This window comes from Acinonyx jubatus, chromosome C1 (assembly GCF_027475565.1).
Source record: "Acinonyx jubatus isolate Ajub_Pintada_27869175 chromosome C1, VMU_Ajub_asm_v1.0, whole genome shotgun sequence".
Classification (NCBI taxonomy): Eukaryota; Metazoa; Chordata; class Mammalia; order Carnivora; family Felidae; genus Acinonyx; species Acinonyx jubatus.
Genome location: NC_069381.1, coordinates 29,626,690 through 29,766,128, shown reverse-complemented (window position 1 = coordinate 29,766,128; position 139,439 = coordinate 29,626,690). Strand labels below are relative to the sequence as shown.

The following is a 139,439-nucleotide window of genomic DNA, read 5'->3' as shown; positions in this document are numbered from 1 at the left end:
AATTAACAAAAAAGAAAAAGGGGGAACAAATGATAGTTTGATAAAACCAGAAGGATCAGCAAGGTAAAATAAATAATAAGCATACTATTGACCAAGAACTGAGTGTTATCAATTGCCATTAAATGTAAACAAATAGAACTATCCCCCGAAAGACAGAGATCATCAGATTGAGTTAAAAATGAACCCAGGTAAGTACTGTATATAAGAAACATGTATTTTTTTTAATGTTTATTTTTTGAAAGAGAGAGAGACTGTGAGCAAGGAAGTGGCAGAGAGAGAGGGAGACACAGAATCTGAAGCAGGCTCCAGGCTCCAAACTGTCAGCACAGAACCATTGCAAAGCTCAAACTCTTGAGCCATGAGATCATGGCCTGAGGCGAAGTTGAAGTCGGACCCTCAACTGACTGAGCCACCCAGATGCCCTGTATATAAGAAACATTTAAAATGCAGTAATAAAGAAAAGTTGAAAGTAAGGAGTGGGCAAGGCAAATCCAGCACATGCTAAATAAACAGAATGTAGAAGAAGCAATGTTAATATCAGGAGGAATCTAAAACAAAACAAAACAAAAAAACAAAAAAAACCCTGCACTCAATGGTATGATATAATAGTAGAAAGCATAACTTAAGAAGTTTTAACACTTATAAATTAAATAACATGGCAGCTAACTGTACGAAGCAAAAACTATTAGAGAGAACCTGGCTGGCTGGCTCAGTCAGTAGAGCATGTGACTCTTGATCTTGGGGTGTTCAAGGCCCACGTGGGGCATAGAGAACATATTAAAAAAAAAAAAACTATTAGAAAGGCAAAGAGAACTGATAGAAATACAATTGTGGGCCTGGATGGCTCAGCCGGTTAAGCATCCAACTTCAGCTCAGGTCATGGTCTCACAGCTTGTGAGTTCAAGCCCCATGCTAGGCTCTGTGCTGACAGCTCAGAGTGGAGCCAGCTTCAGATTCTGTGTCTTCTCTCTCTGCCCCTCCCCGTTCGCGCTCTGTCTCTCAAAAATAAATGAAAATTAAAAAAAAAAAAGAAATACAATCATGTTGTGATCATACTGAAAAAACAGGCAAGAACATAAAGGAACTGAATAATTGAATAAACAAATGTGATTTAATATTCATTTATGGAACCTACCATCCCCTGAATATCATTTTTTAAATATGCACATGAATCATTTACAAAATTAGACCATATACGTGGGTCAAAGAAAATATTAAGGCCTTTTTTTTAAAAAGCAAGTTTATAGAACACACTTTAATTATAACCCAATAAAATTAGAAATATATAATAAAAAGGTAATGGCAGGCACCTGGCTGGCTTAGTCGGTAGAACATGCAACTCTTGATCTCGGGGTTAGGAGTTTGAACTCCACATTGGGTGTAGAGATTACTAAAAAACTAAAATAAAATAAACTTTTTAAAAAAGGTGATAGGAATACCTTTGGATGCCTGCATATTCCTAGATAACACTGAAATCAAATAGGAAATAAAAATTGAAATTATAAACCAGAAAGCAATAAAAAAGAGCATATTTCAGATTAAAACCCATATACACATATATGGTCAAATGATTTTTGAAAAGGGTGCCAAGACCATTCAATAAAGAAAAAAAAAAAAACATCTTTTCAACAAATGGTTATGGGAAAACTGGGTATCCACATGTAAAAGAGTGAAGTTGGACCTTTACCTAACACCATATGTAAAAATTAACTCCAAATGGATCCATGGCCTAAATATAGGACATAAAATAATAAAATTCTTAGAAGAAAACTTTGGGGGGTGCCTGAGTGGCTCAGTTGGTTGAGGGTCCGACTTTGGCTCAGGTCATGGCCTCGTGGTTCACAGGTTCGAGCCCTGTGTCAGGCTCCCTGCTGTCAGCTCAGAGCCTGCATCAGATCCTTGGCCCTCCTCTTTGCAGCCGTCTCTCACTCTCTCTCAAAATAAATGAATAAACTTAAAAAAAAAAAAAAGATGAAAACATAGAACAAAAACTTCACGACCTTGGATTTGGCAATGTCTTCTTGGATATGACACCAAAGGCACTAATAACAAAAGAAAAAAATAGGACTTCATAAAAATTTCAAAGTTTGTGTATCAAAAAACACTATCCATAGAGTAAATATGCAACTCACAAAACAGGAGAAAATATTTGCAAACCATCTATCTTGTAAGGGATTAATATACAGAATACATAGAGAATTTCTAAAACTCTACAACAACAAAAAAATGTGATTCAAAAATGGACAAAGGATTGGAAAAGACATTTCTCCAAAGAAGATATACGAATGGCCAAGAATCATATGAAAAGAAGGTCAATATCACTAATGATTAAGGAAATGTGAATCAAAACTATAATACCAGGGGTGCCTGGGTGGCTCAGTTGGTTAAGCATCTGACTTCAGCTAAGGTCATGATCTCAAAGTTTGAGAGTCTGAGCCCGGCATCGGGCTCTCAGCACAGAGCCTGCTTCTGATCCTCTGTCTCTTTCACTCTCAGCTCCTCCCCTGCTCCCATTCTTTCTCTGAAAAATAATCACCTGCATCTGGTGAGCCCCGTTTCTCTCTCTCTCTCTCACCCTCTCTCTGCCCCTTGCTCACTTGCGCCCTCTTTCTTTCAAAAAACAACAACTACAACTGTAATACCACCTCATACCCATTAGGACAGCTAATAGAAAAACAGAAAATATCAAATGTTGGTGAGGGTATAGAGAAATTGGAACCCTTGTGTACTGTTGATAGGAATGTAAAATAGCATAGCCACTGAAGAAAATAGTATGGTGGTTGCTCACAAAATTAAAAATGGAATTACCACATGATCCAGCAATTCCACTTCTGGGTATATACCCAAATACTTGAAAGCAGAGTCTCAAAGAGATATTTATACACTCATGTTTGTAGCACCATTATTTCACCACAGCTAAAACATGGAAGCAATGAAAGTATCCATTGACCGATGAATGGATAAGCAAAATGTGGTATATACAAACAACACAAGGCTGAATATTTTCAGCCTTAAAAAGAACACAAATTCTAACAAATAAAAATAAGTTAAAAAAAACAAGAAAAATTCTTTTAAAAAGGAAGGAAATTCTGCAATATGTTACAACATGGATGAAGTTTGAGGATATCAGGCTAAATGAAATACATCACAGAAAGATAACTACTGCATGATTCCATTTACAGCAGGTACTTAGAATAGTCAAAGTCGTAAAGACAGAAAGTGTAATGGTGGTTGCCAGAGGTGGAGGGGAGGAGAGATTGAGGAATTATTGTTTAATAGGCATGGAGTTTCAGTTTTATAAGATGAAAATAGTCCTGGAGAGGGGTGGTAATGATGGTTGCACAGCCATGTGAATGTACTTAATGCCATTGAACTATGTACTTAAAAATGGTTAAGACGATAATTTTAGTTCTTCAATTTTTTATTTTTTAAATTCCAGTATAATTAACATACAGTGTAATATTAGCTAAGATGGTAACTTTTATGTGTATTTTGCCACAATAACAAACAAACAAAAAAACACCTAAAATTAAGTTGAACAAAGTCAGGGGGCCTGGGTGGCTCAGTTGGTTGAGCGTCCGACTTTGGCCCAGGCCATGGTCTTGTGGTTCTTGAGTTTGAGCCCCACGACAGGCTCTGTGCTGACAGCTCAGAGCCTGGAGCCTGCTTCAGATTGTGTCCCTCTCTCTCTCAGCCCCTCCCCCACTCATGCTCTGTCTCTGGTTCTCTCTCTCTCTCAAAAATAAATAAACATTAAAAATAATAATAAAAAAATAAAAAATAGTTGGACAAAGTCACAGGTCATATATGAAGAACATGGTGAAATATTATTGAACAACACAAAATTGTAGCTAGACAAAAAAGAAAGTTTTTGTTCTTGGGTAACAATGTTATGAAAACAAAGAATATTTTTATTTTTTAAAGTTTATTTATTTTTGAGAGAGAGAAAAAGAGAGAGAAAGAGAGCTGGGGAGGTGCAGAGAGAAAGGGGAAGAGAATGCTGTCAGCACAGAGCCCAATACAAGGCTCAGACCCACAAAACGAGATCATGATCTGAGCCGAAACCAAGAGTTGACGCCTAACCCACTGAGCCATCCAGGAGCCCCCATTTGGGAAATATATTGAATTGAATTGTTAACATAATCTTAAATCCATATGGAAGAATATAGGCCTTAGAATAACCGAAGAAAGTATGACAAAGTACAGTGAAGGGGGACTAGTTGCTTTACCAGATGTCAGAGTATTCATAAAACTGCTGTAATCAAATTAATATAATGTTGGTATAGGACTAGTTTGGTGGAAAATAATAGAAATCTAGAACTAGATCTTAGTGTATTAGACAGTTCAGCATGTGACAATGGTATCATTTGTCATAGAGGGAGAAACATGGTTCCTTTAGTAAATGGTGCTATTGAGCTGGCTCTGTATATGGAAGAAAATAATTTTTGACCCCTATCTTGTACAATTTTGAAAGATGAATTAAATATTTACAATTAAGTATAAATATAAAATAATAAAAGTCTTAGAAGAAAATGTAGGAAGGGATCTAATGTACAGCATGGTGATTACAGTTAGTATTACTGTCATGTATACTTGAGGTTTGCTTAGAGTAGGTTTTAAAGCATTTAAAAACTTTTTTTCAACTATTGAATACTTTTTTAAATTTAAATTCAAGTTAGTTAACATACAGTGTAGTCTTGGCTTCAGGAGTAGAACCCAGTGTTTTTGTCTTTTACATATGACACCCAGTGCTCATCCCAAAAAGTCCCTCCTTAATGCCCATCACCCATTTAACGCATCCTTCCACCCGCCTCTGCTACAGCAACCTTCAGTTTGTTCTCTGTACTCAACAAGACTTTTTTAAACCTTATTTATTTATTTTTGAGAGAGAGAGAGCTGGGAGGAACAGAGAGAGAGGGTTGCAGAATCCCAAGCAGGCTCCGCACTGTCAGCACAGAGCCTGATGTGGGGCTCAAACCCACGGAACTGTGAGATCATGACCTGAGCCGAAATCAAGAGTGGGATGTTGAACTGACTAAAGTACCCAGGTACCCCTGTTCTCTGTAGTTAAGAGTCTCTTATGGTTTGCCTATTTTTTAAAAAAAATATTTATTTATTTAAAATTATTATATATTTTTTACATTTACTTATTTAAAAAATTTTTTTACATTTATTTATTTTTGAGAGACAGAGAGAGAGCACAAGTGGGGGAGCGGCAGAGAGAAAGGAGACACAGAATCTGAAACAGGCTTCAGGCTTTGAGCTGACAGCATAGAGCCTGATGCGGGACTCAAACTCACAAACTGTGAGATCATGACCTGAGCCGAGGTCGGACACTTAACCGACTGAGCCACCCAGGCGCCCCTGTGTTTACTTATTTTTGAGAGGGAGAGAGAGACAGAGCATAATCAGAGGAGGGGCAGAGAGAGGACACAGAATCCAAAGCAAGCTCCAGGTTCTGAGCAAGCTGTCAGCACACAGTCCTACGCGGGGCTCGAACCCACTAACCATGAGGTCATGACCTGAGCCAAAGTTGGACACTCAACCGATTGAGCCACACAGTCTCATTTCTATTTATTTTTGAGAGAGAGAGAGCACGAGCAGGGGAGGGGCAGAGAGAGATGGGGACAGAGACTCTGAAGCAGGCTTCCCACTCTCAGCACAAAGCCCAGTGTAGGGCTTGAACTCACGAACTGTGTGTGAGATCATGACCTGAACCTCACTCAACCGACTGAGCCCCCCGGGTACCCTGCTTAGAGTAGACTTTAAAGCGTTCTCACCACACACCATGACTATGCGAAGTGATGGATGTATTAATTACCTCAGTGGTAATCATTTCAAAATGTATACGTATATTAAATCATCACTTTATACACTTTTAAAAATTGTATTGTACAACCTAAAGATACAAATGTGTATGTCAATCATACTTCAGTAAAGCTGAGGAAAAAAAAGTCACCTTCCCTGATAAAGTACCTGCATAAACTGCAGATGCTCAAAACATTTTGATAAAATTTGGATATGTTACATAATTTAAAGAGGAAAATATTTATTTATTTTATCTATTTTTTAAATGTTTATTTATTTGGGGGGGAGGGGACAGAGAGAGAGAGAGAGAGAGAATCCTAAGCCTTGCTCTCAGCACAGAGTCCTATGTGGGATTCGAATCCAGGAACAGTGAGATCATGACATGAGCCGAAATCGAGTTGTATGCTTAACCAACTGAGCCACCCAGGTGCCCCAGAAAATATTTTTTAAAAAGCAACTATTTGGGGGCACCTGGGTGACTCAGTCGGTTGAGTGACTCACTCTTGATTTTAGCTAAGGTCAGGATCCCATGGTCATGAGATTGAGCCCCATGTAGGGCTCTGTGCTGACAGTGCAGAGCCTGCTTGGGATTCTCTCCTTCTCTCTCTCTTTCTCTCTCTCTCTCTGCCCCTCCCCAAATCACATGCACGCATGCTCTCTCTCTCTCTCTCTCTCTCTCTCTCTCTCTCAAAAAATAAGTAAGTAAATAAATAAACATTAAAAAAAGAAAGGGGTGCCTGGGTAGCTCAGTTGGTTAAGCGTCCGACTTTGGCTCAGGTCATGATCTCATGGTTTGTGGGTTCAAGCTCTGCATCGGGCTCTGTGCTGACAGCTCAGAGCCTAGACCCTGCTTTGGATTCTGACTCCCTCTCTCTCTGCCCCTCCACCACTCGCACTCTCTCTCTCAAAAATAAATAAACATTAAAAAATTAAAAAAAAAAAAACAAGAAAAGAAAATGTAGGAGACCATATGTATAACCTAGGTATGAGGTAGACCAAGGCAGCAAACTCAGCTGTTAGAAAAGTAGGGGCGCCTAGCTGGCTCAGTCTGCAGAACATGCAACTCTTGATCTCTGGTTGTGAGGTCAAGCCCCATGGTTGGTGTAGAACCTACTTAAAAAGAAAAAAAAAAAGGGGCGCCTGGGTGGCTTGGTCGGTTAAGCGTCCGACTTCAGCTCAGGTCATGATCTCACGGTCCGGGAGTTCAAGCCCCGCGTCGGGCTCTGTGCTGACAGCTCGGAGCCTGGAGTCTGTTTCAGATTCTGTGTCTCCCTCTCTCTGACCCTCCCCCGTTCATGTTCTGTCTCTCTCTGTCTCAAAAATAAATAAACGTTAAAAAAAAATTTTTAAAAAAGAAAAAAAAGTAGGAACTACTTGACTAAATGAGGCTTTTTGAATGAATTTATAAAACAGGCAACAAGTTTGGGGGGGGAAATGCAAAGAGTGAACAGACAGTTAATATTTACAACATAAGAGGAAATCTTGCAAATGGACAAGAAGGGGACTAAGAACTGAATAGAAAAATGGACAAAGGACATGGAGAAGTAATTCACAAATCTGAATGCACAAGAAGCATAGAAGAGTTTTCAGACTCACAATAACCAGGGAAATGCAAATTAAAATAACAGTAAGATTTCACTTTATACTTACCAGATTCTGAAAATTCAAAAATTCAGGTGATATTTATTGCTGATGGGATTACTAAAAAAGAGGCATTATTATATATCTCTGTAAAGTAGTATGGCCTTTTTAAAATTAGGTAATCTCTATGCCCAATGTGGGGCTCAAACTCATGACCCTGAGATCAAGAGTCACATGTTCTACCAACTGATCCAGCCAGGTGCTCCTGCTATAGCTTTTTTGGAAAGCATGCCAGCAGCACATATTAAAAATAAAAAACAGGGGTGTGTGGGTGGCTCAGTTGGTTGAGTGGCCAACTCTTGATTTCAGCTCAGGTCACGACCCCAGGGTCATGTGATCCAGTCCACGCTGGGCTCCGTGCAGAGTGTGGAAACTGCTTAGGATTCTCTCTCTCTCTCCCTCTACCCTTCTCCCCCACTTGTGCACTCTTTCTCTACAAATAAAATAAAATAAAATAAAATCATACCCTTTCATCTACAAATCCCCCTTCTGGGTAGAAAAGCACTGGCTATATCCATAAGGATGTTTATTGCAGCATTGTGTACAATGGCCAAACACTGAGATTAAAGAGAATGTTTATCTTTCAAGCAGTGATTGGAGAAAGTATGCTACATCTAATGTAGCTATTAAAAAGAATGGATTGGAAGTATGCATATTTACACGGTAAGATTTTGAAAAGGCAACTAAGATGTGGGGAGTGTATGTAATTTGTCCAAGATCGCACAGCTAGTAAGGAGTAGGGCCAGAACTCAAAAGGTCTGGGTCCAGAGTCCATGACCTTAGCCACTGTACTATGTTATTTCTGAGGGGAAGTAAACAGAAAGTTGGTGGAGGATGACAAATAAAAGGGAGAAAAAGAAAGATAAGCTAAATACCACAAACGTCAAAGGAGCATAGAACAAAAGGGGAATAATCATCTGGTGGCAAATGTTTGCTCCCCATCCCCCAAGACAGGATGGGACAGCAGAGGCCACCCTCCCTAACTTGCAATACGGTATGGGAATGGTGACTTTTCTTAGGCCACCAGAAGACATTCCGGCTTCCTTTGCTGAGATGTAGAACCCGTATTAGCAGGTATTAGCAATTTTAGCAACAGGTATTAGCAACAGGTACCGCATAGCAATTTTAGCAACAGGTGTTATTAGCCACAGGTACCGCAATACTTTGCGTCTTCTTGCCATCCCTCCCTGAGCTGAGACTGAGTCTCCTCTCTGCTGGGGTGGCCCTAAATGCTATTGCTGCTGGCAGCTGTTCCTAGACGTGGGATGCAGCAGAGGCCTCTCTTCTCTCTGGCCAAGAGCGGCATGATGTGGTTAAAACACAGATCTGAGGATCCGGCAGATGTGGGTTCAAATCCCAGCTCTGGTTTTGACCATGTTGGGTAAGCCTAGGCCACTTGCCGCCTCTCTGAACCCAGTTTGCTCACCCGTCAAATGAACTTGTATCACTGGTGAATTACCAGAATTAACTGAGATAATGCGTCTCAAATGCCAAGCACAGCTCTTACTAATAAAGTCAGAAAGTATCTCTCGATGCAGCCACTTATATTCAGCTAGTTTTCCTTTACTGTTCAACTCAGCTCTCCTTTTCTTTCTTTCCATTATTTGCTGTGGGACCCCAACAAAGAGAGAAGCTGGGCATAGAACCACCTGTTTTGCTTATAACGTCTGAAACAGTCTTGAAAAATTGTGTACTCCTGTACATACGTTTTAATTGACATTTAAATTTTTTCATTCTAAGATTGAATACTGCAAAGGAGAGGATTTCCAGCATTTTGCAAATAACAGCATTTGAAAATTAAAAACCATTATGTAGCTGTTTTTTGATATATTGAGTGCAATCTAAACACTATAAAGGGGCCTAGAAAGAGAGCTCTAACCAATAAGGGTACCAGATCAGATAGTGCTTGACCAACCTCACCATATCCCTTTTGGGGACATTTGACTATGCGTGAAACAGTAGTTGAGACACAGAAGGAAAAAGTTCTAAGGAGAAACCATAAGATAGTAGCATCCATGAGAAAGAAGAAATCAAGCAGAAGATGGAAGAACAGGGTCAGAAGAAATCTGTAGAAGCAGCAGGAAGAAGCAGGGGCAAGGACAAAGATCAACTGTGTTCACAGAATGGAGGAGTGACTTGGGTAGGAAGCAATACATAGAGGACCTCCTGTGGATGGGGGAAGGGAGCGACCACTGGAGTCGTGTTTGTGCGCTAGAGCTGTTACTGTCTCTTAAATGGCAAAGAACCATAGTTCAGTTGCACAAAGCCTGAACGTACAGCCCAGGATGGTTTTTGTGCTTCTTATCTGTGAATCTTAACACCAATTTCCCATTTCCTGTGGTAAGCTAGGGATGCCTTTGTTTCCTGTAGCCTAGAAGAAGTTAATGCAGAAATCAGCACCCCCAGGAGGGTGCTGTGAAGAAGTGAATGTGGCAAGCGCGGCACATTGGTGAGCTGTGAGAATCTTCTTTCTGTTAACTATAGGACAGTGTAGCCATTAGGAGCATAGGCTCTGGAGCCAGGTAGCCTAAATGTGACTTTGTCCTTGTTGCAGGATTCGGGGACAGTTCTGGGCCTCAGTTGTATCTTTAAATGAGATATGTTGGTTTCCGATGGCCGCTATAGCAAATTGTTGTAAACTTGGTGGCTTGAGACAGCAGGAATTTATTCTCACATAATTCTAGAGGTCAGATGTCGGAAATAGGTTTTACTAGGTCAAAATCAAGAATCAAGGCCTTGGCCAGGATCTTCTCCATCTAAACACTCCAAGGGTAGAATCTGTTCATCGCCTCTCCCAGTTTCTGCTGGCTGCTAGCATTTCTCAGCTTGTGGCTTACACTAACCTACTCTTTGCATCTGTGGTCACATTGCCTTTTCTTCTTCTGCCTGTGGCAAATCTCCCTCTGCCTCCCTCTGCCTCCCTCTTACAAGGATACATGTGATTGACTTTAAGGTCCACTTGGATGATCCAGGTGGATTATCCTTATCTTAAGATAGCTTTAATTTAATTACATCTTTTGCCATATAAGCTAATATTCTGACACCAATTCGTGCACTAAAATAAAATTCTGGCACTACCCCTCAGGAGTTAGCACAGAACCCATGATTAAAAGGCATGGTCCCCAACTGCTTTCACTTCAGATGCCACCCAAACTTCAATCATCCCCAGGCCACCCCCAATTAGTATGAACTGGTTACAAATGTGAGGGTTCCCACAGCCCCCTCCAGTTTGAAAATTTGGTAGAATGACTCAAATAATTTAGGAAAGTTCTATACTTAAAATTAAATTTTTATTATAAACAATACAAGTCAGGACCAGCCAAAAGAAGAGATTCAGAAGTCAGGATGGCTTCAAATGGAGAACTTTCATGCCCTCTACCTGAGAAGTCAGGGCATATCACTTCCTGACACATCAATGTTTGCCAACCAGGGAGGTCTACCAAGATTCAGAGTCCAGAGTTTTTACTGGAGCTTCATTATATAAGCAAATTGATTAAATCATGAACCACTGGTTGTCCATCAGCCATTGGTTGAACTCAATGTCCTTTCCTCTTTTGCTTCCCTAAAGGTCAGGCTGATGTCAGGTGGGCATCTCACTGGGGTTTTTATTTGCATTTCTCTGGTGACCAATGATGAATGATGTTGAACATATTTTCATGTGCTTATGTCATTTGTATATATTATTTGGAGAAGTATCTATTCTAATTCTTTGCTCAATTAAAAATTTTTTTATAATGTTTGTTTATTTTTGAGAGAGAGAAAGAGAGAGAGAGAGAGAGCACGCAGGAGAGGGGCAGAGAGAGAGGGAGAGACAGAACTCAAAGTGGACCCCAGTCTCTGAACTATCAGCACAGAGCCTGACATAGGGCTCCAACTCATGAACTGTGAGATCATGGCCTGAGCCGATGTTGGAGGCTTAACTGTTCTTTGCTCGATCAAAAAAACATTTTTTTAAACGTTTATTTTTGAGAGAGAGAGAGTGAGGATGAGAGGTGGAGGGGCAGAGTGAGAGAGGGAGACAAAGGATCTGAAGCAGGCTCCGTGCTGTGAGCACAAAACCCAGCGTGGGGCTCGAACCCATGAACTGTGAGATCATGACCAGAGTCAAAGTTGGACGCTTAACTGACTGAGCCATCCAGGTACCCCTCTTTGCTCAATTTTTGATTGAGCTTTCTGTCTTTTTAATTCTTGAGTTCCAAGAGTCCTTTATATATTCTGGACAAACCCCTTATCAGATATATGACTTTGGAAATATTTTCCTCCCATTTTGCGAGTGTTTTCTCTCATTTTTCTTTTTTGGTGGTATTGTTTGCAGCACAAACATAAATTTTGAGGTAGCCCAACTTACCTATTTATCCTTTTGTCAATTGTGCTTTTGCTGTCACATCCAGGAAACTGTTGCTTAACCCAAGGTCACAAGGACTTTACTCCTATTTTTCTCCTAGGAGTTTTATAATTTTAATTCTTATACTTAAGTCTATGATCCATTTTGAGTTCATTTTGTGTATAGTGTGAGCTATGGGGCAAACTTTATTTTTTTGCATGTGGATATCCAGTTGTCTTTGTACTACTTATTAAAAATTACTACGTTTTTGAGCCAGTTTTGAACAGTTCCAGAGTGCTGGATACAGGAAGAAAGGTTTCCTGCCACATTTCATGATGGTTCTGAATTTTATTTTAATTTTTTGATTTTTTTGATGGTTCTGAATTTTAAAATTTGCTCTGATCTGGGAAATTTAAACCAAAATTTTCCCTGTCTCACTGTAGGTAACATAATCAATTATCTCTTTGTTACATTTTCCAACTTCATGAAATTGTTCTAATCATGTCCTCAGTGCCTAACGTCAGGGGGGACATCGTCAGGAAGTCTAATAAGCACGGTTAATTAAGTGTCACAAACAGCAGACCAGTAGAATTCCAATAAATATTAATCGGGGTTGTCAGTTGCAACAATAGAAGCCAAAAGTGGCTAACTTAGGCAGAAATGAATTTATTAGAAGGATATTACATAGCTTATAGAAAAGAAGGGAAAATAAAAGAAGTAGGCTTGGAAAAGGAACAGCTTAAAAAAAAAAAAGCTAGACAGCATTGATCATTTCTCTCTCTACAGTAGAGTCTGACCACAACACCACCACTGCACATTTGTTGCTTCCAGACTCTTGACATCATTGTTACAGCCCTTAATGGTTTCAAATTGAGTCTGTACAAGACTCCAGTGTCACAGGTATGAGCATCTTATTGGCCAAACCCTGGTTATTGGCACATGGCCTGGATGCTAGGAGATAGGAAGGGCAAATATTTGTCTCCCTTCAAACTTAAAAAAAAAATTTTTTTTAACGTTTATTTATTTTTGAGAGAGAGACAGAGACAGAGAGCAAGTGGGGGAGGGGCAGAGAGAGAGGGAGGCATACAATTAGAAGCAGGCTCCAGGCTCTGAGGTGTCAGGACAGAGCCTGACGTGGGACTTGAACCAACGGACCACGAGATCATGACCTGAGCTGAAGTCGGACGCTTAACTGACTGAGCCACCCAGGTGCACCTCCCTTCAAACTTTTGTAACACAAGTTGGGCTTCTCCCTTCTACTGAGACCAATAAACGAAACCATTTCTCAAAATTAGAAGGGTGTTCAGACATGAGATGGCTAAAAAACCAATAAGGTACATTACCGAAATGAATAATAATAAATACAATAGCCAACATTCTTTGGGAGCTATGTATGTACAAACTCAGATATGGCTCAAAACAGCTGTATGAGGTATGCCCCATTATTAACCTGTGTGGGAGGCTAAATAATGCCCCCCAAAGATATCCACTTCCTAATCCCCAGAACCTTGTGCATGGCAAAAGGGTGAATATTACCTGTCATATAATGAAGAATTTTGGGGTGCCTGGCTGTCTCAGTCAGAGGAACATATCACTCAGGGGCATGAGTTCAAGCCCTACATTGGGCATAGAGCCTAGATTTAAACAAATGATACAAATTGATCAGCATTTGTCTCTGTTATGCCAATTGTGTCTCAACAAGCTGTTAGAAAAATTTATTAATGCACGGTAAAATTGCTATGGAAGATAAATCTGACTTCACCATGAAGATAGATCTGTGGCTGCCAGCAGTTCCAGACTCCTGTAGCCACAATTTTTTTTTTCTTCCGGAAAGGAAAAGAGCATATTCCTCCCAACTTTGCTTTGAAGAATCTCAGGGAAAATGCTGATTAACCTTGTCTTGGGTTATACTCCCATCCTGTTTCCCAGGGAGATCACAGGTCTGTGATCAGGAAAGAGGAGCCTAAGAGCAATTTGGGACAATGAAAACAAGATTCTGCTGCATTAGGGAATATATGCAGTGTGTATTTACAAAGATCGGTTCCCGGCCAAGCAGTGCTACAGGGGTAATGAACAGCCAGTATTCAATGCCAAGGGTACCACTGGCACAGCCGCGTGTCCAGAGCTCCGCAACCACAGCAGGTGGTGTCCTTACCACCAGTTCCATTCTGCAAGTTGACTTTGGTTGATTCTCATTGTGTAACCCAGAATGTGATTTTTCTCTTCAGTCCTCTCCTTACTTCTGTAGCTACTTAATGTTCTTTTAATAAATTGCTTTTCTGCTTAAAATACCCAGAGTTGGTTTGGGTTGCTTTCAATTTAGAATCCTGATGGATGCAGATAAAGAAGATAAATTCTCCCTCTTGCGTAGGGCTTTTGAGCAAGATTTTCAGTTTAAGGAACACCCTCTGCGCTGACAGAGTATGGTGATAAGTGATAGAATGGATGCCTTGGTGCTATCAGATATCTTGTATTAGGGCATTCCAGATACAGACAAACACATATATGATATTTTTTAATGTTTATTTATTCTTGAGAGAGAGATAAAGAGAGAGAGAGTGTGTGAGCAGGGGAAGGGCAGAGAGAGAGGGAGACACAGAATCCGAAGCAGGCTCCAGGCTCCGAGCTGTCAGCACAAAGCCCACCCAACATGGGGCTTGAACTCAAGAACTGTGAGATCATGACCTGAGCCGAAGTTGGATGCTTAAGCGACCGAGCCACCCAGAGGCCCCTGTGATAATTTTTAAATTGAAGTATAGTTGACACACACAATGTTACATTAGTTATATAGTGATTGGATAAGTCTATTCTATGCTAGGTCTATTCCTTATGTTAATGCTCATCACAAGTATAGTTACCTTCTGTTACTATACAACATTATTACAATACCATTGACTATATTCTTTATACTATACTAGGTTTTTCTTTTATAAGATCCTAATAACAAAGTTTTCCTATATATGTCTCTAGGTATCCACCTATCTATCAATCATACATTTGGAATTATAGTAGATTCTTGGTAAATCAAAACTCTTCAATTTATAGTATCCTTCTTTATCTCTGATAATTTTGTTAACTTAAATTCTATTTTGTGTGACATTAACATAACTATATGAACTTTCTTTTGGTTAGTTTGACCATATGCTTTTAGATGCTTTAAAAAAATCTTTTGTATACTTAATTAAAAAAAAAGTTTTTTAATGTTTATTTACTTTTGCGACAGAGAGAGACAGATTATGAACAGGGAAGGGACAGAGAGAGAGGGAGACACAGAATCCGAAGCAGGCTCCAGGCTCTGAGATGTCAGCACAGAGCCTGACGCGGGGCTCAAACTCATCAACTGTGAGATTGTGACCCGAGCCGAAGTCAGACGCTCAACTGACTGAGCCACCCAGGCACCCCTCTTTTGTATACTTTAAACTTAGATAATGTTATGTGTCAATTATATTTCTTAAAAAATTTTTTTAATGTTTATTTATTTCTGAGAGAGAGAGAGAAAGAGAGAGAGAGAGACAGAGCATGAGCAGGGGAGGGGCAGAGAGAGAGAGGGAGACACAGAATCTGAAGCAGGCTCCAGGCTCTGAGCTGTCAGCACAGAGCCCAAGGTGGGGCTCGAACTCAAACTGGGAGATCATGACCTGAGCCAAACCTAGACGTCCAACCGACTGAGTCGCCCAGGCACCTCTATATTTCAATAATAAAAACCCCCAATTTTTCCCACTTTCTTAATTTGGGGGTGTGTCTTCTTTAAATAGATTAGTTCATTTAGCCTTGGTTTACTCCTGTTTTCTCCTAGGGATTCCTTAGATACCCGTCAAGGTCAGTTATGCACTAAATAAGATTTTCTTTACATTTTGTCTAGTGTTTTTAGTTCTGCTGTACTGAGTTTTCTGCAACAAAAATTTTTGTTTTAAGAGAGAGAGAGAGAGCTAGTGGGGGAGAGGGGGCAGAGGGAGAGAGAGAATTTTTTTTTTAATGTTTATTCATTTTTGAGAGAGACAGACAGACAGATCGTGAGTAGGGGAGAAGCAGAGAGAGGGAGACACAGAATCTGAAGCAGGCTCCAGGCTCTGAGCTATCATCACAGAGCCCAACATGGGGTTTGAATTCACACACTGTGAGATCATGACCTAAGCTGAAGTTGGACGCTTAACTACCTGAGCCACCCAGGAGCCCTGAAAAAGAGAATCTTAAGTAGACTCCACACTCTGTGTGGAGCCCAATGTGAAGCCCGACACAGGGCTTGATTCCCTGACCCTGGGATCATGACCTTAGCTGAAATCAAAAGTAAGACTCTCAAGTGACTGAGTCACCCAGGTGTCCCTCTGTGAATGGCTTATAGGTCTTCGTTTCATAAACAGAATACCTTTTTAAAAATTTATATTTCCTTTAGACATATAATGCTAAAACCAAAAAGGAAAGCTAACTTAATGGGATATTCATATTTGTAGTTTATCTAACATATTTAGGAGAGAATTCAGCATTTGGGAAACATGCTCCAGGGAATCTGGAAGAACATAATGAGTAACTTTATGCAGCCTAGATGATATTGCTTCCTGTTGAGTGACCTGATACTCTGGGGCCTTGAACTATCCCACAGACTCTGCACACCTCTAAGGGAACCACCTTCAGTTTTACCACCCACTATGGATCACAATTCAGATGAAGAGCTTGATGGCCAGAAGCTACAGAGATATGTCCTGACACCTGCTGGTGGCTGAGGGAGCCTTCACTTGCTACAGGGGGGAACTGTTGATGCTCTTGAGTTCAAAAGTTAAACAAGCACTCACTGTTTCATACTTTGGTGTCATTGCATGGATACAAAGTGAAACAGAGTAGGTGACTGCTCTTGAAGAATTCATCATCTCAGGACATGCCCTTTAGCAGGGAAAGAGAAAGACATATACACAGATAATTTAAATACATTGTGGTAGGTGTTACAATGTGTGTAAGATAATAAAAAATATATACTGGTCTCTCCCAAGTTCCTGGCACAAAGCTCCTAAAACCCTTGTAAATTCCTAAGTGATAAGGATACTAGGAATATCTTTTGTTCTATTGAGGCGACCCTGGGTGGGCTGGATGGCTCCTGGATGGGGCTGGCCACCAGAAAGAACAAGCCTTTTGAAGCTTGGAATTTTCAGCCTTGCCCCTCCCATTTCTGTAGAGAGGGGAGGGAGTTGGAGCTTCCAGGTCGGTGAACCAACCATGAATTTGGGAGGGTACACACCCCTTCTGTTTCCATGAGGACAGAGCTCCTGTGCTTAGGACTCTCTCAACTCTGGCTTGATGTATCTCTTCATCTGGTTATTCATCTGCATCCTTTATCATATCCTTTCATAAACTGGTAATGGTAAGTATTCCCAGGAGTGACCCACTCTAACAAAACTAATCAAACCAGAGGAGAGGAGTATGGGAACCTCTGATTTGCAGCCAAGTAGAACAGAAGTTGTGGGTGGGGCACCTGGATGGCTCAGTTGGTTGAGCACTCTTTTTTTTTTTTAATTTTTTTTAACATTTATTTATTTTTGATAGACAGAGAGAGACAGAGCACAAGTGGGGGAGGGGCAGAGAGAGAAGGAGACACAGAACCTGAAGCAGGCTCCAGGCTCCGAGCTGTCAGCACAGAGCCCAACGTGGGGCTTGAACTCACAAACCGTGAGATCATGACCTGAGCCGAAGTCGGATGCTTAACCGACTGAGCCACCCAGGTGCCCCAGTTGAGCACTCTTGATTTCATCTCAGGTCATGATCCTAGGGTCTTGGGATTGAGCCCCTCTTAGGGCTCCACACTGAGCATGGATCCTACTTAACATTCTCTCCTCTCCCTACCCCTTTTTCTCTCTCTCCCTCTGCCCTCTACCCCCCTCCTAAAATTAAATTTAAACAAAAAGTTAAAAAAAGAAGTTGTGGGTAACTTGGGTACTGGTGATGGGCATCTGAAGTGGACAGTCTTGTGGGACTGAGCCCTTAACCTGTGGGATCTGATGCTATCTCTGGGTAGACAGTGTCAGGCACCCAGCTGGTGTCTCAGAGAATTGCTTGGTGGGGGAAGACCACATAGCTGGTGACCAGAAGTGTCAGAAGTGAAGCATCGTGTGTGAGTAGTAAAGGAGACACACAGGAAGGAAAGACTTTTCTCCCCAGATGATGTGGTAAGCTCAGAGTGCACGGAGATTAGTTTACTGTATATCTCCACATGAGGAACTCTCTATAGCTCCCAGATTTACTGCTTTTCATTTTAACTAAAAGAGTAGAGTCTTTCTGCCTCCAATGCAAATTTTTAGGAAAGGGAAATGAGTTGGCCATCCCCTGATGGTCAAATGTCCTTCTCTGGTCCAATCACTATGACCAATGTTGGTCGCAAAATACATATACGACAGCCAGTCCCAAGGGATGGTGTGGGTAACAGCAGTTCTCAGAGATTTGGTGCTGGGACCCTGGTGGCAGGGTACTTGGCCCTTGTCTTTCTGTACCACTCAAACCTGAATCAATCCTACCATCTTCTTTGCAAAAGCAGCTAAGAGCTGCTGGAGGAAAAAAAGCCACACAAACATTTGTAGAAACTTCAAACGGAACCTCCAACTAGGAAAAGGTCCATGATGGTGGTTGGGTGGGGAGGGATGGTGCTAGCTGGGGTAGCATTGAAAAGGCTGATTCAATGGCTCCAAAGGGACATGATCTTGGTGAATTCAACAAGTTCAGAGTCAGGCTCCGAATTCTGCAAGCTTAGAAACATGAGCATAACATCTCTGAATTGAGGTTTGTAGGTACTGATTCACATTAACGAGGGTCACAAGCAACTGATACACAAATCCTAAATGAGAATTTATTAATTTACGAAGAATATTTAAGGGCATATCTTTCCCCAGCGCCTAGTACAACTGTTGCAGGATTTTTTACCACAATACCTGAGATTTGTTGTCTCACCACTTGCAAGAATGAAGAGGTGGACCGAAATGAGCAGCAGGCAAGTTTGTTACAATATACGATTAGAAGGAAAGAACAGTAGGAAAGCTCTCTTTACAGAGAGGGGTCATTGGAAAGTGAATGCCTGCGGACTATAGGAAAGGTTCCTGGATTTATAAGGTTCTGCTGCTACCCCCCCCCCCCATCCCCCCTGTTACTTCTCAGGTTCTATCCTTATTGGCTAGATAGCTTTAGGTGCTGGGTTGTCCATTCCTGATTAGCTGATTTCCATTGTAGGAGGGGTGGTCTATGGCCATATCGTTCCTTGTGGGTCATACATTTTATGGCCTACTACTTATTTTTAGTTAGGTCTTTAGTCAAATTCCTGAGGGAAACCTGAGGGGGGAGTAGATGGTGTCTGTTATATTCTTAAGGGGAACCTTAAGCCGGAGGGGGTTTGCTGTAGTCAGAAGCTCCCAGCATTGTTTCAAAGTACGTTTTTCCCACCCAGGGACCTCGGGTCCCGACATTTCCCTCTCTGCCTGTTTTATCCTATCTTTCTCTATTATACAATGAGAGTTATTCCCAAAATGCATTGAATAATCAGAAACTGGTAAACCTATTTCACCAGGGGCCAAGATAGAACTAATTTTTTTTTTTGTAATTAAAAAAAATGTTTAATTTAATTTTAATTTGATTTTGAGAGAGAGAGAGAGAGAGAGAGAGAGAGAGAAGGTGGGGAGGGGCACAGAGAGACGGAGACAGGATCCAAAGCAGGCTCTGCCGTGTCAACGCAGAGCCCGATGCAGGGCTGAACTCAGTGAGATCATGACCTGAGCCCAAGTCTGAAGCTCAACCTAATGAGCCACCCAGGAGCCCCAGAATGTGTTTGCCTGATGGAACCCAGGGGCCTTGTCACTAAATCTCTGCTGAGGGTCATCGAGTCACTGCACTCTGGTGTCCAGTACCAGATCTGGTTTCCGGCCACAGCACAACCAAAGACCACCCTGCTGAGGTCTTCCCCGTGGGGGCCGAGTAGGGAAGGAAACAGATGCAGACCTAGCGCAGGACGGTAGGACTCGGAGGAGGAACGGAGTTCAATGCCAGGGCCACAGAGAAAGAGCAGAGCCTGTCACAGGCTCCCTGGCTCAGTCCCAGGCAGGCGGAGGGGAGGACTCATTCATCCAGGGCCAGCCCAGGAGTGAGACTGCAGAGCTGGCTGGCCCGGCCCAGGCCGGGTGTCAAGGCGGGGAGGGGATTTCCTCAGCCTCCCTCCCCCTGGGCTGGGCGGCTGGGAACCTGTTGAGACGATTTTAGTTTGGGGGAGGGACCACGGAGCTCTTGGCAGGGCGGGAACTTCAGGGCAGGGGAGGCAGCCCCTTGGCCCAGGCGCCCTGGGACGCGGGGGTGCAGCCTGTCCCGGCTGGGACTGCCGTCGGCCTCCCGAGGTAAGCAGCGGGAGCTGGGACGGGTGGAGGGAGGCCCGCGGTGGGGAGGAGGCCGCGGGGCAGGAAGCGCCAGGGGGGTCAAAAAGGCCGGAGGCCGCGGGGCTCTTGCGGGAAGGAGCCGGCGTGGGGTACTCTCTTGGCAACCTCCTTCCGGGAGTATCCTTCAGGATGGCCGCTTGGGATCCTGCAACTTTCATTTTAAAAGTAACATGTTGAGGGGCGCCCAGCTGGCTCAGTCCCGGGAGCATGCGACTCTCGATCTCAGGTCGTGAGTTCGAGCCCCACCTTGGGTGTAGAGATTCCTTAAGTAAATAAATAAGCTTAAAATAAATAAATAAATAAAAGTAGCATGTTGAGTCAGGAGTGGGGGGGGGGGGGCCTGTGTCTGGCTTCTCCCCCAGGGACACGGTTGGCAGGGACCAGGTCACGCCACTCTCCTTCAAGGTTCTGGTCGATCACTGGCTTTCTCTCCCTTCTTCACGTTTCCCCCTGGAAGCAACCTCCCTCCCCACGTCTGTCCCCCAACTTTTTTCTCCCTCCAACCAAGCCAGTTGCTAGACCTCCTTCCCCACATTAGAGACCACAGCCATGGGAAACAGCCTCTCCAGCTTCTTCCTGCTAGGCGCCTCCCCAACGTTATTTGTTTCCTCCTTCCTGGTACCGGTATCTGAGGGATTTTGCTCATTCATTTGTTATTATTCATTTGTTTATTCATCACTGTTTGAGCATATACCTGGATTCTTGGGGGGGGGGGGCACACAATCTCTGGGAATAGGAAAACTGGTATGTATTTCACACGCGTTTAATAATTATAAGCTGGTGGGCAGCCTGGCAGAGTGGAAGATTATTTTGGGGTTGCTCAGACACTGGGATTCATATTCCAGCTCTCCTGTTCACTTCCTGAGCCCCGGCTTCCTCATCCCTAAAGTGGTGTTGTTATGACGGCAGGAGACAAAGCATATCAGGCACCCAGCTGGGTGCCCAGGACTAGTGGGGGCCTCAATAAACACCTGTGCTCTTTCCTTCTTTGGCTCCCTTCCTGCCCTGCTCCTCCCTACCGCCACCTCCCCTCTCTGTAGGGTTGTAAAGATCTGTGAGACAACCCCTGGCCTTGAAAGCACTTAGGCAGACTTGTAAACCTAGAATGGGTAGTGAAGGGGAAGGTGGAGATGGGAGAGGGAGGCTCAAAAGGGGTGGGGGTGGGACTGGGTAGGGAAGAACTGGACTAGGGCTGGGACTGCAGTGGAGGGAAAAGATGTTCCCAGCAGGCTCTCCTGCAGTTTCTGAATTTGCACTCACATTGAGCAAGTGATGGGAACTACCAATTCCTAAAACCAACTCTGCCTGGCCTCAGGCTAAGGGCTTTTAAATTAAAAAATAAATAAATAAACATTTTTAAAATGTTTATTTATTTTTGAGAGGGAGAGAGAGAGAGTGAGTAGGGGAGGGGCAGAGAGAGATGGAGACAGAATCTGAAGCAGGCTCCAGGCTCTGTGCTGACAGACCAATGCCGCTTGAACCCAGGGACTGTGAGATCATGACCTGGGCTGAGATCTGATGCTCAGTACACACTGAGCCACCCAGACGCCCCTAAGGGCTTTTAAATGCATTATCTCATTGAATCATAACCCTGTTATGATATTATTATTATCCCCATTTTACAGATGAAGAAATGAAGATACTAACAGGCTAAGGGATTGTCTAAGGTCACATGGCTAGTAACTAATGGATCCAGAATTCAAGACTAGGTCAGACTCTAGACTCCATGCTCTTTGTTCAACTCCTTGTCTTTCAAGTCCCTCTGTATGGGAAAGAACAAAAGGACATGATCATTCTCCCAAATTCCTAGACACCAGTTTCTTAATTCCTGGACATCTCCTGCTCTGGGCTGCTTCGTCCCAGCGGGGAGGAGCACACCTCTTCCTGATTCATGAATTCATTCACTTATTCATCCATCATTCATTCAGTCAAGTGTTCTGTTGGTCCCAAGAGGGCAGGGACCATGTCTGTTTGTTCACAGTTGTGTAACCAGCACTTTGTATATCCCTAATACAGAAGTGTTTGGGGTTGCCTGGGTGGCTCAGTCGGTTAAGCCTCCTACTTCAGTTCAGGTCATGATCTGACAGCGCAGAGCTTGCTTGGGATCTCTCTCTCTCTCTCTCTCTCTCTCTCTCTCAAAATAAATAAATAAACTTTTTAAAAAATTAAAAAAAAAAGAAATATTGCATGAGTCCTTTGTGGCTAAATTGCTCCAAGAAACATTTTTTTGATACATTCTGTGGGCTCCCTGATAGGGATTCAAAGATGAATAAAACTGAAGTCTTATCCTCAAGGCACTCACAGCCTTGTGGAGGAGATGGTGATAACACAAAGAATACACGGTACCCTAGACAGGAGCAGAGCCTGGAGAGGGAACTATGAGGGGCATTTAATTCTACCGTGTTGGCTTTGTTCTCTACTGTATCCAGGGCCTAGCCAATGGCAGGCTCATGGTCGATGTTCAGTAAGGCTTTGCAGAGGAGGTGTTTAGGACAGGGTCTTGAAGGGGTTGTTAGAACTTCACCAGGTGAACAAATTGGGGAGGGAAGATTCTGGCAGAGAGAGATGCTCATGAAAAGGCTTAGTGCAGGGTGGGAGCTGGGATCACTAGGGACTCAGTATGGCTGAAGTGGAGAGTATATATGGAAGAATGGCAAGAAATGAGGATGGATAAATAGGCAGGGCTCAGGTCATGAGCCTTGTCAAGGACACTAGATTTTATCCCAAGGGTATTGGGTAACTATTGAAGGGATTTAGCAAAAGGAGGACACGATCTGATTTGTATTTCAGAAGTGTGGCTGATGCATGGGGGTCACGGAAATGGCACCAAGATCTCTAGGCCTAACAGAGTTCCTACCTGTCTGAGCAAATGAACCTTTCTTTTTAGGATCTGGGTTAGGACTTCCTTTTTTGGGCTTCATAATGGTTCATGAAGGGCCTCCTAACTTGCCTTGTGTCCTGATCTACTGGTGCTTTGTCCTCAGCTGTTTGCTGGGTTACAGCCAATCCATTCTTTTTTTTTTTTTTTAAAGTTTATTTATTTATTTTGAGAGAGAGACAGGGCGGGGGGGGGGGGGAGAAAGAGAGAGAATGAATGGGGGAGGGGCAGCGAGAGAGGGACAGAGAGAGAATCCCAAGCAGGCTCTGCACTGTCAGCGCAGAGCCTGATGCGAGGCTCGAACATATGAACCGTGAGATCATGACCTGAGCCAAATTCAAGAGATGCTTAACTAACTGAGCCACCCAGGTGCCCCTGATCTATTCTTTCTAATAAAAGTATTGAAATATACAAATGATTTACATTTGCATAATTGGGAGCAAATTTTGGGGTATACTGCTTGCTAATTTGTGCTTTCTTACGTAAAGGAGAGAGAAGGAGTTGTAGGCGGGACACCAGGAATTATATTAGGCTTTGAATATGCCCTGGAGTTTGTGTTAAATATGGAACTGGGGGTACGTGGGCATGGATAGCTTTCAGAGAATCAGTGTCCAGACCTTCAGATTCTATAGGTATTTCCTAACAGCAATCTGCTTGACTAGATTCTTTTAAGTTATCCTTGTGAACTCTCTTCCTTCCTTCCTTCCTTCCTTCCTTCCTTCCTTCCTTCCTTCCCTGCTTCTTCCCTTCCTTCCCTTCCTTTCCCTTCCCTTCCCTTCCCTTCCCTTCCCTTCCCTTCCCTTCCCTTCCCTTCCTTTCCCTTCTGGCTTCCCTTCCTTTCCCTTCCCTTCCCTTCCCTTCCAGCTTCATGTCCAATGTGGGGCTTAGACTCAAGACCCTGATATTGAGAGCCACATGCTTTACCAACTGAGCCAGCCAGGAGACCCTAACTCTGCTTTTGTTGTTTCCTTTCTCTAGCTTTACTAGATTTGTCCTGAATCATTCTATGGTGCATTGTTTGGGGATTTAAAAACCAGGATAATTGGAGAATGCTTTGTTCCTGAGAGATTAGGTAAGATAAACTGAAGGGGTGGTGCCTTACTACAGACTCTTAGAATTTACTTTTCATTTGTTTTATTATTATTTTTTAAGTAAGCTCTACACCACCTTGGGGCTTGAACTCACAATCCCTGAGATTGAGAGCTGTGTGCTTTACTGACTGAGCCAGCCAGGGACCCCAGCAACCACAGATTTAATAAGTCACCCAAGGTCACAGAGCTATTAAGTGGCAGAATCAGGACTTGAACTCCAGAACCTCCCCTCTAGAATTCGTGCTTTTAACCATTATGCTACTCTACTTTAAATGTATGTGCCTTAGCTCTTTTTCTATTGTATCGTAGAGTTAATTGGGACCTGAGTTAATTGTCATGGGGATATAGATAAACTCATTTGTAGAAATTTTAAAAATGAAGGTGGATTTTCTTACAGATAGAGAATTATTCTGGTTTGGCAGATTGGTTTGACAGTAAGGCCTGACTTTAACAACTGGATTGCATGGCAGACATTTTTCATAAATTGAATCAGCTAAATCTATAGCTTCAAGGTTTAGATGCGTGTTTCTAATAAGACTATGCCAGAAAATTCTCTCTTCTGGTATTTTTAAAAGATTTTATTTTTAAGTAATCTCCACACCCAACGTGGGGCTCGAACTCACAACCCCAAGGTCAAGAGTTAACTTGCTCTACCAACTGAGCCAGCCAGGCACTCCCCAGAAAATTCTATCTTGGAAACTATTTTAACTTGTGAAACATAATTTTAGTCATTATCATAAAAATGTGTGAAAGGGTCATAGCTTTTTCAAAATCTGATGGGGGGGGGGCACCTGGGTGGCTCAGTCAGTTGAACCTCTCCCTTCGGCTCAAGTCACATCTCATGGTTTGTGAGCCTGAGCCCCCGCATCAGGCTCTCTGCTGTCTGCCCAGAGCCTGCTTCAGATCCTCTGTTTCCCTCTCTCCCTGCCCCTCCCCTGCTCATGCATACTCACTCATTCTCTCTCTCTCTCTCTCAAAACTAAATAAACATAAAAAAAAAATCTAATGGGGATTCGTGAGCAAAACAATGTGAAGACTTCTGGCATATGGTATATATTACACATCACTGGCCATGTGCATCATGGTGGTGATGAGGTTTGTGGTCAGGACTCAGGAGCTGAAGTGGCTTGTCCGCAGGTAAGCAGAGGCAGAAGTGAAGCAAGATCAGGGTTTTCTGATTGCTGTGATTTCTGTTACTCCATACTACCTTCCTTCTCCATTTCTCGATGGCTTATTTAGCAAACTTTTACTGAGCACCTACAGTTGGAGTCAAAAATACACATTCTCTATTTTTTCTGCAGTTCATATTCGAGTAGAAAAGACAGACAATGAATAAACACACCAGGTATTTTTAGATGGTGACAAGTGCTGGGAGCAAATAAGCTGAGGAATCTGAAAGAATATCTGGGGTGAGCAGAGGGGTGGGTCAAGGAAGACTTCCTAGGGCGGTGCTCTTTGTTATGAAGGAGGTAGCCTTGTGTATATACATTAGGGTGTGTGGGAGGGGTGAAGGGGTGAGGGAGAAAGGTTTAGGTCAAGGGAATGGCAAGTGCAAAGACCCTGAGGCAGGAGAAAGCTTGGGGTGTTCCTGGGATAGAAAGAAGAACTTGTGGAAAACATTATGGAATTTCCTAAAAAAAAGTTAAAAATTGAAATGGCATGTGATCCAGAAATTCTTATTCTGGGTATTTACCTGAAGAAAATGAAAACACTAATTCATTTTTTTTTTAATGTTTATTTTTTTTATCTTGAAAGAGAGAGGAGCAGAGAGAGAGAGAGAGAAAGAGAGAGAGAGGGAGAGAGAGAATCCCAAGCAGGCTGCAAGCTGTTGGGGTAGAGCCTGACACGGGGCTTGAACTCATGAACCATGAGATCATGACCTGAGGCGAAATCAAGAGTCGGATGCTTAAGAGAAGCGACTGAACCACCCAGGCACCCTGAAAACACTCATTCAAAAAGATGCCTGCACCCCTATGTTTATTGTAACATTATTTACAATAGCCATGATAGGGAAGTAACCTCAGGGTCCACCAGTAGATGAATGGGTAAAGGAGATGTGATATATAAAATGGAATGCTATTCAGCCATAAAAAAGAATGAAATCTTGCCATTCGTAACAACGTGGATGGACCTAGAGGGTATTATGCTAAGTGAAATAAATCAGACAGAAAGACAACTACTTTACTTATTTGTGGAATCTAAAAAACAAAGCAAATGGATAAACAGAGAATAAACTGGTGGTTGCCAAAAGCAGGTGGAGGTGGGATAGGTGAAATAAGTGGAGGGGATAAAGGGGTACAAATTTCCACTTATAAAATAAGTCATGGGGATGAAAAGTACAGCATAGGAATATAGTCAATAGTACTACAGTAATGTTATATGGTGACAGGTGGTAACTACACCTATTGTGGTGAGCATTTTGTAATGTATATAATTGTTGAATCATTATTTTATATGCCTGAAACTAATAATACTTCAATAAAAATAATATTTCATTTAAAAAAAATTTTTTTTAATGTTTATTTATTGTTGACAGAGACAGAGACAGAATGCGAGGGGGTTAGGGGCAAAGAGAGAGGGAGACACAGAAGCAGAAGCAGAAGCAGGCTCCAGGCTCTGAGCTGTCAGCACAGAGCCTGAACGCGGGGCTCGAACTCACGAGCTGTGAGATCATGACCTGAGCCGAAGTCGGACGCTCAACCGACTGAGCCACCCAGGCGCCCCAAAAATAATATTTCAATAAAAATACATATATATAAAAGGGAAACAGTGTATAAAAGAAAAAATAGAGTTTGGGGGAGTGTGGTAAAATTCTACAAAGAAGGCAGAAGTTAGGTTGTGCAGGACCTTACCAGCCTTGATAAGGATCTTGTATTTATCTGGAAGACAGTGGGAAACCATTGAGAGGTGTTTTCTTAATGTTTATCTATTTTGAGAGAGTGAGAGTATGAGAGTGTGAGGGGGGGAGGGGCAGAGAGAGAGGGAGAGAAAATCCCAAGCAGGCTCTGCGCTGCAGCCCAACATGGGGCTTGATCCCACGAACTGCGAGATCAAGCCCTGAGCCGCAATTAAGAGTTGGTCGCTCAACCATCTGAGCCACCCAAGTGCTCCCCTTTAAGAGGTTTTAAGGAGAGAGTTGCTATATTCTGCTAGACTCTGATTTATAGTTGTGTTTGTTTTGGAGGGCGGGGGCAGGAGTGGAAACTGAGATGGAGACTATTTCAGGTAAGACATCAGCAGTCTACTCTCTGGAGGGATACCAAGATGGACAATGCTAATGGGAAGGCGGAATGGTATGGGACGCCATTCTGTCTTCTAGTTCTGGTGACGTATGTTGGTAACTATTGCTGTGTTAACAAATCACCCCAAAATGTGGTGGCTTAAAACAACAATCATTTTATTTTGTCATGATTTTGTGGGTCTGGAATTTGGGCGGGGTCCAGCTGAGCCGTTCTTCTGCCCTGTATAGTATTGGCTGGCGTCACTGACTTGGCTATATTCAGTTGGTGGATGAGCTGGGCTATAAGGTCTAAGAAGGCTTCACTCACTCATAGGTGTGGCACCTTGGTGCTCTTCTACATGGTCTCTCTCTCCATATGAGTAGCTTGGACTTCCTCATTACATGGTGGCTTCAAGGTAGTCAGCCTTATTATTATTAGTTTTTACTTTTTTTAAAAAAAAATGTTTACTCATTTTTGAGAGAGAGAGAGAGAGAGAGCGTAGGCTGGGGAGGAGCAGAGAGAGAAGGAGATAGCGGATCCGAAGCAGGCTCTGTGTTGACAGCAGAGAGCCCGCTGGTGCGGGGCTCAGACTCACGAACTGAGAGATCATGGCCTGAGCGGAAGTTGGATGTTTAATTGACAGGGCCACCCCACGTGCTCCTTTATCTTCTGTTATTATTATTTATTTGTATTTTAAAAGTAAGCTCTATGCCCAACATGGGGCTTAACCTCAGGACCCCGAGGTCAAGAGCTGCATGCTTTACAGCCAAATGCCCCAGTAGCCAACTTTCTTATATGGAATCAGGTTTCCAAGAGGAACAAGAGTGGGGGCTGCAGGCTTAAAGCTTGGCCTTGGGAGGTGCTACTTCTACCACGTATTATTGGTCAAAGCCTGTCACAGGGCTAGCCCAGATTCAAGGACGGGAGAAACAAATCCCTCTCTCTCTCTATATATATATATCTGTGTATCACACTAGGTTTCTGTGAACAGATTAACTGTAATCACCCTGCTGGTGCTGACTCACTTTATAAATCTAAATCACAGTATACCGTGTTGGAACAATGTGTAGAATTTTATTCCTTGCTGGGTAGGGAGGGCCTGGAAACAGGAGGTATTTTGTTTTGTTTTGTTTTGTTTTGTTTTTTCCTTTGTGTTTCCAGAGCCCAACATACAGAAGGCATTCAGGGAATGCTTGTCCAGTGAATGCATACATCATGTAAGAATTCATTGGTCATTAAACCACCATTCATTGGTCTTATGTACCACGGTGTACATAAGAATCCCCTGGGGAGCTGTCAAAAAGGCATGCCGATTCCTGGGCAAGACCCCAGCCTGGACCCTCTGAATCCAAATCTCTAGGGTATGAGCTTTCAGTCTGGGTTGCACATTAAAATATACAGTATCCAGGCCCTCGCTCCAGAGGCTCTGATGCCATTGTTCTGGGGTGAGCCCAAACATCAATATTTTTTTATAATCCTCTCAGATAATTCTGATGTGTGGCCAAGGTTAAGAACCACTGCCATAGGATTAGAACCAGCCACTTTCACCTGACCTCCCTGGATGATTCTGATGTAGGTGGTCTATGACAGGTGACTGTCCTCAGTTTGCCCAGCACTGTCCTGATTTTAGTGTCCCAAGTTCTACATCCCAAGAAATCCCTAGTCCTGTGCACACTAGCACAGTTGGTCATTATCAAAAGACCACTGTTCAAGAAACATTGCCAATGAGGTACTAAAAGACCTTTTGAAAAGTACCTACAAATATCTAATGAAAGCAATGATTCTGCCTCCTTACTTAAGGCACTAATGTAGTAGTATCATAATGCTATCAAACAGAGTCCTCTCCTTGAATTAAGGAAGAGGTGGCTCAGGGTCAGTGTCTCTCTTGAGCCCTGCACTCTGGTATGCTAGGTCTGTTAACGTAGCTAAATAGGGTGTCCATCTCTGGGAATTCTTCCATATTCCTTAGTGTACACGAGGCAGCTTTGAAAGCCTGACCACAATCAACAAGGATGATGTGTTGAGGACAGTATGAGGTACAGGATGAGGTTCTTGTGTCTCTACACCAGTGTGTATTATTGTTCTATTACTTATATTACAATAAGGTACAAATATATATGTCATATCTTAGATAGCTCTGGGGAAAGTAGTATAGTATAGTGGAGAGCTCAGGATCGCCTCAGAAAAATGGCCTTATGTCCCAGCTTTCGTGTGACTGGGTAGGTATATGATCACAGTTGCCTCTCTTGCTTTCATTGCTCATCTGTAAAATGGGAATAATAATGATGTCATCTTCACAGGGCAGCTAGGAGGATCCACTGAAATGGTAGAAGTAAAAGTGGTTCTGTAGACTAGGAAGGGGGAGATATTACAATTGCTGTTAATGGGAGAGACACAAAAAGACATTTTCCTATTGAGAGGCCTTGCCCGTGACAAAGGCCCCGGTTCCCCACCCCGAATCATAGCCACGGTTGTGTGGGATTCCAAGGGAGAAGCTTTTAACACACAGTGGGTGTGCAGAGACCTCAGGAGGCAGAGTGTCTCTGCCTTAGTTACCCTCAAAGTTGAGTGCAAGTTTGCTTTGCTTTAGGAATAAGAAAAACTTCTGGAAAAGGGGGTTTGTGAAAGCATTTTTTGTTTTTAAATCTTTTGCTTATTTGTTCCAAGTGTATCCTCAGAGATGTAGCAAAAAGAAAACAACCACAGCCACAAACCCATAATATTGAAAGGCTGGTTCTTAATTTCTGTAGCTAAAAAAGCGCTCTTTCAGGCTAAACCGCAGAGATTGCTGCAGGCCCCTGGAACTGGGCATAATGATGGTTTGCAGTGTGATGAAGGAGGCTGTTAATCTCTGTGGCCCAGAAGCCCAATCTGTGGCCTCTCCAATTACCCAGGTTGCCTAGCAACGCCACCAAAAGCCTCCCCGCCAGGTCCGGCTGGGCAAAAACTGGGTACACCCAGCACAGCCTGCCGCCCAGCCTCCTGGGCTCCCAGGCCACATCAAGGCAGGACTCAGCCTTGGCAAGGGCCAGCCTGGTACCAATGAATGGGTGGGGCCAGCTGTTTAAAGAAACAATTCAGATATTTAAAACCTACTCATTTGAATGCAACTAGCAAAACAGCACAAACTAATGATCGAAAGTCTCTTTCTGCCAAAGAGGAGTTGTCCTAAGGCGGGTGGCTGTGCCTGTGCTCTCCTGGGTGAGATGAAGAAGGGAAGGTGAGCCTGACTTAGTCCTCTGGGTTTTCAGAGAGGCAAATCCCTTTCCTTTCCTGGGTGCCTGTTTCCATCTTGACTCCCTGTGGCCGCAGTGGGAATGGTGGGGATTCCCAGCCCCATCCTCTGGGCTGATGGCCTGCCACTTGGAAACCCCCAGGCTCTGGTGTGGGTCTGTTTGGGGAGCTGGGGGAAGAAGAGGGATATTAGGGTAGAGGGAAAGATGGGATGAACATAATCAACATAAAGATGTATGCTTCTTTAACACTTGGTGCACAGAAATCACAGGGCCGAGGAGCACACAGGGTCTGTGGGTCAGACACCCTGGGTTCCTCTCCCAGCTCTCCCCTCACTGGCTGTGTTACCTTGATCAAGTTACTTTGGAGCCTGAGTTTCCTTATCTATAAAATGGGGGTGTTATTATCCTGTTTTATTAAAAACAATTTTTTTTTGTTATTATCCTATTTTATAAGGTCGTGAAAAATAATGAAGAGAATGCTCATTGAGTGCTTAGCATAGAATCTGGCAGGCAGTAAAGTGCCCACTCTTATGGCAACTCTTATTTCATTTGCTTCTTACAATAATTCTGTGAGATACTAAGGAGAGAAAGGGGGTCTGTTTGACAGCTGAGGACACTGAGGCACAGAGAAATGAAGGACTATGCTGGGAGCAGAACTCGGATCTTCACAGTGCCGAGCAAAAAGTCAGCTGACAAGTCCTTTTGTAGCCATGAGGGTGTGGTGGCTCTATGGGTCTCCTCTGACAGGTCAGCGATGGGAATGATAATAGGATGGAATGTAGAGGAAAAGGGTAGTGGGAGGCGCTTTTCAACAAAAAGTGATGTAAGAGTTTTGGTTAATGTGGTCTGGATAGATTCCCCTCTCCTTCCTTCCAGTATCCGTTTTTTGTTTGTTTGTTTGTTTTCAATGTTTATTTATTTTTGAGAGAGAGCAAGCAGGGGAGGGACAGAGAGAGAGAGGGAGACACAGGATCTGAAGCAGGCTCTGTGCTGTCAGTGCAGAGCCTGATGCAGAGCTTGAACTCAGGTGAGATCATGACCTGAGCTGAAGTCGGGCGCTTAACTGACTGAGCTGCCCAGGCTCCCCTCCTTCCAGTATTCTTTCAAATAAACCTTTTATTTTGGAATAATTTTAGATTTACAGAAAAGTTGCAGAGAGTTTGTTTACCCTTTACACAGGTGTAAGTATTTTCCAAACACCTCCTGTGTGCCAGGAACTCTCTGTTGGATGATCACAGAGTTTGTCAGAGGACTGGACCCTGGAGTCCTTACTTTGTGGTCTCCAAGGTGCTGCTGTCTCTACATCACTTGTCAGAGATCTGCTAAATCTATCCAATTAGTGTTTTCAGGAGTGGGGCCCAGGAAGCTATATGGAAACTGATGTTGAAAAACAAATGCTCAAGGAGATTCTAAGGCATAGCCAGTTTAGAGAACTACTGGTCTGGGGGGGCAGATTGTCCAATTCACTGTGCACGTGAGAGAGAGCCATGGTTCAGAGTATGGAAGGGACAGGCTCCAGCTCACACAGCCAGGAAGTGGCAGAGTCTAGACCAAAAAACAGGTCTCCTGGTTCTGTGCTCTCCTTGCACTGTGTCTCCCTCACACAGAACAAGAAATGAGTTTAACTTATAACAGGAAGACCGCAGGTAGAAGAGTTTCTTGGCTATTCAGGTGTAATTAGGTTCTTGGTTGCAAGGGCAGAGAGTGATTCAGGTTGATTACACCAGTAAACAAATTTTATTGAAAGCACATTGGGTGGGAAAATAAAAACTATTTCTCGACTCCTATTCACACTTCTGACACCAAATATGTGGGTTTTTCACACCAAGCAATTCTGCCACTAACTTCCCCACTGGCTAAGGGCTCAGTTTCATATGACTGCTCCCCACTTCAAACCCCAGTTGCAAGTCTGGACTTCCAGTACTTTTGATCAACTGGCTATAATTTGGGGTTTCTGTGATCCCTCCCCCCCTGCCCCACTTCCTTGGGCTTAATAATTTGCTAGAACAGCTCACAGAACTTAGGAGAGGGCTTTACTTATTAGTACTGGCTTATCATAAAGGATACAAGTCAAGAGCAACCAAATGAAAGAGATGCATAGAGCAGGGTATACAGGAAAGGATGTAGAACTTCCATGCCCTCTCTGGGTGTTTTGCTCTCCCAGCGCCTCACTGTGGTTACCAACCTGGAAGCTCTATGAACCTTTTGCTTAGAGTTTTTATGGAGGTTCCATTACATAGGCATGATTGGTTATTGACTGTTGGTGATGAAGCGCCATCTCTAGCCCTTCTTCCATTCCCAGAGGTGGGCCTGCAAGTTCCAACCCTCTAACCTCTAATCCCGTGGTCATTTCCTTAGGCAACCAGCCCTATCCTCCAAGAGTCACTTCATTAGCATAAACTCAGGTGTGGTTGAAAGGGGCTTATTATGAATAATAGAAGATGCTCCTCCCACCCCTGTCACTCAGGAAATTCCAGAGGTTTTAGGAGCTCTGTGCCAGGAACTGGGTGGGAAAATATTTGTTTCTTAGTATTTCACAGTATCAAAGGTAGGTTACAAAATCACTGGAAGGCTGCAGAAACAAGGTTTGAGAAGTAAGCCGAGACAAAGGGAGACCTAAGAGTTGTCCTAAGGCGGGTAGCTGTGCCTGTGCTCTCCTGCATGAGATGAAGAAGGGAAGGTGGGCCTGACTTAGTCCTCTGGGTTTTCAGAGATGCAAATCCCTTTCCTTTTCTGGGTGCCTATTTCCATCTTGACTCCCTGTGGCAGAGAACTACACCAAAATCATCACAGAGCCAGGTAGGTGAAAATGGCCCTATTGCTTCTGCAGCTCCATGTTCATTGCTGCAGCCTGTATCCAAGATACAGCTGGCCTTGGATGCTGGATGTCAAACTGACCCAATGGCGAGGCTGGACAGTGGACACTGTTGCCCCTGCTTTATCGTCACCACTGGAAAGAACTCAACCAGTCTTGAAGCTCCAGCCTCAAAAATCCTAAGCAAATGCAGCTAATGGGTCAAGCCCAAGTTACATACCTGAGCCCCAGGTGCCTAGGGACCTGGAACAGTTAGGATTGGGAATTTTTACCTTCCGTAGTGGGAAGTGGTCCCTGCTGCCCAGCGGGATTCATGAGATTGGGAATTCTCCAAGAACCCTGACAAATGACCATTATATAAGCATTATCAAAAGAATGTACTGGGAGTCCTTGACATGTGCAGATTCAACACTTAACAGTTTTCGTATTTCATTAGCTACCCTCAAAGGCCCGTTGTGAATGAATGTGAACTGAATGATTTTGCTAGTCATTTAGTTAGTGAGCCAGGCCCATCATTCCACTTTGACATCTCACATGACTTCACTCTTCTCTACTAGTTACAGCCTTTATGTAACCTGCATGTAGTGACTAAAGTCTTTGTTTCTTGTTGGAGTAGAAAAGACTCCTAAAAATAAATCACTTGGTAGTGCCAGATTTAGAAATGAGAAGAAAGTGAAGAGGTTTGAGAAAGTGACTTTTATTTTTTATGTTTTGCCACAGGTAGAAGTCTTGGGTACATTGGCATGGAATGTCAGGTTCAGCGGTGTCTAGGATCCCTGACACCAAGAGATGTATGATGTGCGTCACATAGGTACAAGGAAAAGTGCTTTGGCAAGTTGTTTTAATGAGTGCTTCAGCCAGTGAAGAAACTGGTCTTCAAGAGAGAGGTTAAAGTTTACATAAAGACGAAAGAGGCACAATTAATGAACCAAGGTTCTATTTTCTTTTCTTCTTTGGGACCTTGGGTGCAGAGTGTTGAATATAGTTAATTGATATTTCTCACATAACAAACTTTATAAATAACCTTACACCTGCAATTGTAGAATTATTTAGGGTCTGAAATGCAATCGCTTAAAATTTTCTGGCCATAATTTTTAACATAATTTTGGGAGATACTATATGGTTTACTAAGGCTCTTGAAAGGTCTTTAAAAAAATTTTTTTTAATGTTTATTCATTTTTTGAGAGACAGAGACAGAGTGTGAACGGGAGAGGGGCAGAGAGGGAGGGAGACACAGAATCCGAAGCAGGCTCCAAGCTTTGAGCTGTCAGCACAGAGCCTGATGTGGGGCTCGAACTCATGAACGGCAAGATCATGACCTGAGCCAAAGTCAGACACCTAACCCACTGAGCCACCCAGGTACCCCAGCTCTTGAAAGGTCTTTGGAAAAATCTCTTGCCATTGTCAAGGGTCTCCTGTGTAAATCTCCTTAGGGAAATCTCTCTCTACATTAAAAAAATTTTTTTTCATGTTTATTTATTTTTGAGAGAAAAGAGAGACAGAGCGTGAGTGGGGGAGGGGCAGAGAGCTGGAGACACAGAATCTGAAGCAGGCTCCAGGCTCTGAGCTGTCAGCACAGAGCCTGATGTGAGGCTCAAACTCACAAACCTCTAGATCATGCTAGATCATGACCTGAGCCAAAGTTGGACGCTTCATCCACTCAACCACCCAGGCGCCCTCTACTTTTTTTTTTTTTAAGGCAGAAGAGTGTTCTGGGTAAATGAGCATTGCCCCACCCTTTCCAATCCTTGGCCAACACAGTGGCTCCATGATTCATATCATGAGCAATGCTTATTCCACACAAAGACAGGATGTAAGGAAGTTCTTTCCAGTTTTCCTCTAATTTCTTTTTTAAGTTTGTTTGTTTGTTTGTTTGTTTGTTTATTTATTTATTTATTTATTTATTTTGAGAGAATGAGAGAGAGGCGGGGGAGGGGAGGGGCAGGGCAGAGAGGGAGGGAGAGAGAGAGAGAATCCCAAGTAGGCTCTGCACTGACAGTGTGAAGTCCGATGCAGGGCTCAAACTCAAACTGTGAGATCATGACCTGAGCGGAAACCAAGAGTCAGACGCTTAGCCGGTTGAGCCTCCCCACTTTTCCTTTTCTTGAGAATCCTTGCTCGGATACCTGGCTGGCTCAGTTGGTAGACATTTGACTCTTGATCTCAGGATTGTGAGTTTGAGGGCCACATGGGGCATGGAGCCAACTTTAAAAAAAGGAATACTTGGCAACCATGAAGAGAAAGTCTTTGATGCACAGGGGGAATATCTTCATTTTAACTTGAAGAACATGAGTCTTTTCTACTCCTCCAACATTCTTTTTAACAGTCCACCTTCGTTGTTCCATACTGGTAGGATGAGGACTTTTCACAGCAGCGCCACCTGATTTTGATCTGGGTGGGAGGGTGGGGCGGAGAAGGAGAGAGAGAGAGAGATTTCCACAGAGTTGACAGCCACCTGCTAAAGATAAAAGGAAGGAGGTGAGGCACAACATCAAGCCAACATTAAAGAAAGCTCAAGAAACCTGGATGATTTTTGCTTAGTAAGAAACACAATCAGTGCAGTAAATAATGCCTCTCAATATATCACACTGTGATGAGAGTGACAAAGTGAATAATTTGATAGCTGCAGATCCATTTATATCTCTTTAAGACTATGATGTGTTGTATTCATTGCTGACTTGTTTTGAGACTCCTGCCTTATTTAATTGGGCCTCCAAAAATTCCGGTAATCTAAAGTATGCTTCCAGAGACCCTACCCCAACTTTGACCTGCAGAGCCCATGGAATATCCAGGCCATGCCCATGCAGGGACAAAATTAACGCCATAACCTTAGATTAGCCTAGGGAGGAAAACATTGGACCCGGGAGCAAATGTGCTGGTGAGCAGATTTCAGCACAGTGTAAGGAAGAATTAACTACCTAAGGATTGGAATGGGCAGGAAATGCAACACCCCAACTGAGGTACATTCTAGTTCTTTGTGATTTTTCACTGCTGTAAATAGTTCTGCACTGAACATCTTTGAAATATAGCTTTGTATACTTGCTCAGATACATTTGCAGGATAGATTTCTAGGAGGAGGGTGGTTCTGTTGAAAGTTATATGCTTTTCTATTTTGGGCAATTACTGCCCAGTTGCCTTCCCAAAAGGCTGCACCTGTTTCCCACAGCCCCAAAAGTATGGATAGTCTTTTCATTGTTTGATTAGTAATGTTTCCAGGGTGGTGAGCTGTGCTCAGAAATTCAAGTGTGGGAGCAGAAGATAAACAGGAGTGGGAGGGACAGGGAATGTCAGAGACTGGAAGTATTGAGCAGCAGATGTTGGAGAGATGGATGAATCAGGGAGAGGCCCCTGTCTCCAAGCAACAGGGCACACAGACGGGGAGGGAAGTCAGAGTGTGACCGTCATTGAGAAGAGAGGTAAACCCCAAACCCTGCAGTGGCCACCAACGTTTTCATCTGTTGCAAGAGGCTGATGTAGCTAGAACTACATGTCGGATCTGTCTACTCTCCCTGCCAAGGAAGAAAGCACACCCACAGTGAGTCTTGCCTAAACCGAATGGGGCAGATATCTTTGCAGCACAGGAAATACATTTCATTAAAATACCTAAAGTGGTGGGCTTGACTTTGTAAAATTTCTGGAAAGTTTGAAGTCTGGAGAAAAGAGAAAATTTTGAGGAAATATAAGCCTTAGTTTTCTAGTTCCTTTTATAGCTATCAAGTTATATTAACATTGTAAAATTTTATTTCCTCATAAAGTGATCGTGTATGGTATTTCAATTTACAGTAGAGCTTATTAACACAATGTTAATCATCACTAGTTGAATTTACTTTTAAAATGCTTTAGGGGTGCCTGGGTGGCTCAATCGGTTGAATGTCCGACTTCAGTTCAGGTATGATCTCACAGTTTGTGAGTTTGAGGCCTGCGTCAGGCTCTGTGCTGACAGCTCGGAGCCTGGAGCCTGCTTTGGATTCTGTGTCTCCCTCTCTCCTGTGCCTCTCCCCTGCTTGCGCTCTGTCTCTGTCTCTCAAAAATAAATAAATATTAAAATTTTTTTTTAAATGCTTTAATATTTGCAGTTAAACACTGTGAGTCTCCAACCCACACTGTGTTTTGCCAATCGTGAGAAGTCACAAAACTGGAAATAGTCAACAGCATTCAAGGAAAATTAATGCAATAATTAGGTCTCCAGACTTAGTGTCTGTCCCTGGGAGGCCGGGTGAGTGGGAAGGTGGAAGATGTAGGGGAGGGAGGAAGACTTTCTTTTCAGAAAAGTTGCTGGGGGAAAAGTCACATGGAAGGGGAATTCTCTTCTTCCCTAAATTTTCTGAATATAACCTATTGTAGTGTGGGAACTGCCTAATGAAGTATTTTTAAGAATAAATTCAGTATGAGTTGATTTCCAGTAACTTGCAGTATGAAAATAGGCCCTAGACTCAGCCCATCCCTTTCATCTTTCCAGCCAGCCAACCATCCATCCATCCATCCATGCACCCACCCATCCGTCCATAGCTAATAATAAAATTATGGAGTGTTTCCCATGTGCCAGATACTATTCTAAGTGCTTTACATGCATTACCTCAAACAATCTTTTCTTAGGATTTTTCAAAATGTTTGTTTGTTTGTTTGTTTGTTTGTTTGTTTGTTTATTTATTTATGTATTTGAGAGAGAGAGAGAGAGAGAGAATGAGTGAGATCATGACTTGAGCCAAAATCAAGAGTTGAGGCTTAACTGACCCAGGAGCCCCCATTACCTCCAACAATCTTTCCAACAATGCTACAAGGTAAGTTCTATGATTATCCCCACTTTAAAATGGAATCTGAGAGTTTCCCAATAAGTTAAATATAGAATTACTATATTAATTATTATACTTAGTTATATACTTATATTAATTATAGTTATTATTACTATACTTAATTAATTACTATACTAAAGGAATGAAGTCCTGGGGCACCTGGCTGGCTCAGTAGGTGGAGCATGTGACTCTTTTTTTCCTTCTTCAAATTTATTAAATTCCAGTTAGTTAATGTGCAGTGTAATACTAGTTTCAGGTGTAGAATTTAGTGATTCATCACTTAAATACAACACCCAGTGCTCATCACAACAAGTGCCCTCCTTAATACCCATCACCTATTTAACCCATCATCTCGGCCTATGACTCTTGAGCTCGGTTGTGAGTTCAAGCCCCACACTGGGTGTGGTAACTACTTTAAAAAAAAAAAAAGGAATGAACCTTGAAGACTTTCTTCTAAGAGAAGCCAGACTCAAAAGGCCACATATTGTATGATTCCATTTTCATGAAGTCCCCCAAATAAGTAAATCCACAGAGACAGAAAAGTGGTTGTCATGGGCTGGAGGGAGATGGCAATGGAGAGATTGCTTAATGGGTTTGGAGTTTTTGTCTGGGGTAATGAGAAAGTTCCTGAACTAGATAGTGGTGATGGTTACATAACATTGTAAATGTACTTAATGCCACTGAATTGTATACTTTAAAATGGTTAAAGTGGTAATTTTTTTTTAAGTTTACTTGTTTATTTTGAGAGAGATTGAGAGAAAGAGAGAGCGAGTTGGAGAGGGACAGAGAGAATTCCAAGCAAGCTTGCACTGTCAGCATGGAACCCAATGCAGGGCTTGAACTCGCAAACCCATGACATCATGACCTGAGCTGAAATCAAGAGCTGGATGCCCAAACAACTGAGTCATCCAGGCGCCCCTAAAGTGGTAAATTTTTATGTTACGTGTATATTACCACAATTAAAAAAAAATGTAATCTGAGGCCCAGAGAATTTAAGTGATTTACCTAAGTTTAAAGTTGATAATGTAGTAGAGCTGTGTTTTAATCCCAGTCATCTGGCTCCGTGGGTCATATTAAAAAAAAAAAAAAAAAAAATATATATATATATATATATATATATACACATATATATATATATATACACGTGTATATATATATATATATATCTCATTGATGAAGCACATATGGGTGATACACTGTATCTAATCTTTGCAATGACCTTGAAAGTTTTGCATTATTGTTTAGTGTGTGTGTGTATGTGTGTGTGTGTGTGTGTTGGGGGTGGTGGGTAGAACATACATAACTTAAAATTTACCATTTTAGCCATTTTTTTTTAATTTTTTTTTCAACGTTTATTTATTTTATTTTTGGGACAGAGAGAGACAGAGCATGAACGGGGGAGGGGCAGAGAGAGAGGGAGACACAGAATCGGAAACAGGCTCCAGGCTCTGAGCCATCAGCCCAGAGCCCGACGCGGGGCTCGAACTCCCGGACCGCGAGATCGTGACCTGGCTGAAGTCGGACGCTTAACCGACTGCGCCAACCAGGCGCCCCATTTTAGCCATTTTTAAGTATACAGTTCATTGGCATTAAGTATTTTTACATTGTTGCGAAACTCTTAACACCATCCATCTCCAGAACTTTATCTTCCTACGCTGAAACTTTGCACCCATTAAATCAGACAACTCCCCATTTTCTCCCTTCCCCCCATGCCCTCGCAACCACCATGCTAAGGTTTATGGTACCAGGCCCGCGGCCATTGCCTGGGGTTGCAAAGAAAAATAAGACAGAGCCATTCCCCAGTCTGTCTAGCGTCAAAGCCTGTGTTCCTGTCCTCTAGTGACCTTGCCACTAGCTCCTCTTCACCGAGTTAGAGAAGTCCAATTGCAGGACAAGAGTGTTGTTGAAGCATGCAGAGGGGATGCCTGTGGCTTGGGGGCGAGAGAAGGAAGTCAGTGAATGAAATATGGTTGAGATGAGAGATGGATGAAAGAAGGTCTGTTAGGAAGGTTGAAGATGAGGAGAATTGGGAACACAACCCTTGCCTTCTTTTTACTTCAGCTTATTCTGAGGAGTATGTGAGATTTTGCGTGGGTATGTGCTTTGAAATGCCAGCGGTGCTCTGCCTGCGTGATTGGGACTCACATCACTCCTTAAGTGGATTTTTTTAATTAACTTTTTTTAATGTTTATTTATTTTAAACATTAGTAAATGTTTAAAGTTTATTAAATTTAATAAATTAGAGAGCGAGACAGACAGACAGAATGCGAGTGGGGCAGGGGCAGAGAGAGAGAGAGGGAGACCTAGAATCTGAAGCAGGCTCCATCTGGGCTCTGAGCTGTCAGCACAGAGCCCGATTCGGGGCTCAAACTTATGAACCCTGAGATCATGACCTGAGCGGAAGTCGGGCGTTTAACCAACTGAGCCACCCAGGCGCCCTTGAAGTGGATTTGTTTGAAGGGTGTAACTCAGGAGATCATTCCAATGGAGGATGCAGATGACCATCTGGTTAGGGGTACAGACTCCTCCTTCAAGATATTAGGCCACAAAGGGGAGGGGAGAAATAGTACAGTAGTTGAGACTTTAGGATCAAGTCAAGGTGTCATAGATATGGCTTTATTTATTTCTTTTCTAATTTATTATTATTATTTTTTTAAGGTTATTTATTTATTTATTTTGAAACATAGAGAAAGCTTGAGTAGGGGAAGGGCAGAGAGGAGAGAGCGAGAATCCCAAGGAGGCTCCACGCTGCCAGCACAGAGCCTGATGCAGGACTGGAACTCATGAACTGTGAGATCATGACTTGAGCTGGTTGGACGCTTAACTGGCAGAGCCACCCAGGCACACCTTTATTTGTTTTTTGTTTTTTAATTAAAATAGTAATAAAACCTTTAAAAGTCAAATATAAACAGAGACTGCCTCTGAAGCTAATAAAAGCTTAAACTTCAAGTCTCTTTCATTTGCATGGGCTCCTTCAAAGGCCAGTATCTACTTTTGCAATTTTTATATTTTGTAACTTTAATTTTATATTATTTTTTCCAAGGAAAACCCCCCAAATTGTTTACACTTTAGGCTCCACAAAATCTGGGCCCACCCCTGCACAGGGGGCAAAAATCTCGTGAAATCCCACCCACCATGCAGATATAATCATGGTTAATTTTCCAGATTTCTTCCTGTGTATCAGTATGTTACTTTTTGTGTGTGTGTGAGGTTGACTTTATTTATTTATTTTTGTTACTTTATTTTATTATTACTTTTTAATTTACATCCAAGTTAGCATATAGTGCAATAATGATTTCAGGAGTAGATTCCTTAATACCCCTTACCCATTTAGCCCATCCCCCCTCCCACAACCCTTCCAGTAACCCTCTGTTTGTTCTCTATTTTTAAAGAGTTTCTTATGTTTTGTCTCCCTCCCTGTTTTTGTATTATTTTTGCTTCCCTTCCCTCCTGTTCATCTGTTCTGTGTCTTAACAGTATGTTACTTTTTACAAAAATTGGATTGTACTCTACAACTATTTTGCAACATTTTTTTTCCCTCACTATTCCAGCCCTTCCCCCCACTTTTGACCACAGAAATATTTGAATGATTTAAGTAGTTTAACCAGAAGTAAAAAATAACAACTAGGAGTGCCTGGTTAACCAGGGTGGCTCAGTTGGTTAAGTGCCCAACTCATGTTTTTGGCTCAGGTCATGATCTCACGTTTTGTGAGTTCAAGCCCCACATTGGGCTCTGAGCTGACAGTGTGGAGCCTGCTTGGGATTCTCTCTCTCCCTCCCTCTCTGCCCTCCCTCTGCTTGTGCTCTCTAAATAAATAAATAAATAAATAAGCATTAAAAAAAATTTAACAGAACCAGACCAACAGGGAAAGGACAGTACATGGCATAGGGATAAGAAAGTATGTGGATCAACCGTCTCTGTTACAGACATGCTGCCTTGGTATCTTATACACCTGCTTGGTGTCCCCTATCACAGTGTAATGATACAATTATTTGTATGATTTTTATTGACCTCTGTTTCCTCCATTACATTGTCAACCCTTTGGACTAGGGATGGTGGCCTGATACCTAGGAGGTGTTCCATAGATGTTTACTGAATAAATACTTGAATAATTGAATGTTGAGGATTGAATTCAAGGGAATACCTGATGTGGAAATTAGGAAGAACTCAGCCAAGAGCTTTGGATGTCAGAGCATCGTTGGGGAGATGTGTTTCAGCAAGGGTATTGACCTTGTGCCTGGAGGACCAGCAAGGAATGGCCTTCCTAACTCGAGTGTGCTACCGAATGGGCAGTGCTGGTTTAGGAAGAGAGCTGGTAAGATGTAGGTTTGATTCTTTTCTGGGGAGCAGAATGGGCAGCTCAGTTTTTTTATCCATAAATGGGACTACAAATCCCCACCTCCTGGGGTTATTGTGGAAGTCCAATGAGTCAATAGATGTGAAAGGCTCCAGCATAGTGCCTGATACACAGTAGATGCTCAGTAAACTATTTTTGATTCTGAGTCAGAAATCTGAGACCTGTGTTTGGCCTGGGAGTAGAAGCGAGATGAAACTAAAATGGGAAAGGAGACCATTCACTTTAGCTGGACGAGACTGGGTTCAGTTATGCGGTGTGCATGGTTTGGGCTCTGAGATGCATCACTTCATGGCCAAGGCATCTCTTACACTGATGGTTGACTTGACAGTCAGTGGCAGAGGGGAAGGAAGGGACATACAAGGTAGGGTTTCTATTCCAAGGCTCTAGTCCATTCTTTGGGTGGTGGCGATAGAAGTGACCCCTGGGAGCCCTCTCCCTCATTTGGGGAGACCCTATTGCTTTGTCACAATTACATGCTAGGGATGAGGCTATGGATATTGTGAGTATGTGGGCACCAGATCTTCAACTGCCTTCTATTAATATCCAGGAAGGGCCAAGGAAACAAACCAGTGGTTGTACCAGACAGCTCAGGAAAGATCTGTGGCCCAAGGACTATAGAGTCATCTGTTTTTCCTTGACATTCATGTCCCTTTTAGGTGGAGGGAAGACCTAGGACAATGGCTGCTGATCGCGATTTGGAGATAGAGGATGTGACTCTGCATTTGGATGGAGACATGAAAAGAGAGCTGGAAGAAGAGAAGGAAATGCGAGAGGACGGGGGAGGTAAAGATCCCTTCAAGAATAAAAAGGTCCACAGGGTTGTCTCAAAATGGATGCTCCCTGAAAAGGTTCGAAGAACATACTTGGAGAGAGCTAACTGCCTCCCACCCCCTGTGTTCATCATCTCCATCAGCATTGCTGAGGTGAGTGAGGTGGGTGGTGGGCACTAGTGCAAGTACCCTTGGGGAGTTGCAAACACACGGGGGCTTCGATCACATCTAGAGAAGAGAAGAGAGCTTGGTGGTGGCAGGCACAGCCCACGCGGAACTCAACTTCACCCTCTCTGAAGTCTCCTTAGGTCCTTCCTATGTTCCCAGTCACTTTCAGCCAACGGTGAGTTTTATTTTTCAAGCAAGTCCCCTTCCCAGCTGTGACTACTATTTCTGTGGCTTCATTTCATTTTAGTTGTTGGGCCTTTAGAAACCAAATAATCTTGGGGTCACAGATTGGTTTGATCTCATGAACTGATCGGTTCTATAGACTATAGGCTGCCGCCACATTTCAGTAGGGAAAAAAAGAATGGAATCCTCTAATGACGTCTACTGTGGTAGCATGTAGTGTGTTTTCAGACTCTGATCAAGTAAGCCCTTTTATTTTCCAGAAAAGAGTACAAGGCTCAGAGAGGTGGAATGAATTGCCCAAGGTCATATATGTATGACTGGGCCAGCACTGGGCTTTTCCTGAGCCTCATCTTACCTACCTTTTTCTCCTACACCATGATGTCTCATAAAGAAATTGGCAGAAGATGCATGTGTGTGGGGTGTGACTTCAGGGACATTAGGAAGTCTCTGATCATTCCCACTGATGTCTCCACTTCCTTATCAAGAATGGTATTAGTCAGGGTTCTTTAGAGAAATAGAAGTAATCGGGTGTATACACACACAAACACACACACATTATCCATCCATCCATCCATCCATCTCTACATAGATATGGAGAGAGAACTTGATTGATTTTAAGGAATTGGCTCATGTAATTGTGGAAGCTTGGCAAATTCAAAATCGAGGGTAGGCCAGCAGGCTGGAGATCTAGGGGGATAAGAGTTGTAGTTGTAGTTCAAAGGCAGTCATACTTTCCCTCAAAGGCAGAATTCCCGTTCCCTCAGAGGAGGTCAGTCTGTTCTATTAAGGCTTTAAACTGATTTGTTGAGACACCACGCTATGGAGGGTAATCTGCTTTACTCAGAGTCTATTGATTTTAACATTGATCTCATCTAAAAAATATCTTCACAGAAACATCCAGAATGATTTTGACCAAATATCTGGGCATCATGGTCTAGCCAAATAGACACATAAAATGAACCGTCATAGGGACCTGGCCTCTTATGGTTCAGATAAAGAAAAGGGTAATGAGTAAACACTCCTGGCACACTCTATCAGGTTATCCTTCCAGCCTATGGATTGGCTGGCCTGCCCATGGTCCAATCAGGTGTGTGAGTGCTGGGGGTCTGGGGGAATTGGGGCATAATAGGATAAGGTCACGTGATACGAAACATGACTGTTGTAGTCAGTGTTGTGGAAAGGGCAGTTTTCCCAGGAAGGGTTGTAGAGTGGGTGCTAAGATATCTGTCTCTCACAGAAAGATCAGTTTCTTTTTTAAACATCATTGATTGATTTTCAAGTAATCTGTACAACCATTGTGGGTATTTGTCTCTCACAGAAAGATCAGTGTCTTTTTTAAAAACTATTTATTTATTTATTTATTTACTTATTTATAAGTAATCTCTATACCCAATATGGGGCTCGAACTTAGAACCCTGAGATCAAGCGTCTCATACTCTACTGACTGAACCAGCCAGGTACCCTGAAAGATCAGGGTTGTTTTTTTTTTTTTTTAATGTTTATTTATTTGTTTTGAGAGTGAGAGTGAGTGAGAGAAAGACAGAGAGAGAGAGAGAGCGAGTGGAGGAGGGGCGGTGAGAGAGGAAGAGAATCCCAAATAGGCCCCGAGCTGTCGGTGCAGCACCCTGCATGGGACTTGATCCCACAACCATAAGATCATGACCTGAGCTGAAATCAAGAGTTGGGCGCTCAACTGACTGAGGCACACAAGTGCTCCAAAATCAGTTTTTAAAATAAAAGCTTTATTTTTTTAAAAATTTTAATTATTTTATTTTATTTATTTATTTAAAAAAATTAAAAAAAAATTTTTTTTAATGTTTATTTATTTTTGAGACAGAGGGAGACAGAGCACGAGTGGGGGAGGGGCAGAGAGAGAGGGAGACACAGAATCTGAAACAGGCTCCAGGCTCTGAGCTGTCAGCACAGAGCCTGATGCGGGGCTCAAACCCACGAACCATAAGATCGTGACCTGAGCCGAAGTCGGATGCTTAACCGACTGAGCCACCCAGGCGCCCCTAATTTTTTTATTTTAGAGAGAGAGACCACGAGCAGGGGAGATGGGCAGAGGGAGAGAGAGAATTTCAAGTAGGCTCCATGCTGATGTGGGGCTCAATCCCACAACCTTGGTATCATGACCTGAGCTGAAATTAAGAGTTGGATGTTCAACCTACTGAGCCACCTAGGTGCCCCTTAAATAAAAGTTTTTATGTATGTATGTATTTAAAAAAATTTTTTTTGAACATTTTAATTTATTTTTGAGAGACAGAGCATGAGTGGGGGAGGGTCAGAGAGAGGGAGACACAGAATCCAAAGCAGGTTTCAAGTTCCAAGCTGTCAGCACAGAGCCTGACACGGGGCTCGAACCCACGAACCGTGAGATCATGACCTGAGCTGAAGTCAGTCGTTCAACTGACTGAGCCACCCAGGCGCCCCTGTATGTATGTATTTTTAAATCTTTCTTGTTTTAATGTTTAGTTTTTGAGAGACAGAGAGAGAGAGAGAGAGAGAGAACGTTAGCAGGGGAGGGGCAGAGAGAGAGGGGGGGGGAGAGAGAGAGAGAGAGAGAGAGAGAGAGGAGACAGAGGATCCAAAGCAGGCTCTGCACTGAGAGCAGATAGCTGGATGCGGGGTTTGAACTCACAAACCATGAGATCATTACTTGAGTCTAAGTTGGACGCTTAACTGGCTGAGCCACTCAGGCGCCCCTTAATATCAATTTTTACTAGCTTTTCCATTAATGTCCTCTTTCTATCCCTTCTGTATCCTGCAACCCAGAGTTATCACATTCAGTTGTCATGTTCCCCCAGTGTCCTCTAATCTGTGACAGTTTCTCAGGCTTTGTTTTCATGACTCTGATAATCTTGAGGAGTATGGGCCAGGTTATCCCCTGATTCGGGCTTGTCTGATATTTTTCTCATGATTAGACTGGAGTTATGGGTTTTAGGGGGGAACACGCAGAGGTGAAGTGCCTTTCTCATCCTATCACATCAGGGAGTAGGGGACCTCCACATGACGTCCCTGGTGACGTGAGCCTCCATCACTTGGTTAAGGTCGTGTTTGCCAGGCTTCTCGGCTGAAAGTTACTATTGTTCCCTTTCCCTATTCTTTGGAAGCCAGCAGTGACTTAATATTACCGTGTAAATGAGAGACCAAATGGGAATGGAAAGATGAGGGCAGAGGGTATTTAAGGGGGGTAGGGGGCTCAGAAAGCATTTTCTTCATATTTGGTGTGGGGCTGCTCCTACTCACTGGAGGAAGTAGGCTATGACCACGGTTACGTGGGCAGATATGCAGCAGGGAAATTTAATTCCTGTCATCTTTTGAGCACTTGCTACGGAATGGCCCCCTTGAGAGCTAATCATTTGGAACCAAGGTAGTGCCCGTGGGCTTTAATGGGGCCACTCTCTGCAGAAGGTGGTTAACATTCCTGTCTGCCCCTCCCGGTCAGCTGGCAGTGTTTATTTACTATGCTGTGTGGAAGCCTCAGAAACAGTGGATCACCCTGGACACAGGCATCCTGGAGAGTCCCTTTATCTACAGTCCTGAAAAGAGGGAGGAAGCCTGGAGGTTTATCTCCTATATGCTGGTGCATGCTGGGTAAGGAATGCTATTAAGTCACTGACGGAGGAGGTTGACTGTGAGTACTCGTCACCCCCAACATTTGGTTGGTGCTTTATTATTGCTAAGACACTTACATGTCCATAATCTAGCCGGATCCTCACAGGAACCCTAGGAGGCAGGTGTTATTACTGCTGCGTCGTGTCTGAGGCTTAGGGGATGTATTGCTCGCGCCAGGTCACGTGGCCACGTGGCAGAGCTGGAACCTCAACCCATTGGTGCTAACCCCCAGTCCAGTGTACTTAGTGTTGCGTATGGCTGCCTAATACTGGTAATTATATAGGAACAGTAATGAGAAGAGACCCGATCATTACTCAACCACACATATGTTCCCATACGTATGTTGTTTGATGTTGTTAAAATGTTCCCTTTAGGACATGAATCATCAGTCCCTCCCAACCCACCCCTGCCACACACTTAAAAAGAATTAATTCACGAGCATTTTGTTGAGTGTATAGTACTGTTTTATTCCATCTGGAATAATACAAGCAATGGGCATTGGTTTTCGTTTATAGCTTCTTCTACGCTAGTAGTCTTTTTATGACCTCACTCAGAACCCACGACTCAGAACCCACTGCAGACAGTGAGCAGCTTGCTGCTGGCCCCCACCCTCCCCACTGAACGCCTGGGGCTTCAGATGAGGCCAACTTCACCTATGTGACCTACCCAGCCCTGGACCTTGAAGGATGACTCTGGCCAATGGCTAAATAGGTATCCATGGCAGGACACAGGGCTCAGAGGCTTGACAAGTCAAGAACAAAATTGCTAATTGCTCAGTTTCTATGGATACTTTCAGTTTGGTCTTCCATCTACCACGTTCTGAACAAATGCGGTTCCTGTACCACATTTAAATTTTATTATGAGGGGGACAGTCAGTTAAATAGTAATGCAAGGCCACATAGTATTACAGAGTAGTTACTTAACATCTTGCTGCCTCAGTTTCCACATCTGTGAAGTGGGGTAGTAAGTACCGACCTCACAACGTTGCTGTGATTAAATGAGACAACGGTTATAATGTCATTTTTGCAGTGCCTGATACATAATAAGACCCTCAGAAAGACTTCTCAAGGAGGCGTAGGACAGGTCACATATGGGGTTGTATAAGTTAGGAATGCTTTTGGATGGAAGTAATCAAAAATCGAACGGGGGCCTGAACAAATGGAGGTTAATTCTTTACTGTATAAGAAGCCCAGAGGTATGTGGCTAATTCGTCAGTTTAACGAAGCCAAGACTCTTGGTTCTATGCTGGCATCTCTGCTTTTCCCTTGACCTTTCTCTCATGGTTGCCAGTCGGCAGCTGTAGCTTGGTATTAAAAGCAGGAAGGGGAAAGGTAGTACCAGGTGCTGGTGACATCAATCCCTTTTGTCAGGAAAGAAGCTCTCTTACCAGTCCCCCGTCAGCGCCACTCTTACCTGCATCTCATTAGCCGGAACCATGAGACACAGCTACCCCTAGCTAAGAGAGGTTGGCAAAGTCAACATTAGCTCTTCCGGCATCACTACGGGAGGCAGACAAGTGGTAATGAAATGGATATGGGATTAGCTACTGTAACATAAACAGAAAGATGGAAAGATTGGGATGGGGAGGGTCTCACAGATGACATGTATTCAAGTTGTACCTGGAAGGGTAGATAAAATTTGGCTGAGAAAAGTTGGGATTTCTATTCCGAGTATATGGCAGGATCTCATCTTTATGCCACTTCTACTCTTGCTATTGAGCCGCAGAAAGAATGCTGAGGGTGATTCTTTGTTTTTTGTTTTTGGGTTTTTTTGGTTGCTGTTGGTCACTTTATCCTCAAGCTGCTCCCAAAGGATAAGATGAGATGGCTTCCTGTGACTTTGCTCAAATTCACAAAGTGCACGTATTTCCAAATGCTCTTTCTGAGGTCTCCTTAAGGCTAGTGTAACTGTCCTTGCTAGACTATTTTGTGCTGAATTACATGTTACTTCTTGGATATCTTTGGAGATGACTTGGACAGTGATAGTTGTGGCTGGGTGCACATGTGGCCATGGAGGTAAGTAATCTGTTCTGCAGGGTGTGCCCTGAGAACCTCTGCTGGGTAATTTGTTAAGTAAATTATAACCCAAAAACACAATCCCTAAAACAAATATGAAAGCTCTTGCACTTTGTGGAAGATCCAACACCTATTTTGTTTAAAAAAAAATTTTTTTTTTACATTTATTTATTTTTGAGAGACAGAGGGAGACAGAGGGTGAGCAGGGGAGGGAAAGAGAGAGAGGGAGACACAGAATCCAGAGCAGGCTCCAGGCTCCCAGCCGGCAGCACAGAGCCTGATGCAGGGCTCGAACCCATGAACCGTGAGATCATGACCTGATCCAAAGTCAGATGCTTAACTGTCTGAGCCACCCAGGCGCCCCCTAACCTTTTTGGTTTAACCTGAAATCTCCTTAAAAAAAAAAAAAAGTCTTGTGCTGCATAGCAACTAAATTAAGGATTACTGTAATATGGGAATGTACCAAAATACATTCAGAGATTCTCCAGAGATACTTGTGGAGTTTGACAAGCAAAAGAATACGAATTTTTTAAAAAAATATTTTTACCTATTTAAAAACTATAATAAAAACAACCTGTATAGTCAGTTATGTTCTATGCAAACTGTAGTAATGGGAGATACTAAATTTAGCTAATATTACTGGGTAAACTTTCTTTTTCATTTTGGTAAGCTTTGTTTTTCGACTTTTTAATGTAGAAGTGGGAATAGGGGTTTCTCTTGCCATCTCTATTTTATTAAAGAATAGCCTAAGATTGCAAGACTGTTGTTTAAAAACCTGAGCCTGGCTGGCTCAGTCTGTAGAGCATGTGACTCTTGATCTTGAGGTTGTGACTTCAAGCCCCATTTTGGGTGTGAAGCCTACTTTAAAAAAACAAAAACAAAAACAAAACAAAACACACTATTGAAATTTAAACTCAATATGAGTGAATTAGGATTTTCTCAATACCATGCAACTGAAACAAAATCAGATGCTGGGGCTGACGTAAGATGGCAATTGTCATCTAAACCTAAATTCAAGTTTATGTTCCCTAAGCTAGCCTCATCACTCTCTGTTTGACATTGTCAGTTACTGTTATAAAATAGAACCTATAAATGTATACTTCTAAAATGTCCTTTAATCTTACATATTGAAGCTCCATGTTGAGATTTTATTTTTAAAAAGTCACCTAAAAAAATTAGAGAATGGAATTTGAGTTAAGCAAGTCTGTAACTACCCTGTTAATGTCCCAAAGAAATAACTATGTGGGTTACTCATAATGTGTTTGTCTCCACAGAGTTCAGCACATCCTGGGGAATCTTGTTATGCAGCTCATGTTGGGTATTCCCTTGGAAATGGTCCACAAAGGCCTCCGAGTAGGGCTGGTGTACCTGGCTGGAGTGATTGCAGGTTAGTGTTCTGAGGGTAATACAGAATCCGTGTCTCTCAGGAAGCAATAAACAAAGCAAGAAGTAATAAACATTTCAGTCAAGATTTATTGCACTCCTAGTCTGTGCTAGGGAATTTGATAAGCGTTAGAAATAAATTAATTAGGGGCGCCTGGCTGGCTCAGTCAAAAGAGAATGTGACTCTTGATCTCAGGGTCATGAGTTTGAGCCCCATGTTGGGTGTAGAGATTACTTAAATAAATAAAGCTTTAAAAAAGAAAAAAATAAGTTCGAGGGTTGCCTGGCTGGCTCAGTCAGAAGAGCATGTGACTCTTGATCTCAAGATGGTGAGTAAAATAAACTCAAAAAAAAAAAAAAAAAAGAAATAAGTTGATTAGAATTAAAATATTTGAGGTAAGGTAAGTAGATAGAGGGGCGCCTGGGTAGCTCAGTTGGTTGGGTGTCCGACTTTGGCTCAGGTCATGATCTCGTGGTTCCTGGGTTCGAGCCCCACGTCGGGCTCTGTGATGACAGCTCAGAACTTGGAGCCTACTTTGGATTCTGTGTCTCCCTCTCTCTCTCTGTTCCGCCCCCACTTGCACTCTGTCTCTCTCTCTCTCAAATGTAAATAAAGATTAAAAAAAAAAAAAGCAGATAGAGGGGCACATGGGTGGCTCAGTCGGCTAAGTGTCCAACTCTTGATTTTGGCTCAGATCATCATCTCATGGTTTTGAGATTGAACCCAGCATCAGGCTCCATGCTGGGTTGCAGATTCTCTCTTAAGATTCTCTCTCTCCCTCTTTCTCTGCCTCTGTTCTGCTCATGAGCTCTCTCAACAAAACAAAACAAAACAAAACAAAACAAATAAGCAGATAGAAGTCGTTGTGCCTGTCCTTAGGTATTTCAGTCAGACAGCGTTTTGTACAGTTGGAAGTCATGTGTAGTTTGGTGTCCGGGTACATGTATTGGGGAGAGACCTACAGCCAGATCATGAAGGCCCAATGTGTCAGACTAGTGATCATGGGAAGTAACATGAGCAAATTTCCATTTAAGAAAGAAAGCTTGAAGAGAATGTAGAGAAGAGCTGGAGGGGCCCAAAACTTCAGTAGGAGCTAGCAGCATATGCCTGTGATCTCTGAAACTGGGTGTGCCTTAAGATGACCCACTTTGGTCTGAGCAGAAAATATTAGAATTTCCATCCATCCACTTATTTATTTATTGTAAACATTTTTTTTTTAGTTACACTTTTTACATCACAGTTGTAAGAAATAATACCTAGGGATCTCATGTATCCTTTAACCAGTTACTCCCAATGGTAACAGCTCGCAAAGTATAGTACAGTATCACAACCAGGAGATCCACATTGAGACAGCCACGGTGCAAAACAACGGATTCCTCACGTTGCATTTTTACAGCCATACTCTCTTCTTTCCCACCCCACACTCTCTTTCACCCCTGACAACCACTAATCTGTTCTCTATTTCTGTAATTTTCTCACTTTAAGAATGTTGTATGAATGGAATATATATGTATATATACATATATATACATACATGTGTGTATATATATATATATTCCATATATATATTCCATATATATGTATGTATGTATGTATGTATGTATGTATGTGTGTGTGTATATTCACCTTTGGGATTGGCTGTCTTCACACAGCATAATTCTCTGGAGATTCATGTGGGTTGTTGCATATAGCATTAGTTCATTCATTTTTTTTTTTTTGAACAATTAAAAAAATTTTTTTAAGTTTATTTATTTATTTTGAGAGAGAGAGAGAGAGAACAAAGAGGGGAAAGGCAGACAGAGGGAGAGACAGAATCCCAAGCAGGCTCCGTGCTGATAGTGCAGAGCCGAACTTGTGGCTTGAACGCATAAACCGTGAGATCATGACCTGAGCCAAGATCAGGAGTCAGAGGCTTAACCGACCAAGCCACCCTGGTGCCCCAACAGTTCATTCATGTTGATTGCTGAGGGGTATTCCATGGCATGGATGTACCACCATTTGTTTAACGCTTCATTCGTTGGAGACTACCTGGGTTGTTTCCAGTTTGGGGCTATTACAAATAAACCTGTTAGAAACCTTTGTGTACAGGTTTTTGTGAACAGAAGTACAGAGTTTCGTGAACATAGGTTTTCATTTCTCTGGGATAAATGCCCAAGAGCACAGTTTTTAGGTTGTATGGTAGTTGCATATTTAGTTTTTTAAGAACCAGCCAAAATGTTTTCCAGAATGGCTGTTCCATTTTGCATTCCTCCCAGTATTGTATAAGTAATTCCGTTCTCCACATCCTCACCAGCATTTGGTGTTGTCACCTTTCTTATTTTTAGCTGTGCTCTGTGTAGTGATATCATGATCTTAATTTGCTTTTCTCCAATGACTAATGATGTTGCACACCTTTTTGTGTGCTTCCTTGTTATCTGTATAACCTCTTTAGTGAAATACCTGTTCATGTCTTTTGTCCATTTCCTAATTAGATTTTTTTAAACCATTGAATCCTAAGAGTTCTTTACATACTCTAGATCCTAGCTCTTTACTGAATATGTAGTTTAAAGGTACATTTTTCTCAGTGTGTATTTGTCCTTGCATTGTTTTAATAATCTTTCATGGAGCAGAAGTTTTTAATTTTGATTAACTCTGATTTATCAATTTTTCCTTTATGAATCATGCTTTTGGTCATATCTAAGAATTCTTCACTGGGCCCTAGGTCCTGAAGATTTTCCATTATCTTCTAAAGTTGTAGTTTTACACTTTATATTGAAATATGTGACCCCTTTTTGAATTGGCTAATTTTTGTATAAGATGTGAGGTTTAGATTGAGATTCTTTTTTTTTTTTTTTTTTTGATATCCAATTACTTCACAACAATTTATTGAAAATTCTACTTCCTTCATTGAATTTTTTGGGCCTTTGTCAAAAATCAGTTGGCTGTATCTGTAAATAAATAATAAATAAATAGAAGTATACCTTTGTACTTCAGGGTTGTGATATTTAATGAGGATTTTAAAAAAAGAATGAGGCTTATTTTAAAAATCTGCTCATTGAAAGATTTTATGAGTTATTTTGATTTTTTAGAGTGGGTTTAGGTTCATAGAGAAATTGAGAGGAAGGCATAAGGATTTCCCCTACACCCCTTGCCCCCCCCCCCACATGCATAGCCCCCCATCATCAACATCCCCCAACAGAGTGGGCATGTGTTACAATTGATGAACCTCCATGGACACATCATAATCACCCAAAATCCAGAAAAAAGTTCACTCTTGGCATTGTACATTCTATGGTTTGGGATAAATGTGTAAAGGCATGTATCCATCATTTTAGTATCATACAAAGTATTTTACCTGTCCTAAAAATCCTCTGTTCTCCACTATTCACCCCCCACTCCCAACCCCTGGCAACCACTGATCCTTTTACTGTCTCCATAGTTTTGCCTTTTCCAGAATGTCAGATAGTTGGAATCGTACAGCATGCAGCCTTTTCAGGTTGGCTTCTTTCACTGAGCAATATGCATTTACGTCTCTTCCTTGTCTCTTCATGGCTTGATACACATTTTTGTACCATTAATAAAGTAGAAATGATTTATAAATATCATGTAGTCAATGTTTCATCCTTTAAAAATTCTATTTTTATATTAAAAAAAAATACTAGTCTATGAAAGAAAACCAATAAAATATACCCACCATTAACAAACCTGCATTAGTATAGTAGTACGTATATACACGTACTAAGTCCATAAATAAGTTCAGATACTTCTACTGCAGTGGGTGCTTGTATAAGTTTCCTGGGGCTCCTATAACAAAGAATCACACATTGCATGGTTTAAGCAACAGAACCACACTGCCTCACAGTTCTGGAGGCTAGGAGTCTGAAATCAAGGTGTCATTAGGGCCATGCTCTCCTCTGATACTGTGGGGGAGAATCCTTCCTCTCTTCCCCCTGGCTTCTGGCCGTGGCCATCAGTCCTTGGCACCCCTTGGCTTGCAGACGCAGGTGTGTGATCTTTGCCTCCACTGTCACGTGGAGTTCTCCCTTCATATGTCCCAGAGGAGTGGGGCCACAGAGCAGGAAGCATTCATGAGATGTGTTAAAGGCATAGAACTGGCAAATGCTTAGTGATACAGCTCACCATCCTGCTTCCCTCCTACTTTTGTGGATTCTGTTTTTCAACCTTCTGTTTCCATTGCTGCGCACACCTGTTTTTCCATTCCTGTGTACATCCTTGAAAACCTTTGTGCTGATGGGGTCCTGCCTGGCTCTAGCATCAGTGCCCGTTTCCCCTGCAGCTTGATTTCAACGTGTGGACTCAGCCTTTCCTCGGTTTCAGAGGAGGGACAGAAGAGAGAAGGTGAATAACCTGTTCACATCCTCTGCCTATTTTTGCAACAGCTTTTTGGCAGGTATCTCTTTGCCATTCCAGTCTACCCTTCACACTGTTGGCTGGGTCACCTTCCTCAAGCATAGATTAGATGGTATTATATGCTTCCTAAAACACTGCCAGTGCCCAGAAGAAAGTCAAAACATCCACGATTGCTTGTCACCCTCCACTATGTGGTCCCATTGCCTTTCACTTCTTCCCTTTTCTTGGAAAGCATAATCTTTATTAATATTCCAAAAAAAGAAATTATACATGAAGAGGTTAGGGGGAACTTGATGTAAAATGTTTTTTTTTTAAATAGTTTTTTTGAGGTATAATGAACAGACAAAAATCGGTCCATATTTAATGTATACAACTTGATGAGTTTGGAGATAAGTACACACCGTTGCTTTTTTTCTAGATTCCTTAATATGTCAAATAACTTTCGTTTCCCCATCCTTGCTCCTGGCAAAGGTGGTCCATGGAGCAGCAGCATTGGTATCACCTGGGAGCTCGTTAAAAATGCAGACTATTGGGCCCCACACCAGACCCACTGACAGAATCTGCATTCGAACACATCCACGGGTGATTTGTATGCACATTTAAGACTGAGAAGTGCTGTTCTGCAGTCCCACCCGTGTTCCCCAGGCTGACTGATCATCACATCACCTAGAGAACCTGTCCTAGCTAAAGCGACCCAGATCCCACCCAGATCTACTGAATCAGAATCTCTGGGCATATGGCCCTGGGATCTGTGTTTTTGTCTTGTTTTCTATTTAGTGAGGTATAATTAACATATAATAAGCTGCACACATTTAAAGTATATAATATGGTAAGGTTTGATATGTGTATACAATCAGGAAACTATCACCACAGTGAAGATAATAGACATATCCATTGCTCTTCATGACCCTTGGGAATCTCTCTCTATTGCCCCTCCTTGTCCCTTCCCTGGCAGTTACTGATCATTATAGATTAATTTGTATTTTCTAGAATTTTATATACATGCAATCATAGAGTATGTACTCTATTTTTGTCTGGCTTCGGTCCATTGTCATAATTATTTTGAGATTTACGTATGTTATTCCATGTATCAATAGTCGATTCCTTTTTGGGGCACCTGTGTAGCTCAGTCAGTCGAGCGTCCAGCTTTGGCTCAGATCATGATCTCATTGTTGGTGGGTTTGAGCCCCATGTCAGGCTCTGTGCTGACAGCTCGGACCCTGGAGCCTGCTTTGGATTCTGTGTCTCCTTCTCTCTCTGCCCCTTCCCGCTCACACTCTGTGTGTCTCTCTCTCAAAAATAAACAAACATTAAAAAATTTTTTTTTAAATAGTTGATTCCTTTTTATTGCCAGGGATATACCACAGTTTGTCCATTCTCCTGCTGATGGACATTTAGGTTGTTTTCAGTTTGGGGCTATTGCAAATGAAGCTACTTAGAACATTTGTGTGTATCAGATAGTTTTTTGGGGGGGGGTAACAAAAGTATTTGTGTAATCAAATATTTTTGGGTTTCTTGGGTAAATACCTAGGAATGGAATGGCTGGATCCTATCAGAGGATATGTTTAACTTTTAAGAGACTGGTAACATTTTAAAGTAGATTTACTGAGATGTAAGTCATGTATCATACAATTCATTCATTTAAAATCTATAATTCAGGGATGCCTGGGTGGCTCACTCAGTTAAGTGTCCAACGCTTGGTTTCAGCTCAGGTCATGATCTCACAGTTTTGTGGGTTCCAGCCCCACATTAGGCTCTGGGATGCCAGCACAGAGCCTGCTTGGGAGTCTCTCTCTCTCCCTCTCTCTGCCCCTCCCCCACTTGTGCTGTCTCTGTCTCTCTCAAAATAAATAAATAAATAAACTTAAAAAGTATATAATTCAATGTGGGTTTTTTTTTTTTTTAATTCACAAGGTTATATACCCATCATCACAATTGAATTTTACAACATTTTTGTCTGCCAAAGAAACCCTGTACCATACCCCCTTCCCCAGCCTTAGGCAACCATTCATCTACTTTCTGTCTCTTTAGATTTGCCCATTCTGGATATTACATATAAATAGAATCATGCCATATACAGCCCTTTGTGATTGGCATTTTTCACTTAGCATAATATTTTCATTGTTCACCAATGTTGTAGCATATATCAGTGCTTCATTCCTTTTTATTATTGAACAATATTCCGTTGTGTGGTTGTACCACATTTTGTTCTACTCATTTGTCAATTGATGGACATTTGGGTTTGTTTTCACTTTTTGGCTATTATGAATAACACTGCTATGAACATTTGTGTACAAGTTTTTGTGTTGCTTTCTTGGATATATATCTATAAGTGAGATTGTTAGGTTATGTGATACATGGTATAGTTCACCCTTGAACAACTTGATAGGTAGGGGCACTGACCCCCCTCACACAGTTGAAAATCCACATATAACATTTGACTCCCCCAAAACTTAACTACTAATAGCCTACTGTTGACCTGCAGCCTTATTGATAACAGTCAAATATATATGTATGTATATATGTTAAGTCTTTATTTGATACAGAGACAGAATGTGTGGGTGCACGAGCAGGGGAAGGCAGGGAGAGAGAGGGAGAGAATCCCAAGCAGGCTCTACACTCAGAGCAAAGCCCATGAGATCATGACCCGAGCCGAAATCAAAAGTTGGATGCTTAACTGACTGAGCCACCCAGGCACCCCCATATTTTGTATATGTATTATATACTGTGTTCTTACAATAGAGTAAACTAGAGAAAACATCTTGGGGTTGTGGGTTTGGGCCCCACATAAATAAAACTTAAAAAAAAATCATAAGGAAGATAAAATACGTTCACAGTACTGTACTGTATTTAATGGAAAAAAAATCTGCATAAGAGTGGACCTGAGCAGTTCAAACCCGTGTTCTTCAACGGTCAACTATAGTACCATTTTGTACCTCCACCAGAAGGTCCAGCTCCTCTACATTCTCAGCAACACTTGGTATCATCATTCTTTTTAATTTTAGCCAATCTATTGGGTATATAATGGGATCTCACTGGGTTTTAATTTGCATTTCCTAACAATGATGGTGAACATCTTCATGCACTTGCTTGCTATCCACATGCCTTCTTTGGTAAAGTATCTGTTTAAATCTTATGCCCATTTAGAGGCACCTGGGTGGCTCAATCAGTTGACAATCTGAATCTTGAGTTCGGCTCCTGTCATGATCTCAGCTTGTGAGACTGAGCCAGTGTCAAACTCTGTGCTGATCATGTAGAGCTTGCTTGAGATTCTCTCTCTCTCTGCCCTCCCCCATGTGCATGTGCTCTCTTTCTCTCTCAAATTATATTAAAAAAAAATCTTATGCCCCATTTAAAATTGGATTGTATTTCTTATTATATATAATAATGTATATTCTGATTGTAAGTCTTTCATCAGATATATGACTTGCAAATATTTTCTCCTAGTCTGTTGCTTGTCTTGTCATGCTCTTAATGGTATCTTTTGAAGAATAGGAGTTTTAAAGTTTCGATGAGGTATGATTTATCATTTTTCAAATATTAGGAACTGTGCTTTCAGGGTCAGCCCTTGCACATTTTGGGGGGATCAGATTTAACTCCATATTTCATATTTTTGATGTGCTGTGAATGGTACTGTTTAAAAAATTTTCCATTTCTGATTCCTCATTGCTATGACATAGAAATAAAGTTGATTTTTTTTTTTTTTGTACATTGATCTTCTATCCTCCAACGATGACAAATTCACTTATTATTTCTAGTAGTTAAGTAGGTAAACTGTTAAACAGGTATCTTCTACAGGGCTCCTTATTAAATTAATTAATTAATTAATTAATTAATTAATGTTTTTATTTATTTTTGGGAGAAAGAGACACGCAGAGTGCGATTGGGGGAGGGGCAGAGAGAGAGGGAGACACCGAATCCGAAGCAGGCCGCAGGGTCCAAGTTGTCAGTACAGAGCCGGACCTGGGGCTCAAACTCATGACCCTGAGATCAAGAGTCACATGCTCTTCTGACTGAGCCAGCCAGGTGCCCCAAGACACTGTAGTTTTCATCTTTAAAAGTTTGAGTGTTTTATATTTTGTATGTCTCTACTTAACTTTTGAACATATGGTATACAGTTGTAATAATTATTTATTAGCATTATCTGCTAAAACTTACACTTGTGTCAGTTTGGGGAGGTTTGAATTGATTGATTTTTCTCTTCATTATGGGTCGTATTTTCCTGTTTCTTTGCATGTCTGATAGTTATTGTTTGGATGCTAGACATTTAACCTTTGGATGGTGAATATTACTGTATTCCTATAAATATTCCTTGAATGTGTTCTGGAACACGGTTACTTGGAAGTAGTTTGAAACCTTGATAAGATTTGCAAGGTGAAACTGTGTTTTTGAGTCATGTTTAGTGCTATTACCCACTACTGGTGCAGGACTCTTCTGTGTACTTTAACCAATGCCCCAAGAATTATGCAGTTTTCTAGCTTGGAAAGTTACTTAGCCTCTCTGGTGCTGTGAGAGCAAAGCTACTTACTCTTCCTTTTACTCCTTTCTGGTGGAACTTTCCTTGGCTCAGGTAATTTCCTCACATGCTTCTCTCTGTGCAGCTCTTTTCCTCTCTGGTGGTCTCTCTTGCAAATTCCAGCTGCCTAGCACTATCTGGACTTTATTTATTTTTTAGTTATTTAATATTTGTTTTACTGTTTATTTTTGAGAGGGGGGGGAGAGAGAGAGAGAGAGAGAGAGCACGTGAGAGCAGGGGAGGAGCAGAGAAAGAGGGAGATGCAGAATCTGAAGCAGGCTCCAAGCTGGAGCTGTCAGCACAGAGCCCGACGTGGGGTCTGAACCCATGAACCATGAGATCATGACCTGAGCTGAAGTCTGACGCTTAACTGACTGAGCCACCCAGGTGCCCCTTATTTATTTATTCTTAATGTTTATTTATTTTTGAGAGAGAGAAAATGCAAACAGGGGAGGGGGAGAGAGAGAGGGAGACAGAGGATCTGAAGCAGGCTCCAAGGTGTCAGTGCAGAGTCCAACATGGGGCTCGAACCCTTGAACTGTGAGATCATGACCTAAGACAAAGTTGGACACTCAACCTACTGAGCCACTCAGGCACCCTACTATCTGGACTTCAAACTCTATCTCATCAACTTAAAGTTCACTGAGATCTACCTGGATACCCCCTTCACACATTATAGCCTGTAATCCTCTCTCTCAAGGCAGTAAGCTGGGCGATCGGAAAATTCACCTCATTTATTTCTTGCCTCTGAGGGTTTACTGTCCTTTCTCATCTGATGTCCAATATTTTGGAGGTCACTGTTTCATTTTGTCCAGTGCTTTTAGCTGTTTCAAGCAGGAGAGAAAATCTTATCCTTGTTACTCCATCATGGCCAGAAGTGGACATTTGTATCTGTATTTTATTTTATTTATTTTTTCAAAGTTTATTTATTTTGACAGAAAGAAAGAGTGACTGAGTGGGGGATGGGCAGAAAGAGAGAGAGAGAGAGAGAGAGAATCCCAAGCAGGCTCTGTGCCACCAGCCCAGAGCCCAATATGAGGCTCGAACCCACGAACCGTAAGATCATGACTTGAGCTGAAGTAGGTCGTGTAACAAGTTGAGCCACCCTGGCACCCCTGTATCTGTATTTTATTTTATTTTATTTTTTGAGAGAGAGCATGAGCGGGGGGTGGTGGTGGTGGCGGGGCAGAGGATCCGAAGTGGGCTCTGCCCTGACAGCAGTGAGCCTGATGCAGGGCTGTAACTCACTAACTGCGAGATTATGCCAGAAGTCTGATGCTCAACCGACTGAGCCACCCAGGTGCCCTGTATCTGTATTTTAAAAATAAATTACTCATGTGATTAAGATGCAATCACTCCAATCCTAGTCTGAAGGTTAACATTTGAGGACCGCTGCCCTAACCCTACTGGACTCAATGATCTTTAGTCATCCATATACCTTTGTTTCTATGCCTTTGCTTTTCCAGTTCCCTAAGTTCTGAATATTTTCTCCTCCTTTGTTTTCCTTCCAAATCTTAAAGGTATTTTAGGTTGTTTTTTTTTAATTTTTTTAACATTTATTCATTTTTGAGAGAGAGAGAGAGGGACAGAATGCTAGCAGGGTAGGGACAGAGAGAGAGGGAGACACAGAAACTGAAGCAAGATCCAGGCTCTGAGCTGTCAGCACAGAGCCTGACGTGGGGCTCGAACTTCCGAACAGTGACATCATGCCCTGAGCCGAAGTCGGTGCTTAACCGACTGAACCACCCAGGTGCCCCAAAGATATTTTAGAGTGTAACCAAAATGTTATCTCCTCCTTCTCAGAGTGCCAGGGCCTCCACACCTCTGCTGAAAAAAATCATTCCTTCCTAAGTGCTTCCATAGCAAATTCATTACATTTAAGAAATCACAGTAGTTGTTTTATTCTGCATCTTATGGTAATTTTTACTCCCCTGTTTGTAGGATTCCTAAGGCCACTTTGTCTTTCTTGCACGAAGTAGGTATTACATAGTATCCTAAGGAATGAAGGAGGGTCTTCAAAGCAAAAAATCGAGTAGTAGAACCGAGCGGTACAGAGAGAACATCTTAGAGTTTGCATAAAATGGTTTTAAAGCCTTGTTTGGGTTAGTAAACAGTTTCATCTTTCTTGGTGGATCTGATTGAATGCTGTGTTGAGAAGGGTTCTGAGGCCACATCTTGACTCCATGAGAAAGCTAGCCATTAGATAACAAAATGTTGGAATATCGGGGAGCCTGGGAGGCTCAGTCGGTTGAGTGTCCGACTTCGGCTCATGGCATGATCTCTGGGTTCATGAGTTTGGGCCCTGCACCAGGCTCCCTGCTGTCAGGGCAGAGCTTGTTCCCTTCTCTCTCTGCTCCTCTTGCTTTCTCTCTCTCTCTCTCTCTCTCAAAAGTAAACAAACATTTTCAAAAATGTTGGAATGTCTCAGGTATTTTGATAGTTTTGGCTAAAGGTATGCAATATTTTGAAACAATAACCAATAAGTACATAACACGTCACGCAGTGTTTACATCAACTAATTTACTTCCCCGACAATGCATTGAGGTAAGTTCTATTAATATCTCCATTTTTTAGGGAAACGAAGGCGCAGAGAGGTTAAGAAACTCGCTCAAGCCACACAGCTGGTAATTCTGGCTCCAGAGCGCCAGAGTCTGTGCTTTTTGTTCTTGTTATTCTGTCTTCATGTTGTTTAATATTTCAGAAAAAATGGAGGTAGTTAGCCCACACGTCTATACCTTTATAGTATGGAAGGGACAAACAGAATCAATTTGTTGCTTGTTAATATGGTAATGGTCCAAACGTCCCAACTTCTACATTATAGATTTGTTTTTCATGATTCTTACGGTTATGTCTGATCCTTTGTGGTTTTCTTTCTTTAGGGTCCCTTGCCAGCTCCATTTTCGACCCACTCAGATGTCTTGTGGGTGCTTCAGGAGGAGTCTATGCTCTGATGGGAGGCTATTTTATGAATGTTCTAGTGGTAAGAACTTTGGGAATGGAATCTATGGACTTTTTTCTTTTAAACGATAACTGGTATTTGGGAATCATGGTGTCTTCATTTATCAATATTCGCGGAGCACTTATCTTCCTTCTTGGCACCAGAATTTTTCTTTCATCTTTATTTTTATTTCCTGACCTCAAACATGACGAATACTAAAAAAAAAAAAAAAAAATTTAATTGAAAAATAGAAAGTCAAAATCTCTAATACAGTATCTGTTAACGGTTTCATATACCTCCTTTCAGACCTTTTTCTTTTCTTTTCTTTTTTTTAATGTTTATTTTGGAGGGAGGGGTGGGAGAGGAGCAGAGATGGGGAGACAGAGGATCCGAAGTGGGCTCTGTGCTGTCAGCCTGTGGGGCTTGATCTCATGACCTGAGCCGAAGTTGGATGCTTAACTGACTGAGCCACCCAGGCACCCCTCAAACCTTGTTCTGTCTGTATTCAAAATCCTGCCAAAATTAAGACTACCAAAATGGACCAACTCTTAAAGATACTGTTGTACATCTTAATGTAGAATTATCTTGGCCCCATCTACCCATATCAGTACACAGAAATCCACTGCAGCCTGTTCAAGGGCTCCAGAGCACACTGTATAGCTGTATCCTGATTTAATCCTTCACCGAAAAAAAAAAATTGAGGTGACTAGCTTCTCACACTTGTAGATAATGCTGTAAGAATGTTCTCTTACATTTATCTCTTTGTATTGGTGATTTTTTTTTTTTTTTAGGATAAATTCCTAGAAGTGGATTTATTGGATGAAGGCTTTACATTTTCATAGATAAATGCTAAACTGCCCTCCAAAGTTGGCATACCATGTTACACTCCCGTGGTATAGTATGTGTGAATGCCAACCACTTTTATTTATTTATTTATGTATTTATTTATTTTGAGAGAGAGAGAGAGAGAGAGAGAGAGAGAGCAGGGAGGGAGCAGAGAGGGACAAGGAGAGAGGCAGAAAGAGAATTTTAAGCAGGCTTCATGTTCAATGTGGAGCCCAACTCAGGGCTCTATCCAACAACCCTGGGATCATGACCTGAGCCGAAATCAAGAGTCGGACACTCAGCCAACTAAGCGACCAAGGCGCCCTGCCAACCACTTTGTAAAAACAGCCTCAGCCTAGTGTTAAATCCTGATTAGTTGTTAACCCGTTAACCACATAGGTATACTTTAAAAATACTCTCGGAGGAAAAATATGAAGCAGTTATAAAACTATTCCAAAAATATGTCATTTAGAAAAGTGTTTTTCAAACTTTGGATTGCAATCCCATTAGTGGTTTGAACATAGTTTCAGGGATTGTGACCAAAAATTAAACAAAAAGAAGGGCACCTGGCTGGCTCAGTTGGTAGAGCATGCAATTCTCAATCTTAGGGTCATGAGTTCAAGCCTCATGCTGGGGATGGAGCCTACTTGGAAAAAAAATAAAAAAGTAAATAAAATAATTTAAAAAATTCAGTTTATAGCACATGTAATACTGTTTGATTTATATGTGTCCTGGATTTTTATGCAAATTGTTTCCTACTGTAGGTTGTGACCCCAACAGTTTGAAAATAATTGATTTAGAATAAACATGGGTATTTCACTATCTTTACTCTTCAGGAAGAGAATTAATAACTTGAAAGGGAAGGGAGATGTAACTCAATAAATTTTAAAGTGGAGATATCTTTTTTTTAAATGTTTATTTATTTCTGAGGCAGAGAGAGACAGAGCATGAGTGGGGGAGAGGCAGAGAGAGAGGGAGACACAGAAGCAGAAGCAGGCTCCAGGCTCTGAGCTGTCAGCCCAGAGCCTGACGCGGGGCTCGAACCCATGAACTGTGAGATCATGACCTGAGCCGGTCGGTCGCTCAATCGACTGAGCCACCCAGGCGCCCCAAAAGTGGAGATATCTTTCTGACTCAGCAGTTCTTTGGTAACACAGGAGGATACTGTAAACTGGATTGAGATTTTTCAAAGCTAAAACTTTATTTTTTTTAATCAATATTTTAAATTTGGGGGAAATTATCTTAAAAAATTAAGGTAATACTCAAAGTTTAGTTGACCCTTAGCTAGCCCCTATTTGGAAAGAGGATAAAGCATTGAATGTATATTAACAAAAAAAATCATATTTTCTCATACTTAGTTTGACATCTATCTATCAATCATCTCTCTAACTATGACATGTTAAGTGTTGATTTCATATTATTTATATTTAGATTATTTCCTGCTAATTCAGTTATGTGTAGTTTATATCACAGAGTTAAATATCATGCTTCATTTTGTTCTCCAAAGGGCACCACCCTTGTACTTCCCAAATGTGTTTGAAAACTGGGCTGTTGCCGCGTTTCTTTATTTTGTAAATACTGGACACTGAAACTTTAAACAAAAAAGTAGATGAAGAGAGAGCACAGTTGGGGTTTCACTTGCCAACAGATAGCTCGTATTATGACTGTTATTATTTATCTCTTTGCAAGAATTTTCGAGAAATGATCCCTGCCTTTGGAATTGTCAGACTCCTGATCATCATCCTCATAAGTAAGTTTGTTTTGTGAACACCTCGCACCTTCCATTTTATTGGTTTGCCCTCCAGGAGGCCTCAGGCTTCCTAAACACTGGCAAGGAGTGACAAAGAATTGTGGCTCCCTAGCCTTAAGCAGAAAGGTAAATGGAGGAGTTTTCACAGAGCTTCATGGGTGGTTTTTAGAGGTGCCTCAGTAATGAGGTTTTGTTTTTTTGTTTCTTTCTGGAGTGGGGGAAGTCAAGAGAGTCAGATATTTTGTCTACTTCAACCACAATAACTTCCTGTTTTATATTCTGGATTTTTCTCATTCGTACATTGGATTCTGTATATGATCTTGTCTGAGGAGGGAAAGCTTGAAAATCACCGACCTAATCTATTTTTTCTTCAATTTCTAAATTCTCAGATTAAAAACAAACAAACAAACCCCAAACAGATCTAGGATCCAAGCATGGGGTGCTGGCTGAGGACTGAAGACAGGAGCAGGGGGTGAAGGATTTGAGAGGTCAAGGAACTAGCAGGACGGCGGATATGGCTTTGGAAATCTCCAAGTATTACAGTAGAGAATTACATGCTGAAAAAATTTAGGAAGAGTGCTCAGTCTGGAGTGGAGGTGGAAATTTTAGCTGGGTCTGAACATCAGGGGGGATCTTGGGTGGTGGCGGGGACATACTGGGTAGAAGACAAAGGGAGCCAAGGCGAGCTGGGGCCTTGTGTCTCTGAACCTGCTCCAGCTGAAGCCGGAGCCGCACAGAGGGTGTGGGGAGAAGGCAGACCCGGGGGTCGGACTGTAGGCTCATACTTGATGGCCAACACGGAGGTGACACTTGATAAAACCCAAGATCTGGGCCGTCCCCATGGTAAGCAAAAATGGTTCTGCTAATTGGTATCGAGTTCAATTATCCACATTGCTGGGAACAGGGCCAACTACCTCTGAGGAAAGAGACTAAATCCAGTGTACGGACAGTTAAGCTGTAAAAACAGTGTTTCATCCTGGGAGAAGATAAGTGACTTGTTTATAGCTTATACATACTCTCTATACAATTTTTGTCCGTGGGAAGCTGAAAATGTGAGGTAAAGTTGTGAGCACAGAAAGGAGAGTGAGCGCCTGGGGTCAGTGAGGAGAGTTGCCGTGGAGCAGAGCGGTCACCTGAGCTGTTGAGCGTCACTATCAGGACCAAGGGACAAGTCCTGTGACAAAAAAAAAAAAAAAAAAAAAATGTTGCTACACACAGGTTACCTGGGTTTTAGTCTGTTTCTTTTAGGTAATTATGAATGACTTTTGTAAAATGAGCCTCAAACCCTTGATGGGGAAATGGTTTTAATACTCTTCAATGTTGGAGTAAAAACCCTTTCCTCATGCACAGGGAATCTCCAAAAATAGTTTATGTAACATTTTGTCATTCCCGAGGGAAGTAATAAAGCGGCTTCTTTATCTTACAGAGGAGGTAAGAGCCGCTAATGTTAGCCTTCCCCACCTCCTGGCACGCTTCATTTCTAAAGATTCTTCCGCCTGGTTTGCCTACTATTAAAGATGAGAAAAGTTAACACACGCCAGATTAACAAAACACAAGTACAGTTTTATTTTAAACCTGTTTCCTTGCGAAATGTATAGTTTTAAAACAAAATGTTTAAAAAATGGTAAATATTATTCTTAACTGTGAAGGACAGTTGGCCTGGCCTTGAGGACTTTCCTTCCTGAAGCATTATTTGTTGGATATGTCTTCTAACAAAGCAACTGAGCTAAGCTTTGGAAAAAAGAAAGCTCACATTTTCACTCTTCAAAAAAATCCGCATAAAGGCAACTCTTTTAAAATCAGTGACAAACTTTTAGCAAGGACAATAACTTGGTTTATTGGAATAGGGGCTTCTTTTCAGGTGGAAGACATGTCTCAGTGTAGAGACCGCAGCAAGGCAGAAGCAAACTCCCCTAGGAAGCAGAAAGAGCTAGGCAGAGATCTGCAGGAAGGACATGATCAGAGAGAAATAGATTGGAGAAACTGACATGCTGAGGGTTACAAAAGCTTTTTGAAAGGAGGCCTCCCACTGTGCAAGACTAGACCAGAGGAACTGTTTCCAGTTGTTACCCCCTCCTCCAGTGGTTTTCTTCCACTTTTCTAGTTCTATCTCTGTTATTTATACTGGATTAAGAAATTCAAATGATTGAAAATAGGACACAGCCACATTTATCCAGCATTTATGTGTACTAGTCATTTATAGTTAAATTGAATACTTCCTCGACCTCAATTCCTGTCTAGTCACTTGAACGCTGATCAATACGGTATTGAAAGGGGAACTGGGCAGAACACATGGTCCTGATGCTATTTTCCCAAAGGCAAGGACTGGGTCTTTCCATCTCCGAGGACACAGTGGTTCACTAAGTGGAGCACAGGGAGTTGGGGTGTGGAATGTGACAGCTGCATGAGATGTTTCCAAGTGCAGGGCACATGGAGGGTGGACTTCAAGGCCAAAAAAACCCCAGGAGCTCTTTTTGCATCATGGATCTGACTTAATTGAAGAATGTCTAAGTTCTGGGCTCTCACTGTTCCACTGGAGAATGTGGACTCATTTCCTTTCTTGGCCTGGTGGTTCTTAGAGGCAGTTGGTGCGGTGGGTGAGAGGCAAGCCTCCATAGCCAGACTTTTTTTTTTTTTTTAAACGTTTATTTATTATTGAGAGAGAGACACACATACACAGAGCATGAGCAGGGGAGGGGCAGACACAGAATCCAAAGTAGGCTCCAGGCTCTGAGCTGTCAGCACAGAGCCCGACGCAGGGCTCGAACTCACAAACCGCGAGATCATGACCTGAGCTGAAGTCGGACGCTCAACCGACTGAGCCACCCAGGCGCCCCTCCATAGACAGACAAGAATCTTAAGGTTCAAATCCTGCCCTTGCCTCTGAGCTGTGTGGCCTTGGACAAGCACTTACCCTCTGTGTTTTTGTTTCCTTATGTATAAGATGCCACGGTAATTCCTCACTTGGATTGCAGCAATATCAATAATCTAGGTGGTCTTCCTGCCCCTGGCCTTGCTCCTTTATGCTCTTTCCTATATAGCAGCCAGAATGATCTTTTAAAAGCGTAAGTCGGATCATATCACTACTGTGCTCAAAGGCTTTCAAAGGTTTCCTACCACTTGGAGTCAAAGCCCTTACACTGGCTCCTTAAAGCCCTTCCGTGATTGGTCCCCCGCCCCTCACCTATAATTTTATCCCAAACTGTAGTCTAGAATCACCTGGAGGTCTTGTTAAAACAGATTTCTGAGCCTCATCTTCAGAGTTTCTGGTTCAATAAGGCTGGGGGTGGGCCTGAGAATTTCAGTGTTTAGTAAGTTCCCAGGTGAATGTTAATGCTTGGAGGGGCAGGGAATCACGCTTTGAAAACCACCCATCCAGCCAGCAACTCTGCTTTGGGATTCCTCCAGCACCCCAGGCACATTTCCTGCCTCAGGGACTTTGCACCTGCTCTTCCCTCTGCCTGGAAGACTCTTATTTCAGATGTCAGCATGGCTTGCTCTCTTATCTCCCTCAAATGTCATATTCTCAGTGAGACTGTCCCCGACTCTATTAAAAATTACACCCTATTCCCAGCATTCCTAATCCTCCTTCCTCTCATTGCATTTTCTCTATAGCCCTTACCACCATTTGATGTATTGTGTGTTTTACTTATTTGTGTGCCTCCCCCGCGAGACTGTCAGCTCCGTGAAGCAGGGCTCTTCACTGCAGTATCTCTACCACCTTCTCTGGCACAGAGAAGATAACCAATAAATACTTGTTGGATGAATACATCTGTAAAATGGGATAGTGATATACTTATTTCCTAGGGTTGTTGTGAGGATTAGTGAATGAATACTCATAAGGTTCTTACTACAGCACCTGGCACAGAGTAAGTCTCCATAAATGTTAGCAGCTACCATTGTCAGAAAGGAATCAAAAACATCTGGTGCACTGTTGTGGCGATTCTGGGGCTTCACCAGGTTGTTTTTCTTTCTAGTTGTGTCGGATATGGGATTTGCTCTCTACAGAAGGTTCTTTGTCCCTGCAAATGGGTCACCGGTGAGTTCAGTTTATTATTATTATTTTAAGTTTATTTTGAGAGGGGGGAGCGGTGGAGAGAGAGAGAGAGAGAGAGAGAATCCCACGCAGGCTCCATGTTGTCAGCGCAGAGCCCGACTCGGGATTTCATCTCACGAACTTGTGAGATCATGACCTGAGCCGAAATCAGGAGTCATATGCTCAACCGGCTGAGCCACCCAGGCGCCACCAGCTTATTATTTTTTTAAGTGAAAATTGTTTAACAGTAGCTTAAAAGGGTCAGCAAATGGGGACAACAAGTCTATGACTTAGGGCAGCCAAATTTCCATTTGGAAGTTAAGCAAATTCCTGAAGACTTTTGGATTGTCCTTTTCACTTAACTGTCTCAGAGCCCTGACGTCGGCTCTGCTTCCCTGCACCTGACCTACTGGTGGCTATTGGTAGCGAAACAGGAGAGAAGGGATTTTACTATCCCTAGAGAATAAAAAGCAGATTGAAAACAGCAAAGAAAATTTGGGTCTGGATGAATTTGCAATACAAAGAAAACTGACAAAGATTTCCAGTTTCGTGGTGATTAGTCTTTGAATTTGGTAGTTTGTTTGCATATCTGTGTGTATGTTATCTATGTTCTCATTCTGACATTCCATTTATGTGGGGTCAGACAGCGCTCCCACAGAGATCCCTTGTGGCAATGCAACACATTCTCTCGGGATTATGTAGAACCATCCCCAATGCGATGATGATAGAGAATGAGAAACACGGCTCTCTTGTGTACTCGGAGAGTTGATGAAATAACATGTTTTAGCTTTGTATGTTTTTAGAACATCTCTTTGCACATGCAGCTTTGTGTCTCTTTTGCCTCACTGCCTTGTTCCTCAGGCTTTTAAGGCTCTTGTTTGACTCTGATGGTACTTGTTTTTTTAGAGATGCAATTGAAATATGCAATTAGCATGTTCTTCACTTATTTCCATTTCTTCCCCCTTCCTCCCAAGGTGTCTTTTGCAGCCCACATTGCGGGTGGATTCGCTGGAATGTCCATAGGTTACACTGTGTTTAGCTGCTTTGATAAGGCACTGCTGAAGGACCCAAGATTTTGGATAGCAATTGCAGCTTATTCAGCGTGTGTCTTATTTGCTGTGTTTTTCAACATTTTCCTGTCCCCAGCAAACTGACCTGCCTCTAGTCTAAGCCAAATAATGAAAAGAGCTATCTGGGAAAAAAAAGTGAGGTCTACGAAGAGACAGAGAAGTCCTTGCAAATGCTAACAATTTTATAAAGAAGTCAAAACATGATTCAAGTCATCAGTTGCAAAGACTGTTTACAAAGGAATCAGGGTTAGGGAAGGGGCTTCTGAATGCAGAGGGAGGGAAAAGGAAGAGAGAAAAGGGGAGGGACAGAAAAAGCAGGGGTTGGCTCTTTCCAGACATGCGGTGTGCATTGTATGTATCCTCTAAGAGAGACTTGGTCTCCTTGGAGGATATGTTGTAGAGACTGCTTGATCTAATCCACAAATACTGTACTGTGCTGATAATAAAAACTTTTCGTACCTGTGCCAGACTATTGATAATCACTTTCAATCACCTTTGGGGTGGATGAGGTGCTTTATATACATTATTGCTAATCTTTTCAACAACCCAGAAAGGTGGCTATTACTCTGCATCTAGAGAGGAGGACATGGAAACTCATTTAAAAAAAAAAAAAAATCAAGTAACTTGTCTAGGAGGGAGCAGGATTTAAAGGTTGGTAATGACTCAAAAGCCCATGCTATCCTTCCTTACTGGTCTAATGATGCTGTGTTCCCCAAACACTTAAAGTTGGGAGTATCTTGGAGTATACGAACAAACATTACTGAGAGCACCCCATGAACGGTAGAAATACCTTATAAAAGAAGACTGAAAATTTCCCGGACTGCTAGTTTAAGATTCTAGAAGTATGTCTAGGATCCCAAGGGACCTAGAACTAGCTTTCTCGTGCACACTGGGTACCTGGACTTTTGGTATTCTCACCCATAAGATATTTTCATCCTTTCCATGGCTGGTGGCTTTCCTGGGAGTGGGCAGAATTTATTTACAAAAGGTAAAATGTCATGTCTGAAAGCTGAGTAGACTGTCTCCTTTCCTATTATAGAACCTGGATTGTTGGCCATTCTCTTTCCAAAATGGTAGTTTGGGGCCACCTGAACACAGGGAATACATGTTTTTTTCTTTCATCATTGACCTGTTTCATTATTTATTTATTAAAATTAAAAAAAAAATGTTTATTTTTGAGAGACAGAGGTGAGCAGGAGAGGGGCAGAGAGAGAGGGAGACACAGAATATGAAGCAGGCTCCAGGCTCTGAGCTGTCAGCACAGAGCCTGACGTGGGCCATGAACCTTTGAACCCACCAACTGCGAGATCATGACCTGAGCCGAAGTTGGGCACTTAACCGACCGAGCTACCTGGGTGCCCCAACATGTCTTATTTATAAACAACTAGCTAAACACGTTGCTATATTCTGAAAGGAGCATCCATACTTACTTAGATATATTGAGAAAAGTAGTTCAACATTTTGAGAAAAACAGATCTGAGATTTGTTAAAAACATATTCTTTGAGTGTGAGAATATGCATGTGTTTTTGCTTAAACAAAGATTCGAACAAGAACTTAAAAGATGAGTCCCTTTTATCTTCCCGTCCCAAACCCTGCTCTTTTCCCTTGGTGGTGACCGATGTCAACAGCTGGGTGTGTATTCTTGCAGACCTTTTTCTGTTCAGCGTGTGCAGAAAGGATTTCGTTGATGCCTAATCACTCACTGCGCTGAATGGCACTGAATCTGCTCTGTACCCCCAAAGGGACAAGTTCAGAAAACAAGTTGAAGATGACTGTGATCGAACTTCGAAGGAGAATTTGCTTCTCGGATTTACCTCAACTAAGCTTTGGGTTAATCTCTCTGTTTTAGCTAATTAAATATACATATGAAATGTATGTTTTAACGAGATAAGTGAGATTATACTACATGGATTGTTCGGTCACTTGCTTTACAATGTGACATAGGGACCCTATTCTCGGAGTTGCTGAGTGAGAAAGTTGTAGTTATTTAACCACGTCTCTACTGGACATTGAAGTTGTTGCTGCTTTTGTACTATTGTCTACAGTGCTATGTGACCTTCCTAGTACATGCAGTGTGTCTTTGAGTATGTTTGCTGAGTGAATATTTTGAACATCCAGAAGCAGAAATGCTATGCTAATTTTGATAGATTTGGGGGGCACCTGGGTGGCTCAGTTGGTTGAGCGTCCGACTCTTGAACTCAGCTCAGGTCTTTTTTTTTTTTTTTTTAAGTTTATTTATTTTGAGAACTCAGCTCAGGCCTTGATCTTAGGGTTGTTGAGTTCAAGCCCTGCGTTGAGCATGGAGCCTACTTAAAACAACAATAATGACAAACAAAAAACCAACAAAAAACTGCCTTTTAAGTAGCTGCATCCATTTGTTGACAGTATATGATAGTAACAGATTCCTTACACTCGTGCCAAGAGCAGGTATGTCTTTGAAAAAGACGTCAGCCCAGAGCCCGCTTTGGATCCTGTGTCTCCCTCTCTCTCTGCCCTGACCCTGCTTGTGTTCTCTCTCACTCACTCTCTCTCTCTCTAAAATAAAACATTAAGATGAAATAGCCAATGTCTAAAAAAATTTGCACTTTTGATAGTTAAAGAAATACTTCATTTAAATTTGTATTTGACTACTAATGAGGCTTAGTGTTTTTCAAGTTTATTAATAATTTATGCATAGTTTATGTATTATACATAATATGTAAGTTATATAATACATAAATACAAATATGAATATATATGTATAATTTTTTCCCCTATGAAATAGTTGCATTTAATCTGAAAAGTATGTGTTACTTGGCAAAGAAGCCCAGGGAAGGAGCACCTGGCTTGCTCAGTTCGTAGACCATGTGACTCTTGATCTTGGGCTTGTAAGTTTGAGCCCCATGCTAGGGAGTAGAGGTTACTTAAAAACAAAAAAAATCTTAGGAAAAAAAAAAAAAAGCCCAGCAAAGAAATAGTCCTTTGTCATGGCCAACCCATCAGGTCACTAGCTCTGAAGAGAGAACTTTAATGACCTAAATGGAAATGTAACTGTATGTAACAGAAAACTAGACAGAGAAACAGAATTCATTTAACTATGAAATTGGACATGACCCATTGATTATTAAGATTGATGACTAAGAAGTTACTATTTAGTCAGAAAGACTTTTTGGTACCAGCTACATCGTTCACGTAACCAAAAACAGTGATATCTAATTTCCCCAGGAGGCAAAACTACTGTAAAGAAAAACAAAATCACCCAAACATCTGGTGTTCTAAATTTAGCATCTCTGAATTATAGAGGAACCACCTATTCAGCTTAATTTGGGGCTCATAACTGTAGTCTTCTAAACTGCTGTGTTATTGGAAATATTGGAAATATTCTTTATCTGTCCTGTCCAATAAAGCAGCTACTAGGCACATGAAGCTTTTAAATTTTAGTTAAAATTAAATAAGATAAAAAATTCAGTTCCCGTGTTACACAGACACAGCACAAGTGCCCGGTGACTATACATAGCTAGTGGCTACCTTATTGGACAATGCAGAGTTAATTTCAACATCACTGCAAAAGTTCTATTGGATGCAGCCAACTTGGAAGGAGGAGCACAAAAGGATCTTAGCTGATGGCTGACTCAGTGCATGGAACTGAACCTCTCTACACCTGCAAAGGGGGGCACATTCAGAGAATAAGCATGATTTGCTTCTCAGATTTATCTAAACAGGTTTGTGTTAATCTCTGTTTTAGCAAATTAAGAAAGAGTTGTTTGAAATGTTTTTATTTTTTGCTTTTGGGTTCTATGGGATTGAATCTATGTAGACTAGTATTCATGTCATTTGTTATGAAAGCTTCAGAACCTAAGATTTGTAGCTGAATAATTTACTGCTCCTTCTTTCAGGAAATATTATGCTCTTGTCCCTTAAGGAGAAGAAAAACATTTTTGTGTGTGTGTGATTATAAAAGTGCTCATGGTAAAAACAAACTAAAATACATATTACGAAAAATTAAGTTAATTGTAATCACACCATCCAGAGATAATCAGTTAATATCTCGATGAATATCCTTCTGGGCTTTTTTGGACGCATCTCTACCTATAAAAAATATATAATTATGGGGTCATACTGTTCTATTTTATAAACTGAAACAATTTATCAAATGTCTTTTTATATTAGTATATATTTATCATTTTTATCGGTTGCATAGTACCATACCATGGATGTACTGTTATTTATTAAGTGCAATGCTGTCTTTCTTGTATTGATAGTTATTTTGGACATTTTCAATGTGTATTATAAACAACACGAATAATACCAATTTCTTACACTTGAAAGTGTTTTAGATTGTTGGATCAAAGAATATACTATTATTAACATAATAAAGTTAAATAGAAATTTTCTCTATCTCAGGAATACAACTAAATTTTAGAACATTGATGGTTTTGAATCTTTTCAACTGTATGAAGCTTTTAGAAAAGGAACTAAATAAAGACTTTTGAACTAATTGTTTAAAAAGCCCAACTACCACTATTTGACATAACTAATTTAAATAAACTTAAGGGAAAACAGATGATTTCTTAATGTTTCAGTGCAAAGAGGTAAAATAACAGTTTAGTAGAATAGGAACTGATTTTAGAGCTACACTGATTTTTTTTTTTAATGTTTATTTCTGAGAAAGAGAGACAGAGACAGAGCACGAGAAGGGGAGGGGCAGAGAGAGAGGGAGACACAGAATGGGAAGCAGGCTCCAGGCTCTGAGCTGTCAGCACAGAGCCTGACGTGGGACTCTAACCCACAAACTGTGAGATCATGACCTGAGCCGAAGTCGGATGCTTAACTGACTGAGCCACCCAGGCACCCCTACACTGATGGAGTTTTAATGCCAGTTTCAGCTGTGTGACCTTGGGTAATTTAAGGTGTGCCTCAGTTTCCTCATCTGTAAAATGGGGAAACAACGTATCTACCTCATAAGATTTTTATGATGAACGTATCGTGTAGCTACAGTATCCCAGGATTTTACTTGCATATGTAACATTTCCCTTTAGACGAGGGATATAGGATATATACTGATATATATATATATTTCAATTTAATTTCTTTTTCAAAATTTTATTTAAATTTTAGTTAACATACAGTGCAACATGTGTCAGGAGTAGACACCACACTGATATTTTAAACCTAAGTGATGAAACCATTCCCTCTTTTTAATCTTTCCCATGGGATATATTTCCTCTTCGATACCCTAGTATATCTACCTTAGTATGGAACATACTATCTGATAATCCAAGCATCTGAATTAGGATTTACCCACCTGCTCCTTCCTCAAAAGCAAGATATATGTCTTAAATATGTCAAGTATTATTACAATGAAAGTATGTATAATACAACCACCACATCAGCCATCCATTTATTTCAAGAACTATCTAATAACATTCTGGTAGTACAGAAATAGTTGAGAATTTTTGGAGTTCATTTTAAGATGATAAAAATGTACAAAATTTTTCATAGATAATTAAGAATTTTATGAATATTCATAAATATTACTGAAATTTCTGACTTCTGAAAATGCTCAACAGCTGCCAGAAAGCAATTTAGACATTTAAATGTGGATTAAAAACAAATCTAAATTCCTATAGCAAGAGCCAGATCCGTTTCCTCTGGTTTCGTTAAATGCTGTATCTTAGTGAATTGTTAAATGAAACACGTTCATTTTCCTTTGTGTGTAAATGAGATTTAAAAATCACTGACTTTGGTTATAATTAAAAAAATTTTTTAATGTTTATTTATTTTTGAGAAAGAGAGAGACAATACGAGCTAGGGAGGAGGAGAGAGAGAGAGAGGGAGATATAGGATCTGAAGTGGGCTCCAGACTCTGAGTGGTCAGCACAGAGCCCGATGCAGGGCTTGAACTCATGAACAGTGAGATCATGACCTGAGCTGGAATCAGACACTCAACTGACTCAGCCACCCAGGTGCCCTGGCTATAATTTTTATATAATCTTAATAAATAGGCTTGTAAGATCATGTCAGTAGTTTTAGGAACCTCTTCAGAAGTTCTCAGTTTAACAAAGTAAAACAGTAAGTAAGCTTCAGCTAATAATAACAAGACTCCTTTCTTGTAGGGAATCCTACAGTTCTATTATTATTATTTTTTTAATTTTTATTTACTTAAGTAATCTGTACACCCAATGTGGGGCCCGAACTCATGACCTGCAGATCAAGAGTCGCATGCTGTTCTGACTGAGCCAGCCAGGCACCCCATCTACAGTTCTGTTCTTCATACAGAATATACACAACCCCTCCTCCAGGTATCTCTTTTCCCCTTCTTTGTTGCAGTATGAGATCTAAACATAAGTGACTTAAAATTCCTGGTATCTTAAATATATTCTTCATAAGATTATCACAGATCTCTAGGAAAAAATTAAAGCAACCAGCACACTAAAAGAGTGATGCTTTGTTCATGTTTTGGCCATAGGTTTGCTTTACGAAATAGCATGCCCTTCAGAATGGAAGAATGTATCTGCCTCGTATTTGATGGGGTTCAGAGCTAAGATGGCTGACTAAATAAACATGGGGAACTGGAATTTCCTTGGAGGCATCCTGGAGGAAGTTCACATCCACTCCACCATAATTGGAAAGATCTGGCTCACTATCCTGTTCATATTTCGAATGCTTGTTCTGGGTGTAGCAGCTGAAGATGTCTGGAACGACGAGCAGTCTGGCTTCATCTGTAATACAGAACAACCTGGCTGCAGAAATGTATGCTATGACCAGGCCTTTCCCATCTCCCTCATTAGATACTGGATCTTGCAGGTGATATTTGTGTCTTCACCATCCCTGGTCTATATGGGCCATGCTTTGTACCGACTGAAAGTTCTGGAGAAAGACAGGCAGAGGAAGAAAGCTCAGCTGAGAGGGGCACTGAAGGGGGTGGAGTGTGAAATGCCCTGGGACAGGAGGAGACTGGAGCAAGAACTTTGTCAGCTGGAACAAAGGAAACTAAGCAAAGCCCCACTCAGGGGGACCTTGCTTTGCACTTACGTGATACACATTTTCACTCGCTCTGTGGTAGAGGTTGGGTTCATGATTGGACAGTACCTTTTGTATGGATTTCATTTAGAGCCTTTATTTAAATGCCACAGCCACCCATGTCCAAATATAATTGATTGTTTTGTCTCAAGACCAACAGAAAAGACAATATTCCTGTTATTTATGCAGTCTATAGCCACTGTTTCACTTTTCTTAAATATTCTAGAAATTTTCCACCTAGGTTTTAAAAAGATTAAAAGAGGGCTTTGGGGACGATATAAACTGAAGGATGAGCACAATGAATTCTTTGTGAACAAGTCAAAACAAAATCTTGCCAAATATCAGAGCACATCTGCAAATTCACTGAAGAGACTCTCTCCTGCACCTGATTATTATTTGTTGATGGAAAAGCAAACACACACAGCAGTGTGCCCTAGTTTAAGTTCACCTGCATTTCAGGCAGATCCTGACCATCACAATGGAAATGATGAGAAATGCGTTTTGGATGGGCAAGAAACTGTACTTTCTAATGAGATGTGCACACTTAGCGCAACCTGTAGTCACCTTCAACACATCAGCTCATGTAATAATGAAGACAGTCGCAAAACATTTAGAAAAGAAGTGGGTAACCCGTTAAAGGGAAAGAAAGAAATCGATGGCAAAGACAGCAAAAGGAACCACTACTCTAGAGGTCAAGGTTCTATTCCAGGTGTTGCTATAGATCCAGACGACCACGTGGGACAGTCGCCTCAAACAGCTTTCTCTCTGCCAGCTAACTGTGCTTGGAAACGGAGGTGGCTTAGTGCTACATGGGGTCCCTCTACAGAAGGTGAAAATCGGACGTCACCTCCTAAAGGAAACCTCAAGGGCCAGTTCCGAGAGGGCACAAACAGAACCCTTCCTCCTTCCCAGGGAGACTGTCTGGACATTCCAGACACTCCTGATTCTTTGGGACGGTTGTCCTTAGAATCTGATTTGATCAGGAGCTGCAATAATTCTACTGCTTGCCCTCCAAATCATTTAGCGCTGCTGACAAACAACCTCATCGGTAGGCGGGCTCCCACAGACCTTCAGATCTGAACAGCTGTTGACTTCTAGACATCCTGCATATTATATGACCCTAGCGTGGTGGTGGTGGAGCAGGCAAAACAAATAAGGGCAGCTCTAAAGACGAGCTGTTTAGGCAGACAATTGCAAACCTACTTCAAAAAGGAAAAACACATTAATTCTAAATAGTGATGGGGCAGTTTTAAATTCAAGGAGGGCTACCGGATCAGGATTACTTTTTTCACAGGCTCCTTTCAGAATTCGTGAAAACTGATTCCGGGAACGTCACGTTAAGAATCCAGGCTTAATGGTTTGGAACTACGTTTTTCCTTGATGGGAGCAGAGCCTTAGGAGACTATACTGATTCTACATAAGTCTCCCTTTTAGTTACTAATCTTTTATTTCTGGACAATGGTTAAATTGTTTGTCCCTGGGACTTAATTTCGTTTCCTTATTATAGACTGCAACCTGATGTCTCTTGAGTATAATCAAAATGTTGCTATCTAGTAAATAAAATTTTAAAAAGATTGGTGGCTTTAAAACATCGTGATTCAGTGTCCAGATTGGAGTTGTATCTCTACACTCCCTAGTCCTCTAACCTCGACACTTTACTAACTGTAGCTACCTTACAGGGATAGTGTGAGAATTAAAATAAGAAACGTTGTGTTTAGTACAGTACCAGGCACACAGAAAGAGCTCAAAAGGCCTATTATTAGCACGTTACTGCTCACCCTCCAGAGGCCCACATCAAGCCGGCCACAAAACAAACTGCAAAAGTAAAAGCTGGAGCCGAAACATACGATTCCAAGCGCTCTTCTCAAGCCACTGGAAACCCAAGGGGCGCCCTGCGTCGGTCGTGCGCACCTTTTCGGGACGAAAGCCAAGAAGCCAGCACGTATAGGCTACCACACCTAATAATGATGAGGCCCGGGTTGAGACTGGTCCGCTCCCACACCGCTGCCCAGAGATCCCATCCAGCTACAGTCCCAGCGCTCCCGGACTCCGCAGGCCGCGCCCCCGGGCGCCACGCCCATCCTTGGCCCCACCTGGACACCCTCCCCGAGTTACCAAACCCTCGCCTCTCACTAGGCAACCGAATTGCCGGGAGGACCGGAAGAGGAAGGAGAGGTGTTGAGCCGGGAGCGGAGAGGCGGGCGTACGCAGCCTCCCTCGGCTTAGCTCACTATGGGGCATCCAGAGCGTCCTGGTCGCCATGAAAACAGGCCACACCCCCGCGAGCTCACACCGTGGTTCGCAAGTGCGCAGGCGCGCGCGGCCTTCCGCGCATGAGCAGTGCTGCTCAGAGCCCGCCAGCCACGGTCTCGGGCGCCAGCTACGCCGCTGCCGCTGTCACTATGGCCCATTACAAAGTGAGGGGGGCGCGGCGTGGCTGGGGGCGTGCGGGCGGTAGCCAGCCGCTGGTCGGCTCCGGGTGGGAATGGGGGTGCGCGCGCAGGTTTTGGGGGCCTGCGGCAGCGAGGCGGAGGCGGGGTTGCCGGACTCCCAGCGCCTTCTTCCTGCTCTGGCCCCTGGGCTTCGGCTACTGACCCGCCGTGTCTCCTCAGGCCGCCGACTCGAAGCGGGAGCAGTTCCGGAGGTACTTGGAGAAGTCGGGGGTGCTGGACACGCTGACCAAGGGTGAGCATGGGCTAGGAGAGGGTTCCTCGTGTCCACGTCGTGCTCCTCGGCGCTGCGTCCCTGTCGGGCCAAGGCGTGGGAAAGGAGGGAGAACAGGTGGGACCTGTCTGGGGTCCAGCAAGGTGGGCCTCGGGGTCCAGTAGGGACTGGCGCACGTCTGGCTGCTGGCTGTCGGACGCCGCTCGAGTGGGATAGCCTTGCTCACGCTACCACCCTCCCGGCGGAGAGTGAAACTCCTGCAGCTGTTGCAAAGTCCCTCCAACTTCCGTTGCTTTGCCTCGAGTGGCCGCAGCGAGTATGTTTGATAAAGACCTTGAGATCCTAACTCCTCCCTCCTTACAGTTTTTGCGGACCCCAAATTACGAAAAGAAGCATTTTCCTCCGAAAAAAGGGCAAGTGGGAAAATTAACCAGATTTCAAAGCTGTCTATGAAATAACTAAATGAACTCAGTCCCCATAGTAGGCGATTCATAGTAAATTTGGCTGTGGTTTTTCAACCCCGGTTTCGTAGGCTATACCAATTCCTACTTTGTGCAGATTTCATAAGTAGGATTACAGTTTAAAGAGCTTGAGGACACATAAAAATGGTTATATTGTTTTCACTTTTTAAAATAGAAGCTATTACACTGTATCTGTTTCTGGGAGGGGGGTTCAAGACCTAAGATGAGTAAGGAGCTTGAAACTGGAGAGTTCCAAGAGGTGGTTGGGGGTACTACTTATTTCATTAGCTCAGCAATAATGTGAATGCCTGCTATGCATCATTCAACTCATTGGCTAGAACTTGCAAGGGTGTAGAACAGAAGAGCTGTCAGGGACAACGACGTGGGTCCACACGAGAGGTGTCTGGGAAAGAAAGAATTTGGTAACTGCTCTTTGGCCAGAAGCAAAGGTTAGGAGACAATTCTGGGAGAATAACAACTTTGGGTCTTAGCAGAAAGCAGGGCTTTTAATTCCCATGCATGGGTTGGTAATTTTGAATTGCTGCCTACGTTAGATTCAGGTACCAGTTTCCCTATCTCGTTGCAATTACACTTCATCAAACATACAGGAGTACCTATGAAAGTGCTATGCTCTGTCCTCTCTTTAAGTGTCACAAATGCTTGAAATTTCATTGACCCCCCCCCTTTAAAAAATTCTGTGGGTTCATTTCTTTCATTTATTTAACCATTTTATTCAAGTCTCTGTTCTAGACACTGGGGATACAGCAGTGGAAAAAAATGTCCCTGCTCTAAATGAGCTTATATTCTAGTTGGGGGAGACCTAATAAATAAATACATAGTGCCAGCCAGTGTCAAGTGTTATGAATAAGAAACATAGAAAAGGAGGGGCGCTTGGCTGGCTCAGTTGGTTGAGTATCTGACTCTTGATTATGGCTCAAGTTGTGATCCCAGGGTTGTGGGATCGAGCCCTGTGTTGGGCTCTATGCTGAGTGTGAAGCCTGCTTGATTCCCACCCCCCACTCCCTGGTTCCTGCCTGTATTCTCTCTCTAAACAAAACACCAAACCAACCAACCAACCAACCAACCAACCAACCAACCAACCAGCAAAGGGGATAAAGAGCTATGGATGTGCCATTTCATAAGAGGTGGTGGTTACTTCTCTCTCAAGAAGTAACATTTGAGTAGAGAGCTGAATGAAATGTGATGTTAAGAGTTCCAGGAAGTTCAAGGAGGCTGGAGTGGCTAGACAGAGTAAAAGAATGTTAAAAGGTAGAGCAGTGACCTTGGCAGGAGGTAACTGAAGATGTACAGCCTTGTGCCATACATGGATCTTCCTTCATGAGACTGGAAACCACTGAAGGCTTCTTTTCCCTTGCTCACATCCACTGGCATCTAACTCCTCAACCACTGCAGATTTCCAGTCTCCTAAATAATGCCAGACAACATAGTACCTACTGATGTGACATATTTAAAATCTGATGTTTTTCAGCTTCAAACATATGTACTTTACACATATTTAATTTAGAATTTTTATCCGGCTTATTTCCAAGAGGATCTGAAATTGCTTCTAACATTAAAACACTATATGGCTAAAGATAAAGATAAGTCATTTGGAAAAAGAGGCATTTGAGTTATTTTGAGTACCATTTCAACCTCTAAAAATCCCGGCTGCTAAGGCAAAAAAGGGAAACGTGGGGTATGGCATGCTTCTTGTCTGATTAAAAGGAAGTATATTTCATCTATAGAAAAGCACAGGAAACTTGCTATTTATGTTCTGTAATTATCAACCTTGTAGTACCACTGACCAATTTAGAAGCTGAAAGAAACGGGGTGGGGAACAAGAGGTAGAAAAGGTAAGAGTATTCATGTCTTAAAAGTTAGTTGGCAGAGATCGGTGGAAATCAATGGAAGAAAAAAAACAAGTTTGAGTATGTTATTTAAAGAAAAACACTTAGGGGCGCCTGGGTGGCGCAGTCGGTTAAGCGTCCGACTTCAGCCAGGTCACGATGTCACGGTCCGTGAGTTCGAGCCCCGTATCGGGCTCTGGGCTGATGGCTCAGAGCCTGGTGCCTGTTTCCGATTCTGTGTCTCCCTCTCTCTCTGCCCCTCCCCCGTTCATGCTCTGTCTCTCTCTGTCCCCAAAATAAATAAACGTTGAAAAGAAAAAATAAAGAAAAACACTGAGAAACGGGAACCCTCTTGCACTGTTGGTGGGAATGCAAACTGGTACAGCCACTCTGGAAAACAGTGTGGAGGTTCCTCAAAAAATTAAAAATAGACCTACCCTATGACCCAGCAATAGCACTGCTAGGAATTGACCCAAGGGATACAGGAGTACTGATGCATAGGGGCACTTGTACCCCAATGTTTATAGCAGCACTCTCAACAATAGCCAAATTATGGAAAGAGCCTAAATGTCCATCAACTGATGAATGGATAAAAAAATTGTGGTTTATATACATAATGGAGTACTACGTGGCAATGAGAAAGAATGAAATATGGCCCTTTGTAGCAACACGGATGGAACTGGAGAGTGTTATGCTAAGTGAAATAAGCCATACAGAGAAAGACAGATACCATATGGTTTCACTCTTATGTGGATCCTGAGAAACTTAACAGAAACCCATGGGGGAGGGGAAGGAAAAAAAAAAGAGGTTAGAGTGGGAGAGAGCCAAAGCATAAGAGACTCTTAAAAACTGAGAACAAACTGAGGGTTGATGGGGGTTGGGAGGGAGGGGAGGGTGGGTGATGGGTATTGAGGAGGGCACCTTTTGGGATGAGCACTGGGTGTTGTATGGAAACCAATTTGACAATAAACTTCATATATTGAAAAAAAAGAAAAAGTAAAGAGAAACACTGAAAGGAGGGGGGAGGAGAGGGTGGTGGTGATGTAGACATACCGACTTCTCAAAAAATAGTGTTGTAAGTACACTTAGAAGAGTAACTATCAGAACTCAGTGCTGGTTGTTAAGTCATTGCCATTTGATTTTTTCTGTCTATATTTTGATGAGTTATTAGAGCTAAAAAACTAAAAAGGAAGAGTGTTGTCTTACAACAGTTTCTTAACTTGGGGTCTAGAGATGCACATTTTTTTGTGTGTAGTTACGTTTTTTTGGCTTTTGTCACTTTTCAGAGGGTTCTTTGCACAAAAAAAAAACCTTAACCACTGGTTTAGAGAGATTTATATCTGAGTAGTAAATCCTAGGAGGAATTTATTCAGTAGAAGATGAACAAGTCAGTCCTGATGTAAGCTTTTGGATATGAACTGAAGTATGTATTTTAATGTTGATTTAAGCATGTTGATTACTGGTGAAGTTTTTGGTTGGTGGTTATTTAGCATGTTGTGTATGAAACTCTATCCTTGAAGCATATTTTCAATTCAAAGCTTCTTCCAGTAATTATCATAGCCCTGTTGATTCTCTCCAAAAATTTTCTCAAATTTATCTTTGTTTTCACCCCTCCATCACTCTAGTGCAGGTTACTATCTTTTTCAGCTGAATTACCACATCTGCCTCTTAAACTGCTCCTCCTGCCTTTATCCTTGTCCCACCCTGGATCTTCCACACAGCAGTCAAGAGTGATCCTGTCACTCTCCTGCTTAAAACTGTTTAATTATATGCCTGTTGTTCTTAGGATCAAAGTCCAACTGAACTTGCAGGATCTTCCCTGGTCGGCCTCCTGACCACCTTGCCAGCTTCCTTTCCTGCCACATTGTTCACAGCTCCATCTAGCCATACTTGAATTTTCAGTTCCTCAATATGTGTTCTCTTGCCCTCCCCACCCCCTCACCTTCCCATTTTATCTGAAACCCTCATAGCCCAGGTCTCAGGTCTTACTTCCCCTTGTTAGGATGCCTTCCTTGGTGCCCTAGGCTGAGTTAGGTGTTTTTCCAATGTGCTCCCATAATCCATCATCCTGTATTGACACTTGATGCTTCTTCATTTTTTTTTTTTTTTTTTTTTGGTTTAGTCCCTTGCTTATCTTCTGCACTAGAGTATAAATGAGAACAGGGAGGTTATCTGCTGTGTGTGCCATGGCATGGCAGTCCTATCAATGTGCTTGGCGTATAATAGGCACTTAATACTTACTGGGCTGTGGAATATAATTTCAGTCATTCAAATTTAAGACTTTAATTATTGCTTTTTCTGCTTTTTGATTTGCAGTATTGGTAGCCTTATATGAAGAACCAGAGAAACCTAATAGTGCTTTGGAGTATCCTTTTCATCTTTCAAGTCAGAAAAAGGACTTATTTTTGGAACTCTTATTTTTTCACATAGATACTATTTAAAATATTTTTGATGATTGAAAAAGTTACTTTCTGTTAAGTTTTGCGATGATGATCTCTGGGTAAATGCTGGTGGTAAGATGCGGTGACTGTGATCAGAGACATTGATACTACTCTGAGCTATTTCATTAGTTTCATTCAGCTCAAGTAAATTCTTAACTTTGATATTAGTTTTTTAAAGCATCACTTAGGAGCTGCTACCCCAGAAAATCCAGAAATAGAGCTGCTTCGCCTAGAATTGGCAGAAATGAAAGAGAAATATGAAGCTATTGTAGAAGAAAATAAAAAACTGAAAACAAAGGTAAATGTTTTAAAAGAATTCATGTTAAAAATAATTTCACCTTTAATGATTATAAGATCAGAACCTCACTAAAATGGATAGTAGGGGAGGGAGGAGGAGAAATAATCTCAATTAACTGCAAGGCTGAACTGACGCTCTATCGAGAAAACCACAGACAGACTGTAAATAGGACAAGCAAAGTGTAGTCAAGAAGAGGTTCTTGGGAACCTGCATCAAGAAAAACTTGAGAACATTGGTTAATGCTGCTTATGAGTAAATGGAAATTTTGGGGAATCCTAAGCAGTTGATGTAAGTAGGTCAGTGTAGGGTCACTGCTTTGTGAAAGGCACCTCTTACAGTTGTGTAGTGTGCAATGTGCACAGTCGTATTGTGGTGGCTCTGTAATGTGTTAATTTGTTTGCACTGAGTTTTGTCTATTGCTCAAGTTTTTTCTTTGTTTAAATTCCTGTGAGAATCTTCATAAGCTTCAAATTAGTCATCTCTGAGCCTTTGAGGTTTTACCACATTCTGAATCACATAACTTATTTTACATTAGGCAGTTCTCATAATGTGATTTATCTTCTCAACAACCTTGCGAAATAAGTGAGATAGGGACACAGACCATTTTGTAGGTGAGGGAACTAAAGCACAGCGAAGTCTCTCTTCTCGCATCTGACAGCTAATTCAAATAATCTCAATCTCAGCCTAGTGTTCTTGCAGAGAACCAGTTTAGCATAATAGAAAATGCAGTACCTTAAATTATTCAAGATTCCACAACACAAATACCAGTTAACTTCTTGGTTAAGTTAGACCTTTTAAGTCAGACATGAGCTGCTTTTCATTGACTAGCTAGATTAATATATGTTACATTATTCTTTTTTTTTTACTTTTTGAGAGAAAGCTCAGTAAAACTTTGGTAAAGACAAAGAAAGTACCTTATCAGAAGCCACAACATCCTTGGGAAGATACAGATAGGTTGTTGCCTATCAAGTATTTGAGCAGTGCGGTATGAACTGGAATTCAGTTTTGGGTTCCCAGTAATTTTAAAGGTTTATACGAAAAAGAGTTTTCCTCAGACCTGATTGCATTAAATCTTAAAGTGTATTAATTTTAAGTGGCTTAAAGAGAGTAGAATATTCTTATAAAGTTACTGATTCAATAATTAAGTTGAATATAATAACTTGTTTTGTTATTATGAAGTTTTTTACCCAATTTAGAATAAGATTCACCTAAACTCCTCTGTCTTTGCCCTATAGCTTGCTCAGTATGAACCACCTCAGGAGGAGAAGCGTGCTGAATAGGAATCTTCTCAATTGAAAAGACACTGACAAAATGGTTTTGTATGACTTGAATAGTTTGTATAGTATATAATCTTTTCTGAACAGATGCTATAGAACTCTTTTAATATGTTGAATTCACCTACCACACTTTAACTGTTATAAACACATATACTTAGAATCACCAATAAAAACTCAATATAACTTTCTTTGGGTCTTAAAAGCAGGAGAATCCAAAGTGAATCCTGAAAAAAAATCTAAACACAGCCATCTAATTCATTACCTTAAAAGACATTCTGTTTATTAGTCTGACTAGGAATGATGGTACTGGTGGTATTTTAGCCAAGGAAGTTCAGCATGGAGCTGTTCCTTGGTTTAGTTCAGGATATGAGCACAGGTACCTTCATTCTTTAAAATGAAGCCGACACTGTTGTTTATATCCTCTGTAGGCAGCTGGAAAGATGTGTGTGACAGAAGATGCTTTTGCACGGGTTCCCATGAATCTTCTGCTCTTGTTTATATAACGTGGAACAAATAACTCTTCTTTGCCACCACTCTGCCTTAGATAACTGTGTGTGTGCCAGTGTGAACTCTGACACCACGTGTCCTTCTATGCAATCATGCCCTACCTGATAACGTTGCCTTGCTTTGCTCTGTGCTTCAGTGGGTCCTAGCTGCACATTGGCCTGTGTTGTTTTTCGATTTGCCATACTAGCAGTTATCCTGACTGTAATTTATGATAACTTAAAGCAGGATCACACTGTTCCCCTGCCTTACTTGTTGCTTAGCTGAGCACAGAACAGAGGCAATCTAAAATTCTGGGTTCATGCACAAGCTGGGATAAGAAGGGGAATGAGCCATATATCGTGGAAAATTATAGTTTGCGGGTATAATTATACAGTGCTTTTTCCCCCTCAAAGTATTTTTCTAGCCTTGAATTCATTTTATCTTCATTATCCCTGTGAAGTAGGTAGGGCAAGTATGAGGGGAGGTTGGGTGCTGAATTTTTAGGCCAAAGACTGATATTAATACAAATTATTTACTAACTGTAGAACCTTGGGCACATCAGTCAACTGCTCTCAGATTCACTTTCCTCATATGTTAAATAAGAATAGTATCTGTGCTGCCTACCTCACAGGGTTGTTGTGAGGGTCAAATGGAATGTATGTGAAGATCTGTAAATGGTAAAGCACTATATTCTTGTTTGTTAGTCTTTTTCCTTTCTTTTAGAAGACCTACAATCAGGTGTTTCATTTTATTGGTCACTTATTTTCCTTATTGCTGACTGACATTATTAAGAATCCTGTTTCATATATTCTAACCCTATTGTTAGAGAACCCGTCTTTACGCTTTGGTCAAAACACACGTAGAAAACAAAGTGAACCGATGACAGCTGATTTAACTAGCAAGAGCGTCAGCACTTGCTGGAAACTGTGACCAGGCTAATTGTAAGGGCATTTTAATCAGTCATGTTGGCAAGAATGTGGCAATGGTCTGTCTCTTTTAGTCACAAGTTCGTTTTTGGAGGGGGGCCAGACACTACTGGAAGAACATTCACTGGAATTGGTTTATCTTTTACCAATTTGAGGGCCTCCTACATGCTCAGCAGTGGGCTGAGTGCTGGGTATTATAAAGATAAATGACTTGAAATTAGTTATAAGACATATACATAAGCAATTACAATGTGGGATAGAAGTGCTGAGAATCATAAGAATAATAAAACATGGCCCCATGGGGATTTTGGAAGAGAGGGAGACTTGGCTTCTTTAAGCAACTGGTATGACAGCCCCTTTGTGGAATACAGACAAGCAGGATTTTTTTTTTTTTTTCTGGCAGCCAACCCTCATTTGCTTTTTTCCCATGGGACTAGTATTAATATTTATGTAACTCAGGTTACTGTCTCTTGTACTATCCTTTTGGACAGAATGGCAACCTGTGGGTTGGTTAACTGCACTTTTACGGAGGGCGGGGGGGAGCTGACCTGCTTCAACTGCTGTACCAGTCAGTGCTATTTAAGAACTCAGAGTCAGCCTGGCCTCTGGAGATCTTCTTCATCATTTCTATCAAGGATCTGGATGAAGAGACTATACAAGAAGTTGCTCAGTGGAGTAGAAAAAGGATCTCATCCATTCAGTTCCTGCTGTACTTTAGCTGCCTTGTCCATACAATGTAGATTTCATATCTTGCCTACCTCACAGGGTTGTTGTAAGGTTCAAATTAAATATAATGGATGAAAAGTGCCTTGTAAATTGTAAAAGACTACACATGGGTCGCATGGTGTAATACCAAATCTGTAAATGCCACAAAGTTGGCTGGTTAGTGGACTATATTGAAACAAACTTGAAAAGAACAACTTGGAGTACCCAAAATTCTGGGCCTGCACCAACAAGCTGAAGTGTCAAGTCTTATGTTTAGGTTAAAAAAAAAAATGCAGTAATACAAGTCTAGGCACTAGGATTGCTGACAGAATACTAGTTCCAGTGATTATCAGTATGAGCCACGTATACTCTGGATACATATATTAAAAAACTCCATTCTGTAAAGCATAATAGAAGTATTGTCCAGATGCTAAACAGTCATCCTGACGGCTATATTGGTCATTTTGCATTGTGGGTGCCAGACATTTGGTAGATGTTGACAAGCTCACATGCGTGTAAAAGACAGCGATCAATAGAGGGCTTTTGAAAATACAAGGTTGTGCTGCCCAGTATGGGAGCCGCTAGCCACATCTGGCAATTAAAGTTAAAAAAAAAAAATTCAGTTCCTCACAGTAGCAACATTTCGAATGCTCAGGCCACACTGGCTTCTACATCGTTGCAGAACATTTCTATCCTCACAGAAAGTTCTATCGGACATCACCATAGAAGCGATGGTCGAAAGAACAGAGTACGTTTTATGTGGGACAGAGAAGATTTAGTGGATAATGAAGACTGCAATCTAATATTTGAAGGGCTGTCATGAAAAAGATGAAGACTACTCCTGTGATCCATTTTAAGCTCCAAGGAGTGTGATTTTTGGTCTGAATAGGAGACTTTCAAACAAAATCCTACCTCAGTGGAAGCGGCTGCCTTTTGAGATAGTGAGCTCTCCTCCCTTGGAACTATTGAGGTGCATGTTGCATTATCAACAGCCACAGGTGTCATAGGGTGGATTCTCTTTAGGCGAGAGATTGGACTAGATGACTTCTAAGGATGTGTCTGTCCTACCTTCCACTTACAGATTCAGACGTAGCCAAGTCCCAGACTTACAAGAACATGCTTTCCTTTCACAATCTAGAAGTTCGTTTCTTTGGAAATTCAGTGCCACCACCACCACCTCCATTTTAAGAGGATCTTGGTTCGTCAAATTTCCAATTCTAACTCCTGACAAGGATGAAAAATCCTCTAGCTATCTCAAACGTATTTGGTGAAAGCATTGGCTTTAATTATTCATTCCTTTGGTTTGTGAACTGAAGGTCATAGAAGATGCAATGTTCTATTGGGGGCGGGGGTAAATTACACGAAAAGTAGACTGACTAGGTGGGAAGGAGGGAAAATTGAGTCCTATTGAGTTTAAAGTGGTGGTGGTATCCACTGTCTGTTTTGCTGAAGGAGGATAAGCAGTTCTAGCTTGGCTGCATTTGCTCTCCTCTCAGGGTCCCGCTACCTGCTAGAAGGAACTACATCACACCCATGGCTCTGCCTTTGGTTGAGGCTTTACCCTCACTCAGACTGGCTCCTCCTCCCTACCTACCAGATCCATCCATCTAGACCTGCTGAGACACCACCTCCTTACAGACTTTCTCACCCTCCCAACTCCCGAACATTGTTATCTTCACCTTTGACCTTTCCATTTCATACCTCGTACCGAAGCTACTTACGCAGAGATCCGATCTCTATCAATCTTCGAGCAACTTGAGGGCGGGCAGGGTCCGAGTCGGTCTCAGTTTTGTGTCCCTTATCCCCCCAGGGCATCGCGGGCATCAATAAATACTGGTCGGGCGAGTACCATTGTAGGAGCACAACTAGTTCTTCCCCCAAATGCCCAGAGAGCATCTCCCGTTGCGATGGCCTCCAGAGCTCCTAAGAAGGCAGGGGAGCGGCGAGGAGTACCGCGCGTGGCTGGGCAGGACCGGGGTGCTCGCTAGGGCGGAGGGCAGAGGGCTCGGCCGGCCGGGCCACCCTCCTCGTGACTCCTCCTCCCCCCTCCACGGCTCCAAGTCAGGTGATTCCGGGCACGTGACGGGCACCACCTACCCTGCTGCTCCCGAGTGGCAGCTCGGGCGGCCAATGAGGGGCTGGGTCTCGGCGCGGAGCCTATGAGAGCCGGGTTCCAGGGGGCGGGCCGCGCGGCGGTGGCGGCTGCCGGGGGCGGCGGCGGCGGCGGACTGGGGAGGCGGCGGCCTGGCTTGGCCTGGCCTGGCCTGTCAGGGCGCGGGCGGCGGCGGCTCCAGCACCATGTCCCTGCAGTACGGGGCGGAGGAGACGCCCCTGGCCGGCAGTTACGGCGCGGCGGATTCGTTCCCGAAGGACTTCGGCTACGGCGTGGAGGAGGAGGAAGAGGAGGCGGCAGCCGCGGCCGGTGGGGTTGGGGCGGGGGCCGGCGGAGGCTGTGGCCCGGGGGGCGCTGACAGCTCCAAGCCGAGGATTCTGCTCATGGGACTCCGGCGCAGCGGCAAGTCCTCCATCCAGAAGGTGAGTGGGGCCGCGCCGGGTCCCCCAGGCCCTCTCTCCCCCTCCCGGGGGCTCGGGTGGCCGCCGGGCGGGGGTGGGGGGCCCCGAGGAGGGCGGCGGCCGGGCTGGCCGGTAGGGCTACCCCACCGCGCGTTTTCTTGTCTTCTGGGGAGCGGGGCCAGAGGCACGGCCCGCGGAGGACCCCGACCTGGGAGTCCACGCCCAAGTCAGCTGAGGCCGAGCGGGTCCCCGAAAGCGAGACTGGCTGGAGAGAGGCAGGTGTCCGCCCCCTGGGACCCAGCCCCTGAGTGCTTTTCCGAAACTGGGACGTACACCCCGGTCCCAACTTGGAGAACTTGTCCGACTCCCTCCCCTACCCGGTTTTTGTGTATTCCTCTCACTTCAGGTGGCCTAAGTTTGCAGGGCTTCCTAGGTGAGCCCCAGGGAGCAGCGTCTGGAAGAGCTGTGACTAAGTCACTGGCCATTTTAATGCTTGCTCTTCTTACTACTACGAAGGAGAATTTAACTTTCCTGGGGCTCGGGGGCTGTTATTCCCCCAATTTTAGTGCTGGTGGCCAGGCGAGTGTAGTTACTCGTGAAGTCCTCCCGTATGTGTGCCAATACAAAAATCTTCTGAGACCTCGAGAGTATTTGCAGACCTAGGTCAGCCCATTTGCTTTCACTTCGGGTCTGCCAGGAACAGATGGAGGGCTAGACCCTTCTTAGTAAGGGGGAAATTGACCACCTCCCCTAGCCCCCCCCCCCCCCCCCAACACACAAGTGAGCTGGTATTAAAACGCCAGATACCCGGTCTGTTGCCCTTTCCAGTCTGTTGCAAAGGTCTGTCCACAATAAATCTGTGATATTTTGTAAACGTGATGGCTTTAAAAAGTAGCCTTCTTCCGAAATTACTGGATTACTGTGTTGTGTTTACTTCCCAATTTACTGGATTGCTGGATTTTATTTATCATCTCACTTATTGTAGCAAAATTTGAGTACATTTATGGTAGGGCTTTAGCAAACTGCATTTCATTCTTCTCAGTTGTTACTCATTGACTAGACCTTGGGAGTAACCACCTATTTTCCTTTCCTAGAAAGTGACAGGGACAAATTAGCTTTATGTTAGAATTGTGTGGATTGTGATTATCCTGATTCTCAATCATTACCTTTACTATTTCTTCTTTCATGGGAGCTGTTTTTCCTTGTCACCTCCCCTCCCCCCATGTATCACTATTTCCCCCCATATATCACTTTCTACTTGGTATAATTACTGTTTTATTTCTTCCACAAGACTGCAAACTCAGTGAAGACAGAGTCTAGTCAGTTAACGTTTCTAACGATTTCCCAGAGCCTGATATAGGCATCCCAGTAAGTTTTCAATGAACAAAAATTCTTAAACTTTAGCTGTAAGTTTTTGTAATCTTAAAGCAGATTTTGGCAGAATTAATAAGTTTAACAGAAAACAAAATTAACACGAGAGACATGGCTACAACTAGGATTGAATATGGCGCAGAGAAAATAGCAGAAAAGTTTAGCTCCAAAATAGGCCTGATGGAAAGTAATTTGGTGTCTTCTCATCTCTCAGAAGCCAAAGGGTAGTGAGTACTGATGGATACACCATTCACTTTTTTATCTCTTTAAACATTTTTGTTGTAGGATCACGTTTTTTACATGTGAATTCAGAGTGGAACTTTGACCTTGGAATACAAAGTTGAATAGTTATAAAATTATCTTCTTTCTTTTTACAGGTGGTGTTTCATAAAATGTCACCCAACGAGACCCTCTTTCTGGAAAGTACCAACAAGATCTATAAAGATGACATTTCCAATAGCTCCTTTGTGAATTTCCAGATCTGGGATTTTCCTGGGCAAATGGACTTTTTTGACCCAACTTTTGACTATGAGATGATCTTCAGGGGAACCGGAGCGTTGATATATGTCATTGATGCACAGGTAGTTAGGAATAATGATGTTTACTTCTTTTTTCTGCTGTCAAAAGATGTAGAAACAAAGGAAAGTTGTTTATCTTCTTTTATCATGTGCTTCTTGCTGCTTATTTCTTTGCCTGTAGAAGTCTTTGCGGTACGAGAGATGTAGCCACAGAGGTGTGTTGGGAGCAGGCATGCCATTGTGCGAGTGCAGAATAAGAGATGACTAGGAGATAGTGGCTTATTTATTATCTTTGAGTTCCAGTTAATGAGCAGGTTTCCACTTTTATTTGCTAGTAGTGGATATTGCTGTACTTCATTAACTATTATAGTGATGTCACTTGCTGGAAAAATCTCCTCTTTGCCCTTAATATAAGGAGGACGAGGAGAACTGAGTAAATATTAAAGTGACTGGTTTCCTTGGCTGTCCAAATTGGGTTTAGCTCAACAAGCATTTATTGAGGGCCTAGCATGTGAAAGGCACTGAGAAGGATGGGACATGTCCCTGTCCTTAAGAAGCTTACTTTATATAAGCTTAAACATCAGTCGGGAATGCTTTCTGAGTGACAGGCTCTGTAATGGATGCTTCCACATACCTGGTCCAATTTAATTTATTCTTCACGATACTGTGAGGTAGGTATGGTAAGGCCAATTTTTATGAAGAAAACTCAGATCACAAGTTTAAGCAACCTGCTTAAAGTCACACATCTAATAAATGGCAGAGCTGGGATTACTTTTAAAAAATTCTCTTGGGAAGACATGTCCATTTCCTTATATTACCAATATTTAAAAATTGCAAGCTTTAACTTGGTAATTACATTTTTTATCTGGAGAGATTAAAGATTTAGAGAGATTAAAGTATGTTAGTGTATTTGAATGTTTTGAGTATTTGTGAATAATTAGGATAATATATTTTCTATGGTTGGGGAAAGAGGTGGTTTGAGGCTTTCTTAACTCGTTACTGACTTTTACAAGATTTCTTTTTAAAAAAATATTTTGTTCTGACTTACAGGATGACTACATGGAGGCTTTAACAAGACTTCACATTACTGTTTCTAAAGCCTACAAAGTTAACCCAGACATGAATTTTGAGGTTTTTATTCACAAAGTTGATGGTCTGTCTGATGATCACAAAATAGAAACACAGAGGGACATTCATCAAAGGGCCAATGATGACCTTGCAGATGCTGGGCTAGAAAAACTCCACCTTAGGTAACAACATGTGTGTTTGATATGAGAGCCCTGAAAAATGTGTAAATGTATTCCCATCTCTGTCATTACAAACACGTAGTTTTCTGTTACTGGTATATCCTTCCCAAAGCTGTAATGTTCTTGATCTCTTCTATGTCGAATTCAGTTTTGGGAGCCTGATGTTATTGAGAAGTTACTTTCCCGGTTTTTTGCATTTTCCTGGAGATTGAAGTCATGTTAAGTGTTTTCGTTGGTGCTTGTAGAAATTCATCTCAAGAGACTAGGATCAGCCTGTTTCCTCATGGCATAAATCTGCTTTGGGACTTCCCTCTCTTAGTTTCATCTTTTTTTTTTTTTTTTCTTTCTTTTTGCCTTCATTCAAAGACTCTCTGTCACATTTGTTGTAGAACTCTGTAGCTTGATTCTTCACAGTGTGTGTGTGTGTATATATATATATATATATTTTTTTTTTTTTTTTTTTTTTTTTCCCCCAGTAGGAAGGGTCTTTTAAAGAGGATATGGTTTCAAATCTGGGCTCTAATGTATCTTTTGTATGTTTTTAAAACCAGTTTATGCTTTTATGAATCTCTAAAGCTTGGGTTAGGTGAGTTTAGTCTATAAATCTGTTTAGGGCTCCTGTTAAGTTTAAAGAACTGATTCATAGTTAAATGTAATTAAAAATTATTACTTAAAAAAACATCTACTAGATAGGATTGATGGTTTATGTGCTTGTCTTCTCAAAGTATATGAGGAATATTCTATATTTTGTAATTTTTTGGTGGCATAGGTAGATATGAGTGATCAAAAGTACCCAAGAAAATGTTCTCTTGATGATGTAAAAGCTTAAAGAGGAAGCGGGGAGACACACGTGTAGCTATTTCCTTATCCCTGGTCTGTTACAGTGACTTCCTTATAGGCTCAAGCCAGTCCCCATCCCTATCCCTAATATTCCCTAGGGTCTCAGGCTCCAAGGTCTTTCAGTTATTTTTCTAGGAGGTCCTGTAGAAAAAAACCTCATTGGTCTATACTTTGCCTGGATTAAAATTTTAAAATATTTATTAGTAAGTCACACTTAAAAAAAATATTCAACATTTGTAAGAGAAAATGAAAATGCATCCCTATTAAATTCCTCGATCTTACTTGTTGGGAATCTACTATTAACAGTGGATTTTAGGCCGTGATTGTCCTGTGTTCCCTAGTGCCCATGGGAATTCTAATCGTTACACTACTTCTGTGTCCCTTTCTGGGGCAGCCCACCCCAGTGGTACCTGCCATCCCTTTCTCTAGTTCCTTATAGGGCCTTAGGCCTTGTTAACCTCTGTAGAATTTTGCATCTAGCTTTTGTTAATTACTAGCATACCTGCAGATTAGGCTTCATTTGATTTCCAGTTACTAGAAACTCAGCTTACTAAATGCCCTGTGTGTCTCAGGTTCTCCATGTCCCCATCTACCTCCAGGTGTCACAGACCTTGCAGGATCTTCTCATATTGCTAACCTTCTTGCCTACAGGAAACCATAAAATACTCTTTTGTCCTTAGTGCCTTTAGGGGCTCATCTTGGGCTCTCTCTTTCATTGCTCTAACATCTAAAGGCAAGCCCCATCTTGCGTAGGGTTAGGGTCCTAGGTCAGCTCCTTGAAAGTATTTTTAAGTTACCCGTAAAGTGTGAAATCCACAGTTCTGTGTTTCTGACTTTAACATAAGCTTGTAAATAAATAGAACAACTGTGTAATGAAAAGTATACTTCCTGACCTAAAAAGCAGGTGAAATTGTATTGTTTAAAATGTTAAAAAGTGTCTCTTTCTCACATGTGTTTTGTTAAATCTATAGATATTACTTCTCCGCTGTATGTCCTTTTAGGCTACCAGATTCCTGTTCCATTCTCAATAGGGCCCTAGCTCCTATCTTTCTAAATATGTTATTTATATAAATTCTAAGCATCAATTGTGTTCATTTGTATATTGAACAAATATTTATGAGCACTGTTGAGGGCATTGGGGTTATAGCTATGAGCAAGACTGTCAAGTCTCTGTCCTCATGAAGCCCGCATCCTGATGAATAAGACAGCTCAAAAGTACTTACAAATAAGTGTATAGTGTAATTTTAGGTACTTAACAGTGTTATGAAGAAAATTAAATTAGGTGAAAGGGGTGCTGTTTTAGGTGGGGGGGGTCAGGAAAGAGCTTTCTGAGGAGATGACATTTTAGTAGAGACATGAATTACATTCTTATTTAATAAATGTCACCCTTCTCTGTCATCTCTTTTGGTTTTTATCTTGGTTTTTGTCAGTTAATTTAGCTTAAGAAATCAAGCTGTTTGGATCAGGTTGCAAAGAATTAGGTGAATATTCAGGTTTCTGCATCTGGAAATGCTTTTCTGGGTACTAGGGAATTGCCCTCTGTGTAAATGCAGTAACGGGATGGATGGTTACAAGCCAAGTGGGGAAGCTGCATTTGTGTAAAAAGGCTTTGTGTCAACTTCCTGAAATGAAATGATAAGAAACTTAAAATTTTATATTTTATGATAATTGTCACTTTATTTTCCAAAATAATCAAACTGTGTTGTGTTTTTCAGCTTTTATTTGACTAGTATCTATGACCATTCAATATTTGAAGCCTTTAGTAAGGTGGTGCAGAAACTCATCCCACAACTGCCGACTTTGGAAAACCTATTAAATATCTTTATATCAGTAAGTGAGCTAATTCACTACAGTCTCTGATTCCATTTTCTTGAATATATTTGTGTTATCAACGTCTCCAAAAACTGGCTTGAATTAGTCTGAATCAGGCCGAAAGACTAATGACACACTTAACATGTAAAATAAATCATAAGAACATTAAAAAAAATGGCTTGAGTTATTTTCTGAGCACTTTAGTGCTCACCCTTTTGGTCTTAAAATGGACTAATGAAAGATTTCTTCATGATTTCTTAATTAATAAAAAATCTTCATAAAAAAATCATAATATCTGTTTCCTGCGTGAGGAGTAGTAACTGGAAAAGACTGGGTTTTGGGAATTTGACGCCTGCTTAATCTCTGCTTTATTGGAGGTCACATTGAAAAATTGATCTTTTCCTTTCCTTGCTAACTGTAGTCTTAGTATCATATTTCACCTTTCTTATTTTGAGGATTCAGCTTAATAAAACAGGATATTCCTTCAATAAATTTAACATTCAACCTTTATATTTCCCAGACATTACTTTGAAGGACTCAGCATGTAGTGATCCCCAGTTCTTTTGGGCTTTGGGGTATGTTAGATGTTGACATAATATTAATTCTTTTATGTTTTGCTAATTGCCACGGAAAGCCTTTCTGGTAGCAAGGTCATTCAAATCAGAGATTGATTATTGTAACAAGAAAGGATTATTGAAAATGTAGGATGGCTTGATTTTTGGAGGGTTTTTTTTGTTAATTTTTTTGGTGGCGTCTAGCAAATGATCCATTTAAGTAAAGGAGGAAGAGGAAACAGATTTAGTGCAATCAAGTTAGTAAATCAGAGCAGAGAAGTAATTCCACTTTTATTCCTTGGATAACAGAAGTGTCTCTGAACCAAATACCTTTTGATTTTTTGGTATGGGGTTGTACATTTAAAAATGTCCTTGTGTGTTAGTCATTCAGGATATTAGGTAAATTACAAATTTTGATTCTTAAAACTGACACTTGCCCAATTTTGTTTTTCCAAGAATTCAGGTATTGAAAAAGCTTTTCTCTTCGATGTTGTCAGCAAAATCTACATTGCAACAGACAGTTCACCTGTGGATATGCAATCTTATGAACTTTGCTGTGACATGATTGATGTTGTAATTGATGTATCTTGTATATATGGGTAAGTTACATACATATTTTTGCAAGATCTCAGACAGATGGAAAACTACCTGTTCAGTTTGTCAGAGGGATTAATTTCTGAGGCTTCTAGTAGGTACTGTGTGGAGTGGAATTGTTCTGACCATAGTTCTTCAACTTGGAACGTGATTTCTCTGTAGATGGACTGCTATGTCTTACTCCTTCAGAGAGGATGGATAAGAGCAGTTGAAAAGGTGTGCTAATGCCAGACTTCATTATCACTGAAAGTTTCTGCCATTATTTGGGGGCTTTGCACTGTGTCTTCTCCCTTAGGGTCTTAGCTAGATCAAAAAAGTAGATTTATTTATTAAAAACATTTGGAATAACAGAGTAAGTCCTGGTTCCTAATTTAACTTCAGGCTTTGTGGGAATGAGGGATCCTTAATCTTTCATAGAGCTCAGAAACAGGAAATCAGAATTTTGGATGTCAGAAGGACTCGCAAATAGAAAAATTTGACCCACACATCTATGTTTCCAAAATAAATGTCTAAAAAAGTGTGTGACTTTATAGAATAGTCCAGAGGATGAGTGAAAACTCTGGAGAATTACTGTTATTTCAAAAGCCAACAGCCTCTGTTGCTTATAATAGCCCTGATCCCCCTCACATATTAACATCAGCACTCTCAAGGCACTTTCTGACCCTCTGACATTACCTTTGTTTTCTGGTACCTGTGTCCTTTATCTGTTCCTCTCTCCACCTGATCTGAACTCTTTTTTCATTGCTCTGTTCCTGCCCTTCACCTTGGTCTCTCAGCCTGATTTGTCCGCGTCTTTCTCCAGCTGCCTCTGAGGAGGAGAATGCATTTCTCTCAGCTGTTCTTTACCTGTCTTCTATTTCTCTTTTCCACTGTTGTGCTTACAGGCTCTCCTTTGTTCTTTTTTTTTCCCATAGTAAAAATGTGATTTTTGTTTATTATATTATTCAGGAAAGTTTCTTGTTCCCATTCCTAATTTTAAAAATGGACAAATAGAACATTTGCTTTTTCTTTAAAATAAAATTTCATAACCCCTTTTTTTATAATTTAAAAATCAAATTTAGTTGCAAAATTTTTTTTTCAGTGTAAAGTACATTGTAAAATACATTCTACATCATAAGGCATGTTATAAAAGAGAAAATCTCCATTGTCATTCTTCATACAATCCATGCACGCACTTTGGTGTGTTTTATTATTATATTTGCTTCCTGCTTGACTCTTGATTTACATCTTTTGTAGGATAACTACCTATAATTGTGACAATTCTAGTAAAATAAAATAGGCTTCAGACCTGAAGGCTCGCTTCGTAAGCGAGGATTAGGATTCCATGGTGCCTTTGACAGACTCTATTCATTTTAGTTTTTATGCTTCCTCCTTTTTCCCCGATGGCAGCCCTCTTATGTTGGGGCCTTTTTTATTTGCATGCGGTCAGTGCAGATGAGTTATGACTGACGAAGATTTGAAACCTGTTGAACTCCATGTATCCTGGGGAAACAAGGTGATGGTGTGAACACATGGAATACTGCATCCTGGTCTGAGAACCGTATTTCTTGAATGAGAACCTCTGTTCCAGCATATTTAAGCCAGTAATTTTTCTCAAAAGACACTTGGGAAACTGGGTAGAAAGACTCGTCATTGTGCAAATTAAATGTGACAGAACACCTCGCTGGGAAGCCTGTAATGAATGTTTTCTTTTAAAACAGGTTAAAGGAAGATGGAAGTGGAAGTGCTTATGACAAAGAATCTATGGCAATTATCAAGCTGAATAATACAACTGTCCTTTATTTAAAGGAAGTGACTAAATTTTTGGCACTGGTCTGCATTCTTAGGGAAGAAAGTTTTGAACGAAAAGGTAATGGCATTTTAAAAGGTTGTTTTTATTGGAAGTTCTTTGTCCTCATTTGTTAGGCTCTTGAAATAAGGGAAAATAATATTGCAGTGTTAGAGGATTATCAGCTCAGACCACTCTTGTCCCTTCCTTTCCATGTATAGTCCAGACTTTATCCTTCTTTTGATCTTTGATGTTGAATCAGGTGTTTAATTCCAGCCTTTCTTATTTGGGGTCCTTTTAATACATGTCCAAGTGCTTGTTGTTTGGCTTCCACCCGAGTCTGTGCACCGAGGTTTCTTTGGCAGGTTCCCAGGTCCCTTCCTGCTATGCACAGTGGCCTTTCTTCATTCTGTAGCCTCTTCAGCCTTCGGAAGCATATGGCCCTGCCAGTCCCTCCTTTCTGTAAGTTTTCCTCTCTGTGTGCTTCCCTAACGCTGAGCTCTCCAGGTTATTTTATGACCACCTCTCAAGTTTCTTCTGGCCATTTTTCTCAGCCTGAGCATTCTTCAGAGCCAAGTCTTTCTGCTCGCTTCTTCACTTACTCTCCTGGCCAGCGCATCCAAGCCGTGGCTTCAGTTAATTTTCTCTATGTAGCTGATTGAAATATTCACATCTCCAGCTCTGACTTGGGCCCATATTCCAGTTCCACGTTTGGAGCTGTCAGTAAGACATTTTCACTTCATTTGACTATTATTGTACATGGTGTCAAAACTGATGAATACTTTCACTTCTGTTTCATGACCCTCTTGGCTACCTACTTTTGTTACTAGTTATGACGGTTTCTGGTGTCCAAGCTCAGATATCTTGTAGTCAAGTAACTGTGTGGTGGCATTGCTGAAGGGGCCCTTGCACATCATTTCACAGAAGGTATTCTGTGTTCTCTTTTTTCTATTTTCCTGTACTGTTGACATTGAATTTTCACCCAATCTTACTATTTGTTTCTTGGGTTTCCTTTCTGTTTCTACTGTCAGTGACTCCAATCCAGGCCTGTGGTGCTGCAGTAAAGTCCTGTTTGAGGTTATGCACTTGGCATGTGTTTTCAGAGCTTTGGTATGTGTTGTCTTTTATTCCAAAGGCAGACTAGCTTTCAGAAAACGACTTTCATCATGTTGTTTGAGTTCTCATGGATCTATAATAGCTCTCTGCTGTTCACTGTAACAAGTCCCTGCTCCTTCTGCATTTTTAGTAGTAATTTAGTGTTGAATGAATGAATATCATTTCACTAATGTTACTAAACCACATCAGATACACAAAATTTTGGGGCAAAACAAAAACGTATGTATTCACCTTTGAGCTTCAGAACTAAAACATGGTAGAGACATACTTGTCTTTTATGTATTTCTCGCTTGAAGTCTCCTTGGCACTATGTTGAATGTAGTATTTAGTTTTCGTATGTATGGTTTATTCTTTACTTTGTGTCTTCCTTAACATAGAGCTTCGTATTGTGTATCTTTGTGTAAATGATGTAAAAACGTAAATGGTCTTCGGCAACTTGTTCTTTTCACTCAAGATCTTTTTTGAGATTTATTTGTATCGATAACATGTATGTTCAGTTCATTCAATTTCTCTCCACACCATACTATATGGATTGAATATACCACAATTTATTTTCTTTTTGCTGGACATTTATTTTTAAAATCACATACAGTTTTGCAGCAAATACGCAGATGTGACAAATGACCACATTTGCCTTTGCACGTGTGGAGAATTTCTCTTAGGATGTATTTAGTAGTGGAGTTTATAGAGATGTATTCATACAACCTCAGCTTTATTAAACATTGCCTTCCGAAGTAGCTTTACTAGTTTCACCCCTGGCAGTACTGTGTGGGTGGGAGTTCTTGTCACTTCATGTCCTTGATAATGCCTGTCAATCTGGTAGATGTGAAATGGTATCTTATTTGGTTCTAATTTTTACCTTAATTACTAGTTAGGGCAGACATTTTCCTCGTGGCAAGTAGCTTTAATGCCAGTTCTTATAAGTTCTTCGTTTTTCTCCATTGTCATCTTAAAAAACAAAACCAAACAAAAAACAGCCAAACTTGGAAAAAAGGGGGTGCCTGACTGGCTCAGTCAGAAGAGCGTGTGACTCTTGATCTAGGGGTCATGAGTTGGAGCCCACATTGGGTGTAGAGATTACTTAAATAAAACTTCAAAAAAAAAGTTAAAAAACAACCACTTTTTGGTTATGGAAACTTTCAAATATATACAGAAGTAGAATAACACAGTGAATGTCCATGTGCCCATCTTCCTGCTTCCTGCTTTTCTGTTTATCCTACCAGCCAAATCATTATTATTTTTTACTCTTTTGTTGTGGAAACTGTCAAAAAAGTAGTGAAGATAACATAATGAACCCCTTTTATTTATCCCCCAGATTGGATGATTATCAAAATCATAGCCAATTGTACTTCATTTCTGTACTTCTTTCCCTACTGGATAATTTTGGAACAAACCTCTGGCTTGATCAAATAATTTTGTCTATACAGATTTCAGCAGGTGTCTCTAAGAGACAGTGTCCTTTTAAGAACATAACAGTAACATTAATAGACATTAAAAAAAAATGAACGGTGGTTTCATAATATCACCAAATCTCTGGCTAGTGTTCAAGTCTCCCTGATTGTCAGTTTTTTACCATTTTCACAGAAGTCCATTTTAATGTAATTGAACTTATCAAAAACTTTTATAGTTTTTTTTTTTTTTTTTCCTGAGTCTGAAAGACCTCCCAGATTTGGCTGTAATCTCCTTATTCATACTTGATTCCAGCTGCTTCCCAGTGAGAATTCTCTGTCCCTGTCTGCAGTCATGCCAGTGTCTTCCACCTGTGCTGTCTTCTCACTGCCAGCTCCCTGCTGGTTTTTTGGTGATATTGCCCCTCTTTCCTGCTTAATTAAGTCTTGCCTGTACCCCCAAAGTTCTGCCTCCTCCCTGAGGCTTTTTCATTGGCTGCTTTTGCCCTGCACTGGGCTCTCCCTCGTTTAGACTTCTTTGACATTTATAGTCATTTTGACACCATATCGTGTGTGTGTGTCTTAAGCAGTTTGTTTATTTTGAGAGAGGGTTGGGGAGGTACTGAGAGAGAAGTAGTAAATGTAGCGAGAGAGGGAACCCCAAGCAGGCTCTGCGTGGTCAGCACAAAGCCCGCTGCCGGTCTTGAACCCACAAACCATGAGATCGTGACCTGAGACGAAATCAAGAGTTGGACCCTCAACCAGCTGAGTCACCCAGGCGCCCCTGACACTGTGTTGTTTTGATTGGTTTCTTGTGTGGTTGTCTGTATGTCACACTGTCCTCAAGGGAATTGATGCTTCTTCTGACCTCTGTTCTTCTCACTGGCTCCTATTCTCAGCTCAAGGTCACCTTATGGTCCAGAATGGCTCCTGGAACTCTGTATTCCACACAATAAGGAGGAACAGGGCTGGGGAAAGAATGCATCCTTTTCCTTCTAAGGAGATTTCACAGAGGTCCCACATGCTTCCACTTATCTCAGTGGCCAGAATTGGTCATGTGGCCGTACATAACTACAGGGAAGGCTGGGAAATGTAATGTTTTAGCTGAGCACCACTGTGCTCATCCAAAATTGGGTTTCTTTTACTAAGGAAGAATGGATTTTTGGTAGGTAACTGGCCATTTCTGTCACAAAAAGAACTGTTTGACCAAAATCTTGTTTGGAAACCATTCAGGAAACAGATGCAGAATGCGCTGCCTTGCTGAGGAGCGGGTGGAGGCTGCCTGAGGCTCTGCCCGACGGGCCTCTCTGGTGCCTCCCAGACCCCAGGCCTCTCCCGAGCAGGGTGCTGGGTCGCCGCGCCGAGCCGTCCCCTTCAGCCCTTCGTTGGCCACCCAAGAGACTTGTAAAAGGCAAAGCCTGATAATTTGAAAAATGTGTTACTTTCACTTTAGATTTTATTGTAAGCTTTCTTAGCACATTTACCTTCCTGGTTGTTTTATTTATTGACCTGCTTTATTCCCAGGCCCCAGAGGTAACGAGTGTTAACAGTTTGGGCACATGCTTTAGCATAGAAAATTCCTCATAAAATTCCCATGCTTTTTTTTTTTTTTTTTTTTACATAACAATTATTTTCTTTTGTCGCTAAATATTTCCTAATGGATAATTTCACCATTGACGTTCAGGGGGCCTGATCTTCTTTTTCTCTCTTGCAGGTTTAATAGACTACAACTTCCACTGTTTCCGAAAAGCTATTCATGAGGTTTTTGAGGTGGGCGTGACTTCTCACAGGAGCTGTGGTCACCAGACCAGTGCCCCCAGCCTGAAAGCATTGGCACACAATGGCACGCCGCGAAATGCCATCTAGCCTGAATTCCAGCTGTCGGGGCTCTGTGCCAGCTTACTCTTCACTCCAGGGTCAGATGCCACGTGCTACAGGACATGGGAGTTGCCGCTTGTGGGAATCCTGGTGCCTGTCCCACTAGAGACGAGGGGTCGAGTTTCTCATTTGGATGAAAACCCCTTCAACCAGTGGTGTGCAGCTGAAGCTACTATTTCTTTTTTTTAAAAATGGCAAGAAAGAATTCTAAAGACCCCAGAACTCAAGTGTGTCATTCTCCTCTTTGGGGTCCTGTGTTAAGTAGTTGGGATATTTTGGACCTGGAGATAACACCACTTACCCATCCTTACCGGAGAATGTTGCTGTCAATTACCAGTTGGAAATAATAGAAAGAACTGAATTTTTATATGCTTCACTTAGGTTTTCATTTGAGTAGTCTCTAAAAATCCTGCCTTGCTTAAGTTCTAACACTGCCTCTCAGATTTCAAGTTTGGACGTTGCACACCTAAGACCTTTTAAATGCATTTGCTTGCTAACTCAGAAGACACATGGTCTGACCGCAGCAAAGGACATTCCTGTACTTGTTACCGAAGAAATGAGAAGGTTTTATGCTGCATCAGGTCTAGAGCAAGGCTCCACAGTGGCTGCTGCATTAGTTCTCTGGGGAGTGTTGAGGAAGAAACTTTAAGACAGAAGACAGATCTGCACCTGTGTTTTGGGTACCAGATACCTGGGTTCTTTCTCCTCCATTAGATAAGTGATCATGGTCGGTGTAACAATGGGAATTGAACAGATTTGTTTTCCCCACAAGCTCCTCCTCTCAGGGGAGAAATTTCATCATGTCGTTGAAATACTTAGCTCACTTTTCTTTAAACTTGGTACCAGCCGCTACACACCTTTTGTTCTAAGCTGTTTAGATTCTTTAAGAATTGCTGTTTTGTTAACCATGAATGACCCTAAGGCACTGGTGGGCCGTCCACTGGGAGTCGGAGAGAGCACATGGCGCCACAACATGTGTCATTAAACATACTTTGTCTCCAGTATTCTGACACCAAGTGTCAACTGTGGTACTTTCTTCACTTAGGATATTAATTCATAATTGTTTCTTTTTGTTGATGGTTGATACCCTGTCCGTTGATTTAAAGTTACACATTATTTTTACTCGACATGCCCAGTAGTCCTGTATCCAAAGCCACTGGACCACTTGAGTACATAAGTGCCACTGTTTAATGAAATATGTATATTCAGGTCTGTAAACCTAACAGTGTGACTTGAAGTGCTTCCTGCAGATGATTCTGACTGTTGAGTATTTACATGGACCATGGCGATATCCAAAAGAAAACGCTTTTATATTTATAGATTATTTCACTGAAGGTATATAAAATGGGTATCAATAAATGTATTTACTCCAAAACCTGTTTTTTATTTTGCCTCAGCCACGAAGAGGGTGGGGTGATGGAGCATTGGGTTGTCTCATTTTACCCATTTCTTTTGCTGCCACGTATGGTTGACATGCCATATGTTTTCGGATTTCAGGCTCTGTCCTGATGCAGGAATTTCATACCTGTGTCCAGACCTCTCTCCTGGCCCCTTTCTGCTTAGGGTGGGGAAGTCTAGGCCTCCGTGAACGTGGTTTTTTGGTTGTGTTTCATACCAACAAATTTCTCTCCTGGTGGGGAGTATTCAGGGTTGGCACCACTGATGTGTTATATCTAAAGCCAGGAAGGGGTAAGGAGATGAATTAAGTACAACGCCGTATACAAAATTTGTGCCAATTCCAGGTTTGTTCACTTCTTCTAGTGACTGGGATACTCTTCTTTTTCTTTCTTTCTTTTTTTTTTTTTTAAATTTTAGAGATGGAGGGGTTGGGGGGAAAGCAGGAGATGGGGGAGTAGAGAGAGCATCCCAAGCAGGCTCCACACTCAGCGTGGAGCCTGATATGGGACTTGATCCCACAACCCTGGGATCATGACCTGAGCAGAAACGAGGAGTTGGACATTCAACTGAGCCACCCAGGTGGCTCCAGATACTCATTTTTTAATTTTTATTTTTTTCAGTGTTTGTTGATTTTGAGAGAGAGAGTGCAAGCATGAGTGGGGGAGGAGCAGGGAGAGGAGAGAGAGAATCCTAAGCAGGCTCTACATTCCATGCTGAGCCCAACGCGGGGCTTGATCTCACCACTGTGAGATCATGACCTGAGCTGAAATCAAGAGTCAGATGCTTAACTGACCAAGCCACCCAGGTGTCCCCTAGGATACTCTTATTGACCCTTAAATGTCGGTTATGTTGATCTAGTTAGGTGGGATCTAAACTGATTGGGGTATACATTCGTTTATAGAAGGGAGGAAGGTGGATAGAAGTTGAAAGATTTAAAAAAAAAAATGTTTATTTTTGAGAAAGACAGCAAGAGCGGGAGGGGTAGAGAGGGAGACACAGAATCTGAAACAGGCTCCAGGCCCTGAGCTGTCAGCACAGAGCCCGATGCAGGGCTCAAACCCATGAGTCGTGAGATCATGACCCGAGCCGAAGTTGGCCACTTAATGACTGATCCACCCAGGCGCCCCGAAGTTGAAAGATATTCTAATTTTCTTGATCAGATGACTTTAGAATTCAGTTTTAAGACTTTGAAATGGAAAGCACATAAACATTACAAAAAGAACCTCCTAAATACCTCATCCTGTATCCTTTTTCAAATTCTGGAAACTGAAGTCCAGAGGAGTAAAGAATCCTTGTCTGGAATCGCAGATGGGATGACCATATAAATCAAACTCCAACCCAGGATGCGGTTGAGAGTGGAAGGGATGCCATCAATAATTATGCCAGAGTGATGCGTGTAAACTGGCACTGCCTTGGTAAACCAAGGTTGGCCAACGAAGTCCTCGATGTCGTTAGCGTGCCATGGGGCCTGCATGCCGGATGTGACGGCCCAGGGCTGCCTGCCCGTGTCTCCGGCCTCAGGCTTCTATCGGTTAAACAGAAATAATGCCTCAAGATGAGTACACCATGGCCCACAGGCGCCCGAGAAAAAATTTTCTCCTACTGCTATGGAAAATTATAAATTCAGGAGTGACTAAGGAGAAAAGTTGAAAAAGGGTGACATAGAGACAGTGAATGAGGGAGACAACTCAGGATGAAAGGAAATGGAAGAATCCTATAAAACTATTAGGAAGGGGTTGCCTGCTTACCTGTTCCAGGCTACCTCAGAGAGAACTGCAACCTCTCTCTCTCTCTCTCTCACACACACACACACACACACACACACACACAATGAAGTCCCAATATAGATGCTGAAGGTATTTGTCAGTTAATCTACCTTCTACATTTTGAGTTCTGTGCATTCACAGACAAACAAATGATTTTAAAGCTAGAATTATGATATTTGCAAGCCTTATAGTTGGGGAAAGCAATGCCTGTGGTTTGTGGATTTTGTTAGGGTTCTCTATTTGTCCTGTTTTGCAAATGCTGAAAGCCTTTCTAGTTTATCCAAAAGAGGTTATTCGTGAACGTCATTATTTTCCATCTAAGCTAGTAAAGTAACGTAAAGCACTCCTCTGTGTCCCCCAGAGACCCCCAAGGGAACACAGTTTCTAAAGGGAATTGGGCAGCAGTTGGGCCTGGCTGGAGTGTTTCTGTGAATAGCATTTTCCCTGAACTGCTGGCCCAGAGTTGGAAGCCTGTGGACATGAGGAGCTGCCAGGAGAGACATGAAGGGGTAGCCACTCCTACCAATTATTTTAGGGGGTATATGTGTATTACTTCGTGGAGGTACTCTATTCCTTGTGAAGGAGGTACTATATGCCTATTTTGAGGGTGGAAAAAAGCATAGAGGGACTCCATGGTGGGTGGTGGAGTTAGAATTGGAATCCATGCAGCTTGATTCTAGAACTTGTGTCTTTAATTTTTTTTTAATGTTTATTTTTGACAGAGAGAGAGAGACAGAGCATGAGCAGGGGAAGGGCAGAGAGAGAGGGAGACACAGAATCCGAAGCAGGCTCCAGGCTCTGAGCTGTCAGCACAGAGCCCGATGCAGGGCTCGAACTCACGGAACGCGAGATCATGACCTAAGCCGAAGTCAAATGCTCAACCGACTGAGCCACCCAGGCGCCCCTAGAACTTGCGTCTCTAAACCACCACTTGGCCTTGCTTCCCTAAGTAGGGAGGCAGGGTTTGCCATGGGAATGTTTTGGGGAAAAAGAATCCTATAGTCAAATTTTGGAAGTAACATTCTGTAGTCTTTTGGAGAATGACTATTTTCAGTCAAATATTAAAGGTTCTGAGAACACTGCAATAGAGAAGCTTTTTACGTTGGTTTATACCCCATGTTCTTAAGCTTATGTGACCCTCTTAAAAAATGCCTACTCGGGGTGCCTGGGTGGATCGGTCAGTTGAATATCCAACTGTTGATTTTGGCTCAGGTCATGATCTCAGGGTTGTGGGATCGAGTCCTGCATCAGCTCCGCACTGAGTGTGGAGCCTGCTTAAGATTCTCTATCTCTCTCTCTCTCCCTCTGCCCCTCTCCCCTGCTCACTCACTCGCTCTCACCCTCTCTCAAGGGAAGAAAAAAAAAGGAATGCCTACTCAAGCAGTGTGTAATGAATACACTGAAGGGCACTTTACTGAAATGTTTTCGGTGGGTTTGTAAATAGGAGTCCATTTCCAAGTGTCTTAATACAACCTTCGGTGACCTGGTTGTGTAAGAGAGTAAAGCCTGTATATTTTCACAATCGCGGTTCTTTCAACCTGGAATCAGCTTCCCGTGACCTGTAATGCCAGATCCTCCGTAAAAAGCACCCTAACCACTGCCTTTTCATCTACTCCCCCATCTCTTCACCTTGTCTGCTCCCTGCCCTTTTCTTGGTGATTTGCTCAGCACCTGCTCTTGTCCGTTGTGATGGGGGAGGCATATTTTTCTACTACGCAGCACTTCCTCAATATCTCATAAAAAAAAAAAAAAGGCTGTGCTCATTTAAATCGCCTTTCATTGCCACTTTGATGCGAAGGAGGGGTTGCCTCTCTGGTCCCGGTAGCGACATGCCTAACTTTTCCCTTGGTTTGGCCCTTGTGTCCAATCCCGAAGGGTTTGACCTCTAGGTGGCGGTGTTGTACTATTTAAACACAGCGTTTAGCTTTCCTGCTCCTACATTTTTGCTCTGCCTGAAAGTTTAAATTGTCTGGATCACCCAGGTGTACATCCAACTTAGAGACCCAAAGAATTGCTGAAGTTATTTCCCCTGAAATAACATTCAGGACTGATCTGAGACATTTTAGAAGGGCAGCAGTTTGTGATTTTTGCCTTTTGTATCTACCATCAGCTTTTTAACAAGGGGCGGGATAGGCCAGAGGTCATAACATCATTCACTTTGGGGATTATGAGTTACAAAGGGGCTTTAACAAGGCGGCTTTCTCCACATTCCACATACAGCAGACAGGACTACGTGCTTCCTAAGCCATCTGTCGTGGATGTGTGTGCTCTTAAAAACTCCCATGGAAGGAAAAGCCACGTATCTGAATTAAACTGCTTTCATCAGTTTCCTTTGCCTCAAATGAGGTCTGTTGTAATCATTTCACTCTTGAGAGCTAAAACACTGCAAGGGAAAAGGCTGCAATACATTATTCTTCCACAGCCTTTGTTTTTCTTTCTTCTGGGGCCATAGCATCTCTCTACGATCCCCAGGTGTGACCCTGTTCTGCAAAGACAGATTAAAAAAAAAAAAACTTTTAAAAAATGTTTATTTTTGAGAGAGAGATAGAGCACAAGTGGGGTTGAGGGCAGAGAGAGAGTGAGACACAGAATCGCAAGCAGGCTCCAGGCTCTCAGCCGTCAGCACAGAGCCCAATGCAGAGCTTGAACCCACGGACCGTGAGGTCATGACCTGAGCCAAAAAGTCAGATGCTTTAACCGACCGAGCCACCCAGGCACCCCTGCAAAGACAGATTTTAATGTAAAAAGAACTAGATACATCAATTTATCTTCAGAACTGTTTAGAATATAATTGTGAAAATTGCAAAAGGACAGTTATAATGAGGAACTGAACTGAAGGAAAATAATGGAAGGAAACCACCCCTCCCACCCCACTTCAAAGTGCCTGTTACTCCCAATATGTTGTTACACAAGTGTTATAACTTCCACTTTAAGACATTTACACTTTGTTTGTTTTTATTTGTTTGAGAGAGAGAGAGAGTGTGTGTGTGTGAGTGGGAGGAAAGGGGCAGAGGGAGAGAGGGAGGGGGAAAATCCCAAGCAGGCTCCGCACTCAGCATGGAGCCTGACTCGGGGCTCCATCCCCCGATCTGGGATCATGACCTGAGCTGAAATCAAGAGTCGGACGCTCAACCGACTGAGCCACCCAGGTGCCCCAAGACCCTTACACTTTGAAAAGCATCTTTTGAGCTAAAGTGACCAAACATCAGAAGGCACACGGCAGACAATTAATTTGGTTTATTTATTTAAAAAAAATTTTTTTAACGTTTTTATTTATTTTTGAGACAGGGAGAGACAGAGCATGAACAGGGGAGGGTCAGAGAGAGGGAGACACAGAATCTGAAACAGGCTCCAGGCTCTCAGCTGTCAGCACAGAGCCCGACGTGGGGCTCGAACTCACAGACGGCAAGATCATGACCTGAGCTGAAGTCGGCCGCTCAACCGACTGAGCCACCCAGGCGCCCCAATTAATTTGGTTTAAAACAACATAACCTGCAGAACAAAAAAGCTTGGGCTACTAAAATGGAATATTAATCTTCTACAATGTTGTTATTAAAAAAGTTTTTTAATGTTTATTTATTTTTGAGAGAGAGAGAGAGATCGAGCATGAGTGGGGGAGGGGCAGAAAGAGAGGAGACACAGAATCTGAAGCAGGGTCCAGGCTCTGACCTGTCAGCACAGAGCCCGATGTGGGGCTCGAACCCACAAACTGTGAGATCATGACCTGAGCCGAAATCTGACGCCCAACCGACTGAACTACCCAGGCGCCCCTGTTCTTTGTTATTTTTAAAGACAAGTGCTGGTACATTCACTTTGGTAATGGTCCTCCCTTTCCTTCCATGTCCTTTCTCCTCTCTCTATTTAAATAGGCAAGCAAGCTTCGTGTTCCAGGTAACGAGTCAGCTGAGAAGGGAGTGTTAATTGTTTTGAGCAGACTGGGCTTATCTTATTCTGAAAAGCTGTGCTGGAACTCTCTGTTCTGGGGCTTTGTCCCAAAAAAGGCATTGGCTTTACAGCTTTGGAAGATGAACTGAGAAGTAAGCTTACAGCCCCACTGGCTATTTCCCTAACACCTGTCTTGATTTTGGAAATGGAACTGTTTGCCATTTCTGTGCTTGGAGGGTGCTTTTGTGCTGCACTGTACCTCCTTCTGGTTAGGTGTCTAAGACCGAAGGTTGTTTGGGCTCTGTTTCCTCACTATGTAACCCCAGTGGCCGTCTATTGATGGAAATGGCGTAATTGAGAAAGGCAAGCTATTTGGCAAAAAGGAACTCATTCAGGTGTCAGGGGGCCCAGGATCTCAGGGCAAGTGTTCTCCGGAGCTGGATGGAGGGGAAGAAGGCTGAGTCGAATGAAGACTGAGCTGGCATACTGAGGGGGCGGGGGCAGAACCTGGGGAAAGCCATGGTCAATCAGCAGGAGGGGGATGGCTGGGAAAGAAGTCAGAATAATCCTTGCAGCAAGAAAAAACCAGGTAGACTGTGAAATGCGAAATGCAGTGCAGATACCTGAGGATGAGAATAAAGAGACCTTAATTTTGCTTAGGGGTATTGGTGACTTTGAAAAACCTCCAAACTGGAGATCTGGGCCACTTTATGCTTTTGTAGGTCCTCGACTCTTCTCTCGCAATGTGTTATTGGATCCTTAAATTATTTATTCTTGATTTCTTTTAGATTCAAGAGAATGGTTATAAAAGTGCTTAATTGGTATTCTTCTTTTTTTTTTTTTTTAATTTTACCCCAGGCCAGACCCTTGCCACATTTTATCTCAATTCTTACAGGAATCTGTGTTTGTCTCTCAGATTTTTTTCTTCATTTTCAAAGCCTATAAGAATGAGAGTACTCTTTTTGTCATAATTATTAGCAGTAGCATTGGCACTGTAATATTTGAGTGCTTACAACTCACCAGCCGTTGTACTAAGAGCTTTACTTATGCCTTCTCATATAATCTACCCAATGTCCCGAAGTTAGAACTATTGTCGTCCGTTTTACAGGTGAGAAAACTGAGGCACAGGGAGGTTAAGGAACTTGTAGGGACATATTGCTAGTTACCGGTAGAGCTTGGGCTTGAAGTCCCATCTGTCTGACGCCAGAGCAAAGGTCTGCCTTCTTAGTAGTAGCAGAGCACCTTAGAGGCTGAGTCTACAAAAGGAGGAAGGAAAATGTCTACTTGAGGACTCTCAACAGCTTTCCCCAGAGCTCTTTCAGAGTAGCTGTAGGCACCCTTTGTGGCAGAGGGAGGACACCTGTTCAACAAACAGGCTGTCTCTTCTCCTTGGGCCCCGGTTAAACATTTCCAGCCTCCCTAGCAACTAGGGAGGGTCAGGGGGCCAAGCTCTGGCCAACACAATGCAAGCAGAAGTGACGTCCGCTTCCGGGCCTAGCCCATCAAAATCCTCTCAGGCATGAGCCTCCGCGCACGATGCTTTCTCCTTCTGCCGGATTGCTGCCGATGAGTACAACGCTGTCACAAATGCAGAGCCTCGACACGGAAGGAACCTGGATCCCTGGATCACCCTTTTGGGAAGGGCCATCTGATGACCAGAAGCACTTGCATCAAGATGTTACATAAGCAGTGAATAAACGTCTCTGATGTGAGGTCTTGGGATTATGAGCTTTGTTTGTTATAGCCGCTGGTGTTGTCCTGATGTATATACACCGATGCATTACGTAGGTCATGATTCTTGGCCGGGGGCTCAGTTTGGTAGTGAGTGAGAAGGCAAATAATGTCTGGAAAGAAGTGAATTAGAAAGATCCAGTCTCAGGGCTCCTGGGTGGCTCAGTTGGTTAAGCATCTGACTCTTGGTTTTGGCTCAGGTCATGATCTCATGGTTTGTGAGTTCAAGCCCTGCATAGGGCTTTGTGCTGACAGTGAGAAGCCTGCTTAGGATTCTCTTTTTATTTCTCTGCCCCCTCCAGCTCACATTTTCTCTCTCTCAAAAAAATAAATAAACTTAAAAAAAAAAAAAAGATCCAGTTTTTGTAGCCAGTTGTGAAATGCCAAAAGAATAATGTTTTTCAGGCCATGGAAATTATAATGATTACAGAACTTGAAGTCTGGGGTTTGCTAGATATTCTTCAAGGCAAACTTCTTTTTTTAAAAAAAAGTTTTTTAGTGTTTATTTTTGAGAGAGAGAGAGAGACAGAGACAGAGACAGAGACAGAGTGCGAGTGGGAACCGGCAGAGAGAGAGGGAGACACAGAATCCGAAGCAGGCTCCAGGCTCTGAGCTATCAGCACAGAGCCTGACGTGGGACTCAAACCCATGAACTGCAAAATCATGACCTGAGCCAAAATTAGACGTTTAACCTACTGAGCCACCCAGGAGGAGCCCCCAAGGCAAACTTCTAATGCAGGAAGCTCATTGCATGACCGTGGGAGTCAGTGGAAGTGTTTGGAGAGTCCTGAATTTGTGTGCAAAATCACATGTACCAACTAAGGGAACCTGGCCTTCTCCTCATTCCCCAAGCGGTCTGCACTCAAAACAGTGAAGAACCAGTTGTAAGCTGAACACAAACCACTTAGGAGTCTTATTTAGAACAGAAATTAAAAACCCAACTTGGCTGAATGTTCTGGATTTCACACGTTTTCCTGGGTTTTCCATTTCTCCCCCTGGTATATGTAAAAGTATAAAAGGAGAGATTTTCTTAAACCCAATACATTAGCATATGGTACAGGTGTCAATGAGCAAGTTAAATCGTCCGGATGAGGGAAATCATGAGTATAAAACATAATTGCCTTGTGGTCAAGAAGGAATAAAAGTAAGCCTAGGTCATGGTTTACCATCTGGCCTACCAGCTTCCTCTCTCCTATAGCAATAGCTTTTCTTATCCACAGGAGACTCTCAGTGGATGCCTGAAACTACAGATAATACCCACCTCTACACTTACTATGTTTTTTCCTATCTGTACATACCTATAAGAAAGTTTAATTTACGAACGAGGCACAGCAGGAGAGTAACAATAACTAATGATAAAATAGAACAACTATAAAAATATAATGTAATAAAAGTAGTGTGAATGTGGTGTAGAGATCTCAAAATATCTTACTGTTCCACATTCACCCTTCTTGTGATGATGTGAGATAAAATCCCTGTGTGAGGAGATGAAGAGGGGTGAAATGATGTAGGTGTTGTGACATAGGCTACTATTGACCCGAGGATTCGTGGAAAGGAGGATCATCTGCTTTGGGACCATGGCTGACAATCGCCACTCCCCTCCCCTCCCTCCCCTCCCCCCTACCACCTTGTAACTGGACGCTGCAGAAAGCGAAACTTCGGAAAGAGAAACCGTGGATAAGGGGGGACCCCTGTGTGTCTTCGCCCTTCAAATCCCCTGGTGGGCACCTCCTGTAACACGCCTTCCCTGATCCTGCTTTTCCCTTCCTTTTTTTTTAAAGCCTATTTATTTATTTATGTTTGTTTGTTTTGAGCGAGTACTTGTGCACAAGTAGGGGAGGGGCAGAGAGAGACAGAGGGAGAGAGAAAGAGAATCCTGAGCAGGCTCCATACTGTCAGCTTGGAGCCTGACCTCACGAATCATGAGATCATGAAGACCTGAGCCGAAATCAAGAGTCGGATGCTTCACCGACTGAGCCACCCAGGTGCCCCTGCTTTTCCCTTCTTGATCTCCTGGCCCATCTCCTCCCCTTGTTTAATTGTTCTATATGTACAATGAAATCCCGCAAGGGCCATCGCCAGGCTGAAGAGCCGGGTCTGTGTGTTAGCCTTCTTTTGTATCCATCAGGGGTGCTCAGCAGAGGCCTGGCCTTGCACTCCACACTCAGTCCATACTTCACTGTGGCGGGGCATCATAGGAAAAGTACAAGCAGCAGGACTGGGAGATACAGCTTCCGATCCTTGAGGACCTCTTGGGAACAGCGCAGTCGGGGATTGCTGTTGGTGACCGATATTTACTGCCTGCCTGCCTGCCTGTTCTGGGCTAGGGTCCAAGCCAGATGCTTATTCATTCAACAAATATTGAGTGCCTATGGGTGCAAGGTTCTGTTCTAGGTTCTGGGGATATATCAGTGAATAAGCTAGCAAAGTTCTCGTCATTAGAGTGGTGAATTTCATCCTGACAAATGTTAGCATGCAGACGGGCAAAGGAGAGGCTCCGGAAGTGAAGGGCGTGCCCTAAATCACACAGCAGTAGAGTGAACCTTGATCTTCTGACTCCAAGTCCCAGGGGCTTGTCAGCACTTAAGGAGGGTAGGGAAGAGAGAAAGGAAAGATAGTAGAGGCAATTTAATGAAGAGTTCTGTTTATTGTTCCTTTTTTTTTTTAACATAAGAATGAAAAACTTCTTGGGGCGCCTGGGTGGCTCAGTCAGTTAATCATCCAAGTTTCTTTTCGACTCATTTAAAAAAAAAAAAAAAAGAATGAAAACTTTTTAATGTCAAAATAGACTACTATAAACAAAACAGGAGAAACTAGGCAAACCTGTTTGTTGAGGTGTAATACACAAAGTCAACATTTTTTTTTAAGTTTATTTATTTATGTACTTATTTAAGTAATCTCTACACCCAACCTGGGGCTTGAACTCACGATCCCGAGATTAAGAGTCATGTGTGCTCTTCCAACCGAATAAACCAGACATCCGCAAAGTTACATTTTTTTTTAAGTTTATTTATTTATTTTGAGAGAAAGAGTGCGAGAGCTCATGCGTGTGAGTGGGGGAGGGGGAAAGAGAGAGAGAGAGAGAGAGAGAGAGAATCCCAAGTAGGCTCCACATAGTCAACAAGGAGCCAGACTCCGGGCTTGAACTCACCAACAGTAAGATCATGACCTGAGCCGAAGTCGGAGGCTTAACCAACTGAGCCTCCCTGGTGCCCCAAAGTTAACGTTTTTAATACAGTTTTACAAATCAGTAAGAAACACATTACAAAAGAAAGTAAGGAAAAGATATTAGTGTGTGACATGTATGTACAAAGAAGCCAAAAATACGAAAAATGATAAAACCCCACAAGGAAGAGAAGAAATGCAAATTAAAATAGCAACGGGCTTCCCTTTCTCTTTATCAAATGGACATTTCTCTAAGTGGTGATACTCAATGTTGATGGGGGTACAAGAAGAGGACCTTTCGTTCCTGCTGTAAGAATCAAATTTAGGGTGTTTCAAACCGATTGATTTTTTTAAAATTAATTCATTTTTGAGAGTGAGAGAGACAGAACATGAGCGGGGGAGGGGCAGAGAGAGAGGGAGACACAGAATCTGAAGCAGGCAGCAGGCTCCGAGCTGTCAGCACAGAGCCCTGCGTGGGGCTCAAACTCACAGACCGCGAACTCATGGACTGCGAGATCATGACCTGAGGCGAAGTCGGACTCCCAAGAGCCACCCTGGAGCCCATCAAACTGATTGATTTTTATACCTCTTTAAAAGAACAGGGATTTGAAAAGCCCCTTTTTCCCCCCACCTTTTTAACAGTGTTTTCCAATTTTTTTCTACAATGAATATGTATCCTTTTCTATAATTAACAATATACATACATGCATTTTAAAAAATCCTATAAATATTGAAGAGAAGGTGAGGAGGAGATTTTATTGGTTTCTTAGTAGAGCATGGTCCTAGCCTCAGAGCAGGGGAGCAAATTTATCGTCTGCAGTTTCCAGTGTACCATTTGCCCTTCTTTTATGCATCCTCATTTGGCCCAGTCTGTGGCTCTCTTCCTGAGAGGTGGTTCTCAACCCCAGCCACACTCCAGAATCACTTGGAATGATTCTGAGAAATAGTGATACCAAGTCCGTTCCAAACCAGTTAAATAAGGCTGTCGGTGATTTAATGTTAATTAGTGTTGTTGAGAAACACTGGCCTACAGGCTGGACCCAACCACTGGCCTATAGGCTGGACCCAACTACATCTAGTTATTTTGTGTCCCCGGGCCTAGGTCATGTGATATGATACAGGCTTGTTGCATTGAGTTAAATAGATCTGGTTTCCTTGGTCCTCCAGCATAAAGAATTCTGATTTTGCTGCTTCTCCCTCTCTCTTTTTTAAAAAATGTTTAGTGATTTATTTTGAGAAAGAGAGAGAGAGACAGTGGGGAGGAGCAGAGAGAGAGAGAGAGAGGGAGAGAGAGAATCCCAGGCAGGCTCCACACCGTCTGTGCAGAGCCTGATGTGGGGCTCAAACTCACAAACCACGAGATCACGACTTGAGTGGAAACCAAGAGTTAGAACACTCAACTGGCTGAGCCACCCAGGTGCCCCTCCCCCTCTCTCTTTTTTTTAATGCTAATCCAAGGGGTCAAACAGGGACACACAAGAGGTGTAAGATGTCTATCTGTTAGTACACCATTTTTTTTTAATTCTAAATTCCCGGGTGGTAACAGCTCAAAGCACCTGCAGTTAGTCCCAGGTTTACTGTGAAAATTTCAAAGCAAGATGAATTTTGATTCATTTGGTTAAACAGAGAAGTTGCACGGCACTATTTGATAGTATCAGCAGCCACCAAAGGGGGGTTACTCTGTCCATCTCTGGCACTTGGTAGGTGCCCAATAAATACAAGATGAATGAATGGATGGATGGATGGGTAAATGACAAAATGGAAACCAGGGCAGTACAGCGTCTTTCACTTCAGACTTGTCTCTTAGAAGGGTTTCTAGCTCCTCCAGCTACTTCCTATTCTGTTCTTCACCACGAAATTGTTACTTGGAACTTGAGTTGAGTATCACCGTTCCGGTGAGTGTGTTACTCAAAGCAACTTGCAAGCACTAAATCTTGTCTTCCAAGCAAACCAATTTAGGGGCTAGGACAATGTCCAAGAGCATTCACTCCAGAACCTGGGCACCTGCAGACGATCGGTCAGTCTCTCAAATGCCAGCATTTACTCTGATACAAAACTCCCCCTTCCTCTCTGCTCTGATCAAAGCCTCTAAAGCACAGGTATGAGCCTCACCAAGTTTCTCTTGTTGCATCTGTCGACAGGCATGGCACTCTGAAAGCAAATGTCACTGCCGCAGCCATAATTTAAGACGTCCTTTTAAAAAATTTCAATTTCATCATTTCACAGAAGAATAGATCAATATTTCTACAGTTAAGAGTTTAGTTAAAAACCCTGCTGTGCAATGAAATAATGCATCTGCTATTGGCGTAGAGCGACTGGGATGTTAATTCTCTGGTTTTGTGTCAGTTAAGGGCAAATTAGCCTTCCAGCACCAGTCATGACTCATTATGTCATTATGTGGAAGGCACTTACTGTACCTCCACTACTATGCAATTTAGATCCAATAAAAATTGTGACAGCGTTTTTATCCACTTCATTAAGCTACTAATTTCTTGTAAAAAAATGTACATTAATCTTTTTATAGCTTCATGCAGAGTGGCATATTTTTAGACTCTAACATTGATTAGGTCCTGGTTAAGAATAATTTTCACAGTACTTTTAAGAAATGTAAATAAAGTTACAATAATTTAATTTTTCAACATAGTTATGACAGTATTGATCTTAAAATGAACATGTTGGCTGAATTAAACGTGTAGCCCAAATGAAATACAGACTGAATATTTAAACATGCAACAAATTACAAAGCATGGCTTAACAATACCCTGCAAACAGAATGAAGAGAGGGAGCATGAACCTCCATGGAAAATATTAATTGCTCACATTTTAAAAGATGTAAATGGGGATTTTTTTTTTGACATCTGACTTTTCTTACCCAAATGTTTAAAAAATACAGTAAAAAATTGTCTCCCTCCTTTGATTTTTCCGTCTTTGTTAAGTATTAATGGCTCTTTTGCCTGAATGCATTAGGGAAAAGTAGAAAAGGAAAAAGTTCCCTCTGCCAAGGTTGTGCTATTAGTAGACGGGAGTCAGAGAAGATGTGCCCGAGGTTTACAGAGGGTTCTGTGGGCAGTCTAGGGTACTTGGTGGCCAGAGCCGCTCTTAGTCACTCCAAGCACCCACCCTTCCCGGGGTGTTTTGAACAAGGCAGACCAAGCCCTGAGTCATGTCCTCACTGGCCATCAAGGCGAGTTCTAAATGCTGGCTGCCATTTGATGCAAGCATTCGGACCTCCCATTAGATCCTGGATTGCCTTGCTGGACTCAACTCCTTGCTCTGGACTCTTTGAGCTGTGTTCTGACTCTGCCTTCCTTCTGCTTTCCCACACCAGGGAACCCCAGCTCTGTCCTGGCCTCTGGATCTACTCTGTTCTGGCTCCTTGGCAAGGGTCCATCCACCATGTCAGCCCCAGGGGGCCTGCAGGGAGGGGGAGAGGGTGTGGGGCTGTTTGACATTATCATAGGGGACAGAGTGTGAACAGTGCCGCACCGGAGTCTAAGACTTCCATTTTCCCAGAGAAAAGCATTGTCCCCTCTCCAAGCAGGTCCCCATCTCCTGTAAGGAGGCTTTGTGCTGGGTGAGTACAAAGCGCTCTAGGACCAAAGTCCTAGGACCGAAGGCCTCCCTCCCGATGTTGGAATTCCTCCCTGGGACATCCCTGGCCTGGTGTGTGGATGCATCCAGTGTTGGGAAGCTCACTTAAAAAAATTTTTTTTTTAATGTTTAATTTGTCTTAGACAGAGAGAGACAGACAGAGCATGAGCAGGGGAGGGGCAATGAGAGAGGGAGATACAGAATCCAAAGCAGGCTCCAGGCTCCGAGCTGTCAGCACAGAGCCTGACATGGGGCTCAAACTCACGAACTGCGGGATCATGACCTGAGCTGAAGTTGGACGCTCAACTGCCTGAGCCACCCAGGCGCCCCAGGAAACTCTCTTAAAATTTTTCTTTTGAATTTATTGAGTCCTGTGTCTTTCTGGCAGGATTTAAAGTCAGGGTAGAGAGACCTTCTTGCCTCCTAACATCCTCACGTTCACCGAGAGGGTGCAAATCAGAGTAGCTAAGTGCTGCTGGTGGCCCATCACGTCTCAGGATGCAAGATACTGCAGCTGCTGTGAAGGGCAATTGTATCCTGTTACCACTCCCCGGGTCCCTAGTTCTGACCAAGGGTGTGGTTGCCCCCAAGTGGGCTTGTGTGGGGCCAGAGGCGTGTCCTTAGCCCCCGGCCCAAGCAGCATCTCTCTAAAGAGCCCCAGTGCCTGGAGATGGTCACTCTGATCTTTGGCTGCCCCAGACCCTGGGCTTGTGCAGAGCCTCCTTCCCTGGGGTTTCTCCAAAGCCGCTCCTCTCTGCTGCTGCCACTTCCTTGCTGTTTGCGGCTGATCCACTCTGCTCCTGATAGGGAAGCTCGTTTCATCGGAGCAGGCCTTTACCCACTAGGAAGAGCAGTCAGGCTCAGCTCTCCTCTCATAAAAGCATCACTGCCTCTCTGGGAGGCAGCCAGATAAACGGAGACCCAGAGAGGCAAAGCGACTAACCTAAGGTCACACAGCTAGGAGGCAGTGGAGCCAGGACTAGAACCCTGGCCTTCTACCTCCAGATCCTGTGCTCAGCTGATCAGAACTTACAAAATGCTTTTGGCAGTGGGGCAGGATGGTGGTCAAGAGCTTGGGCTCCGGGGTTGGGTAGATTTGGGCTCAAACTCCAGCTTCCATTTACTAGTTTACTTGGCTCGGGTAGATTACCTAACTTCTCTGAACCTCTGTTTCATCTGGTATGAAAAGGGGATAAATACTTTTTAACTTCACATGGTCGTGGGGAGGATTCCACAAGATACAATGCAAAGCCCTCAGGCTCATACCTGGCGTGCCCTGAACCCAATAAATGGATAGCTGCTATTATTATTGTTACTATCGTTACTATTATTTCATCTGAATCTCACCATAACCCCATGCAGCACATATTTATTTATAGATATTCGTAAATGTAACAGCTGAAACTGACAGGGCAAGACAAGGCTCACGGTTTGTTAGGATCTCCCTGGAGCCTGCTTCTGTATTTCTTCCTGCCTGTGGCCAGCACCACTTTGTGAAACCCCAACCCTAGAAGGCTTCTGTCTTCTCTCTCGCACACACTCAGGCTCAGGGACGCCGGGCTACATGGCTAGGCGGCCTCTGGTTCTCAGGAGGCCACCTGGGAGGCACGGATTCAGTGGCTGGGGCAGCAGGATCCGGCCCAGAGGAGGAGCTCAGCTGTGCCCCGCGCCCCCCAGCCTCTCTCTCTCCAGGAAGAACCAGTGTTCTGGGGTCAGGTAATTACTCCCCGCAGAAATCTCTTTCAACTTAAGTATAGGGTTCTGTGTGTGACGCTGTCTGCCAGGCAGCTCTGAGGACCGGCGGGAGGTTAAGTTCCGTTTCTCTTCAAAACAATGATCTCTCCGAGGTTTTATATAAATACTCAATCAGTTTCCTATTATGACAATGGGAAGGAGCGCTTGGTTGCATCCTCATAATTAAGACTTGAAGAAAAGTCAATGACAGTGAATAAATTAGGCTTGGAGTTTTGTCGCCCGCCCTCCTTGTCCGCCCCCCTCCCCCCCCATACACCTTGGTGCCCTCCGGGAACCAGCCTGCGGGCCAGGCCCTGAGCACAGGCTGAGTGGGCCCCCTGCCCTCCTCTCCCCACCCACCAGACTTCAAGTCCCGGAGTAGGAGGAGCTTAGGCCTGCAAAAGCTCTTTTGCCAGATGGCATTTGATACGAATATTGATGTTAATGGCGTTTGGATAATGACGCTGTCTGTGGCAGGGGCTTTATTACTGTTACGAACGGTGCGGTCCTGGAGGGAACCATTCCGTTTAGTTACCTTTGTGTGCGAGTTGCAAATGTTTAACAGATAATTGTCGGGAGACGGTGTTCTAGGGGATTTGGGTTATTCCTGGATTCCCAGGCAGGGTCTGAAATCGGTGCACGCCGCGGAGCTCAGGCGCCTTGGAGGAGTGGGTCGGGGCTGCCCGAGATCGTTTCCCTTCTGCAGAGACCGGTCACCCTAGTCTTTCCCATTGTCCGGGGGTCCGCTTTGTCGCAACCTCTCCATTCCAGATACATCAAAACCCTACCTTTTACACTTCCTGGGGGGTTTGAGTTTCTTCCTGTTAAAAATGAATAATAAAACCCTCCGCTTTCATCCTAATGGGGTTAGTAGGAGGTGTTTAGCTTTTTATAGCTACCTAGATGATTGAAGGAGGCAGATGAAGCCATCACAAAATTAAGGAAGAGGTCATCATTAGAAGGCCAGAGACCCAAGTCTTTTAAAAGCATTTCTGGTCTTAATTCAAAGCGCCTCTCTGGAGAGCCTCAGTGAGCAGAGGCTGTGGGTTTCCTCTGTTGGAACCAAAGCTTTGGCAGGGTGGGGACCGTGTGGCAGGCTTCTCTGCAGGGCCTGTGAAGGGCTAGTCCCTTTAGAGCAAATATGACACTTGAGAGACGCATTATCTGGGGGATAGTCCGGCCTGTTGCCCTACATCAGGCAGAAGCCTCCTGCCCTTGTGAGAAACAGATGAATCAATGAGTGGAACCTCAGGTGTTTTGGGGGTCCTGGAAAATAGCTTCAGAGGCCGGGCTGGTAGCTTCTTCGGACAGAATGCTCCTGGGATCTCAGATATCTGGCAAAATGGGAAATTGGGAGGCTGAGCTGAACTTCTGGAAACAGCATAAAAATGGATTGTTGTGTGTGCTCCCAGCGCAGCTCTGAATCTGAATACAAAACAGAGAAGATGCTCTTTTGCTCCTTTCAGACTAATGATTTTGTCCTTTTTCCCTCTCCTCCTCATTTTATTTCTTCATCTATAACAGCTGCAAGAGGGCAGCCAGACTAATAAAACAGCGCTAAGCTTGCCTAATGCCAGCCATTGATCCAAGGGTGGGACCCGATTAATCAATGGGATTTTAGCGGCGCTCACGTCCCCAAGGGACATCAGGCCCAAAGACAGCTCTTGGCTCTGCAGAGGGGAGGACCGAAGCAATGGAACTGATTCTGTGTACGGGTTCTAGGAGGTGGTGAGAGGTGGGGTGCCCACCCCCTGGGAACAGCCTTTGAGGCAGTTTCAGATTGCCACCTTGGATGTTTGTTTGACGGCCTGGCTTTTGGGATGCTTGCTTGCTCTGCAGTGTGATCTCCCTGCAGGATTTTCTGGGCTCCGGGGGTGGGTCCTGCAGGAGGTGGGAAGAGGGTTCTAGAACAGAGAAAACCTCACCCAACATACTGGGCACCTCTCGCATAATTACAGGCCTGGGGAATCATCTCGGACCTCCTCGCTGTGTAGTAGAAGAAACAGGCCCTGGGAGGGAAGGGATTTGCCCAAGGTCGCACAGCGAATTGGAAACACTGCAGAACTAGAATTCAAGTCTCCTGGGCCAAGCTCTTTGCCTTCCCTCTGTCTGTAGGACTGAGTCAGGAATCTGTCGCAGCTGCATGAAAGACTGAAAAGCGTTGATACAAGTGGTTATAGAGAATTCAGGCAGGGTATAGACACCCAAACTGAAGAATTCAGTTTGAAAAAATTGTAATAAATTTAAAGCTACGCCAGGTAGTCCTTTTCTTCCTTTTCCTTGAATATGTTTTTCTTGTGACTATGCTTTCTAATATGTATTTTTATGTTTTTATATCACACAGACATAGAAACGTCTATAAGACACAGATACAATCCGGCAAATCATTTATAGAGGAAATACCTTTGCAAACGCCATGCAGTTCAAGAAATAGAGTATTCTCAGAGCCCCCCCTCAAGCCCACTGTGTGCCCCTCCTTTATCTCAAAGCCCCTCTTTCGTAGAAGTAATCCTTATCTTGACTACTATGAGGACCACTGACTAGCTTTTCTTCATAAATTTTCAACCCAAATAGTTTCTTGCTAGCTCCTGCTTTAAAAGGAAAGTTTAAAACTTTATATAAATGGAACCACCTGTGATGTGTGTGGTCTTTTGTCTTGTTTCTTTGATTTAACATTATGACATTTGCCCGTGTTATTGCCCATAGCTGGATTTTATTCATTTTTTTACTAGTAATTTTTTTTACATGAAAATTATTTGAAAGAAACCACTGGAACTCTGCCCTGTGAAATAAAGTGTGATTTTTGATATAGTTCAGTCTTTGGGGTGGGTTTTGGGACAAGGGTACCCCAAGGAGATTGGTTGGTTGGTTGGTTGATTTTTTTATTTATATTTTGGTTCTGGTTGCCCTGACCAAATACCGATCTCTTTTTATAGTTTTCGGGACTTGTTTTATAAATTCCCTCAAAACATACACTAATTTCAGCTTCACAGGATTGTTCTGGGATCCACTGCTGGGCAGGGGAGGGAACCCCAGAATTCCTCACTTTGCAAATTGAGGTGCTTCACTTAGACTGTGAGCCCCCTGGGGGCAGGGGCTCTTTGATCCTTCTTATATCCCCAAAGCCCAGTAAAGAGTCAGTCCCTAGCAGGAGATCAATAAATATTTGTCCAATAACGAAAGAATGAACGTCATTCAGAATGGCCCTTCGCAGGATGGCTGAATTTCCTCAACAACATGGTCTTGGTTGACCAGTGACCAAGGAACTATTTCGTTGGACTTACAGAGATCCCCCAAATGCAAGAAGCCAGCTTAATGGTGTAGGCAGGAATCCTGATCATCCTTAGTACATTTGTGTCTTACATTCAAAAGGACCTTAAAAAGGTCAGCGTTGACCAGAGATTCACCAGTTTTCAAGAAGCCACGTGAAAGAGAGTGTGGGAAGAGATACTCATTAAAAACAGTATGTAATGTGCATTTGCAGGTTACTGCTGGACGGCTGGGTGAGGCTGCTCTGGGTCTCCCCTTCTGAAGGGTAGGATTTGTGGCCACTGTGAAGCTTCTCTGGGTGGCTCTGAGCCTCTAGGAGGGTCTTGCACACCTCCTGCTTAGTCTGCAGAGGAAGCTGGAAGTGAGGCCATCTCTGCTGCTTTGGTGGGTTGGGCTGGCTGGAGCATGGTCTGCCCTTTCTCTTCGTTTCTTTTTGCTTTACATCCCCACCAGCTGGTGCTCAGTGAGCCTGCTTTACCCAGCCAGGTCATACATCATGGCAGCTGCAGATACATATGCATATTGTTTGAATTATTTTTGTTTTTAAAAGCTCATTATTTAAATAAATGCCTTAAAATATTTAGGACACTAAAGGCTTATTGCAGGATCATGCCTATGCCATCCTTAGGGCTCATGGAAGCTCTCAGAACTTTTACGGTATCCATACTGGAAATTAGAAAAAAATCTGTACTTTTTTTTTTTTTTTTTTGAGGCACTGACTGTGATTTGCATGTATTTATTTGTGCGATTGTTCACTAAATCAACCTTCCCCACCAGATGTGAATCTCAGGTCTGTTTTGATCACCAGTATTCAGCGAAGGGCTTAATAGGTACTTGGTGATGGGTAAATATTTGTTGAATGAATGATGGGTGAGTGTTGAGGGGTTTGGCTCAGTTGTGGATTGAAGGAGAAGGATGGGTCCTCCTCTGACCCCATCCAGGCCTCAGTGAAGGAAGGCTCAGAGCTCTCAGAAGATAACCACCGGCCCGGAGCCCCCGAGAGCCCTGGAAGGCGCCGCGGGGAGGCCCGCCTTCCTGGAAAGCCTCTCTTGGAATTGTCTTCAAAAGCTGCGACGCAGCCCCCGGAGTTTGAGCACGAATAAATCATTAGCATTTTATTTACAATTCTAGGTTTACAATTCCTAGAAAAGGATCCTGCTGTTCAGTGCGGATTCCTGCTTTGCTGCCTTCCCGCAGCGCCTCCTTCCTCTCTCGTCTTTGGGGGAAGGCGTTATAGCTCAAGGCTCATTTTGGACCGGCGTGGGGTGTGGAGCCGACGCACCGAGGGGGTGGCCTCGAGGTGCGCCACTTTGGGGGTCTCGCGTTTCCCGACGACCCCGAGCGGAGAAGCCCTATCCTCTCCCTTATCACCGGGAAAGGAGGTTTGATTCCAAGACGGCCGGAGACTTGTCCAAGGTCACACAGCTCGTGCTGAATTTGCAGCCGAGTCCTTGGCCTCCAAGGCCAGCCTCGCTGCCGCAGACGCCGCGAGCCCTCTCCGCCCCAGCCTGGCTCCAGTCCCCCCGCGGCGCCGGCCCGTGGCGCCCGCTAGATGGCAGCCTTGGTCTCCGCCGCGCAGCGCGGGCCGCGAGGGGACTCAGCGGGCGCCGCCGCCACGCTCCGGACCGGTTGGCCTCGCGGGCTGCTCCAAGGGAGGCGCCTCAGTTGGCACCCAGGCCCGGGGTTGCAGGGTCCATGCGACCAAAGGAAGAGAGTTGCTGGAAAGCAGTCCAGGATCCCCTGCCTGGGCTGGAGCGAGGGCTTGCTCCAGGCTTTCCCGGCGCAGGGTCCGAGGGCTCTGGGAGGGCTGCCGGGCGGCGGGCGCTTCCAGCCCCGGGGCAGCCCCCTGGGCAATGCGGGACGCGAGTCCAGGGCCTGGTTGGGCCGGCCCTCGAGGCCAAGCGGGGTGAAATCGGCCGCCGGAGGTCACCTGGCCTAACCCGATCGGGCCCTTTAGACGTGGCCTGGGGTTAAGCCTGCCCCCTGCTCTCTCCCCCAGACTTGGTTATGAGGAGTCTCGCACTAGCTGCGCAGCGACCTGGGGTTAGTCACCGCGGGCCTCTTAGCCACAGCGACAGTCCTCCCACCCAAGAGCCACAATGGCAGGTGGAGTCATACCTGCCCCTCCCCACGGTCCAGCCACTGGAGAGAGGCGGCCGTTTGTGCAGAGGAGGCAGCCTTGGTGCTGGTGGTGGTGACAGTGGGGCAAACACTGCCTTTCCCAGAGTAGAGAGAAGGTGGGGCCCGGGGGACTGGGGTCAGTCCTGTTGTCCCTAGAGAGTATGATAGGAAGTATGGATTGATTTTATTGCCCCTTTTCTTTCAGGCTCCAATTCTTAGGGTGTCTGCCTTCCAGGATCCTCCATTACTCTGCTGGGAGCTGCCTCCTGGGCAGGTGAGGTCTGCAAACACCTCCCACCTCCCTTCTCCAGGGAAATTCTTCCTCTGGAGGTAGCTTTTGTGCTTTCTAGGAAGGAAGGGGGCTCAACCCGAACTTGTTTTGGCCTAGTGGCTGTTCTTATGCATCTGTCGGTGACACGGCTTCTGGTTCTGGGACACGGGGCCTTGCCTTGGGGCTTGGACATGGGGACACTGAGGCCCAGAGGGGGAACACCTCTGTCAAGGTCACTCCAGGGCAACCAGGTGTTTCAGTCTGGGATTCTTGCTGCCAGCAAGTCTTGCTCAGAAGGCTTTTCTATTTAGTCCTCTCCAAGTTCTGCAGTTTGCATTGATTTTGAGAAGCATGGAGGCTTTGTCCCAGAGCGAATGGACCATTAGGGCCTAGGAGCGGGGTCAGGCATTGAATGGGCGTCCTCTCTCCTGTGGGCCTCTAGGCCACGCCTGGCCCAGTGGGGCCCTGCAGGCCAGGTCTGATGAGGGAGGGCCGGCTGCGGAGGTAGGGAATGGTGGTGTGAACGTCCACTGATCCTGTCACCGGGGAAGGTGGCCTTCCTGGCGGTGGAGGGAGTACCCACCACTTGCCCCTCTGTTAAGATTACAATTTCCATGAAGGAGACGCTCTCTAATGGAGGCTGTCAAGTCGGCTCAGGCCGCAATGGTTCAGAGCACTCCCGCCACCGAGAGCCCCGCGACTCCAAGGGGATCCCAGGCGTTAACCGTGCCTTGCGTACCAAGGACGCAGAAGGCGGCCAATTTCGATTTCGAAGGGGACTCGGATCTGGCACCTGTCAGGCCCGCCGTCAAATTACTCGGTAATTATTCCACACAGCCGTGCAATCGGCGGGGTCGCGGCGAGCCCGCCAGCCACGGAGGGGGGAAGGCGAGTGTCCCCGAGGCCCCGGGTCGCGCTCGGGCGGAGAGGGGCCTCTCCGGGGCCGCCGGGCAGGGCCCCCTTTGACCGCGCGCAAGCACCTAGAGCGGCCGTCCTTACTGGCAGCGGGAGAAGCTGGGGGGGGTGGGGTGGGGAATGGCAAAACTTGTGTCGGCGGCGGCGTCAGTCTTGCAAAGGGGGGTAGCCAAGCGGTTTGCAGCGCGTTCCGTTCCCCGCGCGGCCGCCACCGCCTCAGCCGCTCCGCGCCTGCAGGGGAGGGGGAGGGGGAGGAGGTGACCGAGTTCACGTCCCCACCGCTGCCTCTCCTGGAGTGATGGATGGCTGTCTACTCAGGCGGGGGAGCGCCTGCACAGCTTCCTCTGCAGGGAGCCGCGCTCGGCCTCCCACCCCCGGCGCTGCGGCTGCCGCAAGCTCCCGGCCCCAAACGCTCGCGGAGGCCGGGCCCGGGGTCCCTTACCCAGGTCGGTGGTTGTGCGTTAATGAGACCCGTCTTTGGTTCCATCCGAATCCGTGGCAATCTTGCACAAACGTCCATCCCGTCTTCCGGGCTCCGGGGTTTCGGGCCTAACCTTTTACAACAGACCCACAGTGGGTTTTCCTTCCTCACGTCTCCGACGTGGAGGAGGTGGCGGGACTCCGCCGAGTTTTCTCTGGGTGGCATTTTGTGCTTGGGTTAGGGAACAACTTACCTCCTGGGAGACAGATCACAGAGGCTGGCTTTTTGTCCCTCTCTTCTTTAAAAGAGAGTACACGAAAAAGTCCATCAATCGGAGGCTGTGGCTAATCAGTTAATTGTAGGACTTCGATTCGATTTTGTCTTTCTCCTCTCCCTCCCTCAAATGTTCTTTGTATATCTTCTGTAGTTGGGACTTCTGAAATCAAACCCTGGGGTGGGGAGGGGAGTTTGGGTAGATTGGATTTAAGGGTAGATTGGGGAGAAGCCTCTCCTGTGGGAAGGGGCCTTTATTTTGCAGTTTGCTTCATTCCGGGGATCCTTGGGTCCAGTTCATGATGCAAAACCAAACCCCAGCTGGGGCTTGAGGGCAGGATGGGTAGATGCTACTGCACCTGGGGCCCAAAGTGCTTTAAAAAATGCATTAACAACAACGATGATGCAAATAATAATGCAGGGCAGCCAGCATTTCTTGGGCACCTAGTATGTGTCAGATACTGTGCATTTAATCTCCATTATCTTCCTTAATCTTCAGAGCAGACCCTTGCACGTAGGTGCTATCACTCTTCTCACTTGGTCGAGGAGGAAACTGAAGCTCAGAGAGGTTAATTAACTTGCCTCAAGTGACATAGCTGGAAAGGGACAGAGGCAGAACTCTGCCTAAGTTCTGACTTCAAAGCCTTGGACTTAATTACTCTCCTCTATTATTGCAGAAACTTGGAGTCATCTTGCTGCAAAGCACATTTTTATGTTGGGAAATACCCTTCAAAATTATTTTATGGTTTTGCAACTAGTGGATATTTGGCTTTGCTGCTTCTCTTTGTTTGAAAAGCAAACCCAAAACCATTCTGTCACTCTCCAATGGGTCAGCCAGGTTAGAGAAAGAAACCGCTGCATTTCACTGCTGGCTTACATAAAAGAGAAGTTGCCCTAGAAGTATTTGTCTTAAGAAATGATGCATTCATGTAACTAATATTTAGTGCACTTACTGTGAAGTCACCTGGAGTGTCTTCCTTTTCCACCGTCCTCTCTTCCTGGCGTGCCCCAGGATCCCGGATAAATCTCTTCTCCCTTGGTACCACATTGTACCTGCCTTTCAACTTCTGTGAGGACGCAGAGGGCTACCCCATGAGGAGGCTCTGCACGGACTGCTCAGCAGAGTTGGCCCAGAGCCACGGAGAGTGAGAAACTTTCAAATTTCAAAACTGCCCTGGGCCAATTTAATAAACTCTTGCCACCTCCATTCTTTCCACATTTTTGAATTCTCAAAAATTCACTCCCATCTAAGATGCGTACAAGAGTGGAAGGATTTTGGAATGTTAATAATGCAGAATTTTACAGCGTAGCAAGGTGAATTCTCAAGGGGTAGTGGTTAACATCTGCTTTCTCTTCCCAAGATAACAATGGGGGAAACCTGTGCTCTGCACACACACACACTAAGCCAGGATTGTGAGAGCTGAATTTCCCTCTCTCCTCAGCAAAGAGGTAAATTGTCCCCAGATCCAACACTGGGAACAATCACCAGAAAACTTGGATGTGGCAAGAGTGACAGTGATAGGACACACACACACACACACACACACACACACACACACACACCCACCAGTAACCCAAAACAAAACCAAAGCCAAATCTCTCAGGGGCACTTCCTGGGCTGTGAAAACGACTTTCTTCCAGGGGGTCTGGAAGATGGCAAGAAGCTCTCTGCTTCGTCCCAGTGGGGCAATTCTTAGCAATCAGCATCAGAGCTGTGGTCCTGACATGTCACCCTAACCCTAACCCTGGGAAGTAGCAGGATGCTTTATGACTGAGAGAGCTCAGTCAGTCTGTGGTTCTAGATACAGGCTCTGGAGCATTTGGGGAAGGGGTCCTGTGCTTGTCCTCCGAAGGTCTGTGCTTCTGTCACCCTATCTGCCCTCCACCGTGACAGATAGCGACTACCAGTGAGCTCTGGAAACAGAGGCGCCCAGGTCTCAGTTTCACGTCTGCCCATGTGAGCCTCCCAGGCTTCTCATTGTAAAATGGAGGTAATAGGACTGGCCTCATGGGTTTTGGGTTGCTTAGCATGGAGTCTGGCTCAATACATGGTAACTATTTTAAAAAAACCACACACACATAAATATAGTCCACACTTGTTTTCTAAGACCCATTTCACACCCTTTGAGCTGCTCATTTTAGGGAATAAAGTGCTCTGTGACTTGGAACCAGGCGACCCAGAATATAATTTCTGATCTAGCCTTGCCCTATAGACTCGCTTGGATAGCTCTATGGAAATGATCCAGATTCAAATCTAGGACCAGTGCAGACATGCTTTTTTAAGGGAATCTCTTGGTTAGTTTTATCGGTTAAAAAAAAAAATGACCCAGAAGTTATTTTTAAAAATGAAGGATGCCAACCTTTTGCTTGCAGCTACCTAGGGATTTTATCACGGGATTTGGGAGCTGAAACAAATGTTCCTGTATGTAGCAACAATATCTTCCAGCTGGCAGAAATGCAGGGAAGTGGCCAGGGCCTCATTGTGTAGATACCATTTTAGCCGAATATTGGAAACCCTGAACTGGTGCACCCCCCCGCTTCTCTCTGTCGCTTGCATAATGCAATTTAAATCCCTTGTTAATTTCCAGGTCGAGTTTCATTCATGAGGATAATCTTTAATTGATGTTAAATATAGGGATCAAGTTAAGTGCATTATTTCTTTTTTACAAAGTGCTAATTGTTCATGTTCTCATAAATTATTTTCTCTTCTCATGAAGCAGGTTTTATGAAAGAACTTTTCAGCCAGTGCTTTTAACCTCATTGTATGAATATTATCCTGTAATCAGGAGGTCGCTCAGGTCCCTCATGTGCTGATGATCTCTATGTCACCTTTCGGAGCAGAATGGAGAAGAAAAATGAGCTCGTTTTGAGCGTATCTATAGATGGGTGGCTCACAGATATTAAAACAATATTTATACTCAAACATTAAAATTTTTTTAATGTTTATTTGTTTTTGAGGGAGAGAGAGAGAGAGAGAGAGTAGGAGAGGGGCAGAGAGAGAGGGAGACACAGAATCCCAAGCAGGCTCTAGGCTCTGAGCTGTCAGCACAGAGCCCAATGCGGGGCTCAAACTCACAAGCTGTGAGATCATGACCTGAGCCAAAGTCGGATGCTTCACTGACTGAGCCACCCGGGTGCCCCCCTCAAATGCCGCTTACTCATTTGTAAGTGTACAGTCAGCAGTGAGTACATTCACAGGGTGCCACCAATCGCCAGAATGCTTTTCATCTTGCAAAACTGAAACTCTGTACTCATTAAACAGCTCCCCATACCTCCCTTTCCCAGGTGATGGGCACTGGGGCGGGGGAGGGGCACCTGTTGGGATGAGCACTGGGTGTTGTATGGAAACCAATTTGACAATGAATTTCATATTAAAAAAAAAAAGAAACCACCATTCCACTTCTCATGTCTATGAATTTGGCTACTCAAGGTACCTCATATAAGTGGAGTCATAGAGTATTTTTTTTTTTTTTTTAGGTGACTGGCTTATTTCACTTAACATAATGTCCTCGGGGTTCATCCATCCATCTGTCAGAATTTCCTTCCTTTTTAAGGCTGACTACTATTCTGTTTTATAACTATGACACATTTTGTTTTTCTACTCATCCACTGATGGACACGTGGGTTACTCCCACCTTTTGGTTGTTGTGAATAATGCTGCTATGAACAGAGGTGTAGAGCCTGAAACTATTTCTGATTGTTTCATTTATTCTAAAAATGTTTAACCATGTTCAGGAAGCCCCTGTGCTCAGAAAGACGGTATGTCTGCCCTCAAGGAGCTTGCAGAAAAAGAAAGACCAGACGATAGTATTACCAGCTACTTCCTGAGTTCTTACACGCATCGTCTTACTTAACCTTCTCTACGACCCTCTAAGGGAGGTACTGTTTTATTCCTATGTTACACATGAGGTAAGTGAAGTTCAGGACCATTAAGTCACTTGCCCAAGATCATCGCACTTGAGGGAACTAGGACTTGAACCTAGGTTTGTTTGACTCCAAATCTCGCCCTTAACCCAAACAATATCCTGCCTCGTATGGGCATAAAGCCCCATAAAAAGAAGGTAGGGGAGCTGTGTTCCTCAGGATGGTGGTGGACATTGGTCTGGGAGGGCTCAGACGGGATGAGATGACTCCTCTTGGGATCAGAGCAGGCTTCTTGGGGAAAGTGATGTTTGGGCTACAGCTGGGAGGGGGAGGAGAATGTGGGTGGGCAGAGATAAGAGGAAAGAGGTTTTATGGGAAGGGACAATGAGAACAGAGACCCAGGGGAGAGAGGGCAGGAGGAAAGGAAGGAAAGCAGTTTGGGTGGAGTATGAGGGCACTCGATGGGAGATAAGGCTGCAGAGATGTGCCTGGAGTCAAGCCATCTGAGCAGCAAGGGCTGAGAGATGCGACTGTCATTGGGGAAGCCGAGGACCCAGGAGGAAAACCAAGCCAGGTCTCCAGCCTCTAGGCTGGTGCTTATTCCACGGGAGTTGGGAAAGGTGGAGGGTCTTGTTATGGGGGTGATGGGAGAGCACTGAAGGTGTTTTGGCAGAGGGATGATGTGGTTGTGGTTAGGACTGTCTTGGGCATTTTGACCTTGTATACTGAGCCCCAGAAACGCAGGGCAGTCTTAGATGTGAGGATGGTGTCAAGGGCAGTGGCACCTACTCAAGGGCCCTGCTGGTTTTGGCTGTGGGCCTATGCTGGGCGGATGGGGCGGGCCCTTCCCTCAAACTGCTGGAAGCCAGTAATTGTCTCCCTGCAAAGCTACTGAGTTTGCTCCTTCCATCATGGGTAAATTTCCAGACCTTTTTTTAAAACAACTGGAGGCAGTCGGTGGAAGGGTGGTTAGGAGCACAGGCGTTGGAGACAGACAGGTGTAGGTTGGACCCACCTCTCGGTGCTATAGCTGTCTCAGTGCAAAAGGAAGAATGCAGCAGGACTCAGGTGCAGATTGAATGCAATACAGTGTGGACGCAAGGAGGGGTTTCTGGCTTCAGGAAGCACTCGCTCAACGCGAGTACTACCACGGGTGTTCCCAAGACGGCTCAACCAGGTGTTTTCTCTTCAGTAGCAGCCCCACTGGGGGTGGTCAGCACTGGCATCCATGCTGCAGATCCTGCCCTTGATCTAGAACAACACAGAAACCAGACAGGGCCAGAGGCCGATGGTGGGTGTTAAGCATCTAATACTGGATTTTGTCAGCCCTGCTCACTGGCCGATCAGGAAAGCTGGCTGTTTGGGACTGAAGAAGTCAGACCTTTCTGTTCGTTCATCCATTCCACGAATTATTATTGGTCAATGGCCTGCTTTGGTGGAAATTTCCCGAGTGATATCTGCACGTGGAGGTAGGCGAAGCCCCACACAGGCTGGCCTTGGCATTGTACCCAACTTCTACCCAAGGCTTGGCCCTTCACAACCTATTAAGGCTTTTTGGTGCATGCTTGTGGCATGATCTATTTTTGACATATGAGTGCATCTTGCTTATTTTTTTTTTTTCTATTCCCCGATCTCTGTGCTCCAGTAGCCTGGCCCTTCGAATTCCTCTGCTTCATGGATTCTTGCATAGGGCAAAGCAAGAATAAAAGCCAAGGCTCCTTGAATAAATGGTGTCTCACAGAGTGGGGATTGCATTGGAAATCATCAAGAGAAGACGGAGACTTCATGGAGCTAGAAAGGGAGAGAGCAGGGGGTCCCTCCAAGAGAATTGCAGGGCCCCATTTCCAAGAGAGATAACATGACCTCAGAAGGCCGGCTGTGTGGCCTGGAGATAGCAGAGCTGGTGGGGCTGTGAGGTTGGGCCTCCCCGGCATGTCCTTGGGAACAAGCAGGGCAGGTGACTGCTGGTGACTGGGGGGCCTCTCTGAGGCCCAAGACCCCAAGACCCTGGAGCAACCCTGGGGCAAGGAGAACCCCAAAAGTGAGTGATAACATCGCCCATGGCTTAGAGGGCTGGGCCTTCAGAGCTGGGCTTAAACTTATTTAAAGAAAAGACATATACTCTTTGGACACTCAAGTCTGAAGATTGCACTGAGTATCTGCCACACTCCACCTTAGCCACACGGCCCCCAGAGGGAAGCCAGGCAGGCATCGATGGCCCCTGGGACTCGATGGCTCTGGGGCTCTGGGAGGACAGAGGTGGAGATGTCCTAGGTTGGAGGAGGATGGAACAGGCCGGGGGTGGGTGGGGCAGCGGGGAGGTTGGAGGGCTGGTTTCCAGAGGCTGTGGCGGCACAGGAAGGTATCAGCCAGGTGGATGAAAGGATGATGGGAGGTCCCGGCAGAAGGAAAAGCACGTGTAGAGGTAGGAGAGGGTAGTGTGTTGAGGGATCTGAGGGAGACCGGGTTATGGGCAGCTGCAGACGGTAGAAGGTACGGGAGGGTGTGAGTCCGGGTCTGTGCGAGTGCGTGCCTCTGTCCCCCTCGCCCGCTATTCTCCAGCCCTTCCGACTTCCTCCATGTCCCCCCCTCCACCGTGTGGCTCTTCTCTTGCCGTCAGATCTTGGATCCACACGTGCCGTTCCCTGTGCCTGGAACTCACTTCCTCCTTGTCCCCCAACCTGCCTAACTTTGAAAATGATTTGTACTGGCACAAGTAATGCTCGAATCCCTCCTCTTTTCAAAAATAGTTTTATTTAGATATAATTCACATACCATAAAACTCACCCTTTTAAAGCCTACCATTTAGTAGTTTTTATATATTTACAAGGTTGTGGAACTCTCCCCACTGTCTAATTCCAGGACATTTTCACCACCACCCCCCCTCAACTCCCCCGAAGAAAGTTTGCACCTATTACCAGTTACTTCCTGTTATCTGTTCTTGTCCCCATCTGAGCGCATGCCCTCTCCCCAACTCCTGGTGACGACTAATCTTTCTGTCTTTATGGATGTCTCTTCTGAACATTTCATATAAATGGAATCATACAATACGTGGGCTTTTCTGACTGGCTTCTCCCACTTAGCATCATGTTTTCAAAATTCTTCCATGTTGTAGTGGGGGGTCAGTACTCCATTCCTTATTGTGGCTGAATAATATTCCACGGTGCAGATATCCATATTTGATTTATCCATTCATCAGTTGACAGACTTTTTTGTCCATTTTGGCTATTGTGAAAAATGCTGCTGTGAGCATTCACATACAAGTCTTTGCGTGGACCTGTGTGTTCAGTCCTCTTGAGTATAGATACATAGAGGTAGAGATGCTGGGTCAATGGTAACTCTGCTTAACTGTTTTCCAATGGCTGCACCATTTTGTGTTCCTCCTGGCAGTGTTGAGGGCTCTAATTTCTGCCTGTGCTGTGGGTCTGTTTGGTTATCGCCATCCTAGTGGGTGCGAAGTGGTATCTCCTTGTGGTTTTGATTTGCATTTCCCTAATGACTAATGATGTGAGTTTCTTTTCATGTTCTTATTAGGCATTTGTATACCTCTTTTGGAGAAATGTCTGTTTATATTCCTTCCCCATTTAGAAAATTCAGTTGTCTTTTTATTATTGAGCTGTAAGAGTTCTTTATATATTGTAGATACAAGTTCCACACTAGATATGTGATTTGCAAATATTTTGCCCTCTTTGTGGGGATTGTCTTTCCTTACTTCCTCCCTCTTTCTCTTTTTTCTTTCTTGCTTTTTTCATTCTTTCTTTTTCTTTCTTTCTTCCTCTTTCCTTCCTTCTTTCTCCCTTTTCCTTCCTTCCTTCCTTCCTTCCCCCTTCTCTCCCTTCCTCTTTCTTTCTTCCTCCCCCTCTCTTTGTTCTTCCTTTCTTTCTCTCCTTCCTTCCTCCCTCCTTCCCTCTCTTTCCTTCCTTCCTTTCTCTTTTTTCTTTCTCACTTTTTTCTTTCTTTCTTTCTCCTTCTCCTTCCTTCTTTCCTCCCTCCTTCCCTCTCTTTCCTTCCTTCCCTCTGCCCTCCCCTTCTCTCCCTTCCTCTTTCTTTCTTTCTTTCTTTCTTTCTCTTCTTTTTCTTTCTTTCTTTCTTTCTTTCTTTCTTTCTTTCTTTCTTTCTTTCTTCCCTTCTCTCTTTGTTCTTCCTTTCTTTCTCTCCTTCCTTCCTCCCTCCTTCCCTCTCTTTCCTTCCTTCCTTCCTTCCTCCCTTTTTGCAGCATGGAGGCTTTTAATTTTGGAGCAATTCAACTTCTCTTCTTTGTGCTTGTGAGCTTTTGGTATCGTACCTAAGACACCACTGCCTAACCCGAGGCCACAACTATTTACTCCCATGTTTTCTTCTGAGTTCTACAGTTTCAGCTCTTACATTTAGGCCTACGATCCTTTTTCAGTCAACTTTTGTACACCATGGTGTGGCTACCCCGTAGTACCAGTACCCTTTGTTCAAACAACTGGTCTTTCCCCACTGAGATATCTTGACACCTTTGTCAAACATCAACTGGCCACAAATGTCAACACTTAATTCTGGACTTCTGATTCTATTCCATTGATCTGTATGTCTATCCTTATGCCAGTGTCACACTGACTTGATTTGTGGTACGTTTGGCCCCCTCCCCTCTCTCCCGTCACCCCCAGGCAGTTGCAGTGCTCAGCACACACATGGCGCATGAATGGTAGAAAGGGACAGCCATTCCCGCTGATGCTGGGACACCAGGTGCCTGCACGCATACACCCGAACCTCAGGGCTCCTTAGCTTCTTCTTAGAAGGTGCCACCCGAAGCACAGGCTCCTTCTCCAGCCTCCTCTTTTGAATTCACTCGTTCCTGAGAACCTTCCTGGGCCAGAAAACTTTAGTCCTACGAAGTGCACGCCTCAGTCTACCTCCGAGACAGACTTTGCTCCCGGCTGCTTCCCCCGGCAGTGCGCGAGCTTCCTGGCTGTCAAGACCTCTGCCACTTCACCCCTCGGAGCCCCGTTTACCGTGACAGTATTAATACCCACCTCTCAGGGTTGTTGAAGAATAAATTAGATAACGTGTCAAGCACTGAGATAAATGCTTCCACAAGCATTGACTCCTGTGAGATACGTACCCAGCTTCATCTGTAAGGGTGGGGAAACTGAGGCACACATAGAAGAGGTTGTAGACCAGGGCCCCGTATCATTGCACTCAAACCCACGCCTGGCGCCAGAGCCTGTTCGTCCGGTCCGGAGCTGCAGGGACGGAGGGCAGGGGGCTTCCCGGGGAGAAGACCCCGGTGGGGGTAGGCTGCGGGGCGAGGCCTCGCCCCTGCCCCGGGCCCTTCCGGCCTCTCCTTGCCTGGCACGCCGTCCCAAAGTGGGGGGTCTGGCCGGACAGGGCGGCCGGCAGGGGCCCCCCCCAGAGGCAGCCGCGGGCCGCTGCCTTCCGCTCTCGCTCTCGTGGCCCCAGCTCTCAGTCCGCGGCCCGGGACGCGCGGCGCGTTCGGGCTGGAAACTGACACAAAAGAACAAACAGGGAGGCGTCTAAAATGCTAATGCGGCGCCCGCGCGGCTGGCGGCGGCGCAGCCCGGGGCCGCGGTCACGCCGCCGTGGCTCATTATTGCCGCCGGGGGCCCGCGGCCGGGAGCAGCGGGACGCGGGGCCGCACGCGGCGCGGCTGATGGCGGCGCTGATGGCGCGGTGGCGCGGCCCGCGGGCGCAGCGGGCGCCGGGCCTGCCGCGGGCTGCGCGTTCCGGGGCCCCGGGCCGAGCGGCGGGCCCGCGCCCGCCGCACTCCTCGTTCCCACTCATTTTCTAATGAAAAAGCCTTGGCTTCTTTGAAAATCCAAAGGGCGCCGGACGCTAGTGGAGAAGAGCCCCAACAAGACGGCGAATGCAGAAAGTAAAAGGCCGGCGTCCCTCCAACCCGTCCTTCGCAAATCTCTCCAGAGAGATCCAGCCTTTACAGATCGGAAGGTAGCCCCGCCGACTTTTTTAATGCTCATAACAATTGGATTTAAAACAAAAATCAAAAGGGAATCGTAGTTTATTTCCCTCACCCCTAAATGCAATCCTGATAAACATTCTGGTCTCTTACTTGCTTTTTTTGAAGTAAGAATGTGACTGGAGATCTTAACCAGGTTATCACGCCTAGCTCGATCTAATTCTCCCCAAAAGTCCTGTGATATTCCAGGGTATCAGGGTACAATAGCCAATATAACCTTTCTTCTGTTGCCACGAATTAAATACTTGCTACATGCCAGGCTTTTGCATAAGCACCTTACCTGTACGGTGTCATTTTTTAAGTTATTATAATAGAGGCAAGTGTAATAATTCCCTTGAATTAATGAAGAAAGGGGCACAGAGAGGCGAAGGAACCTGCCTGAGGCCACACAGCTAGTCAAGTAGCAAAGGCAGGAGTGAAGCTGGGTGGATTTGACTTGGAAGTCTCGCCCTTCTCCCAAAGCTCAGTGCCCAGCCAGATGGATCATTCAGGTCACTGAATACTGGTAGGGGCCCCTTTCCCTGCTCTGGTAGTGCTTTTCCCACAAAGTCTACTTCAGTGCTTCTGTGGGATTCTGCTGATTTCTTCCTGGTGATTCTACCCCAATTATTTTGATCTGGGGATCAAAGCATTGAAATTATATATATTTGGTTAAAAACAAGTACCAGTGGCTATGAAGTGAAAAGTGATTCTACCGTTCCAGATTTCCAGCTTCCTTTCAGAGGAAACCCTTGTTAGCAGTTTTTGTGTATCTTTCTAGACATTTGCAGTGCCTGTGCTTTCCCATACAAGTGGTGGCATACTAGATAGGCTTCTGTAGCTTGCTTTTTCCAATTAACATTATATTTGCAGATCGTTTTGTATTGGCAGAGATAGATCGATTCATTCTTTTTCTTGTTGTTCTAAAATTCAGTTTTGCTTTTTGCAATAGATAATACATTCAAAGGATTCAAACATCAAAATAGTAGAAATAAGAATGCATTGAGAAGTTGATTCCAGTCCCTGTCTCCTCTGTGGGGGCTCCTCTCCCACCTTGGGCATCTGCTTTTATTAGCGTCTCTTTATACAACATTTACTGTACTTCTGATGTATTTAACTATCCTATTGGTGAATGTTTAGGGCTTTCAGGGTTTTTTTTTTCTTTTTCTTTTTTTGGCGATCGCATAAAGCTGTAGTGACT

At 43.3% G+C, this 139,439-nt stretch overlaps 4 protein-coding genes and 1 long non-coding RNA gene across 11 annotated transcripts; 4 read left to right on the top strand and 1 right to left on the bottom strand.

Moving 5' to 3' along the window:
• Positions 1 to 19,856: 19,856 nt before the first annotated feature.
• Positions 19,857 to 72,029, top strand: RHBDL2 (rhomboid like 2). Of its 6 annotated transcripts, XM_053211790.1 has the most exons (10): positions 19,857 to 20,130; positions 24,026 to 24,119; positions 37,487 to 37,626; positions 43,218 to 43,484; positions 47,131 to 47,279; positions 50,590 to 50,702; positions 62,445 to 62,545; positions 65,018 to 65,078; positions 69,056 to 69,117; positions 70,089 to 70,647. In XM_053211790.1, the coding sequence occupies exons 4-10, from the start codon at positions 43,239 to 43,241 to the stop codon at positions 70,266 to 70,268; spliced, it is 912 nt and encodes a 303-aa protein (XP_053067765.1). In that variant the 5' UTR covers positions 19,857 to 20,130; positions 24,026 to 24,119; positions 37,487 to 37,626; positions 43,218 to 43,238; the 3' UTR covers positions 70,269 to 70,647. The 6 variants fall into 6 exon arrangements, with proteins under 6 accessions (XP_053067765.1, XP_014925817.1, XP_014925818.1 ...); XM_015070331.3 differs by lacking the exon at positions 37,487 to 37,626; XM_015070332.3 differs by lacking the exons at positions 24,026 to 24,119; positions 37,487 to 37,626.
• Positions 62,282 to 90,372, bottom strand: LOC106973274 (uncharacterized). The gene is made up of 3 exons (XR_001429967.3): positions 90,014 to 90,372; positions 66,095 to 66,252; positions 62,282 to 62,718 (listed from the first exon to the last, which is right to left on the bottom strand). It is a non-coding gene; the product is annotated as an uncharacterized LOC106973274 (long non-coding RNA).
• Positions 75,783 to 79,320, top strand: GJA9 (gap junction protein alpha 9). The gene has a single exon (XM_015070330.3). It carries the CDS (start codon positions 76,729 to 76,731, stop codon positions 78,265 to 78,267), a length of 1,539 nt encoding a protein of 512 aa, XP_014925816.1. The 5' UTR covers positions 75,783 to 76,728; the 3' UTR covers positions 78,268 to 79,320.
• Positions 79,452 to 89,642, top strand: MYCBP (MYC binding protein). Of its 2 annotated transcripts, XM_027059607.2 has the most exons (5): positions 79,452 to 79,604; positions 79,800 to 79,872; positions 84,476 to 84,524; positions 84,769 to 84,898; positions 86,134 to 89,642. In XM_027059607.2, the coding sequence occupies exons 1-5, from the start codon at positions 79,521 to 79,523 to the stop codon at positions 86,176 to 86,178; spliced, it is 381 nt and encodes a 126-aa protein (XP_026915408.1). In that variant the 5' UTR covers positions 79,452 to 79,520; the 3' UTR covers positions 86,179 to 89,642. The 2 variants fall into 2 exon arrangements, with proteins under 2 accessions (XP_026915408.1, XP_053067782.1); XM_053211807.1 differs by lacking the exons at positions 79,452 to 79,604; positions 84,476 to 84,524 and having other exon boundaries at positions 79,626 to 79,872.
• Positions 90,373 to 90,481: 109 nt separating the features above from the next.
• RRAGC (Ras related GTP binding C) lies at positions 90,482 to 105,267 on the top strand. The gene is made up of 7 exons (XM_027059602.2): positions 90,482 to 90,827; positions 92,555 to 92,758; positions 93,746 to 93,945; positions 96,498 to 96,612; positions 97,605 to 97,747; positions 99,443 to 99,591; positions 103,729 to 105,267. Exons 1-7 carry the CDS (start codon positions 90,591 to 90,593, stop codon positions 103,878 to 103,880), a joined length of 1,200 nt encoding a protein of 399 aa, XP_026915403.1. The 5' UTR covers positions 90,482 to 90,590; the 3' UTR covers positions 103,881 to 105,267.
• Positions 105,268 to 139,439: the final 34,172 nt, after the last annotated feature.

Excerpts from the sequence above, each read along its gene's own strand:
- RHBDL2 (XM_027059603.2), top strand. The coding sequence starts at position 36,898 with ATGTCGGATCTGTCTACTCTCCCTGCCAAGGAAGAAAGCACACCCACA. Across the intron at positions 50,703-62,444 it reads CCTGGCTGGAGTGATTGCAG|GGTCCCTTGCCAGCTCCATT; the intron begins GTTAGTGTTCTG and ends TTCTTTCTTTAG. Across the intron at positions 62,546-65,017 it reads ATTTTATGAATGTTCTAGTG|AATTTTCGAGAAATGATCCC; the intron begins GTAAGAACTTTG and ends TCTCTTTGCAAG.
- GJA9 (XM_015070330.3), top strand. The coding sequence starts at position 76,729 with ATGGGGAACTGGAATTTCCTTGGAGGCATCCTGGAGGAAGTTCACATC.
- MYCBP (XM_027059607.2), top strand. The coding sequence starts at position 79,521 with ATGAGCAGTGCTGCTCAGAGCCCGCCAGCCACGGTCTCGGGCGCCAGC. Across the intron at positions 84,525-84,768 it reads AAACCTAATAGTGCTTTGGA|TTTTTTAAAGCATCACTTAG; the intron begins GTATCCTTTTCA and ends CTTTGATATTAG. Across the intron at positions 84,899-86,133 it reads ATAAAAAACTGAAAACAAAG|CTTGCTCAGTATGAACCACC; the intron begins GTAAATGTTTTA and ends TTTGCCCTATAG.
- RRAGC (XM_027059602.2), top strand. The coding sequence starts at position 90,591 with ATGTCCCTGCAGTACGGGGCGGAGGAGACGCCCCTGGCCGGCAGTTAC. Across the intron at positions 90,828-92,554 it reads GCAAGTCCTCCATCCAGAAG|GTGGTGTTTCATAAAATGTC; the intron begins GTGAGTGGGGCC and ends TTCTTTTTACAG. Across the intron at positions 92,759-93,745 it reads TATATGTCATTGATGCACAG|GATGACTACATGGAGGCTTT; the intron begins GTAGTTAGGAAT and ends TCTGACTTACAG.